The 144,179-nt window shown below is 41.1% G+C and overlaps 5 protein-coding genes and 2 pseudogenes across 7 annotated transcripts; 4 read left to right on the top strand and 3 right to left on the bottom strand.

Annotated features, from left to right (window-relative positions):
• Window positions 1-14,404: 14,404 nt before the first annotated feature.
• Window positions 14,405-15,337, top strand: Olfr160 (olfactory receptor 160). The gene has a single exon (NM_030553.2). It carries the CDS (start codon window positions 14,408-14,410, stop codon window positions 15,335-15,337), a length of 930 nt encoding a protein of 309 aa, NP_085030.2. The 5' UTR covers window positions 14,405-14,407.
• Window positions 29,444-30,279, bottom strand: Tpt1-ps5 (tumor protein, translationally-controlled, pseudogene 5; annotated as a pseudogene).
• Window positions 39,559-40,766, bottom strand: Gm8343 (predicted gene 8343; annotated as a pseudogene).
• Window positions 57,463-66,783, top strand: Panx3 (pannexin 3). Its single transcript, NM_172454.2, has 4 exons — window positions 57,463-57,810; window positions 59,934-60,076; window positions 62,445-62,659; window positions 64,972-66,783. The coding sequence occupies exons 1-4, from the start codon at window positions 57,630-57,632 to the stop codon at window positions 65,609-65,611; spliced, it is 1,179 nt and encodes a 392-aa protein (NP_766042.2). The 5' UTR covers window positions 57,463-57,629; the 3' UTR covers window positions 65,612-66,783.
• Window positions 66,784-69,372: 2,589 nt separating this feature from the next.
• Window positions 69,373-77,503, top strand: Tbrg1 (transforming growth factor beta regulated gene 1). The gene is made up of 9 exons (NM_025289.3): window positions 69,373-69,687; window positions 71,593-71,663; window positions 72,249-72,469; window positions 73,516-73,652; window positions 73,924-74,070; window positions 75,298-75,395; window positions 75,626-75,736; window positions 76,512-76,654; window positions 77,182-77,503. The coding sequence occupies exons 1-9, from the start codon at window positions 69,541-69,543 to the stop codon at window positions 77,325-77,327; spliced, it is 1,221 nt and encodes a 406-aa protein (NP_079565.2). The 5' UTR covers window positions 69,373-69,540; the 3' UTR covers window positions 77,328-77,503.
• A 923-nt stretch (window positions 77,504-78,426) lies between these two features.
• On the bottom strand, window positions 78,427-112,864 carry Siae (sialic acid acetylesterase). Its single transcript, NM_011734.4, has 10 exons — window positions 112,759-112,864; window positions 109,724-109,885; window positions 103,611-103,786; window positions 98,847-98,985; window positions 95,081-95,336; window positions 93,618-93,727; window positions 92,931-93,064; window positions 83,888-84,045; window positions 81,738-81,933; window positions 78,427-80,388 (listed from the first exon to the last, which is right to left on the bottom strand). Exons 1-10 carry the CDS (start codon window positions 112,823-112,825, stop codon window positions 80,161-80,163), a joined length of 1,626 nt encoding a protein of 541 aa, NP_035864.2. The 5' UTR covers window positions 112,826-112,864; the 3' UTR covers window positions 78,427-80,160.
• On the top strand, window positions 112,769-123,391 carry Spa17 (sperm autoantigenic protein 17). Of its 3 annotated transcripts, none has more exons than NM_001324545.1 (5): window positions 112,964-113,425; window positions 114,667-114,849; window positions 118,998-119,068; window positions 120,815-120,892; window positions 123,199-123,391. In NM_001324545.1, the coding sequence occupies exons 2-5, from the start codon at window positions 114,696-114,698 to the stop codon at window positions 123,343-123,345; spliced, it is 450 nt and encodes a 149-aa protein (NP_001311474.1). In that variant the 5' UTR covers window positions 112,964-113,425; window positions 114,667-114,695; the 3' UTR covers window positions 123,346-123,391. The 3 variants fall into 3 exon arrangements, with proteins under 3 accessions (XP_011240741.2, NP_001311474.1, NP_035579.1); NM_011449.2 differs by having other exon boundaries at window positions 112,965-113,129; XM_011242439.3 differs by lacking the exons at window positions 114,667-114,849; window positions 118,998-119,068 and having other exon boundaries at window positions 112,769-113,129.
• Window positions 123,392-144,179: the final 20,788 nt, after the last annotated feature.

Raw genomic sequence — 144,179 nt, 5'->3', positions numbered from 1 at the left:
ACTACATCTCTATCTTAGAGGGGACTGCCTGTGTACTCTTCAAGCGGTTTTAGCATTTAACGTTGCCCATGGAAGTTTTTGATCCATTTGGAATTTTTGTACCAAATAATAGATGTGGGACTATTTTTATTCTTCTACATGTGGACATCCAGTTTTACCAGCACAATTTGTTGAAGAGTTTGTCTTTATACCAGTGTATATGTTTAACATTTTTGTCAAATATCAGATGGCTAAACTCATGTTTCAGTTTTCTGTTCTGTTACTCTGATTTAAATGCCTGTTGGTTTGGCCATTTATTTTGCTTTGTTTTGTTGCCAGTACCATGCAATTTTTATTACTATAGCTCTATAACACTGGTTGAAACTGTGTTCTATCTCTCTAGCATTGTTCTTTCTGCTCAGGATTTCTTTGGTTATCCTTAGTCTCTTATGGTTCCATATGGATTTTAGGACAGTTTTATTATTTCTGTGAAGATGTTGTGGAGATTTTTAGTGGGAATTAATTAACTCTTTGACTGCTTTTGGTCAGATGGCCATTTTCACAATGTGAGTTCTACCAATCCATGAGCATGAGTGGTCTTTCCATGTTCTAGTGTCTTTCTTAAGCTTTCTTCAAAAATGCAAAGTTTTAATTGTAGAGGTCTTTCACCTCCTTGGTTAGGCTTATTCTTAGATATTTTAATATGTGGAAGCTATTGTGAATGGGAGTGCTTCCATAATCTCTCAATGTGTTTGTTATTGATATATAGAAAGACTTCTGATTTTTATGAGTTACAGTTTTGTATCTATAACTTTATTGAAAATGTATGTCATTTCCAAACATTTTCTGATGAAAATTTTGGAATCTCTTATGGATAATATCATCCACAAGTAGGAATCATTTGACCTTTTCTTTTCTCATTTGTTTCCTTTTTATGTGCTTTTGTTTCCTGATTGCCTGTGCTCCTGTAGTTTTCTGATTTGCATTTCATGCTTTCTGCCCCTAGCTATGACCAACCTTTCACTGTCAGTATTTTTTGATCCTGTGAACCTTTGAACCTGTCAACATTCTACCTAGATCTTGTGGTGTGTCTGAAATTCAGTTTGTTAACCTCTTGATTCCTTCAGTTCTTCATTTGGCAAGAAACAAGTGGAACTAACCAAAATAATTATTCCTCTTCTTTACTTACTTTGAATTTAATTTGTTCTTCTTTTTTTTTTTTTTTTTGTTTCCAAAGATAGAAACTTGAATAATTTTTTTCAGAACTTTCTGCTTTCTAGTATGTATATTTGATGCTACTAAACATTTGTTTATTTGTTTATTTATTTATTTTAGACAGGATTTCTCTTCTGTTATCCTGGCTATTCTGGAACTCACTCTGTAGACCAGGCTGGCCTCAAACTCAAAGATCTGCCTGCCTCCGTCTCCTGAATTCTGGGATCAAAGGCTAGGGATCATCACCTAGCCTTCTAAGCATTTCCCATGAATCTTACAATTTCTTAACCTTTTCAAAATATCCACTTAGTTCAAGTTGTTTTTGAATGTTAAGACTTTTGACACACATTTTACAACTGTTTTTTAATTTCCACATGTGCTTGCTTTTCCATTTACATTTCTGGTTTTGATTTCTTGTTTAACTGTGGGCTAAAAATAAATGTATGATTTAAAATTTTCAAAATTTGTGATGTAGTAATAATGCTCAACTTGACAGAATCTATCGTCACCTGGAAACAGACCTCTGGGAATGGCTCTGAGGAGTGATCTTGATGACATGAATTGAGATGGGAAGACTTACCACTGCGGAAAGCATCATTGTTTGCCTGGGATCCTGGCTTTCTGAGAAACAGCAAGCACTTCTTGCTCTCTGCTTTCTAATTAAGAATGCAGTGTAACCATTTGCTTCAAGTTTCCACTGTCTTCCCTGCCATGATGGAGTATATCCATTAATTGTGAAACTGAATAAGCCCTTCCTCCCTTAAGTTGCTTTTGTCAAAATGCTTTATCACAGCAGAAAATCTTAACTAATACCAAAATTGGTACTTACATGTGAAACTGTTTCTAGGATAAACCTGATCATGTATACCTTAGACCACTGAGTCTGATCTGCAGAAATAAAAAGTATTTGCAACTTAGGGTTAGAAACACCCTTGAATATTGGAAGCCAAGGTTAATTGAACATTTTTGTGGGAACCTGGAAGGATTCTGAGAGGAAAAAAAAGGCAATGGGAGCCTGATTCATGAGATTTCAGAATAAAACAAGAATTATGTCAGGAAGTACGGAATTATTTGTGCCTGCATCATGAGAACCTGAGTGGGGTTGAACATTAAAATAATGGACTAGCTGGTTTTCAAAGGACATATAAAAATAGAAGAGCATTCAGACTGCTACTAAGAAAGCAGCTCTAATTGTTATAGACACCACTAAAGAGAAACTCTTGCATTGAAATGGTAAGAAAAGTGTCCTGTGATCAAAACTTCACCTTGCAGAGCTTCCACATTTGGAAATCCAAATCCATCTAAAGAAATAAATGCTACAATGAATGGGTTTGTTGTTCCTCAAAAGAAGCTATGTGGAATCATATTTCTCTAGGGTAAGCATACAAAATAGAGTGTGCTCAAAAGACTCCAAGTAGCACCTCAAGCTTTCAGACAAAATTAGCAGCAGTATCCACATGAGTGTGTTTTTGAAGGCATGAAAGACACCTTCAAAAATTGGAGGCATCATAGAAAGCAACTTTAGTTTGGCATGGTTGGAGTCCCTCCAGAGAGAGCCTGAGAAGCAGCTGCATGGAATACTTAAGGTAAAGCCAGATGTGAAGTAGAAAATCTATGATATTACAGATGCAAGGACCATAAAACATTCATCAAGGAGAGCAGCAAGTGCGATGTACAACTGACCTAAATGAGAGGCTTTGCTTGTTGCAGGTAGCAGGGCTGGAGGATTAGACTAACTAAGCTTTTTGGAGCTCAGTTGATTCCACCACAAGCTCTAAATGCTGAGCACGGCCTGATGTTTTCCCTGTAGGAATTTGACTTCGTTTTGGTCATATAAACTCCTGCTGTACTCTGATTCTTTCATTTTGAAATAGGAATGTTTACTCTGTCCCATTATATGTTGTATATATAAGTTGGTATATAACTTGCTGTTTTGTTTTAGCAGACCCCACATTAAGAAATTTTGATGTTCGAAGTGTTGGAACTTTTAGTAGCTATGGAAAATTTTTATGTTGGACTTTACACTTTACATTATAAAATTTTCATGAGCCTATAAAGATGAGGATTAGAAAGTTATGACTTGAAGGTGGTGTGTTTGGGTATCAGGTTGATTGGGGTAGAGTTTTGGTGGTTAGTATTAATTTTCAATTTGGTGGAATCTTGAATCACCTGGGAGAAAAGAGTCTGAGCATGCCTGTAAGGAAATACCTTGATTACATTAACTGAGATGGGAAGATTTGACCACTATGCATGGTGCCAATGTCTGGCTGGGATCTTGGACTGTATAAATAGAGAAGGCTTATCAGCTGCAGAAGCATTCATCAATGTCTGGTTTTCAGTTATGAACATATGGTTCAAACTCTGGCCACCTTTGCTTCCTGAAGTTATAGACGTCAACTATGAGCTGAAATAAGCTCTTTCTCCCTTGACCACAGCAAGAGAAAACAAAAAGAAAAAGTTATGTCATTGAGAATTTGGTCTCTCATTTGGTTTTTTTGTTGAGCAAAGCCAATAAATTGTTTACACCAAAAATGTATCACTTGTAGTATAAAAACTGAAAAGATACAAAAGGAGGCATAAACATGGGTTTAAAGATAAGTATTATATTTAGTATTGATTAAAAATAAGTGAAACACACTATACAAAATGAAATAATGTATGAAAGAGGAAGAAACTCAGAATTTGAAAACTCATAAATTACATTGAACTCTTAAAACTATTAAGAATTCAGGAAAAATTAAATTAAGATAAAACAATGTGCAACAGGTAAAAATAAAGATAATGGTTAACATTCGGAAAAATGCAAGCTGAAAAGAAGACAATGTTAAAATCAAGTTTATGAATAAACAATTTAAATGTAAGGATAAAAAATTCTAATTGACATAGAGTAGAAATATCAAAAAAGAACTGCAAACCAAGGAATACAGCAGATAATAGTACTTTTCCTAGTGTAAATAAATTGAAATGAAATATACAGAAGAAACATCATACCATTAAGCAATATCCAAGAATGAACAAAAACATATAACCTCATGATACTAGTGGGCATCTTTTTTTTTTAATTTCAAAAGGGAAGAAAGTAAGAAAAGGAACAAGAGGGAAATGAAAAGGAAGGAGAGAAAATTAAGGAAAGAGGGAGGAGGGGAGGAAAGAAAATGGAAAGAAGTGGAAAAGGGGCAAGAAACTTAGGGAGGAATGGATAGAGGGAGGAAGAGATAATTTTAGAACAATGTGGTCTTAAATGCCTCTCTCTGTTGGAAAAGAGTCAAGTCAAAGATGAATCCAGAAACAATTGAGAGGACTGAGCCACCCAGCGGAGAAGCTGACTCCATGACTGGCAGTTTGGGAGACTAGGCCTAAATTTCTGTTTCTGAGAACTGGTAAAGTCCAAGGTAAGTCAACTCCAGGAAAAAAAAAAAACACAAAACAAACAAAAACAAACAAAACAAACAAGAAAACCACCCCTCACAGGCAGCCAATCAGGAAGCTGCCCACCAAGTAGCCTGCTCCAAGAGTAGTTAATCAGCATAAGTCCCCAAAATTTCCTAGAGCCTTAACCAATCACAAAGGCACCCATATCCCTGGAGAAAGAGCCATCCAATCAAAGGGAAGAAAGGTAAAAGTTTCCCACTCCTACCCAAACAGGCTTTAAATTGACCCTGCAAAGGCCACTCTTCTGTCTTCCATCCCAATGTATAGTAGACCCCTGCATGGTGATTCTCTGCAGTATAAATGGTCTTTGCTGTTGCACACTATTTGGTCTGGGGTATCATTCTTCCTGAATCATAAACCCTTGCACAATGATCCTCTAGTACCAAATATGTGTTCCTGAAATATCAGTCCATCATTGAAAGAATAGAAGACAAGTTTCTTTGAGACATGGTTGATTTCAGGTGCAAAAAAATGAAAGAATATAGAAAGAATTACAATGTCATATCAGACAGCAAGGAAAATGCTATCACTGGGTTCCAAATGCAAAGATTAAAAACATATTAATAAAAGCAAAATAGTGGTAATAGATCAAAGCACATAAATGTTTAAACTGATTAATTTGTAATGAGACTAAAAAATAAATGAATGAATAAATAACAGGTCAGGGGTGATAATAGAAAATCAAACCATCATTCTGAAAATTAGAAAATGAAGGTGATATAAATGGGAGGGGTTTTTTGTTTCTTTGTTTTGATTAACTTATAAATAACCAGGTATTTTAGTTAGTGTTTCTAATGATGCAGTGAAACACCATGATCAAAAAGCAAGTTGGGGGGATAAAAAGCAAGTTGGGGAGAAAAAGGTTTATTCTGTTTACACTTCCACATCACTGTTCATCACCAAAAGATGTGAAGCCAGAAAACAGGAGCTGATGCAGGAGTGATGCTTACTGGCTTGCATGGCTTGCAGCCTGCTTTTTTATAGAACCTAGGACCATCAGCCCAAAGATGATACCACCCACACTGGGCTGGGCCCTCTTCCATTCATCACTAATTAAATGCTTTACAGCTGGATCTGAAGGAAGCATTTTCTCAGTTGAGGCTCCTTTCTCTCTGATGACTCTAGCTTGTGTCAAGTTGACTTAAAACTAGCGAGTACACTGGGTTTCCTTTTGACGCTTTCATAATTGCTCAGGTTTTAGTTGAGCTTGTCCCCCAACCCCTCCTCACAAGCATCTCCATAGCTCCAGACCCACTAAAACCTTTCTCCCTAGAGTTATCCCTTCTCTTTCACATTGTAAGTACTTTGTTACCTTCTCACTGGGATCCTCTTTTCCCCTCTCATGGCTGTCTTTCTGGTTGGCTGGCCTCTATATACTCTCACTACCACATAAATACAAGTGGGTAAAACTTAGAAACTAGGATAACTGTGTGAGAGAGAACATGTACTGTTTATCTTTCTAAGCTGGGTCACCTTACTTAATACAATATTCTATTTTTCCTGAAAATAATCATCATTTTATTTTCTTTACAGATCAATAAAGTTCAGCTTCCCTTGTGCCCCTCCCCCAGTCTTGAGTTGGCTAAACAAGTCTAGGACAGCTGGAACCATACTTTTACATTCTTCCTGCCTGAGACTTGAGCAGACTGCCTGCCCACTGAGCTGCTGAGAGCTTGTTTTGCAACAGAATCCAGCTGAGACAAAGCAACAGAATCCAGCCAGAACAAAGAATAGGCCTTTGGGTTTTCCTCCTATATATTCAGAGTTAAAAAAAAAAAAAAATTAAACATGGAGCCTTGATCAGAGGACTTTGTCTTGGCTCATTATTTCTCTCATCCACCCATTCTATTTCATCCCCAGCTCTCCTTTCAGGTATGCCTAGTTCTCCATGGCCACTGGATGGCTACAGGTGGTACCTAACATGGGGCTTGGACACAGAGAGACCAATTGAGGGACGCTGTCTTCAGTGGAGCTCCACAGAAAACTATAGAAGTTATGTATCCTGCATGATGGTAAGCAACATACAGCATTAATGTTAGCACTATAAATGTCATCTTTTGAAGGCTGTTGATTGCAAGGATGCAAAAAGGATACAGGCTACACTGAGTCAGCGTTGGCCCAGCGCTGATATCAGCTAGGAGTTGACAGTGGAAAATGGGATTGGAAAATTCTAAACAGGCATTTGTCCGAAGTCAAGAACTGCATCAGGCAGGAAGAATAGGGCTTAAGATAATAAAATAAGTAAAAAACAAAAAAACAAACAACAACAAAAAAGAGAGAGATGCTAGATATACAAATTACATGAGAGAGAGAGGTCAAAAGAGAAGGAAACTGGATTCTGGAGCTCTCCCAGGGACAGAAGGAAATCAGGAGACATCCTTAGTTCTGTTGCATCAAGTTCTCTACCTTCTCTGTATTGTCTGTCCCTGGATCACCAATCTGTCCACTGTCAGTTTGTGTCTGTTTTTGTTGTCTGAATGACTGTTGTTCTATGTTTCATGTTGAAAAGAAAAACTGGTTAAAGCTTTATCTGCTGGTTGTCCATCTCTTGATTCCGTCTCAGTTTGCACAGCAGAGGCTGATTTAAGTTGTCCTGCACCTTAGCCAGGAGTCAAGCACAGCAGGAGAAGCCCTGCTGAAAAGCTGCTTTAAAAGGGGGCCAGTGGCTTCGCAAGTTTTATGGCAAATAAGCTGATAGGTTTTTTTTTTCCTAGAAAACTCTCTACAATTGTGATTATTGGGTTCAGCAAATGACAAAGTGCTTTTTCTCTTGAAATTATAACTAGAAAAAGTTTTGATTGGTCTAAATTTATAAGATTCATGTAGTCACTTCATTTTGTTTCTGATCGGCCTTAAAGGTATAAATATGATCTACACATCTTAGTCTTAGAGTATTGGCTTATAAGTTATTGGGTATGGTTTTTAAAATGTAATGTCGATAACAGAAGGTTAGCTTAAAACTGGTAACTCAGGGTTGGAGTCATTTAACAATAGCACATGACATGAACCAGCCCAAGAAACCAGGTCTCTAAAGATAAATTGGGATAATATTTTATGTAATTTTTATCCTAGAAATTAGAATTATAAAGGATAAGATTTAATCCAATGTCTCTTTAATAAGGTATTAAAAGGTGCACTGCCATTCGTTCATATTTAAGAATAGGCAGCCAAAACTTTATAACATGAAAGTAATGCTTTGGGTACTGATTTTAAAGAGCATGGATTGTTTAAAAATTGGGTTTTGCTTTCCAAAGTTATGGTTATGCTCTAATATTGCAAAAGAAACTTTAAAAATATGGTTAAATTGCCATTGTTCCATTGGCTCCTGTTTGCAGTTTAATCACAAGCTCAGGATTCTTCACTCACCCATATTTTGTAATTCTAATTCTGAGTTAACTTGGAGCATAGTCTCCTCTCTTACTGGAGAAGTAACACTTTCTGTTAATTCTCAAAGCCACCTCTGATACACCTGGTGGCCAGATTTTGTGTCTGGTCATTGCTAATTAGCAACTGAATTAAATACCTGGGACATTCCTGCAAACCACATTAATCCTGTTGCTTTTAACCTTTGACTTTGTATCTTAAGCAGATTGGCTGCCTTCATACAGGATTGCCTTCAGCAAAGCTCAATTATTCACCATTGCAATTATTCATCACTATGAAGAAATGCATTGAGTGTGTATTCATGTGTCCTTCATGGCTTTGGTCTGAATGGGAAAGAGGTGTGCTAATGAAGGCTGGTAGCTAGAGATGGGCAACTGAGGTTCTTGAGCTCCTATCAACCTAAGACAGAGGCGTCACCAGAAGGTTGTGTTTGTTCATAACAAACACTAAAAGGCCAACTTTGTTCAAATAAACACAAACAAGCTGCACATATTCTTAAAGACAGGTAAGAAAGAGTATAGACCCAGACCTAAGCCAGGCACTGTCTCCAGCCACCATATTTATCAGACAGGATCATGGAGCATAAGTAAATCTTGTACTTCCCATCCACTTTACCTTTAAAAAATAAAAAAGGGGACCTGTGCCTTTCTCCCAGCCTTGTGTTGGCTAAACAAGTCTCGGACAGCTGGAGCCAGGAGCCTGGCCTCACTACATTTACATCTTCCTGCCTGAGACTTGAGCAGACTGCCTGCCCACTGAGCTGCTGACAGCTTGTTTTGCAACAGAATCCAACTGAGACAAAGCAACAGAATCCAGGCAGAACCAAGGATAGGCCTTTGGGTTTTCCCCCTATATATTCAGAGTGTAAAAAATTAAACATGGAGCCTTGATCAGAGAACTTTGTCTTGGCTCATTATTTCTCTCATCCACCCATTTTATTTCATCCCCAGCTCTCCTTCCAGGTATACCCCATTCTCTGTGGCCACTAGATGCCTACATTCCATCTAGTTTTATAATTTTATTTTTTACTTACAAATAGTTTAATAAAATTCCATTTTGTATATATTCTATACTGAAAGATCCAGGAATTTAATTGGTTAAACTACACAAAACAAAACAAAAACACATAAGAAGAAAAAAAGTTAAACCAGGAGACAAGCACAAAAATCAATGGACTGTGTCACTGTCTGTACCCTGGGAGTGAGAATGTACTATTGCTTTGCAAAATGGTAAATTCAGTAAAGCAGTAGAAAAAGTCCAACATGAGATCTCCCTGTATTGTTCAGCATAGCTATAAGCAATATGCAACTATCACCAAATAAACACTTCAGTTTAAAACTCTACAATACGAATATCTTCATAGATCTTATCATGTTGAATATATTCTTTTAATTGAGTGTTATTACAGAAAGAGAAATTGTGTGTGTGTGTGTGTGTGTGTGTGTGTGTGTGTGTGTGTGTGTGTGTGTGTTCAGACATCCATAAAGTCCAGAAGATGGTCCCAGATACTCTGAAACTAAAGTTACAGGTAGTTATGAGCCACCCAGGATGGGTGTTGGAAACTAAATCTCTCCCAACATCTCAGCCATCTCTTCAGCCCCAATATGCTCTTGAGGTGGAAATTTCCTCATGAACAAACCTCCAAGTAAATAAGCACCTTCAGATGAACACTATTACAGCTCTACTTTCTTTTTCTTTTCTTTTCTTTTTTTTTTTTTTCTTTTTTTTGGTTTTTCAAGACAGGGTTTCTCTGTATAGCCCTGGCTGTCCTGGAACTCACTTTGTAGACCAGGCTGACCTCGAACTCAGAAGTCCGCCTGCCTCTGCCTCCCAAGTGCTGGGATTAAAGGCGTGCGCCACCACACCTGGCACAGGTCCACTTTCAAAATGCTTTCCCTTCTCATCAATTCTACAGTCAGTCTACAAGATGATAAACAGGCAAGGGGAGATTGACCTATCTTTACAAGTTTTCCATTCTTTTGCTAAAAATATCCAATTTATTTTAGTAAAATCTTTCAGCTTCTTTTTAAAACACTTTAAAGTAATTGTTTCAAAAGTAGCTGATATTGCAGAATACATGATGAATTGGTAGTGAGGTGCAGCAGATCTCAAGGCAGTAACAACAGGTGTGATTGCTGGTAGTGACTAAGATAGCTATAAACCATGATGATGGTGATGGTGATGATGGTGGTGATAATTGCAGTAGTAAAGTAGTTCTTGGTACTAAATTATTCTAATACTCACATTACATTCTAATTTTCCATCCAGATACCTCAACCTCAGAGACAGAAATTAGCACATATAGGACTGAGGAGTACATACAAGCCAAGACTAATTGTTTCTTTAGAGAGGACCCAGTCCCCATGTGACTCCTCCCAGGAGATGTTCGGTATATATCTATGTAAACAGAATGCTTGCTCCACTATCATGATGATTCCTTTTTCTTAACAGTGCCAGGCCCTTGCAGTAAATTTAGCACTAGATATAAATCCATTTATATTATCTGTTTTCAGCATCTGCTAATTGTTGAGACCAAAGGCATCCCTTAAAGTTTCCAGAGGCTCATCACTTCCCTTCCACAAAGGTATTTACTTTCACACTTGAATAACTTTTTTAAAAAAACCTTTCTTCAAGTGTGTTTCTAATCATATTTGTTTTTCTTCTTCTTTTTCAAGTGTCTTGTTCTTTGTGTGCCCTCTTCTTATCAACAACAATCCTGAGGCTCTGCAGGTTTTGTAAATATAGAGGTCATAGTAGTGATAACTTACAGGAAACATATCACATGTGGTTTTATATAATTGAAAGACTACAGAAGTATGAGTGTTGTCAGGGTCTGTAGACTCTCCTACTTAAGGATTCTCTTCTTTTCACAGCACTCAGTGAATGATGTCCACTCTATTCTTCATAGATCAAAACAGTCTAATCCACGAGTGTTTGTTCATTTGTAGATTTCTTGTATTTCATATTGCTTCTAGAAAATAATTGATCTTTAATGATCTCCAATAATAAGAGAAATATCTAAAAGATAGCAGATGCTTCAAATACTTATTAATATAAAACTAAATTCCCTAGCAATAATAATTTAACATAAAAAGCTTATTTATCTACATATATTTTCCTGTCTTCAGACCACAATCTAAGAACTTGAAAACCTGACAATGCCAGATTAAAGTAATTAAATGATGTAACAGTTTTTAAAGCCTAAACAAAGGTTTACAAATTGCTTTATTTTGGACACAGGTTGCATAGATTTGACACATTAATAATAAACTTGAAGTCACTAATAATGCACTGGGTACTAATTAAGGAAAGAAAGAAATCAAAACACTTCCCCTTGGTGTCACTTAACCAAAAGGCAGCCCAGACTCTTATTCTCTACCTTGTCTCCCTGTGTCTTCTGCTATTTATGTCTACTATATGTGTCTGAATTTATACCTGCCTGAAGGCTGTCTTATGGAATTGTCCTTGTGTGTTTATGTCTAAGTCTGTGTCGATGTTTCTGTCACTAACAAAGGACTTTGCTCTCTCTTTTATTGAACAGCAGAGAAAGTATCACATGGGGAAAGAATGAACTATACTTTACAGAAATCTTTAACAGAGTTTTTAAAGGGATCACATCACTGACTCCACCTGAACATAAAGGACCCAGATAATAAACATCATTTTTTATCAAGTAATATCCAAGTGTTGTGTTCAACATTTGTAGTGGATGTTCATTTTATAAAACTGCTTTCATCCTATTTTGTGTTTCCAGCAAATGATTATCATAAGGAATATCATAATATATAAAAAGTATACATAATACATGCACATAATGAAAACACATATGCATTGTTCTTGCTTCAGGGGCATGGAACAGTAGTAACTTAAGATCATACCTAAGACCAAACAAACTCCATGTTCTTAGAGATTGGGAGCGGAAGGTTGTTTCATTTCATGTTGTATGACCTTTTTTTTTTTTTCCATCTTCTTTGGGTTTGTTTGCTTGCTTTGATGTTGGGGTTTTTGATAGGTTTTTGTTTGTTTTTTGTTAACTGCTTTTTGAGAGAGAGAACATGAAGTTGGTCAGGTAAGGAGGTAAAAAAGAACTAGGAGAAGTTGGGGGAGAATAAAAATATGATCATAACATATCGTATGAAATAAAACTTTTAAATAAAAGACTACAGCTATGCATTAGTTTGGATTGTAAAAGTTCATTACATGGATACAAGTAAGGCTGATTCCTGCATTCTTTTCTTAAAGTCAGGTTAAACAAACAATCTAAGTACACAGTATAATAACAATCTTAAGTGACCTTAAGGTGTATTATTAACTCTGGCTCTGGGTCACTCAAAAGTTCCCATCTCTTAGAATGTAAGGAATATTTTATCATAATGCATTGTACCATGTAATACCAATGCACAAAAAACTCCAACTAATATTATATTTATGTTTATATTTATATATTTTGTTGGCTTTTCCTTTTTTGATATTTTTGTTGTTTCATTGTTGCTCATCTGGATCTATAATAAATACAATGCTTCTTGGCATCCTGGATTTTTAAAAGCACAATAAAGTTTTCAATATACTTCCTATAGCTCCAAAATTTAATAAATTATTTTGAATAAATGATGAAATGATTCACAAAGAAAAGCTACAACAAAACAACAGAGTTTAAAAAATACTAAATAGATCAAAAGTCAGAGTTCTTTAATTGACTCCCAGTTGTGTCTCTTAAGACCTGGGTAACTTTGGAAAACATGTATCTATGGGCGTTTCAATATTCTAAGAAATAACAAGTTGTTACTTAGCATTCCTACTTTTCTACATGTATCCTAATATATGGAGAACATGTCCTGTCCAAGTCACTCATTTCTTAGAGGGCAGGGTAGTACTCCAAGGCTTCACATGAATGTCAAAGGAAGAAACTATGGAAAGCAGAAGTGAGTTTGATTCAAAGTCTCTCTGGCACATAAGTTTTTTTCAGAAATCCTTCTTCATATATATTTAACTCAGACCTTTTGGTATTTATAACACTGATCTCTAGTAGAAAGGTAGAACCTACCCAACATTTTTAATTTTTTTAGGAAGGAAATGTATTGTCCAACACAAGAGGTATTTGTGGAATAAGTATCCAGTAACATTGACAGACGCTCTCAGTATTTGCCATTAGAAGTATGAGGATGCCATGTTTTAATATTAATATCTAAAACTAGTAATGACCATAAGCTATCTGTGACACACTTACTGAAGATATTATGAGCTCCAAACATCTGGATAGAATCTAGTCATCAGTGCTTCCTAAATGCTTCAGGTGGTCACACAAAGCATGTGATACTGGGGACTGAAGTGCCTCTAGCCACACAGCCTTAGGCCCTCAAGGTTTTTAAATCACTGAGTCTACCAGCTTTCAACTCCTTTTCTTATAGAAAGATAGCATTTAAGTAAGATTTGGATTGTTTGTTTGTCTTATGAAGTAGAGTCTCACTCTATAATCCAGGCTGTACAAATTCTTAGTGATCTTCCTGCCTTCACCTCCTGGACGCTGGGATTCTATATGACAGCCTACTTGCTAAACATTTGAATGACGCTTTTCAAATGTGAGTTTTCCTATGATATTTCCACAATCAATGTTTAAATTGATGTTACTGTGTCTCAGATCTAGAACTTGACTCACAACTCAGTGAGAGTTTTAACTACTGTGTCATCCAACAGGGCATGTATTTCAAGTGTTAGTATGTTAGTTAACTGAATATTTAGAAGTGGCATAGAGGGAATTGAGAGATGATGTCTCAGAAGCTAAGACCACTTAACTGTTCTTAAAGAAGACACAGATTCCATTCCCAAGTACCAACATGGCTGCTCACAAATGTTAACTATGGCTCCAGGAGACTTTATGTCTCTTCTGACTTCCAGATTCCTGCACACACATAGTACACATACATACACTTAGGTAAACAAACATATACATTTTTACAAAAGAAATCATATAGATGAAAGTTATGAACTATGAAAATATCATTAACTACATACAGAGTGGGAAAAACATCAGCATCCTTAGAGAGATTCTTCAAACAGTTTCCTGGCCTCAAACATAAACTTTCTAATTAATGCCTATGAAATGAAACATGATAGATTGTGTAAGAAGGTAACTACTAACCCAGAACCACAGCTCTGGGACATTTGTGAAATACATGAGACATTCTGATGTCTCACCTGTAACTCTCAGCTTCAAGATCTCTGAAACTCTGCAGCTAGTTCCTACAGCAAAGTGCAACAGTGTGAAGAAGATGCATCTATCATAACTGGGGTAGCTCAGCAAGTGCCAGATGCAGAAAACCAGCTGCTTCAAGCAGAACAAGAACAACCATTCACAAACTCCTTCTCTCCCACCACACAGGCTTCCCACCCAGATACAATGGCTGCAGAGAATCAATCTACAGTGACAGAGTTTATCCTCAGAGGGCTAACTAACAGGCCAGAGCTCCAGCTACCCCTCTTGCTCCTCTTCCTGGGGATCTACATAATCACCATGGTGGGAAATCTGGGCATGATCACCTTGATTGGACTCAACTCACAGCTTCACACCCCCATGTACTTCTTCCTCAGTAACCTGTCACTCGTGGATCTCTGCTACTCCTCTGTCATTACCCCTAAAATGCTCATCAACTTTGTGTCCCAAAGAAACCTCATCTCCTATGTGGGGTGCATGTCTCAGCTATACTTCTTCCTGGTTTTCGTCATTGCTGAGTGTTACATGCTCACTGTGATGGCCTATGACCGCTATGTGGCCATCTGTCAACCCTTGCTTTATAACATCATCATGTCTCCTGCCCTCTGCTCTCTGCTGGTGGTTTTTGTCTATGCCATGGGACTCATAGGCTCAACAATAGAGACTAGCCTCATGTTGAAATTAAACTATTGTGAGGACCTCATCAGCCACTACTTCTGTGACATCCTCCCCCTCATGAAGCTCTCTTGCTCTAGTACCTATGATATAGAAATGGCTGTCTTCTTTTTAGCTGGGTTCAACATTATAGTTACCAGCTTAACCGTACTCATTTCCTATGCATTCATCCTGTCCAGCATCCTTCGCATCAGCTCCAATGAGGGCAGGTCCAAAGCCTTCAGCACCTGCAGCTCCCACTTTGCAGCTGTGGGCTTGTTCTATGGATCCACAGCATTCATGTACTTAAAGCCTTCTACAGCTAGTTCCCTGGCCCAGGAGAATGTAGCTTCTGTGTTCTACACCACAGTGATCCCCATGCTCAACCCCCTGATCTACAGCCTGAGAAACAAGGAGGTGAAGACCGCACTGGACAAAACACTGAGGAGAAGAGTCTTTTGATGTAAATGCTGATCTTTCGTCATGTAAAAGTAAGTGGTTATGCACACCTGGAAAATGTAATCTGCAAGCTTGCCCAACTGTGTACAGAAGACAATCACTTCCCTCTTTGATTGAGTATGTGGTTGTTTTTCTATTTGTCTATTTTAAGGTCATTTTTCTTTCATTTAGGATTCATTTCCCCCTTCCTGAATCCTTTGTTTTAACAGTTATTGTTTTATTATAACTTAAACTAAACATCAGCATTACTACTTGAGAGGCATTTGTGGTCTTATTACTGTCAATATGAAAGTATTATTTTTTCTTCTTCTTCTTCTTCTTCTTCTTCTTCCTCTTCTTCTTCTTCTTCTTTTTTTTTTTTTTTTTTTTTTTTGGTTTTTCGAGACAGGTTTCTCTGTGTAGCTGATATTTGAAATGTCCGCCATAAGCTACATGCTGAGAGCAGTTGGTGGGCTTTGATCGGTGCTCTGACTTCATAAACAAACTAATCTACTGATAGATGATGGTGACATAAATGGTGGTGATAGATGGCAGGGTGACTGCTAAAACTGAAAAACCCAAACTTTCTAACAAATACCCTATGCCAAATTCAACAGGCTGAGTGTAGGTATGCAGCTACCACTAAAGAAGGTTTTCATGCTCTAATTGTGGTGAGAAGTATAGGAATCATGGTGAGAACTGCAGGGACCACAGCAGTGCTGGCATTTTGAATGGCCATAGCTGCGAGAATTCTCTGATAGGAAAAAAAACAAAAAAACAAAACAAAACAAAAAAAACAAACAAACAAAAAAAAACAAATGGCACAACCGCAACAGTATGAAAAGGGGCAGAAAGGGCACAAAGCCCCAAGAGTCCAGGCACTGAAGCATCATAACACTTCACAGAAACTAGCCAGGGAGTTCTATAGGTATGATTTTAAAGTGGTAGTTTTATATAGAACTTAACAACAAAAATAATCAAAATGAAATTTTACTTAAAATACTTATAAGACAGCAGAATATTCTTCCTACATGATATACAAAGCAAGACACACAAAAATACACATAAATGACTCTCATACCGTTACTTCAAAATGTTCTAAAATAAATTGTAAAACAAATAGAACTCAGGAAGGGGCCAGAAGACCTTGCATTAGGAAAATAACAAAGCAAACAACAGAATTCAGGAAATGATTAAAGACTACAAGAAAAATAATTTTAGCCACAAAGATTGAAAAAGAAGTAACAGAAAATAAACAAAGCATTTGTGTAGGGAGAAATAGAAAGTGGAAAGGGGAAAAACAAAAACCTGAAAATAAAATGAAAAGATTTTATGAGAAAACAGTAAATACAGAAATGGGCAAAGGAGACTGAATTAAAGTAAGAGTTTCTTTTAGCCTTTACTAAAAGATTTGAAAAGAAATCCTAAAAAGTGGAACAGAATACATGATGAAGGATAAATTCAAAAACATATATATGTATACATATATACATATATATGCATACATACTGTCAGAACATGGTTAAAATAATGAAGCATGATAACCAATGCCCCTGGGAACTGTGAGTGAGGCTCCAGGAAAAAAAGCAAGGGGACTTTTACCTCAAGTACATTTTGTCCCCTGAATTGTTCTTAGACATGATTTCATGCCTCATGTGTGAAACATTTACATTCAGTTTATAAGACATGTGTATGCCTGTTAGATTTCAGATTATAGCTATAGAGCCCAATCTGGTCAGTGCACCCTGAATCTGGATAGGACCTGCTTTGCTTTTGTTCTTTCCCAGATATAATCTATAATATGTGCCAGATAATTGTATTAAAAGTGGTTTGTCCTACAATCCTACTCAGAAGGAGGAAGAGATCTCGAGAAACACCAAACCCAGACACTATTGCTGATGCCAAGAAGAGCTTGCTTACAGGAACCTAGTATAGCTGTCCCCTGAGAGACTCTTCCAGAGCCTGACAAATACAGATGTGGATGGATGCAGCCAACATTGGACTGAGCACGGGGACTCCAATGAAGGAGTTAGAGCAAGGACTGAAGGAGCTGAAGGGATTTGCAACCACATAGGAAGAGCAACAATATCAACCAACCACCCCCACCCCAAAGCTCCCAGAGACTAAACCACCAAGCAGAGTACACATGAGGCTCCTGCTGGATATGTAGCAAAGGATTGCCTTACCTGGTATCAATGGGAGGGGAGCTCTTTGGTCCTGTGGAGACTCTATGATCCAGTGTAGAGGAATGCAAGGGCACTGAGGCTAGAGAGGGTGGGCAGGTGGGGGAGCACCCTCATTGAGGCAGGGGCTAGGGGAGGAAATAGGGAGCTTGTTGAGGGGAAACTGTGAAGGGGGAAAACATTTGAACTATAAATAAATAAAATAACCAATAAAAAAATATGGAAAAAAGAAAAAGAAAAAAATTGGTTTGTCCTAAGAACATTTTGGGAAAGGGCTACTCTGTTAATATTTAATATGTGCATACTGATGTTTACATGTTTTTCTTAGCATTTTTTCTGGACTCAAACAATCTTCCTTAGATCACCACTTTCTTTGTTACATTTGTGTATAAAACTACACTGAAACTAAAGTAGGATTGTCTAGAGCATTAGATTATATTCCACCCCCATTCTTTCAGGTCCTCAGATCCCAGATCCAGCAGACAAGATCTTCACAGGAGAGCTGAAAAGTCAACATCATATACATCTACATCACACACATCTACATCCTCATTATACATCATTCATAATACATCATAAATACCTACATCTATACATACATCATACACTTATACATCTATGCATACATTATACACATATGCATCTGGAAATACATCATATACATATACATCATACACAATACACACCATATGTGCCATATACATACACACACCACTCATCATATACAATTAAATACACATCATATGCATCATATACATCTACACACACGTCTACTCATGCATCTATACACACACATACTCCTATACATACTTACATATATACTCATATACATACTCATATATATTATATACATATTTATATACATCTTATGCATTGTATAATCATATACATATGTGTATACATATACACACACTCACACACACACATATAGTGCTCTAATAGTAGTAAGAGGAGAAAGAAAAGGAAGAAAACAAACAAAGACAGAAAGTAGAAAAATCACACATCACATCAAAGAAAGTTACCCATTAGAATGAATACCAAAATATATCTTAGTTAAGTTATTGGACATTTTAGGGAAGAAAAGCAGTGGTAATTTAAGAACTACTCCCAAAAAAGTAACAGCATAGACAGAAAGCCATCAACGAGACCTCTTAAAAAAAAAAAAACTGTGATAAGAGCTTCCGAATTCCATCTGCACTGGAAGCTGACCCTGTGTCACAGCTCTCCATACCTCACTACAGCCGGAAGAGAGCTGGTTTACCAGGAATGCTTACACACATGTGAGAACAGGTAAGATCACCACTTCTGCTCAGAGAGACTTGCCCAGAGCCCTCAGGACACAGGAACCAAGGAGCAGCCTGGGAAGGAATCCTTCCTGTTTGCATCTGCACCCTGGTGCTGATCCTGTCACAGCTTTCCATACCCAAATTCCTCCTAAGAATAATGACACACGGGCTTGCAGGAGGGACAAGCCACAGTCAGAAACAGCAAGGCTAGCTAACACGAGAGATAACCAGATGGTGAGAGGCAAGGGCAAAAACATAAGCAAAAGAGAACAAGGCTACTTGGCATCATCAGAACCCAATTATCCCACCACAGCAAGCCCTGGATACCCCAAGACACCAGAAAAGCAAGACTTTGATTTAAAGTCACATCTCATGATGAAGATAGATAGATGACTTTAAGAAGGACATAAATAACTCTCTTAAAGAAATACAGAAGAAAGCCGGGTGTGGTGGCACACGCCTTTAATCCCAGCACTTGGGAGGCAGAGGCAGGCGGATTTCTGAGTTCAAGGCCATCCTGGTCTACAGAGTGAGTTCTAGGACAGCCAGATACACAGAGAAGCCCTGTCTCAGAAAAAAGAAAAAAGAAAGAGAGAGAGAGAGAGAGAGAGGGAGGGAGGGAGGGAGGGAGGGAGGGAGGGAGGGAGGAAGGAAGGAAGGAAGGAAGGAAGGAAGGAAGGAAGGAAGGAAGGAAGGAAGGAAAGAAGGAAGGAGAGACAACACCCAAAGGCAGCTCTACTTCCAGATGCTCCAACACCCTCGGGATCAGAGGATCAGAGGTGAGGAAGGCACAACATCTGTCCTCAACACCCGAAGTAACTAGGACCAGCAGGAACGAGGCATGAAGGAACTCTGCCAGACCAGTGGCATGGATTCCTTTTGGTCTGTCTGGGCCAGGGCCCTGAGCAGACCTTGGGCGCAAACTCCAAAGCCGGCCCCACAACACCCAGTGGCAGCTCTACTCCCAGGTGCTCCAACTCACCCAGGATCAGAGGATCACAGGATCCCAAAAGCTTGGTCAAACAAGGATCTCAAGGTCCCAAAGGCAGCTTGATTCCCAGGAGCTTGGAAATACCAAGGATCTCAGGATTGCAGGATCCCAGAAGCACAGAATCACAGAGACAGCTTGACTTAGAGGAGTTCTTACACAACCAGGATCACAGGAAGGACAGGCTCCAGTCAGACATATATAAGGCAGGTAGCACTAGAGATAACCAGATGGCAAAAAAAAAAAAAAAAATGTAGACAATTAATTTGGGAGGTGGCTTATAAGAGAACAGTAAAGAGTGAGACTGAATGCTTTACAGTCAAAGATAGACACTAGCTCAGAGTAAAGAGCTAGAAAACAGTTTGGCAAGCAAATGGTCCTAAGAAACAAGATGGAGTAGCCATTCTAATATCAAATAAAATTGACTTTCAACCAAAAGTTATTTTAAAAGATAAGGAAGAGCACTTCATATTCATCAAAGGAAAAATCTATAAGATGAACTCCCAATTCTGAACATCATCTATGTGAGGGTACCGACATTCATAAAAGAAACTTTACTAAAGTTCAAAGTACGCATTGTACCTCATACAATAATAGTGGGAGACTTCAACACCCCACTCTCATCAATAGACAGATCATGGAAACACAAACAAAAAGACAGAGTGAAACTAACAGAAGTGATAGATCAAATGGATTTTTAAAATATCTATAGAACATTTCATCCTAAAACAAATATATATATACCTTCTTCTCAGCACTTCATGGTACCTTCTCCAAAATTTACCAAATAACTGGTCACAAAATAAGACTCAACAGATACAAGAAGATGGAAACAATCCCATGCATCCTATCAGATCACTATGGACTAAGGCTGGTCTTTAATAACAACAACAAGAAAGCCCCCATACACATGGAAGCTGAACAACACCCTACTCAATAATAACTTAGTCAAAGAAGAAATAAAGAAAAAAATTAAAGACTTTTTAGAGTTTAATGAAAATGAAACCACAGCATAGCCAAACTTATGGGACACAATAAAGCAGTGCTAAGAGAAAAACTCTTGAGTGCCTCCAAAACTGAAACTGAAGAGAGCTTACAGTAGCAGCTTGACAGCACATCTGAAAGCTCTAGAACAGAGAAGTAAATATATTCAAGAGAATTAGATGCAGGAAATAATCAAAATCAGGGCTGAAATCAACCAAGTAGAGACAAAAAGAACTATACAAAGAACCAACAAAACCAGGAGCTGGTTCTTTGAGAAAATCAACAAGATAGATAAACCTTTAGCCAGACAAATGAGAGAGCACAGAGACAGTATCCAAATTAACAAAACCAGAAATGAAAAGGGAGATATAACAATAGAAACTGTGAAAGATTTTTAAAAATCATCAGATTCTTCTGCGAAAGCCTATATTCAACAAAACTGGAAAATCTGGATGAAATGGACAACTTTCTAGACAGATAGCAAATACTCAAATTAATTCAGGATCAGAAAAGCCATCTAAACAGTCCCATAACCCCTAAAGAAACAGAAGCAGTCATTAAAATCTCTGAATGTAAAAAAAGCACAGGACCAGATAGGTTTAGCGCGGAAATCTATCAGATGCTCAAAGACCTAACACCAATACTCTTCAAACTATTCCACAAAATAGAAACAGAAGGTACTCTATCCAATTCGTTCTATGAAGCCACAATTACTCTGGTACCAAAACCACACAAAGACCCAACAAAGAAAGAGAACTGCAGACCAATTTCCCTTAGGAATATAGATGCAAAAATACTCAATAAAATTCTCACAAACTGAATCAAAGAACACACCAAAACAATCATTCACCACTACCAAGTAGGTTTCATCCCAGGGATGCAGGGATGGTTCAATATACAGAAATCCATCAACACAATCCACTACATAAATAAACTCAAAGAACAAAAACACATGATCATTTCATTAGATGCTGAAAAAACATTTGATGAAATTCAACATCCCTTCATGGTAAAAGTTTTGGAAAGATCAGTAATTCAAGGCCCATATGTAAACGTAGTAAAAGCAATATACACCAAACCAGTAGCTAACATCAAACTAAATGGAGAAAAACTTGAAGCAATCCCACTAAAATCTGGGACTAGACAAGGCTGCCCACTCTCTCCCTATCCATTCAATATAGTACTTGAAGTCCTAGCTAGAGCAATTAGACAATAAAAGTAGGTCAAAGGGATACAAATTGGAAAGGAAGAAGTCAAAATATCACTATTTGCAGATGATATGATAGTATACTAAAGTGATCCCAAAAATTCTACCAGAGAACTCCTAAACCTGATAAACAACTTCAGGAAAATGGCTGGATAAAAAATTACCTCAAATAAGTCAGTAGCCTTTCTATGCTCAAAGAATAAACAGCATGAAAAAGAAATTAGGGAAATGACACCCTTCACAATAGTCATGAACAATATAAAGTATCTTGGTGTGACTCTAACGAAACAAGTGAAAGATCTGTATGACAAGAACTTCAAGCCTCTGAAGAAAGAAATCGAAGAAGACCTCAGAAAATAGAAAGATCTCCCATGCTGGTGGATTGGAAGGATTAATGTAGTAAAAATAATCATCTTATCAAAAGCAATCTACACATTCAGTGCAATCCCCGGCAAAATTCTAATTCAATTCTTTATAGACTTAGAAAGAACAACTCTTAAATTCATTTGGAATAACAAAAAACCCAGAATAGCAAAAACTATTTTCAACAATAAAAGAACTTATGAGGGACTTAGCATCTGTGACCTCAATCTGTACTATAGAGCAATAGTGATAAAAACTGTATGGTATTGGTATAGTGATAGGCAGGTAGTTCACTGGAATAGAATTGAAGACCCAGAAATGAACCCATACACCTATTGTTACTTGATCTTTGATAAAGAAGCTAAAACCATCCAGTGTGAAAAAAAGACAGTATTTTTTTCTTTTTTTATTAGATATTTTCTTTATTTACATTTCAAATGTTGTCTTCTTTCCTGGTTTCCCCTCTGAAAATCCCCTATCCCCTCCCCCATCCCCCTGCTCGCCATCCCACCCACTCTACTTCCTGGTCCTTGCATTCCCCTACACTGGGGCATAGAGCCTTGAAAGGACCAAGGGCCTCTCCTCCCATTGATGACCAACAAGGCCATCCTCTGCTACATATGCGACTGGAGCCATGAGTTCCTCCATGTGAACTCTTTGGTTGGTAGTTTAGTCCCTGGGAGCTCTTGATGTACTGGTGGTTCATATTGTTGTTCCTCCTATGGGGCTGCAAACCCCTTCAGCTCCTTGGATACTTTCTCTACATCCTCCTTTGGGGACCCTGTGCTCAGTCCAATGGTTGGCTGAGAGTACCCACCTTTGTATTTGTCAGACGCTGGCAGAGCCTCTCAGGAGACAGCTATATTAGGCTCCTGTCAGCAAACACTTGTTGGCATCTACAATAGTGTCTGGGTTTGGTGACTATATGGGACAGATCCCCAAGTGGGGCAGCCTCTAGATGGCCTTTCCTTCAGTTTCTGCTCCACACTTTGGGGTACAGAGCTAAACAAAGAATTCTCAACTGAGGAATACAAAATGGCTGAGAAGCTCCTAAAGAACTGTTCAACATCCTTAGGCATCAGGGAAATGCAAATCAAAACAACCCTGAGATTCCATCTCACACTAAGAATGGCTAAGATCAAAAACTCAGGTGACTGCAGATGCTGTCGAGGATGTAGAGAAAGAGGAATACTCCTCCATTGCTGGTGGGATTGCAAGCTGGTACAACCACTCTGGAAATCAGTTTGGTGGTTCCTCAGAAAACTGACATAGTACTACTTGAGGACCCAACATTACCACTCCTGGGCATATACCCAGAAGATGCTCCAACGTGGAATAAGGACACATGCCCCACTATGTTCATAGCAGCCAGAAGCTGGAAAGAACCCAGACATCCCTTGACGGAGGAATGGATACAGAAAATGTGGTATATTTACACAATGGAGTGCTACTTAGCTCTATTAAAAAGAATGAATTTATGAAATTCTTAGGCAAATGGATGGAGCTAGAAAATATCATCCTGAGTGAGGTAACCCAATCACAAAAGAACACACATGATATGCACTCATTGATAAGTGGATATTAGCTCAGAAGTTCAGAATACCCAAGATACAACTCACAGACTACACGAAGCTCAAGAAGAAGGTAGACCAAAGTGTGGATACTTCAGTCCTTCTTAGAAGGGGGAATAAAATACCCATGGGAGGAGATACAGAGAAAAAACAGTATTTTCAACAAATGGTGCTGGTTCAACTGGTGGTCAACATGTAGAAGAATGCAAATTGGTCCATTCATTTCTCCCTGTACAAAGCTCAAGTCCAAGTGAATCAAGGATCTTGTGATGGTTTGTATATCCTTGGACCAGGGAGTGGCACCATCTGAAGGTGTGGCCTTGTTGGAATAGGTGTGACCTGGTTGGAATGGGTGTGTCACTGTGGGTGTGGGTATAAGATCCTCACCCTAGTTGCCTAGAAGTCAGTCTTCCATTAGCAGCCTTTGGATGAAGACATAGAACTCACAGCTCCTCCTGCTCCATGCCTGCCTTGATACTGCCATGCTCCCACCTTGAAGATAATGGACTGAACCTCTGAACCTGTAAGCCAGCCCCAATTAAATGTTGTTTTTTATAAGACTTGCCTTTATAAGACTTGCCTTGGTCATGGTGTCTGTTCACAGCAGTAAAACGCTAACTAAGACAGACCTCCACAAAAAAAGATACATTAAATCTAAGAGAGCATAAAATGGAAAAGAGCCTCAAACACATGGGCATAGGGTAACATTTCTTGAACAGAACACCAATGGCTTATGCTCTAATATCAAGGATCGACAAATGGGACCTCATGAAACAGAAGCTTCTGTAAGGCAAAGGACACTGTCAATAGGACAAAATGGCAACCCACAGATTGGGAAAACATCTTTACCAATCCTACATCTGATAGAGAGCTAATATCCAAAATATACAAAGAACTCAAGAAGTTAGACATCAATAACCCAAATAACCCAATTAAAAGGGGGTACAGAGCTAAACAGAGAATTCTCAACAGAAGAATCTCAAATAGCCAAGAAGCTCTTAGTACTGTTCAGCATCCTTAGTCATTAGGAAACTACAAATCAAAACGACCCTGAGATTCCACCTCACACCCATCAGAATGGCTGAGATCAAAAACTCAGGTAATAGCAGATGCTGGTGAGGATGTAGAGAAAGGGTAACATTGTTGGTGAGTGCAAACTTGTACAACCTCTCTGAAAATCAATCTAGCAATTTCTCAGAAAATTGGAAATAGTTTAACCTGAAGACCCAGCTATAACACTTCTGGGGATATATCCAAAAGATGTTCCAACATACCACAAGAGCACATTCTCTACTATGTTCATAGAAGCTTTATTTGTAATAGCTGGAAACTGGAGACAACACAATGTCCCTCAACCAAAGAATGGTTACAGAAAATGTGGTTCATTTACACAACAGGATATTATTCAGCTATTAAAAACAAGGACATCATAAATTTTGCAGGCAAATGGATAGAAATGAAAATATATCATCCTGATTGAGGTAACCCAGACCCAAGATTACATGCATGATATGTACTCACTTATAATTAATTATTAGCCATAAAGTACAGGATACCACAATATATCCCACAGAACCAAAGAAGATAGACAAGAAGGAAGGCCCAAGTGAGGATGCCTGCATCTCACTTAGAAAGGGGAATAAAATAGTCTTAGGAAGCAGATGAAGAGAGGGAGCTTGGTGGGAAAGGTAATGGGGAGGGGAATGGGGAGTGGGTCAAGATCAGGTATGCATAGAGACAGGTAAGACAGCTAAAGGGACAAGAGAATGAATAGAAATCTGAAGCTAGCAGGGGTTGGAGTAGGGGGCATTTCTAGGACATGCTAGAGACCTGGGAGCAGGAAGGCTCCCAGGAGCCAGTGTGGAGGATCTTAGCTGAATTGTGTAGCTGAGATTCCTAGCAGTGAGGCTATGGAACCTGAAGAGGCCACCTCCTATAGCCAGGCAGGAACTTATCCCTCTAGTAGAGGGATAAGGACACCAATGCACCCACAAAACTTTAGACACAAAAATTATCCTGTCTACAAGAAATACAGGGACAAAGATGAAGCAGATACTGATGGAATGGCCAACCAATAACTTACTCAACCTGAGACCCATCCCATATGCAAGTATCAATCCTTGACAATATTGATACTCCATTGTGTTTACAGACAGAAGCCAAGCATAACTGTCCTCTGAGAGTCTCTATCCTACAACTGACTGAAACAAATGCAGAGATCCACAGTGAAACATTAGACAGAGTTCAGAGACTCTTGTGAAAGAGTAAGGGGAAGGATTGAAGGGAACAGTAACTCCTCAGAAAGACCAACAGAGTCAATTACACTGCTCCCTTGGGGGACTCTCAAGAGACGGAGCTACCAACCAAAGAGCACACACAGGCTGGACCACAGCCCTGAGCAATGTAGCAGATAAACATTTCAGTCTCTATGTGAGAACCCCCCAATAACTAGAGTTAGGGTTGTCACTAAAGCTATTGCCTGTCTGTGGAATCCATTCTCCAACTGGGCTGCCTTGTCTGGTCCCAGTGGAGAGGATGAGCCTAACTCTGAAGAGACTTGATGCGCCAAGGTTGGGGATAATCAGGGGCACCCCACCCTCTCAGAAAAGAAAGGATGGGGGGAGGACTGTATGAAGGGGGGGCCAGGAAGGGGAAGCAGTGATAGGGGTGTAAAATGAATAAACAAATAAATTAATGGGAAAAATATCAGAAAAATGTGATAAGTATGCTGAAGTATAACTCTCCACAATTGAGGACTTCTGGTGGGGATACAGATAGATGTCTCACTTTTCTTTAAGGGGTTGTCCACTGGGAGTTTGACTATGCTTCAGGGAGTTTATGAGCAAAACAAATTAGACCTCATCCCCCCTCCTGTTCCCCCTCCCCCTTTCCCCTCCTCATCCTCTTCATCCCCCTCCCCTCTTCCTCCTCCTTTATCTCCTCCCCCTCTTCTTCCTCCTCCTCCTCTTCCTCCTCCTCTACCTCCTCTTTCTTCTTCAAGGAGGCCACAAGGGTGGGGAGCAGACTTGGGAGAACTGAGAAATGAATGATCAGGATGCATGATGTGAAGTTCTAACTAAATCACTAGTCAGTAATCACTAAAATGCATTTTGTTGGAAGAAAAAAAGAAAGACTAGCCAGCATAAATACCAAGTGGTCAGTCCTAAAAGCACATATATACTAAATGGATTTATCAGGTTGTATTTGTGTGTGTGTGTGTGTGTGTGTGTGTGTGTGTGTGTGTGTGTGTGTGTGTGTAACAATAATAATTAAAAAGAAAACAAGAAAGATAATACATGAGAGTAGAAGAAAGACTTGGAAACAGAAAGAGAAACAGGGAGATGGCTTCAGTATATGATAACAGATACTGATGATGACCAAAGTACAGTATATACATGTATGTAATGTCATAATGAAACCCACTATTCTCTACAATTAATAAATGCTAATGAAATATTTTTAAGAAAAACATAAGTAAAACTTTCTCCTTCTAGACCAGTTTGTTGGCACATATCTATCTCATGTCTTTGCTCTGTCTGTTTCCATTCCTAAAATCAGCTCTTCTAACTACAAACATCATGCTCTGCCCTCAGAACGTTCTTTATAAATAGTGTGAGTATTTAGACAGAGCAAACCAGTGTCCCTAGTAGTATAAAGAGAGTCTTAGATTCAAACTGAGCACCTCAATTTGGATCCTGAGGGAAATGCATGGGTAGAGGAGGACTGGAGACATGGGTACCTCTCAACAATTTGGGCTCTACCTGATTGTCCCATTTATAACTGCTTCTCTTAGCCCCAGACAGGCAGATCCCATACAACCTCCTTTGCAAATAGTATCCTTCTCCTCTCTCCCCCCTCTCTCTCCCCTTCTCCCTCTCTCCCTCTCTCCCTCCCCCTCTCCTGCTCTCCCTCTCCCCCTCTCACTCTCTCCCTCTCCCTCATTTTCTCCCCCCTCCCTACCTCCCCTCTCTCTCCATCTCCTTCCTCTTGGCAGTTGCCAAGATTTATCCCTTACCTGCCCTGTTTTTCCCCTAGGAAGTCCTCCAGTACAATGCTGCCACTTCTCGAAGAGTCTGCACTATTTTTTACTTCTCTTCTCCTGGGATTTGAATTTATAGTAAGACAGCTCCAATATGAATCAGACACTGACCAAGTTTTCTGCTTTGGGCCAATGATACAACAGCAATGCGTGTAAGCATATAAACTAGTAAATCAATAGAAACAGCTCTACAATTTTCCCATCAAAAAGAGCTAGACATAGAGTGTTATAGATTCAAAAGATGTATAATTATCATGTCATTCAAATATTAAATTTTTATTTTTATTTAATTTAACATGGCTGAAGAAATTGAACACTGTTTTTAAGACCCACAACTACAGAACGATCAAGACAAGTACTCAATTTGTAGGCTTATCAATGGTTTTCTTTATTTATTACATTTTATTTATAGAGGGAGGACACATATACATGTGCTAAGTCAGAGAAAAACTTGTAAAAATTGGTTCTCTCCTTCCATCATGTGGGTTGCAAAAATCAAACTCTCAGTGTCAACCTTGGTAGCAAATACCTTTACCCAAAAGCCATCTCAATAACCCAAATAAAAGATTTCCACACCTTAGCTAGAGTCAGAATGAAGCTTATGAGGACAAAGAACTGGGACATATTCTTCAGCTACCCATTTACTTGGCCAAAGATTGAAGATGTATAGCTTGAATTACTACATACTCCAGGCTGCCACTCAACTGGAGGTGTTCCTGCCTCAGCTTCCCATGTGCTGGAATATCTACTAAGCTTGTGTGCGATGTTAATGCTGCTGAGTTAGGGCCATGCTTGGACAAACATGGCTTTAGATGAAGAGGATACAAGCCAATCTGCCAGATCTAAAACATTTTAGAGTTGTCAGTCCCACCAGAAAGTCCTCCAGCCTCCTAGCTTAAGAAGCATAAGAATCCTTTGCAACTCGGCCTGGAAGAATGGATCCTGTAAAGAACAGTAAAAGGAGGAAGGGCTGGTCTGCCAACAACCAAGTGATGGTTCTAGAATGTACCATCAGCATTCCCAGGAGCATTCATGGAGTAGCCTCAAGCAGTGTCCTCCTTAGATGCCCAATCAGATTTGTAAAGCTGTGAGAGATGGGAATTTAGTAATATGCTCTGATTAGGTCTCAACAAATCCATCTAGGCCAAAGAATAAGAATTACCCCATATCATGTCTATGTTCCATTGTCCAAAATATATAATGGGATGAAAATTCATGAGAAAACCTCCATTTAATCATTTTAATTGTTTTTAGATTTATTTATTGCATATATATATTAAATATATGAATCTATATATATGAATGAGTGCTTTTCCTGCATGTACGTATGTGCGCCATGTACATGTCTGGTATCCTCAAAGATAAGTAAAAGACATAAAATCCCCTGGAACTGGGATTATTGATGGTTGTGAATCTTCATGTAGGTGCTTAGAATCAAACATGGGCCCGCTTCAAGAGTGGCAAGTGCTTTTAATCATTGAGCTTTCTCTCCAATTTTTTTTGGGGGGGGGATTTAAATGCACTTTATTTTTAGACAACCCACATGACATGTTTTTGTTTTTTTTTTTTTTTCCTTAAAAAACAATGCCACCACTCCAAATAAATCACGGTCAAAATAAAAGCTCAAGATGACATCTGTCCCATTCGTCCTAAGTCCTGGTGTTGTATGGATGGTAAGCAGCAGCCAATTATGGTGACAGGTGATAGATCCAATTTGTTAACATTTCTCCATCTCTAAGCCATCCTTAAAGAAAATCATGAATGGACTCACACCATCTTCACGGTAGTCCAGGAGAGCAACCATACCATCTGGATTCATGTTTTCACCAATAAAAAACTGGTAGTTATTGAAATTAGCAAGGATGTGCTTAATCTGCTTTGCAGCTCCAGTTATAAAAGGCTTTACTCTTTCTGGTTTCTGCTCTTCAAGTTTGCCCTTGAGTGATTTCATGTAGTCTTTGATGTACTTTTTGTAGGCCTCTTTTGTGAAGCTGGTTTCTTGTAAGTGATGGTTCATGACAATGTCAACACCGGTGACTACTGTGCTTTCGGTACCTTCACCCTCCAGACCTTCAGCGGAAGCATTTCCACCGATGAGCGAGTCATCGATGGCACCCTCTGTTCTACTGACCATCTTGCCCTCCACCTCCAGGCACAGCCCATTCGCGATCTCCCGAATCTTGTAGATGTCGGAAAACAGCTCATCATGGCTGATGAGGTCCCAGTAGATGATCATGGTGACGGCTGGGGACTGTGCTGAGGACTGTGGCGCTAGCCTAAAAGCACAGAAGCGAGCGCGGTGCAGCCGGAGCGGCGCGGGGGGGGGGGGGGGGGGGGAGGAAAAGCTATCTCTCCAATTTTTAAAGTAGTTTCAGGTTTCAGAAAAACTGAACAGAAAGTAGAGTTCCATATACTCTACTCCTCAAGTTTCTTTTGTTAAAACTGTAGTGCAGTATAACATACACACACACACACACACACACACACACACATATGCACATTATTACTTAACCATATAGTTTATATAAGAAAGAAACAGTTGTAACATGGGGATTGGGAGGTAAGCAAGCCAAAATCTAAAATTGTAAATAAAGGCTACAGCCGGGACTGCCCTGGGAGTGTATGTCAATTAATAAAGATCTAGAGCCTTGGTTTTCACATGTGGAACCCAGATCGGATAGAGTTAGGGACACAGGCCATCTCACTGCCATCACCACCTTGTGAGCCAATAGATAAAGAAGATAAAGCCTGATCTAATTAAAGAAACAACCTGTTCCTCTCGTGTAGAGGGCGAAGATACAGGCAGCCTCCACTTTTACTCTGGATAGAACAGGAAAAGGGGGAAAGTCCTGGGTAATCCCTGAGCAAATGTAGCACCCACATGTGTACAAGCCTGAAATCTATACTCTCTGGCTTGAAAAATTCCAGGCCAAACATTTATTACAAAGAGACCATAGAGTTATGTCTAGCAATGAAGAATTTGTATGATAACTACTCCAAAGAGAAACAAAAGTTTGTGTGAAAATACTCTCTGGAGGTACCTGACCTAGGGTTCGGAGGATCAGAAGTAGCCTCCCGCAGAAGCAGAATTTAGAGATCTGAAGAGCTGGGGAGATGTGGCTGCTTAATCATAGCAGATAATTGGTAGCTAGAAGAGTCTGAGAAAATGTCTACATATACTCTCTGTGAGCAGTGCAAAAGAAAATCAGCCTCCACCAATTACATGTTCCCACTCAAAAATGTACTTCTATGCAAACAGCATGAATAAGCAAGGATGATTTCGAGTCTACAAAGGAAAAGACAAATTGATAACTAGTGGCATTGAAGTATGTTGTACAGTGATATCAGATGGATGGGGCAATGGTCCTTTGTCCTCACACCTTAAGTCAATGCATCCCTTACTTATAGCCTCGGCTGTGGTTCTAACTGCCTAGGCTCCCTGGATCCTAGCCATTTTGCATGTCTGGTTACTTAACTTTCTCTGCAATTTTGTGAAACCCCATGTATCTTTCAAAAAAATACCAACCAGCTGATTTCACCAGAGTTATGTTCCATGTTTTGTGACTAAAAGACTTTTTAATAAGAAAGTATCCAGATGGGAGCTGAGGGAAGCAGGAGGTAATGGGGAAGAGACTCCAAGTGTGCCCAGCCAGCTCTCTCACACTCCACATCTGGTTACAGTTCACCACTCTCCTTTTGTTCCTCTGCAGTACTTGTAAATCCTTCTCACCCTTCCTTGTTGTTTTATTAAGAGCAAAAAAATAAACCTACTCAGATTCTGTAGCCAACTGGTTTACAAGAGCTATATTTAAAGGAATAAAAACAAATATTAATCCTCTAATGTCAACAAGCAAAAAGACCAAATCAAATTCTGTGGGGAAACTTCTTAAAATAACTTATTACATCCCAAAATACTTCCCAAGCCCAATACGTAAAAGATATCCTTATTATAAGTTTTTAATAAATGGGATGGTTATAATTATATTTTAAACTCTCACAGGTATGCCAGAGATCAATCTTTTATGTGGTACACAAATGAATGTATATGGAAACAGACACACATCCCTTGTCAGTAGATTTTATAAAATTCATTTTACAGTTTTATATTTTTAAATGACTATAGTTTTACTGTGTCATTTGCCTTTGCTTTCATGGCAGGTAAGTGGCCATATCCATATTTTATGCTCTGTCTTTGCTTGGAACCTTGTTGTGTATTTTAACATTATTACTGTGGGAACTCATTGTCATGGTATGCTAATAGTCTATTACAGATACCCTGAATTCACCATTTGGTTGAGATATATATATATATTGCCTGTTTGTGTATCAAGTGCTATCCGTGGTATCCGTGGGGATCTGCAGGGCCTGGCCAAGCTGGAGGAGTCAAAGAGTTTCAGCTCTCTGAGGGGAAGGAGAGCTGGAGCAAAACTGGCTGCCTGGTCTCTTCCTCTGGGCCACTGCCCTGAGTTGGTCACAGGCAACACTCTGGAGTCAGTGGCAGGTGACAGGCAAGTGGGGTGCAGTAGGTGGCTAGGAGTCAAGGTCAGGGCCACCGAGCAGGAAGTGATTATGGTAGGCTTGAGCAGCTTCCAGCAACAAAAGCTTTGGGAGAGAATTCTCTTATAGAACTGTCTTGTATTACAACTCTATAAGACAAACACTCTCAGATAGTCTTTGGTGAAATAACTTGTGCACTATTCTTTGTGGGTAGGGTCTTATATACATTTTGGAGTTGGTTGGAGTCTAAAGGCAGATCTGAGATGTTAGGGATGCTTCATCTGCTTTTGGAAGGGCTTCTGGTGTTGCCCTTCGTGACTGAGTATCACAGTCCTCTTCATGGGGTGTCATGGTCATGTGTTCCAGGACAAGAACCTGGTCAAGAGTAGATGTAAACACTTACTGTTCCTATATATGAGAATTGCCAGGGTTTCTGAATCCACTTGAACTTACCAAGTTTTCTATCTGGTGGTACTGTCTCCTGGCAGACAGTACCTGGCAATGCTCTAACAAGACCCAGATGGCCTTGTTGTAGATCTGCTGCTGAATCCACACTCAGGAGAGAAATCCAGAGATAATAGCTTCATCCAAAGCAACCTGTTCATAACTAACAAAAGGCTGATAAAGGCCCGGAACGTAGCCAAACACTGTAAGAGCCATGGAAGACTTTTAGCATTCTAACTGCTACCTGGGTCATCACTTCGTCTTAGGAAGAAGCCCCACAGTATTATGTGGCGTTCACAAGAATCGCTGAGGACATACATGAACGCCTTCAGGGCTTTACTAAGGATTCTGCTGTGACAAGAGATGAGGGTGTGATTCTGTGGTCGTCTGCTTCCCTACCATGTGCAAGGGCCTGAGTTTCACCCCCACCCACACACATATCATAAAAGCACGAAACTAGCTGGTTGTGGTAACCTCCATCTGTAATTCCAGCACTTTGGAGACTGAGGCAGGAACACCCACATAGTTAGCTCCAGACTAGACTGCTACAGAGGAATGCAGCTAGAGAAGGATCCTGGTGAAGAGCATGGTGGGAATCGAAGCTTGTTAGCACTGTGGGCTATCCAATGAGCAGATGACTGAAGTAGGAGGAAAAGAGAGAGAGAGAGAGAGAGAGAGAGAGAGAGAGAGAGAGAGAATTGTAGCAGAACCTATACCCAAAGAACCAAGAAAATTCACTGCCAAAAAATATATTCAACAGTGTCAAGCAGATTCTATAAAACATGGAAATTAATTATGAAAGATACAAGTTGAACGTTCAAGATGCTCTTGTTTACTGTACACACCATATAATGAAAAACAAATTTTGATATCTTCCTGAAGAATGCTATGCCTGCATGCCAATGTCCAGTGCCTTCTATAGGCTACTCTGGAGCCTCATCTAAAGAAATAGAACTAAAGAAATAGAACTTAATGGCTCAGTCAAATGACATCCCACCAATTAATTTTAGTCCAATGAATCAAACATTTCGCAGGCCAAGTATAGGTTGGAATGTATGCATTAATAGTGAATAGTCACACAATCATTGTGGTTTTTACTTTAACACAATATTCAATAAATTACATGAGTAATTAATACTTTATTCCAAAATAATTTTATATTCACTGATGCATTAGTCTATTTTCATTATTACAACAAAAATACTGGAATCTGGGTACTTCTAAAGAAAAGAGGTATAGTTGCTTACAGGTTTGGAAGCTGGAAATCAAAGATCAGGTGACTCCATCTGTGTTGACTCTGGTTAGGACTTAATAGCAGATAACATTTACAATAGGGGGAACATGTAGAAGAATTCACATAGCAAGACATGAAGTCAGAGAGATTCAGGGACAATTCATTCACAAGAACTAACTATTCCACAAGACCATTGCTAATCCCTTCTAAGAGTGATGCCTATAACAAGATTAATTTTCAATTTAAATACTCCACCACCATCTCAAAACTACCAGACCGAGCAGAGGGGCAAACCTCCATCACATGAACCTCCAGGAAACATTCTCAAATATTAGCCAAACAGTAGACAACATTTCCCAGCTGTGGGATAACGTTAAGTATTCTGAACAAGTTTAAGGTGGGCTGAGCTAAGTTTGTGTTTAGTAGGTTAATATACCAAACATTTTTATCTAATGACGTTTTCAATTTACATGTTTATTGTGATATAGCTCCATCGTAAGTTAAAGTGGCGTTTGTACTATGATTCCTAAGCAGTAAGCAGAGTCCTAAACATCCAGAAGAAAATAAGAGCTTTCCAGGCAGAGAAAATAGCATAATTTCTAGGGAGCCACAGAAAATTCCATTACATTCAGAAAAAGGTGGGTGATGTAACAAGTGAATTGGTACACATCTACAAGTGAAATGATAAACATCCTCTAAAGGCCCATGTATGGCATGCTAGGTCAACAGGAAGGTGCCTTCACGAAATTCAAAAGCTTTAAGAGGGACTTGCAAACTTTATATGCCCCAGTACAGGGGAACGCCAGAGCCAAAAAGGGGGAGTGGGTGGGTAGGGGAGTGGGGGGGTGGGTATGAGGGACTTTTGGGATAGCATTGGAAATGTAAACGAGGAAAATACCTAATAAAAATTAAAAAAAAAAAAAAGAGGTTGGGCCTTATAGGCCGTGTAGTCATTGGGGAATTGGAAGATCCTGGACTCTTTCTTTTCTGTTTCCCCCCCAGGCTGTGAGATGAGCACCTTTGCTCCACCCTTCCCTCACCACAGACCCAAAATAGCAATGCTGAAAGCCATGGCCTGAAAATTCTCACTGTGGCCAGGATAAATATTTCTCTTCATAAATATTCCACACAGATATTTGTTCCAGTGACAGAAAGCAAACATTTGCCCTGGTTGTACTCAGCCCCAGTAACTGGAGTCATAGTTCCCTCTGGACTAGCAATTCCAAGTTCCATGGGAGATCAAAAAGAAGGTGTTCTCAAGTTAGTTACCTTCCAAAGGCACAGAAGGAGCAGGCTCTCACTGTGCAGGACTCCACCACTTAGGGCTGATTCACAGTGGGGCAATCATTTGCCTGCAACCTGTTTTCGTCTTGGCTCATATTAGATGCTTGTTCAGTAAATGGAATTCAGAACTATGCTACACCTGAAATACATAGTTCCTATAAATACCCCAGGAATTAATTAGGAAACTTAACACATTTTAAAAAGATGATTTCCCTTTTAACTCAGACATCCCTACTGATCTGTCCCTGGGATGTCGCAGGCAGTTTGGGTGTATATGTAACGTGGGTCTCATTTTGAGAGCAACCAGAGAACTAAGAGCTGAAGTTGCTTTTATAGTGAAATATGCAAGGGCCTATGTCAAAATCCAGAGATTTCTGTCTCTTCCAAAATTCTTGCATAAAGTAAGAGGGTGTGGCCTTCTGGTTCACACAGGAAGCAGCCACTGTAGTCCGTGCTCACTTTAATTTCCACACAGAAGCCAATGGGAGAAAATGCCACCTAGCTCCCCTTCCCAGTGCCAACTGGGGCACTGGATTGATGTTATGCCCTCTATAAAACAGTGTTGGGAAGGCCTTCAACTTTCTCCTCCAGGTAAAACCATTGTTACAAGCACCACATTCAGCTAAACTCCATAGAACTATTCACACCCACTGAGATGTTTGTTTCATTAAACAGCTGCCATCCTGAAGATATTGTCTGGAAGAGAATAAGTATTTACCTCGCCATTGCTTCTAAAGAGCAGTGCTGTGCCTGTTCCAGCTGGGAGGAAGGACTTGTACCATAACCATGGTGATAATCTTTCTCCGCAGAGACTCGCACTGGAACGCATGCTCCATTGCTTTCAAGGAGACACAAGTGAGCCATGCTTTCCCATTCAATGAATCCTCTCATACTCAGCAATTGTAACAGAATGAGAAATAAAGATGGAATAATATTGTCTTTTTAATTTTTCTCTGGTTGCTTTTTGAGCTTTCCCTCTAAAATGTAATTTTCTTTGGTGCTTGCTAGGATTTACTTCATAAAATAAATGTGTGTTTATGTATAAGTTTATGAACACTCTGTGCATTAAAAACAAGGGATTAAGTCAGGACAGGATGGAACACCGCCTGCTGTCCCAGAAGGATGACCCCTTCTCATACTGCCACCTGGTGGTAACATACCTAAAGTTCAAAGACAAGAATGAAATTCACTCAGCTCTCTTCAGTCCAGGAAAAACCTAAAAATAGCAATTTCTAAAATGCATAGGAAAGCCAGAGTTTAAATATAAGATTATATTCAAGAAGTCATGCTGTAATATGAGATATGAATACAAATAAGCAAGATATGGGATGAATTATTTAAAAGTTAGCATCATCCCTTGAAGTAGACAAGAGAAGGTTGACAAAAGCAAAGGACATGTGCAAAAGCCACATAGAAACCTACTTTATAATCTAAATGTGTGTGATTGATATATATATATATATATATATATATATATATATATATATATATATATATATATATATATATACACACACATACAGAGAGAGAGAGAGAGATCTTGGAATAAAGGTAGCCTATTGTGGGTACTGGAAAGTTATAGGTTTTTAATAAAAATCCCAGTGCCATATGAGTTGTTGGCCAGATAGGTCCCAGAGGCTCCCAAGAAGTCAGCATATTTCTTATTGCCACATAATTAAATAAGACTCTATTGCTGAAGGTACCATGCACTTTCGTTTCAGGACACAGAGAAATCAAGCTAGAGTTGATCTCAAAAGGGAGAAGATTCTGGGCATCATTCAGAGCAAAAGATCTCTGCATACAAAAGATCCTGAGTCATACAACACACACAACTGTGAACTCTCAATTTCATTTTTCAGACACCCAGTGGCAGCTTCTCTAAATTCCCTTCCATTATTTTATGTATACAATAAACTATTAATAAGCCATCAAAAAGTACAAAATCATGAGGCTGGAGAGATGGCTCAATGGTCAGAGCATTGGCCACTCATTCCGAGGACCTGGGTTTGATTCCCGGCACCCACATGATAGCTCACAACTATCTATAATTCCAGTTCCAGGTTTTTCAACACATTCTCCTGACTCTCTGGGCACCAGGCATGCATGTGGTTCACATACATACATGCAAGCAAAACACTTATACACATAAAATAAATAATTTTTAAAAGAAGTACAAAAATGGTGTTGCTTGCAGGAAAATGGACAGACCTGAATGAAAATCATCATACTGAGCAAAATAAGTCAGATTCAGAAAATCAAGTATCACATAGTTCCCCCCACAAGCAGAATCTAGTTTAGAGGTAAGGAAGGAGAGTTATTTTAGAAGAGGAAGAAGTCCAACAGGAGGAAGGAGTGAAAAGGGAGGAATAGAGGTTGAACATGACCAAAGGACATAAAGCACATGTGTGAAAATGTCACATGATATAGGCTAATAAAAAAGTAAAATTAAGCAAAATCCATCCATTATTTGATCAGGCTGCAAGAGTGGTAAAATCCATTCCTTCAAGTGTAATGATAGTTAGAATGTGATAACTTGGACACATCACTTCCCTGTTATATTAGGAATTTATTTTAATAATATATTTATGATAAAAATAACAAAAACATCATATAGTGGTGCACAAATTGGAGGTGGGGGGGAACTAAGGCAAGGGGATTTCTCTCAGTTCAAAGTCAGCCCCAGACAACAAAGTAAGGACCAAGCAGGATTCCTGAGCAAGAATAATCAGTGTCAACAAACCAGCTAGAAACTGACATTTTAATCAAATTAAATATTCTCTCCTTAAAGAAATTCAAAACCCAATCAGCAAATGAACTCAAGTTTGGGACAGTTAAAAGCTGGAATTTCTCCTCTTGGAGAAGAAATGAGAGTCACAACTCAAAAGCCAAGGTTTGCTCCAGGGAGGCCTGTTTGTATTCTAGAGTGCACAAACACACTGATCACCATGTTTCTATTCCTGTGTTACATGTTCAGCCCAAACTGCAGTAACTGCCTTATTTGCAGGGTTTTTTCTAAAGATCTCATTGTCTCTGTCTCTCTGTCTCTCTCTTTGTGTGTGTGTGTGTGTGTGTGTGTGTGTGTGTGTGTGTGTGTGTGTGTGTGTTGCCTGCATTTACATCTGTGTACCACGTGAATACAGTGCCTGCAAAGACCAGAAGAGGGCACTTGATCCACTGATCCAAAGATAACCAGTTGTGAGGCACCTCGTGGGTGGGAACCCAACTTTGATCCGCTGCAAGAACAGCAAGGGCTCTTAACTCTGAGCCATCTCTCCAGCCCCATCATTTGCAGGTTGTTTTTTCAGAGTCATTAATAAATCCTAATCCCTGTTCTCCACCTCACTGCACAAAAGTTACACATAGAGAAAAACAGATCATTATGACAAAGTTCAAATAAGCCTCACAAGGCTGACTCTCCTCGACATTAAAGTAAAAATCCTCCGGGATTCATTAAAAGTTGACTTTTCCCTAACAACCTTGGAGGATTCTGGGCTAAATGATGCAACACCAGGGAAAGCTCCTGAGCTGATGTTACCACAGAGACTGTTGCCATGGAGACTTCATTTCAAATGTGTTTCAGAATTCAGGACATAAGTTAGTGTTGTTTTTCAATTATTTTCTTATTCAGATAAAAGTCATATGACATAAAATTCACCATTTTAAGTATTTTAGAATTTTCTTCCCTGGGTTTTTAGTACATCTATAATGCTGTATGATGTTAAACATTATTTAATTCCAAAACATTCTACCATTCCCATCCCACCCACCCCCAAATTACTGTGCCTATAACATGGCCATTCTCCACTGCCTGTTACTTCCAGCCCATGGGAACCAGTGGCCCAAACCTACTATGAATGTTTCATCTAAATGAACTTAAAGCCTCTGTGGCCTTCGTGCTGACTTCAATCAATTAGCATAAAGTCTTCAGGGTTTATCCATATCAAAGCATGCCTCACATCTTCATTGTTTTTTCTTCTATTTCAATAGAGTATCATGTAGACCAGGCTGGCCTAGAACGCACTATGCAACAAGGCTGACCTTGAACTCTTGATCCTCTTGACTCCACTTGCCAAGAGCTATGATTATAGGCATGTATCACCAGCTTTGACTTCATTCCTTTTTAGATCTGAATCATATCTCATTGTGGAGATACTGCATTTTTTTGTGTGGGTGCAGCGAACTTTATTGATGGTATTCAAGAGAGTAAGAAAGGCTCCCTAGGCCCCTCCTGTTATTATGGGGATCTGGGATGGAAACTGAGGGAGATGCTCAGTGTTGGAGGCCAGGGACTCCTCAGAAACCAAGGGCCTCTCTCTTGCTCTCAGTGTCCTTGGTGGTGTGGGTGGTCCAAGGTTTCTTACTTCTTGAAGGCCATGTAGGCTATGAGGTCCACCACCCTGTTGCTGTAGCTGTATTCATTGTCATACCAGGAAATGAGCTTTACAAAGTTGTCATTGAGAACAATGCCAGCCCCAACATCAAAGGTGGAAGAATGGGAGTTATTGTTGAAGTCACAGGAGACAACCTAGTCCGGGATGCCCTTCAGTGGGCCCTCCAATGCCTGCTTCACCACCTTCTTGATGTCATCATACTGGCAGGTTTCTCCAGGCAGCATGTCAGGTCCACAATGGGTACATTGCTGGTAGAAACACAGAAGGCCATGCCAGTGAACTTCCTGTTCAGCTCTGGGATGAACTTGCCCATGCCCTTCACAGTACCAGTGTATGCAGGGGTGATGTTCTGGGCAGCCCCACGGCCATCACGCCACAGCTTTCCAGAAGGGCCATCCACAGTCTTCTGAGTGGCAGTAATGGCATGAACCATGGTCATGAGCCCTTCCATGATGCCAAAGTTGTCATGGATGACCTTGCCCAGGGGGGCTAAGCAGTTGGTGGTGCAGGATACATTGCTGACAATCTTGAGTGAGTTGTCATATTTCCGTGGTTCACACCTATCACAAACATGGGGGCATCGGCAGAAGGGGCGGAGATGATGACCCTTTCTGTCACACCCTTCAAGTGGGCCTCGGCCTTCTCCATGGTGGTGAAGATGCCAGTAGACTCCATGACATACTCAGCACCAGCATCACCCCATTTGATGTTAGCAGGGTCTCGCTCCTGGAAGATGGTGATGGGCTTCCCGTTGATGACAAGCTTCTCATTCTCAGCCTTGACTGTGCCATTGAATTTGCCATGGGTGGAGTCATACTGGAACATGTAGACCATGTAGTTGAGGTCAATGAAGGGGTCATTGATGGCAACAATCTCCACTTTGCCAAGTGGAGAGCAGATGGCAGCCCTGGTAACCAGGTGCCCAGTACGGCCAAATCCATTCACACGGGCCTTCACCACTTTACATGTCTACGGGACAAGGCTGGCACTGCACAAGAAGTTGCGGCTATCTCTGGAACAGAGAGGAGCAGAGAGCTGAGATACTGCATCTTATTTGTCTGTTTATTAGTTTATGGTCACGTGAGTTGTTTCCACTTTTAAACTGTCAATAAATAACACTACCTGAAAATAAACCCAAGATGCAGGCTTAGGACCTACTCTAGGCTCTTGTGAACAGTCTAAGTGTGCCTGAGGCCTTCTAGGCAGGCAACATAACTAAGCTGATAAAGGTATCTGCTAGGCAAGCCTGAAGACCAGAGTTTAATCCCCATGACCCACTTAAAAGGTAGAAAGAGAGAACTGACTCCACAGAATTATCCTCTGGGCTCCATATTCTCATGTACATGAGCATACACACACACTAAAATAAAATAAAATAGATATTCAACAATGATGAAAAATAATAATGGCATGTAACCTTCTACTTTCTCATGATCACATGAAGCTTTGTTAAGTCTTGATTTACCTGAGTATCTTATTCTCCCATTCTTTCTTCCCATGCTTTCTAGTTAATGTATCACTTATCACAGTTGCTATACCTTGCTTCAGGCTACTACTAATATAATTACATTAAACGACTTTCAAGTCTCACCCCCCTACTCCCATTCTACAGGTCATCTCAGCCCTTTGAGCAACTCTTATACATATACAATGGAATACTACTCACCTCCGAACATGAAACCTGAAGACACTACTCTAAGTAAAATAAGCCATGTGCAAAAAGGCAACTATTCTTCTGGCTTCACTTACATGTGGAATTAAGGAGAAATTAACTATGTAGAAACAGAACAGAATGGAGCAGAGTAGTGGTCACTGCAGGTGGGAGAGGGCTGCAGCAGGGATACATGGGTCAAGAGGTACATACTTGCAATGCTATAAATTTACAAATATAAAGAAATAATATATAACATACAGACCACAAATTTTTAACAAGCCAGAAAATGATGTAATGTGCCTTTAATCCCAGCATTTTGAAGACAGAGGCAGGCATATCTCTGAGTTCCAGGCAAGCCTGGTCTAAAGAGTTTCATGAAAGTCAAAGATTACACAAATAACCCTGCCGAAGAGGAGGAGGGGGAGGGGGAGGGGGAGGGGAGGGGAGGGGAAGAGAAGAAGAAGAAGAAGAAGAAGAAGAAGAAGAAGAAGAAGAAGAAGAAGAAGAAGAAGAAGAAGAAGAAGAAGAAACTACAGATAATAATTGCATGTGTTATATCTTGAAAATTCCACTTGATGTAAGAGCTTGAGTGTTCTTTACCAATGGCTCAGGCTCTAACATCAACAATTGGTAATGGGACTTCATGAAACTGCAAAACTTCTGTAAGGCAAAGGGAATTATCAATAGGTCAAAATGGCAGCCTGCAGATTGGAAAAGGATCCTCACTAACCCTACATCTGACAAGGGATAATATCCAAAATTTATTTTTAAAAAAACTCAGGTTAAACATCAACAATCTAAATAACACAATTTTAAAAATAGGGCATAGATCTAAACAGAGAATTCTCAACAGAGGAATCTCAAATGGCCAAGAAGTACTTAAAGAAATGTTCAAAGGCCTAAATCATCAAGTAAATGCAAATCAAAACAACTGTGAGGTTCCATCTTACACCCATAAGACTGGCTAAGATCAAAAACTCAAGAGATAGGGCATGATGGTGAGGATGTAGAACAAGAGGAATACTCTTCCATTGCTGGTGGGAGTGTAAACCTGTACAACCACTTTGGAAATCAACTTAGTTGTTTCTCAGAAAACTGGGAATAGTTCTACCTCACAACCTAGCTATACCACTCCTGAGCATAATATACCCAAAAGATGCTCTACCATACCACAAGGATGCTTACTCAACTATATTCATAGCAGCTTTATTTCTAATAGTCAGAAACTGGAAACAACCTAGAAGGCCCTAAACTGAAGAATGAATAAAGAAAATGTGGTACATCTACATAAAGGAATACTATTTAGCTATGAAAAACAAAGACATCATGAATTTTGCAGAGGAGGGGTGTGAATCTTGAGAATATCATCCTAAGTAAGGTAACCCAATCACCCCCCCAAAAAAATATATGTACAGAATGTACTCACTTATAAGTGGATATGAGCCATAAAATACAGGATGCTCATATTACTGTCCACAGACCCAAGGAGGCTGGACAGGAAGGAGGGCACAAGCAAGGATGCTTGAGTCTCACTTGGAAGGGGGAATGGAATGGTCGTGGAAGGCAGATGGAGGGAGGGAACTGGGTAGGAGAGGAGATAAGAAGGGGAGTGGGGTGCTCAAAGGAGAGGGGAGAGCTGGGAGATGGCTGAATGGCCATGAGAATGAATGGAAATCTGCAACTGACAAAGAGGAGAGATGTAGGGGTCACCTCCAGGAAGAGATGGCATAGGAAATATGCCGAAGACTCAATGGGATTGTTCTTAGCTGTGATTCACAGCATTGGAGATACGGAGCCTGGGAATGCTGCCTCCTGTAGCCAGGCAGGAACCCCAGTGGAACAACAGGGACACCAATGTATCCACAAAACTTTTGACCCAAAACTTATCCTGTCTACAAGAAATGCGGGGATTGGAGATGAAGCAGAGACTAAGGGAACAACTAACCGATAACTGGCCCAACTTGAGACCCATCCCATAAACAAGAACCAATTGCTGACACTATTAATGATGCTCTTATGCTGGCAGACAGGAGACTAGCATGGCTGTCCTCTGAGAGGCTACTCTCAGCAGCTGACTGAAGCAGATGCAGACACCCACAGCCAAACAGTAGATGAAGTTTGGGGACTCTTATAAAAGAATAAGAGGAAGGATTGCAGCCCCTAAGTGGATAGAAACTCCACAGGAAGACCAACAGAATCAACTAACCTGGACCCTTGGGGATCTCAGAGACTGAACCACCAACCAAAAAACATACATGGACTGGACCTAGGCCTCCCTGCTTATATATAGCAGATGTGCAGTTTGGCCTTCTTCACGTGGGTTCTGAACAACTGGAGCAGGGGCTATCCCAAAAGCTGTTGCCTGTATGTGGTATATGTTCTTCTAGCTAGGATGTCTTATCTGGTAGGAGAGGAAGCACCTAGCCTCACAGAGACTTGAAGTAGCAGTGGGGGGGGGGGGGAATACTCAGGAGGGAGCACCCATTTAGAGAAGAAGGGGAGGAGAGGTGCAAGGTTGTGAAGGGGGTGACTGGAAGGGGACAGTGACCAGGATGTAAAGTGAATAAGTAAAAACTAAATTTAAAAAAAGAATGTGAATATTTGTATATGTTCTAATATATAAAAAATTAACTACACTACTTGAGATAACAACTGTCTTAATTGCTTATTGTAACAAGCCATTCACAATGTACAGATATTTATCTTCTTAATGGGCATAAGGATGCAGTTGGATAAAAGTAATGTACAATGTCCTACAACACAGTGGTGTGGATATAGCTGGCAATAACCAATTGCATATTTTATGATCATCGAGGGCATGCTCAATGTTTCCAACACAGAGCCATGCTGTGTCTGAAGTGATAAACACATCAGCCTTCCAGACCCAGCCATCACATAGTAGCATGTACTGAGACAGCCACGGTACTTGTACCGGCTAGTTTTGTGTCAACTTGACACAGGCTGGAGTTATCACAGAGAAAGGAGCTTCAGTTGGGGAAATGCCTCCATGAGATTCAGCTGTAAGGCATTTTCTCAATTAGTGATCAAGGTGGGAGGTCCCCTTGTGGTCGGTGCCATCTCGGGGCTGGTAGTCTTGGTTCTATAAGAGAGCAGGCTGAGCAAGCCACGGGAAGCAAGCCAGTAAAGAACATCTCTCCATGGCCTCTGCATCAGCTCCTGCTTTCTGACCTGCTTGAGTTCCAGTCCTGACTTCTTTGGTGATGAACAGCAGTATGGAAGTGTAAGCTGAATAAACCCTTTCCTCCCCAACTTGTTTCTTGGTCATGATGTTTGTGCAGAAATAGAACACCTGACTAAGACAGTACTCTATCAACTCATGAGATTACTGATTGACAGCTTATATATATACATATACATATAATTTGGAGGTTTGTATATATGTGTGTGTTCACATGTGCAAGTGCCTACATGTTACCACATGCATGTGAAGGTCAAAGGACAATCTTGAGTATCAATCTTCATGTTCCAGTGAGTCAGGATCATTGATGATTCATATGCCAGGCTAGCTGGCCAGGGATCTTCTAGACATTCTGCAGTCTCACCTGCCATCTCATAGTGGGACTACAGGGTTTACAGACAGGCACTACCATGGCCAGCCTTTACATATGTTCTGAGCTGTCAAACTCAGGTCTCTTCACTTGTGCAGTGAGACACTTTACCCATTGAACCACCTCTCCATTCCTAAACATACATTTTAAAAGATTTGGATTGAGTCATAGAGAAGAACAAAAATCAGTGACAGGCAGCTGGATAAGGAATTGTAAATATTCCAAAATAAAGCCATCTCCTTGAATTGAAGAAAACATGCTGTTCACCTTGAATTTCTATAATTAAAATTTCAACCTTCTTTAGGAGGTCTGTTGAGCTCTATGCTAGATACTTGTGCCAGGAATGTGGGCTGCTGTCTCCAAGGCTGCTGCCAATGAGCTGATTTAGGGGAGACATCCAGGATGAGTTAAAAGCTATACTGCTCTCTTGCTGAGAAATTACATGATCGCTCTTTGTTACAGGGTCTGTATTAGTACTCAGTTCTACAAGGTTAGTTCTGAAAGATTTTCAGTTTCCTTGTTGCTTTGTGGATGCAAGGAGGCCTACCATGTCCCCTCTGCTGCCCTGTTTGCCACCACCACTCTAGAAACAACTATTTTCCCTCCTAGTTGTCAAGTATACATCAGCTGGATGGCAAGTAGAGTTGTCTGACCCAATGCTCAGCATAGACATGGGAACCAGAATGATGTCAGTCCAACCCTGGCCCTGACACTCCCAAGGCAACTACCAGCGATTAATCTGTATAACCTCTTCTTTTTTCTTCTAAGAAAAAAAGACACATCCCAAAGGTCAAAAATGATGCCATTTCTGACGTCCTAATTTGAAGTATAAAGCTCCTGTTACAATGTGGACTTCACATTTCACCACTTTAAATAGAAACCTAAAGAGTCTTTTCTAGGGCATGAAGGGTATAAGTGAAATCAAACAAAATAATGTCTTCGTGTGTGTGTGTGTGTGTGTGTGTGTGTGTGTGTGTGTGTGTGTGTACACCTGCGCACTCATATGTGTTGAGACCAGAGGCTGGCATATGGTGTCTTTCTCAATCATTCTCCATCTTCTATTTTGAGACAAGATATATCTCATTGAACCTGTATCTCTCCACTAACCAACCAGTAAAGCTCAGATAAACTCCTGTCTTCACCTCCCCAATTCTGGGATTTCAGGCCTTCTTTTCCACACCAGGCTTTCTACTAGGATTTTAGGGATCTGAATTCAAGCACTTTACTGGCAGAACCATATCTCTGGCCCAAAATTATGTTTTGTAAAATGTGTCATCGAAAATATAAACAGTAGATATACTATCACTTCAGGAAAATATGAAAAATGCATATGAACCCAGAGGGGAAATCTTTGGAAGGGTGGCATAAAGTGGATAAGAATGTTAGTGGTTAGGCTGTTAATAGAAGGAATGTGATGGGTTTGACTTCCAATGTTTTACATGTATTAATCATTTTACATGCATGGCAATTGCTTTTGTTATCTTAAATTCTTAAAAACTATAGTAAAACCTTTATTGTTACATTTTCTTGTATTGCATCTTGGGTCGGGTCATATGGTGTTGCCACGTTCAACTTGTCAAGTAACTACCATGTCTGAGTTTAATTTATTTGGTTTTAAATTTGTTGATTATGCTTTTAATGTCAGTTCTGAAGAAACCACTGCCAAACACAAGGTCATCCCAAATTGTTCTACAGTGGCTGCACCATTTTACATTCCCATCAGCAATATATGACAGTTCACCCTTCACACACTGTGTACAGCAACATAAATTAGCATAGCCATTGCAAACACTAAACAGAGGTTGTTCAAATTTTAATTCAATGAGCAATTTGAAATAACGCTACTATTACTCCACTGCTATGTATACATATCCAAAGAAAATTAAACCACTATATTGAAGAAATATCTGTGCTCCTAGAACTATTCCCAGTAGCTAAAACACGGAATCAACCTAGGAGTCCATCAGTAAATAGATGGATGGATGGATGGATGGATGGATGGATGGATGGATGGATGGATGGATGGAGAAAATATATTATATGCCCAATGGAATGTTATTAAGTCATAAGAACAAAATCTTGGCATTTTTCAAAAATATTGATGAGTTAGAAAACATTTTATAAAGTCAGGAATAAAAAGACAAACACTGCATGATCTCATTCATATGTGGAACCTAGAAACTGAGTTCACTAAAGGGAATAATAGAATTTTAGTTAACACAAGCTTGTGTGATTAGAGGGCAGAAGATACTAGTCAAGGAGTGTGTAATTATGCCTGGGTAGGAGTAGAAGTATGTAAGATAGGGTATAGAAAGAGAAATATATAGAAATCAGAGAGGGAGGGACAGAAAGACAAAGACAGACAGACAGATGGAGTAAATGAGTAGTTTCCTGGGACCACAGAGTGAAAGAAAATGGAGAAGTATACAGTTGGGAAAGGACGGGGAGCAAATGCTAACAGCTATGGATTTGAAGCCTGATCTTGGATGATAAAATACTCTAAAATGAATCATGTTGATGGTCACACAATGCTGGGAACATACTAAAAGCCGTAAGTCTGTACTCTTCAAATAAAGTGAACTGTATGGCAAAGGAATTACATTTCAATACAAGAACTTTAAAATACAAGAATGTGGGCTGATGAGATGCCTCTGTGGATAAAGGTGTAAGCAAGCCTGATGACGCAAGTTTGATCCCAGGGACTCACGTGATGGAAGCAAAAAAGCAACTCATGTGGTAGAAGCAGAGAAGCAACTTCCAGAAGTTGTCTTCTGACCTTTATCCACAGAGTGTGGCACGCGCGCGCGCGCGCGCACACACACACACACACACACACACGAATTAAATGAATAAATAAATGTAACTTTTTTTCTTTAAGTGTAAGAATTCCAATTTCTCTATAATCTCACTGACATTTGTCATCCTGGTTATTTTTCTTTTTTCTTTTTTTTCTTTTTTTTTTTTTAACTTTTTTCAGTTTTGTGCATACGTGTGTGGGATTAATCTCTTGTGCTCTGTGTAAAAGCATCACCTGTCAATAAAAAGCCAGTGGCCTATTAGCAAAAGGCAGGAAGTAGAGGGTGGGAGTTCCAGTAAATAGATTGACAGTCTGGGAAAGAGTCAGGAACAAGAACATTTGCCACACAGTCAAACTGATGAAACTAAGAAGAGGTAACCAGCCATGTGACAGACAGAGAGAAAAGCATGAATGGGTTAATATGAATTAGGAGCTAGTCATCCAACAAGCCTAGCATAAGTCCTAGGCATTAATTCAGGAACTGGGGCATGGGTGGAAAAGCCTGTGGTTACACATGTGTATGTGTATGTGTATGTGTGTGCCATTGTCCATGAAAACCAGAAGAGAGCATCAGATCCAATGGAACTAGAGTTCCAGGCAGTTGTGAGCTGCCCCACATGAGTGCTGGGAATCTAACCAAAGTCCTCTGAAAGAGCAATACATGGAGACTCTTTGCTAAGCCCTTTCTGCAGCCCCACCCATCTCTTTTTAATTATATGCATCTTACTGGATGTAAAGTGGTATTGCAATGTTAGTTTGCTTTATAATTTCTTAATAGCTAATGGTGTTTAGCATCTTTTCATACGCTTGTTTGAAAATATAAATCCTTTCCTTGGGGAAATGTCTAAGTTTATAGATTTTCAGTTCTGTTATTTTTAGTGTTAAATTGTGAATAAACAAATAAAAAGGGGGGGGTTCACTGCCAGATCCAAGGTCATAAAAATATCTTCTGATGTTATCTTCTGAGGTTTCATGCCTTCTAAATGATTTCTTTTAAAATAAAACCTCAACATATTTGTTTTAAGTGGCTTGAGATTTCTTGACAATCCTCTTGGCATCAACATATAATTACCATCAACAGTAAGCCTTGAGATGTTGAAAAAAAAAATTGTCACCCAATACAGTGCATTGAGAACCAAAGCTTAGTACATAGTGAAGCATAGAGAGTAGTTGACATTTTTCAGGAGGAAAAGGGAGATGTGGTAAGGAAGTAAAGAACAAACAGACTTCTAGAGACCACGTTACAAAAGACACAGAGAGGAGGGGACCCAGATCCCTAATTGTCAGTTTTCTTTGGGTTTGAGAATGTCATGTTCTATATCTAGTTACACATTTTAATTCTGCCCTCATCTGAACTTTCCTGAGCTCCTCTGAACACAGGAGGAGTATTGTAGATCTCATCTTCTTTTCTTAGCACCCTTGTCTTATGAGGACATACTGCATTCCAAGAAGAATTCGCTCCATTTTTTAAAGTATGAAATTCATGATTGATAATATCTGGTTCTTCTCCAGAAGAACGCTATGCCCAGCCTCATCACAGATGCTGGCGTTTCAAGAATCCTGGGGTTTGAGCCCAACTCCCAATGTGTTGGATCCAATTTCATATGCAAAGTAAACTCAGCTATTGGCATAGACATGCAAAGTGCTGAATCTCAGTTTCCTTCATATTTTCTTCCATTTTTCAATGTATATGTACCCACAAATATAAATACAGTTTTCATAAATACATAATTAGGAAAACATACATGTGTTGTGGATGTGTACAATTCCTTGTTTAATCTTTTTCTCTTCAGTGACGTGAGCAGATGAGGCACCTATAACAGTTCCTTTATGGCCTTCTAATGTTCACATCTGTGTGACAGAAATTAAAGTAGCCAAGTTCTATCAATAGTTCAATGTGCAGCCTGTCTGTGTGCATACTATTCTCTCTCTCTCTTATCTATCTATCTATCTATCTATCTATCTATCTCTCTCTCTCTCTCTCTCTCTCTCTCTCTCTCTCTCTCATTGGCATGGGTGTATGCCTGTGTATGCGTGCATGTGTGCGTGCATGTGTATATGTATGTGTGTATTTCAAGGATCAAGCCTTATTATCATGTATTGATCACTCAAGATGTCTGCTCTGGTACTGTGTCTAAAATATGATAAACTGTGTTAGAGAAGAACACAATTTTGTACTGAGGATAGCATGTCACATTGCACACTTCTTCCCTGTGTCTGCTGGACCAAAGATTACATGCTGACTGATAACCAATGTCATCACATACTATCTGGTCAGCTTTCCAATTAATTGTAGTATTTGTTTTCTTTTTAATTTATTTTTATGTTTTGTCTGCATGTATATATGTGTACCACCAGTGTGCCTGGTACCCTTGGAGTTCAGAAGAGAACATTGGTTTACCTGAGAGTGGAGTTAACAGGCAATTGTGAACTACCATGTGGGTGCTAGGAATTGAACTTGGATCCTCTGAAAGGGTAGCCACTGTTCTTAACCACTGAGCCATTTCTCCAGCCTGAGTTATGGCATGTGTGAAGGAGATTATTGAGTCAACAGTAGACTTTGCACCTCAGACTCAAACTATCCTATTTTTAGTTAGTCATCATTAATGCATTCTCTTACACATTAGCCTATATGATATCAATATGTTCTTTGGGGATTGGTTTAACACAGTAGTCACTAAATCAGTAGTCCTTATGTCCTGTAACTATCTTTCCAGCACCTTCATCTGCATTCATGAGAGCAAATACAGAGTCCTCAGCAACAGCATTGGGTTTTTTTCTGAGTCTGATACATCTATGCTTCTATGATTGCTCACTACAGAAAATGTCAGGAACCAGTTCATAAAATAATCAGTCCTGTGGAAAGGGCCACATGTAAGGAACTGAGGTATTTTGTCAGCCGCAAAGGCCTTCTGCCAAAAGCACGTGAGTAAGGCATCTGGGATGTGACGCAGGTGCCTTAAGGCATCTCAAGCCCAGTTCAGCCCTCAGGCGAGCAATGAAAATCTCTTGAATGTAACCTGTGCACACTCTTAAGTAAGCCGCTCCCACACTCCTGCCCTACAGAGAGTGAAAATGATGCATTCACTGTTTAAAGCTATTAAGTAATTTATTTCACAGAAATAGTTAATGAACATATAAATAAATAAATGTGATGTAAATTAAAATAATGAAATATTACTATAAGCCAGTAACCTTATGAGACATAGAAATTATAGAAATTTAGTATCCTAACAAATTATTTTGTAAGACCATATGGGGAAGTATATGTATCACCAGGAATTTTTACTCTGGGTGAAGCGTCGGCTTCTGGGCAGCAGTTCACCATTGGCTTTGGTTCAAGTAGAAAGCCTCTGTCTGGGAGAAAATGAGCCATCAAAGCCTTAAATTGTTACAGGGGTGGAACGACAGATGGAAGCTGAAGGAGTCTCAAACACATGGCCACTTTTCCCCACAGGACATTTGCTGGGTGCTGGGAATATATCAACTGTTATCCACACAGAATCCTATGCAAAGTGAAATCCCTCCAGCCTGTGGGGCTTGCAAAGCGAAGGTGGTCTTGAAGGAAGGGTGAGCTCTGAGCTCACTCCTGAAAACTCAACATCCTTAAAAACATGGGCCATATGTTGAAGCCACCTATAACTAGAGGCTCAGGAGCTAAATGAAAACACTCTCAAGTGAGTAAAGGAAGGTCCCAGTCTTTCAAAGTTGAAAGACTTTCAGTCAAAAGCCTGAAGACATATTTCAGAGTGTGGGACACTAATGCAAAATGAATCTTACTGCCTCTTCACCACAAGGCCGACCATGCCAGGTCCTGTTTAGGAAGTGATTAGCATCTCCCCTGTGTGCCTAACAGAAGAAATAAGACCCACCTTTGGTGACAGACTTGCTGGAGTAACTGGAATTTTGAGATGTTTTTATACACAATGTTCAGGATATATTGCAAGTTAAATTACAGAAAATACATAGACAGGCAAAGAGTTAAGGTCATGTGATTATTCTTGTTCACTGCAGAGTTCTGTCTGCCTCTTCTCTTAGATCATCTGCTCCAGGAAAGCCAGCTGCCACATCACCCTCTGAAGAGACTGATTCCAGGTAAATAATAACCACCAAGAACATTTGAGACTGAAGGTAAACTAGCCAGAGGCCAGAGCAACTCAACAAAACTGCTCTCCAGCCTCTTATCGACAGAAGCTTTATAAACAGCTTCTGTTGTTGTTTTAGGCCCTAAGGTTTTGTGAACCGTGTATGCAGCAGTAGGAAACTATAACATATAAGCCACACAAGGAAAACTACACATTCTACACCGTCACATGTTCACTAAAAAAATTATACCCACCAATATAACTTCCACACAAAGAAAACTCCAAGACTTCATATTTTCACCTGTAAATTTTTCCAAATACTTACTGGGGAAAAGATGGTACTGGTACTGTATACTCTTACTGAAAATAGTTTTGTTTTTGTTTTTTTAAATTGCTAATAGTGTGACCAGCATAAGCTGCCAACAACATTACAAGTTGCTTAAGCATAATTTTTTAAAAGTACTTAAAAAATTTTATTAAACTGAAAGTAATAAAAATCAAGATGGTAGAATGCTAGAGGCAAGTGACTTTTATTTCACAATATTTAACATTTTTATATTTTATATTTTAACATTCAAATATCAACCAATGTATTCTATGATAATAACAGATATAAAGAAAAATCCTATGAATATTTCAATGTGTACAAGAAAAGTACTTTTGAGAAATCAACATCTATTCTTTATAAACATACTTAGCAAACTAGCAATAAAGTTCTTTACTGGGAAAAAGGTGAACCACCACACGCAAAAAAAAAAAAAAAAAAAAAAAAGAAAGAAAGAAAGAAAGAAAGAAAACAATCTACAATGTCTACAATAAGCATCCTACACAAATATTGAACATTGAAATCTTTCCCCATAGAACAAAGAAATCAGATATGAATGTACTTATATTCAGTGATGTACTAGAGGCCTGGAGCAATCAAATTAATGCAAATATGCAAATAAAAGGTATAAAGACTACAAAGGGGGAAAGTATGATATTTTACTTCATATATAATGTGTGATGGCTTGAATGAAAAAGACCCCCATAGGGAGTGGCACTATTAGGAGGTGTGGCCTTGTAAGAATAGGTGTGGCCTTGCTAGAGGAAGTATGTCACTGAGAGTAGGCTTTGAGGTTTCAAAAGATCAAGCCAGGCCCGGTGTCACTTTCTCATCCTGCTGCCTGCTAATCCAGATGTAGAACTCTCTGGATGTTCCTTCTCCAGTACCATGTCTGCCTGCAAGCTGCCATGCTTCACACCATGATGACAATAGACTAAGCCTCTGAACCTGTATGCCAGTCCCAAATGCTTTTCTTTATAAGGGTTGCCATGGTCATTCCGTGTTTTTATAGCAATAGAAATAGTAACCAAGAAAATATGGTTGGGTTGATAGAAAATTATTCTATCAATGCATTATATAATCAATAAATGAACATAAAGCTGCTGAATGTAAGCATTATATAGAAAAAATCAATGTATTACATATATTAGCAAAAATTAGGTAACAGATTTTTCTTTAAACTCAGTTAGCAAAGGCATCAAGAATAACAAACACACAGCAGTAAATCCAACAAGAAATATATAAGATATCTCCGCTAAAAATTAAAAAGTGGGGCTGGAAAAAAGACTCAGTGGTTGGGTTGGGGATTTAGCTCAGTGGTAGAGCGCTTGCCTAGCAAGCACAAGGCCCTGGGTTCGATCCTCAGCTCTGGGGGGAAAAAAAAAGACTCAGTGGTTAATAGCACATACTGATTTTACAGAGGACCAGACTTTGATTCCCAGCACCCACATCAAGTAGCTCACAACTGCCTGTAACTCCAGCTCTAGGGGATCCAATACTCTTCTGATCTCCATGGGTGCCACCACACATACATACACATATTCACATACAGACACATATTGTCAATTTTTTTAAAAAAAGGCTTAAAAGTACAAAAGACAGGTTTCAGAAGATGTAAGCAAATGGAGCTTGGTTTTCACATGTTAAGTTATAGATTTAAAAGTCCTGATTGATCAGAAGTTCTGGCTGGATTTCCCTATTAAAATTCATTGTCATTGTAAAATTCAAATAGAAGTACGAAAGACCAATATCATCCACAACAATCTTGAACAACAAGACTAGAAATATTACATTATTGTATCAAAACCTGTTGTTATGCCCTCAAAATTAAGAAAATATAGAATTGGTACAAAAAAATAGGCAAGTGGAGGCCAGTCATCTGGTTGACCAGGCATCTGTTTGAAACAGTACATTGTCATGGAATATGGGTGGGCTTTTCAGTAAACTGCATGAGTCATTTGGATATACGTGTGAAAAATAATATACCTTGACTGCTGTCCCATCCCTATGTTGAATTTTTTTCTAGATGGACTACAGGCACAAAGAAAAACATGAAATAAATATATTAGAGAACACAAAAAATTTTCTATATTTTTTGATACTGAATAATCAGTAGTTTCCTAGGTAGGACACATAAGACACTTTCTGTTATTTAACAACAACAAAAAATGGTGGAGGAGGAAATAAAAAAAAAAAAAAAAAACCAAGCTACTGACTGTAATAAAATGAGAATTTCAGGACATCAGGAAACACCATGAAGAAAATAAAAAAGCAACTAATGAACAGCAAGACGATATTAAATAAAATATATTTCCCAAAATAGTCTTAGAATATTAAGCAGAGGGTGGACAAGCCAACAAAGAAGCCAGCAAAAGTTCTAAGCACATACTTCTTCATAGAAGGCTGACATCCAAGTGACCAAAGCAGCTAATTAGTCATCAGAGAAATTTCAAGTTAAAACCTTGATGTATTACTTCTCTACATATTCCAAAAAATTTTTTTAAACTTTTAATTGGAAAAAAATAATCCTGGCAAAGATGTGCAGCTCTTAGGAGTCTCAAAAGCTGCTGGTGAAAGTGTAAACAACCACTCAGGAGAACATAAAGCTAAACATGACACACCGTGAGGCAATCCTCTTCTGGGTATATATCCAACGTGTACACATATATGCCCACCGCGAGAAGCATACTACAAGGTTCACAGAAACACCATTTCAACGTCCAGAATCTGGAAACCCAAATGTCTATCAGTGTGTGAAAACATAAATATGTATATGTTTCTACAATAAAATGGAATAGATATCTGATTCACATAACAGCACACATGAATCTCAAAGGTGCTTTGAACTGTGAATGCAACCCCCCCCCAAAAGAAAACATATAGTTTCATGTATAAAGAATACAAAAACAAAAGAATCTGGGTAATTTTTATAAACACGGGAGTCAGGTTTGACAGCAAATGTCTTTTCTCATTAAGCCATCTCTGTAGTCCATATAAAAACAATTTTTTTCCTTTTTGTGGGAGAAGGGGGTAGATGTTCCAAAGATTGGTTGAACTAAGGGCCTCACAAATGCTAGGCAACAGTTTTACCACTGAGCTATAGCCATGGCCCTCCATCTATGTAAGGTGTTAAAATTGCAAAACTAATCTATGCTACTAGAAGTTAGAGTGGCAGCTACCTTCAGGGAAGTCATAGCTCTTAGAGAGAACACACTGCAGTGTCTGAAGAGTCAGAAGTTCTGCTTCTGGGTTAGAGGAAGCAGTACTGAGCTGTGCAAATAGGCATATTATATATACTACATATGTATAATTTACTTCAAAAAATAAATATATTTCAGAAGCAAAAGACCATATGTGCATAAAAACTGAATTGTTAACAAAAATGCACGTAATTAAAAGATATGAGACTCCAGAAAGGGGAATGGAGGACACAAAGAAAGCATTCGTTTTGCGGTCCAGATGCCTAAAACATGGCAATCAACATACATTAGGCAGTTATAAATTAGGGTGGGCCTCTAGCCAATGAGATGAGGGAAAGGTGAGCCTAGCCTGAACATTCATGGCCATAGGATAAAAGTGTTTATAGAGATCCATACACTATATATATCTTAAAACTGAAAAGTTATCAACCAAGCTAACAAATTGTTGTACATGTTACATGTTCTGCCTGCCTAGCTTCACACACACACACACACACACACACACACACACACACACACACTTTATAAGGATCAACAATGCTAGGCTCAATTTAGAATCATTGCATCATCCCGGGTCTCTATCCCAATACAGCTAAGTCCCACACTGAAGTGGGGGGAAAGTCACAGTTGCATGTGTGGACATGTCAGGACTTTTAAACTCCAACCATACTTCATAACTGTTCTTTAGACCTTGGGCATACACCCACACAATCATTTCTTCAAAGGATATACCTGGACTTGAGCAAAAGGCCCACACAGGCTCTGGAAGCAGGCCACAGCCCTTGGGTAAGAAGTTGCAGAGGCAAGAGTACTGTAATAGTGATTTGAGTAACAGTACAGGTTCTTCATAGTTCATAATGGGTATGCCCCATCATCCCACAGACTCCTTGCTTCACCGGAATAGCACAGCCAAGGAAGGCCAAGAAGAGACTAGTTAAGGGCCTTCTTTTCCAAGTTTAAGGGCAGTACTAGAGACGACAAGACTGTCTTGTTCTTCAACTCGACCACATAAAATCAACTTGAACTGACACTTGCTATGCTGGTCCACTTTCTGTTACTGTAACAAAATGCCAGACATACTCAGCTTAAAAGGAAGAAAAGTTGTATTAGGACTAGAGATCATCATGCCTGAGGCCTCTGCATTACAAAAGGGAAAATAGGAAAGGAGAAAATCTTTATTTAGTTCATGGTTCCAGAAGCTGTAGTCACTTGGCTCTGTAGTATTGAGCCTGTGGTAGCAAAGTAACTCATGACAGTACAGAGGGAAAAAAAGACGAATTTCATGTGGAAGAACAAGACAAAGAGCATGAGGTTTCCAATATAGACATAGATACACTTACCAAATATAGGGCATGCCTGTCTTTCACAATCTAGCAAGAGTGTTCTCATATACACACCCAATCCAGTGGTTTCCTCACAGACTGAATCTTGAGAGAAGAGAAAACAAATCATGCAGTTGAAATATAAGCACTGTTGGATCTCCAAGGAAACATTTCCTCCCAAAGTTCAAAGATCCTGCCCTTTCCACTACAGCATACTATCGCCCCCACCCAACCCCCCACCCCCGGCCTCCCAGAGAAACGGTAAGCTGAGCACAGCAGAAATATACTGTTGAAAGTCTAGAATCGGGGAAGGGAGATTAATATCAAATACAGGGCAGTTTCAGGGAAGAAGTCTGGACCTTAAGCAAAACACATCACTAAGACAAAGCTTGCTCTATAGAGTAACCATCCTTGATGAATGCTGGGGGCTCCGTTCCCACCCCAAACCACAAAATGAAAGCCTTTGGCACATTTAAGCAGTCTCCACCCAAATTCCACACCAATTATATGGGGGGCTGAGCCCACGGCCCTCCTTCTCTCCACCACTGCTGAAAATACTGTATTAATCAGAGGACAGCATAAAGCCACAGTGCTTCGTCTGTTGGGAAACAATCTGGGCGAGCAGCCTGGCACCAACCACACGGAAAGCCTGACCCTCCTCCAGTGAGGACTCACCGAGGTTATGCCTTCCTCTAATTGCCAGGGTGTCTGGCACAGAGCCTGATCAGATATGTAGAGAACCATTTCTTGGTCCTAGCACAGAGATGTGAGGCTGGTGCTGGGACACTCTCCGCTGAAAACTAGCTGCCTGAAGCTGTCACTCCACTGTACCTGGATCGCTTAGGGTAGCATTTTCCTCTGTATCCCCCCAAGTCCCCATTCTCAGCAGCATCATGTCGCTCGCACACACTGCTGCAGAGTACATGCTCTCTGATGCCCTGCTGCCTGACCGCAGGGGCTCTCGGCTCAAAGGACTGCGCCTGGAACTGCCCCTGGATAAGATGGTCAAGTTCATTACTGTGGGCTTTCCCTTGCTGCTGATGTCTCTAGCTTTCGCCCAGGAGTTCTCATCAGGTAAGCTGCTGACAAATGGTAAGAGACCTGACTTCATTTTACCCTACAACAGCTATAAAGTGAGCTAGCTCCTATCTTAAGATTGCCTGGCTTTGGGCTGGACTGGATTCCCAAGAGGCAGGTGGTGCGTAAGTATGGGACATCAGAAGAGCAGAAGCACCAAACCGTTACAAAAGTCAATTTGGAAATCTTACAATAAAAAGTAACTAATTTCTTCTGAGAGGCTTTATCCAGCGGCCAATGGAAATAGATGCAGAGAGAGACCCACAGCCAAACATTAGGCGGGGCTCAGGGAGTGAAGGGAAAGACTGAGAGACCCAGAGGGGTCAAAAACAGAAGATGACTACAGAGTCAACCTGGGCCTGTGGGGGAATCACAGAGACTAAACCACCAAAAAAAGAGCATGCAGGGGCTGGACCTAGTAGCATCTCTACACATTTGTACCAGATGTGCATCTTGGTCTTCATTTGGGTCCCCTAACAATTGGGGGAGGGACGCTGTCTCAAACTTTGTTGCCTGCCTTTGGATCCCCTCCCCCTAGCTAGGCTTCCTTGTCTGGCCTCAGTGAAAGAGGATGTGCCTAGTCCTGCTGGGAATTGATGTACCAGGATGGGTTGGTACCCATGGGGGTCTTCCTCTTCTCAGAGAAGGGGAGGGGTAGTATTGGGGGGAGGGGAGAGTGAAACTGGGAGGAGAGGAGGGAAGGAGGTTGTAATCAGGATGTAAAGTGAATTAACCTATTTATCAAAATAAAGAGTAACTGCAAAAAAAAAAAAAAGTAATTGCAGAAGAGGAGCAGACAAGCAAGGGGAGGACGGGGAGTATGAAGAAGAGAACATATTCAACATGCAATATATGTTTAAAATAAGAATTAGCTGTCACTTTAGTACATTTTATGTCAAAATAATAATAAAACTGTTGTTTTGCCTTCTACAGATAGAGGTTGGGACTGTGTATTCTCTTCAGAATTTAAAATCCTTTCCTCTTAGCCCACTATAAACAAACTTTTTCCCCTGCACTCCTTCCCACCTCTTGCGCTGTTCATACAACCCTGTTCAGAGGTGCTGAACAAACCCCTGCTTCTTCCCCATGACCCTAGACATAAACAGACATGTGCATGTTTGCAATGCTCTATTCACCAGGCTAACTCAGAAAGCCTGTAACCTCTATGGCAGTCCCTGGGCCCCTGGCTTTCTTTTCTGTCTGTGTCCATTAGCTTAAAGCATTTCCTGATAAAGTGTTCCAACCTCTCTCTCTCTCTTTGCTGCTTCACATCAAAAGAAGCAACAGGCTTGGTTCCCAGCTCTGCCTCTGTCTGATTAGAAACAGGAAAGCTGGAGCCTCTCATCCAAGCCCATTTGCCTTCCCATGCAGAAATCCAGTCATTAGTCCTCTGTGCTTTACAAAATAAAAGAGCCTTCTTTCAATCTGGGTATGGTTCACACATCTGTAATCGCAGCATTCCGGAACCTGAGGCAGAAGGATGACAAGTTTGAAGTCAGCCTGAGCCATATGGTAAGACTGTCTCAAAACAAAACATGGCTGACAAGATGCCTCATTAGGTAAAGGTGCTTGCTGCCAAGCCTGACAAGCTGAATTCAGAGCCAGTGCTCACAAGGTAGAACTACAGAACTAGTGAAAGGAGAGAAACAGTTTCCACAAGGTCATCTTCTGATCTCTGAGTGTGCCAGGACACTTGCACAACATGACAAACACATATCATCATTTCAAAAACAGTTTTAAAGGTTGTCATCTCTCTCGAGTGGATATGTCATTATCAAAGCCTTTTGATGGCAAAATGCTGAGTTCAAGGTGTCTCTGATAGCTTCCTGTACAGGAGTCTGAAGGAGCCTCGAGAGAAAAGGCTCATCAGATCTAAACGACCAAGTCAGTACATTGGTAGCACAAGCCAAACTGTGTGTCCAACTTCATCATGACCTGTCCTCCCGTGACACAGCAGTACCAGGCCTAGAAAGCTGAGGCTCTCAAAGAAGGCAAGGCCTGCCCTCCACAGAAAGCTACCAACTTATAAGGATGTCCCCTCACCCATAAAACTCTTGAGTGACTGACTTCCATTCCTCTGCTGCACCTAAGGCTGCCTCAAAGCTCTGCTCCTTTTGCAGGGTCTCCGATCAGCTGTTTCTCTCCCAGCAACTTCAGTGTCAGGCAGGCTGCATACGTGGATAGCTCATGCTGGGACTCGCTGGCTCACCATACGCAGGACAAGGCTGGCCAGTACAAGGTGAAATCTCTCTGGCCTCACAAGGTAAAGCAGTCAGAGGTCCTTTCAGGACGGCTTCCAGGCTTGGGAGTTGAGGGGTAGACTGAACCACTAAAGTCTCTCACACACCACTCCACCTTGCCCATTGCATTCCCTTCCACCTCACTCTGCCCTTGCCCATTCCTTTTGCCAGCTGACTTTCATATTCCAGGGGTTCTTCAAATGCCTGCTGGTCTCTGGTGTACACATTAGTCGGCAGTTGAAAGCTGTCCTCTTTCATCTGATTGGAAGTTTTGTGCCCGTGGGTGAGGCTTGTTGACAAGCAGATGTAGGTGAAAGGGGTCCCTCTGGTGTGCTTCATTGTAGAGAAATTCAGGTATCAGTATCTAGGCCTAGCTCAGTATTGTCTGTTATCTCTGAGAAGAGTCATCCGGTCGTTAACTGAAGGAGACTGCAGCTGGTATCAAGCCTGACTGCTAGCCCTCGGCAAACTCAGTCATGGGTTCCATCATTAAGTACTCACTCACCTGGCTTCATCCCTCGACCCCTCCGGCTAGTTCTCCTGCCTGCAGTGGGTGTGAGCATAGAATCCACCTCCTCCAAGCCTTCCATCAGGAACAAAAAAGGATGGTTGGTTAAATGCTGTACATTATAGAAAGTCTGCAGGTCAGCTTGACACACAGGCTGTTCAGTGTCTGTTTCAGACCAACTTATACTCTTGTTTTTGGTTTCATCCATATCCCTAGTTCCTGAGTCTTTCTGGTTCTGAGTTGTGAAGAGTTTGTTTATTCTTGCCTGGACCTCCACCAGTCCCCACACCAGTGTCTTGTGTCAGGCAGCTGATGGCAAGCTTTCAACCATCTGCTGCTCTAGTCCCCTCTTCTCCTGTTCACTGTGTCCTTAAATTATGGCTTGGTCCTTTCTTGTTATCCTAGAGAGCAAAAGCAGAGACTAGAAGGAGAACATACACAAAGTCTCTGTCACTGGCAGGTCAGCCAAAATAGTGACAAGTCCACAGACTTTGGAGTTGATTCAAGTTAAGAAAGGTCAAAACACCTGACTATCAGTGTCCGCCAGGAAGTTCTCTGAACCCGGATTCCTTGGCTCCTCCTTATCCCAGTAATATACTTTGTAGAAGTGAGGGGCTTATTTTCAGGGATGTTATTTCTTGAATAAGAGTAAAATGCTCATAATTTTACATGAGGCCCTATTCTGGTCTTTCATTTTTGCAGTTCAGAAAACACAGAGACAGACAGACAGACAAACAGACACATACACACACACACACACACACACACACACACACACAACTCGGGTGTACCCTCCATCTTTTCCTCTAAACTTGCCACTACAAAGACAAAGCAGTTTGGAAGAAGCTGTGGGCTGAGGAGTCATTAGGACACCAAGCATCTAAACCTCCCATCCTGGCTACAGATCTTCACTCTTTCACCTGCTGAGTGTGTGATGCTGTGCAGATACTTGACCTGGCCCTGCTGCAGCTTCCTTCACTGTAAAAATAGACACCATGATGGCATCCCACCAATAGTATCCTTGTGAAAAGCAAACGAAATAACGCACAGTAATTGCCTAGCAACAAATATAGATTTGAAAATTCCTCACAAGTAGAGACTGTACTATGAATACGACCGGCCTCCCTCTGTTGTATGCCTAAGTATAATAAGGAAACTTAGAGAAAAGTCCTATTACACTCTGCCAGGGCCATTGTAACAAAAGGTGGCCTAAGCAGCAAAAATACAAGGTGTCAGCAGGTTGGCTCCTCTGAGGGCTGCATAAGGAAGTGGTGAGGATTCTTTACAAACACCACAGTAGCTGAGAAGCTAAGAGCTACACATTCCTAAAGCTCCATTGCATTATCTGCATACCTGAAATGACTCTCAAGGAATTCCAAGAATATCTGCTACTGTCATTTGACATCGCTGAGGATCCAGAGACCACAAGAGACCAGCATAGGACAGGACACACAGAAGAAATAAAGTTCTTTCTCCCCTAGGATGTCGGGGCCACTATTGATCATAATCTCTGGCTACTCAGTCTGCAGTGTTGTGGCAGCGAAGGCAGAGTTCTCCCCTACCAAACACTATTAACCCTCCATCCTTCTTTTGCTTTCATTATTTCTCTTCTCCTTGGCACCCCAGACTGACCATAGGTCAGAAAACCCATAGACCATGGATCTAGGTAACATAGAGATATAATGTCTCTTCTCTACCAGTTTCACTGTATTATTCCATATGGACAGAGGGCTTTGGGTGGTCAACAATATACATTCTCTTCCTTCTAAAGGAGAACAGCAGACCGGTTAAGCCCCCCCCAACCCCCCACAACACACACACACTTAGCTGTCATTCAAGCCCCAGCACCTTGAGCTCCCTCCTCAGCCTTCTCTTTCTTGCAGGCTCTTCCCTACTCTCTACTGGCTCTGGCTGTGGCCATGTATCTGCCAGTGTTGCTGTGGCAATATGTAGCTGTGCCCTCCCTCAGCTCTGACCTGCTGTTCATCATCAGTGAGCTGGACAAGTCTTACAACCGTTCCATCCGCCTGGTGCAGCACATGTTGCAGATCCGGCAGAGCAGCTCTGACCCCCATGTCTTCTGGGATGAGCTAGAGAAGTGAGTTGCCCCCCTCTAGCTTCTTCTAAAAGATTTTTGTGGAGCATTAAATTGATATCCATGCATAATCATATTTATATTTTCTCTATGCCATCCTTCTCAAGACAGCAAAGTATTCAGTTCACCCCTGCATTCTTGGAGGGGAGGGAATGAACTTTCTCATTGTTGTAGAAAGAAGAGGATTTGTCTCTAGTTGACAGATCCTGAACCACAGGGATTACTCGCTCTAAAATATTATTTTGTATATATTCCCTTGCTCAGAAACCTCAGCTAACTCCACTCATGCTTAGCAAAAAAAGAAAAAAAAAAAAAAAAGAAAAGAAAAGAAAAAAAGTTGGAATTCTCAAATACCTGTCCAAGGCCTCAAGCACATTGTCAACTACTTTTCAAATTTCTAGTTACACTTTGAGCGTTCCTAATCTCCAAATTGCCCAGAACTCCAAAACCAATTGTAAAAAATAAAAAGTATTAAAGTCTTTCAAGTATTCCAAAAGAAAAATAAATAAAACCCACCCAAATCTGAAACACTCCCAGGCCCCTGGGATTTGCCTAAGCAGTCTCCTATCCCTGAGCAAATCTTAGATGAAACTAGTCATTCATCTATCGAAATACCAGGCACACTGTGATAAGCACATCAGGTACTTCCCTCTCTCTCCTCCTCTCCCCCTCTCCCCTGCCCTCTCTCTCTCTCTCTCTCTCTCTCTCTCTCTCTCTCTCTCTCTCCCCTGCTCTCTCTCCCCTGCTCTCTCTCCCTCCCTCCCTCTCTCTCTCTCTCTCTCTCTCTCTCTCTCTCTCTCTCATGCCTGTTCAGGACAGGGGACAAAGGCAACAAGGTTGTACCTAACAGTATTGGGTTAACATCCTATTGAAGGAAAGCAAACAACTAGCAAACAAACAAACAAACAAAACCCCCTAACATGTTTTAATAGATGACAAGAGGTATGTAGGAAACAAAAGTAACAGAGGGGATGGGAGCTGGAAACTAAGAGATAAGGATGGTGCAGTTTTAAATGGATCTGGCATGGGCAGCAGGTACCAGTGAGAAGTGAGTTGAGCTAAGATTTGTGATCATCTTCTGTGCATGCTGTGTCCCCTTTTAAAAGTTCCTCTCAGCCAGGCAATGGTGGCGCATGCCTTTAATCCCAGCACTTGGGAGGCAGAGGCCAAGCCTGGTCTACAGAGTGAGTTCCAGGACAGCTGGAGCTATACAAAGAAACCTTGTCTCATAAAACAAACAAACAAACAAACAAACAATACTCTTCTGTTGGGCTGGAGAGATGGCTCAGTGGTTAAAAGCACCGACTGTTCTACCGAAGGTCCTGAGTTCAAATCTCAGCAACCACATGGTGGCTCACAACCATCCATAATGAGATCTGATGCCCTCTTCTGATGCGTCTGAAGACAGCTACAGTGTACTTAGATATAATAATAAATAAATCTTTTTTTAAAGTCCCTCTCTGCCATTTAAGCCAGTATGATGGAGACATCATGGTTTCTGAACCCTCTACTTATACTGTTACTCCATCTCCTAATAGTCACAACTACTATGGTTTACGTGCATTTAGCAGTAAGTATTAATTTTATTGAATATGGTATATCTTATCAGCCCTTCTCCTTAAAGCAGAGACAGGCTTACCTGTACCTTGCCAGCATGGCTCTCAAGAATGAGTTGTTTGCATACTAATCTGTACGAAGTGAATGAACTGGCCTCAAAATCACACTTAGAACACAGAACCATTCTTTACATTACCAATCATAAGTTTATTGCTTTGCAAGTCGTACTTCAGCTTTGGACTTCATTTAACCTTCCTGGGCAGAAACTCTTTGGGATTGTGACCGTTCAAAATTTATTGATCATCCATGGTCTTAAGACATTGCATTCAATGTTTGAAGAACTGGGGGTTACTCACACCTCCTCTGGTGGAAGAACTGTAGTTGTGATTACAGAAAGAATACAGATTTTCTCCAATACTAAGAACATCATGTTTGGAGCTAGAGAGATGGATCAGCAGTTAAAAGCACTGGCTGTTCTTACAGAGGACTGGAAAAGATTCTTAATACTCACATGGCTGCCCACAACATCTGTAACTCCAATCCCAAGGGCTCCAGTGCCTTCTTATGGTGTCTGTAGGCACTGTATGCATGGAGTGCACAGATATACATAGAGACTAACTATCCATACACACAGAATCAAAATAAAGGTTAAAAAAATTAATATGTTAGATACACAGACTTGCTAGTCTTCCAAGTGACTTTTGGGGGATGGTTCTACATGGTCCTCCCTAACAATGCCTTTTTTTTCCCCTGCCCAGGGCCCGGAAGGAACGGTACTTTGAATTTCCCTTGCTAGAGCGGTACCTGGAATGCAAGCAGCGCTCCCATTGGCTAGTGGCCACCTACCTCCTGAGGAACGCCCTCTTACTCCTCTTTACCTCAGCCACTTACCTGTACCTTGGCCAATTCCATTTAGATGTCTTCTTTCAAGACGAATTTAACTGCTTCATCAAGACAGGGCTGCTACATGATGAGACCCATGTGCCAGAGCTGATCACATGCAGGCTGACCTCCCTGTCTGTATTCCAGATTGTGAGTGTCTCCAGTGCAGCAATATACACCATATTGGTCCCAGTGATAATATACAACCTCACACGGCTATGTCGGTGGGACAAAGGACTCCTATCCATCTATGAGATGCTCCCAGCTTTTGATCTCCTCAGTAGAAAGATGCTAGGATGCCCCATCAATGACCTCAATGTGATTCTTCTTTTCCTCCGAGCTAATATCTCTGAGCTCATCTCTTTTAGCTGGCTGAGTGTCTTAAGTGTGTTGAAGGATACAACCACCCAGAAACACAACATCGACACAGTGGTTGACTTTATGACCTTTGTGGCTGGCTTAGAACCCTCAAAACCTAAACATCTCACCCAACATACATATGATGAACACGCATAGTTTAAAAAAAGAAACACAGATAAGTTTTATAGAAAGTAACTCTCCTTCTTCACAAGCTATGCAGAGTAAAAGACAGAAAAATAATAAGGATGTCCACGTAAAATGGTTAAGAGATTGGATTCAGCTGAAATATCCTGTATTTTTAAGAAGATAAAAATCAACACATGAAAATTCAGTGTGAAGTCTGGGAGTCAAGAGTCAAAGAACTGAAAAGTTCAGTTTAGAACATTCAGAGGACAGTAGTGCTAAAGGAACAAGCTGAAGCAAAGTGCAATTATTGAACTCAGAAAAATTCTAAAGGCCATTTATGGAGGGAAATTCTCACAAGGCCCACCCGCTCTAGAAGTCATGCTTCCCTTCCCACAATGGGCAGGGTAGAACAATTTAATAAGAGATTAATAAGGATATGAACCCCTGAAACTCTTTGATTTGGCCTGCCCATCTTGCTTTGTGGACATTTTCAGCCTTGCCAAGCACTCTATAGCCTGCTAATGAGACAAGAAATAATGATGGCTTTAACTTGTAATCTGCTTTTGGGACATAAGGACAGAGACAAAGCCATAAGTTGAATCTTTAGGAGTCCAATACGCTTTTTATGATATAAACTGAGGATTCTTTTCCACGAGGGCTCAGATTATGGACTATGAACACCTTCTAAAATCTTAATGAAGCCTAGGTGTATTCCTAATAGTCCAAAGCATACTACAGCCAACCAGTGAAGGTCAGGAGGTGAAAAGGCTGCTGCCAAGCCTGAATACCTGATTTCAATGCCTGGGACCCAAATGGTGAAAGGATAGAACCGATTCTCCAAGTTACCTTCTGATCTCCATACACAAGAAAAGTAAACAAAGGAGTATTAACATGCAAGTCCCATCGATCCACTTCTATACATTCTCCATTCACTGTTTCCTCCTGGCATCTAATTGTCACAGCTTAGCTCTGATTCAAAAGACGGTGCTCTATCCCCAGTACCCTCGTGACTCTTAATAAATATTTTTAAACTGTATATTATGTATTTCTTGAGAGAATTTTTTTATACAAGTCATTTAGATCCCTCTTCATATAGGTAATAGAAAAGTCAGGTTGCTTCTGACAAATTCATGTCAATTGCCATAAAGCAAGCCAAGAGCTTATAGATGTTCACAGATGACATTAATAAAAGTTTCATGTCACTAATAAAAGTTCCATTGTTCAGTGAGTACAGAAGCGCTTTCATGATCTAGACACTACACAATACTTCAGTCTCTCCTCTTGTTTCCTCGTTACGTAAAAGATAGACGTGAGCAATCAAGTGAGGAGAAAGGAGTCCTAGAAGATACCCCAAGCCCTGTTCCTATTTGTACAACTTAACAAACTACTTTAAAGCTCTGTCCCCAGCTTTGGGTTTTAAAATCATTAGAATGGCTGGAAAAAAAAAAAAAACGAAGAAGAATGGCTGCACCACCGCTCTATCTTTGTAGCTGTACTTCCTGACTACCATAATGTGTCTTTGCAGTTAGAAGCTACAGATAAGTAGTTCCTGCTATTTCAAAAACAAAGACACCAGAGCACTTTGCCCCACATGTACACTAGCAAAGGATCGCTGTCATCAAAAGATCTGTTTTGTTATAATAACATTTACATTGTGGTTCTGATAACACACCACCTCTCCCATCACGTCCTTCTCCTTTCCGTCCTCCTTCACCTTCACTTCTGCCCAGCTCTCTAATCCAGACCTGTCATGGATCTTCCTAGAGGATCATGGGAAGAAATACCATGAAAAGGAAATCTGATCCACCATGATTTGGGAGAAAAAAGTAAAATAAAAATAATGCTTATGAAAAAGTCATAACTTTTAAAGATGATAGCAAAAAGAAACATTGTATTCAGTATTGTCTAACTTCTGTGAAAAATCAAAACATATACTAAAATATTAATAGTAGTTCATCCAAAGAGGCAGTATTATGGGTGTCTTGGTGGTTTGGGATAGGGGGAGTTATTATTGTGTTGTTGTTGTTGTTGTTGTTGTTATTTTTTTCAAACCTTTGTTATGTGTCTACATGGATGACAGGTGTGTACACATGTGAGTGCAAGTGCCCATGTCAGATCCCCTAAAGCTGGAATTACAAATAGCTGTGCGCTACAGGATGTGGTTTCTTGAAACTGAACTTGGGGCCTCTGTTACTCATTCATTCATTCATTCATCCATCCATCCATTCATCCACCACTCATTTTGGAATGCTAGAAATCAAACCCAGAGCTCTTCACCTATAATATAAGTGCTTTGCCACTGAGTTAGATCACAGCCCATGGATTTTAAAAAAAATTCCCCAAGCTGGACATGGTTGTCTATGGCTATAGTCCCAGAATTTGGGAGATAGAAACAGGAGGGTCAGGAGTTCAGGGTCATCTTTCCCTACACAGAGAGTTTGGCACTGTTAAGAACCCAGTCTATCAAAGCCAACAAATAAACAATACCTTCTTTTTTGTCAAATTTGCAAGAAAATTGCCTTAATTGTAAAAGAAAAAGTCTCAAGTGAAAAAAAAAAATAATAATAAACATGTTTGGGACTATTCCACTGAAGTCTACTGGCCAAAAGAGCTTTCAACTAAAGCAGAGGCTGGGACTTTCCTCCTCATAGACACAACACACGAAGAAGATGAATAATACAAAAAGTCAGATAGATGTCAAAGTCTATGAGAACAAAATGCAGCTAAACAGCAAATCAGGCAGTTAAAACTAACGCTTTATTAAGAATAAAGTCAATTTCGATTACTATGAGTGCTTTCAGATTCCAAGCTAGAATTCCAGTATATATTTTCAAAGCAGTGTATTTTATAAGTTGTCACAATTCTGATGGCTTTTAAAACCAACTAAATCCACAGGAGCACCTTAGGTATTTGTGAAGGCAAATGGTACCCTGGAGTTGCATTATTAAGACCCAACCAAGTTCAAAAAAAGCAGCTTGTTACATGGGCAGTCATAGAAGAGTATCTACACGCTTTTTCTCTTGGGTTGCAGTTTGTCAAAACTGCAATGGTTTTTACAGTTTTCAGAGATTAAATACTTGGATCACTTACTGAATTCTAAGTTGTCTTTATCAGTATTAGGTTTTTCTCTAGTAATTCAGTGAGCGCGTTAATTATGTAACATACTTCTTGGCTTCCATGTACAACCGTAAACGTCTAGATTTGGAGAATTTAACAATAATTATCTTTTATATGAGTACACTAGTTTGGAAATCCACCCCATCTCATTTCTTACTTTGAGAGGGAGAAAACAAACAACAAAAACAAAATGTGAAAAAGAGGCTCAGTCAATTGGTTTGACACTACTGAAAGAAAAAAACGATAGGAAGTATGTGTACTTGAAACGCTCCTGGTTTCATTTTAAAACCACTGAAAGCCGACCTTGTGCTACTTAACATTTTATTAAAACAGTTTGCTAACTAGATACCAAGCTTTGGGGCAATCAAGGTCTTGTTTTACTATCCCCGAAGTTCACAGCCTAAGAAACACTTGTGCGATCAGCACATATGGGAAACTGAGTTCCCCGCATTAGTATTTAAGTCTGCTAAAACCCCAGGAAGGCCTGCTGCTCAGAGCAACCTGGGAAAGCAGATGTGGACGTGCATTCCCTGAGGGCACCTGCCTGAGCGTCTGCATCAGGACTTTAAACTCTTCCCTACTTCGCTGGCTATCAGCCGGGTAGGACCGGTTCTTTCCAGCTCCAGCTCCTTGCAACCCTGAGCCACACCCGTCCTCCCAGCCCACCGCTAGGTCCGAACCACCGCAACTTCCAAACCCGGAAGTTACACGTGGCGGTGCTTTTGCGCAACTTCCGGCGGGTCTTCCTTGGGAAATCGACTGGGAAGTGCCGAGGATCGCCATCTGTTTCTGCCTGCGCTCCATCCCCTCCGCGCCCCGGAGCTCCAGAACCCGGTCTGATCATGAGCGTGTTGAGCGGCCTGGCCTCCGAGCCGCGCACCCCGCTGTCCAGCAAGGCCAGGATGAAAAGGCTCCCGAGGAAGAGCCAGAACGAGAAGTACCGGCTGAAGTACCTGCGGCTGCGCAGAGCAGCTAAGGCCACGGTGTTTGTGAGTCTGGGTTTGGGTGGGGACTGTCTTCCCCACCTCAACTCTCTCAGAGAAAGAATATCCGTCCAGTGTTAGTTGCCTCGCTTGGGAATATTAGTTCCATATCCTTGCATAAGTTATTCCTCTAGTCCTGTCAACTCCTCTATAAATGAGGACTGAAGAGTGCTCCGCCAGCAAACTTTAGTCATTACCTTCTTGCTACTTTTCGTTTCGAGCCTAAGGAGTGTCTTTTAAGGCGAGCACACTGAAATGAAGCCCAGAGGGATGACGTGCCCTAACTCCAACTTGGATACCCTGATTCCAGTTTATTATTTACTCTACACAGCCTGTTTCCTAAGTACACCCAACCCTAACGCCATGGCTGCCGCTTTCGTAAACAGGCACCTAAATCTTTCAAAATTGTCCTGGTTGTAGCTCCCTTTGACGAGGCTTCTAGGTGTTTCTGCCTTCCCTCCATCCGAAACTGAAAGTGGAACTCAACATCAGGAAACAGGCTACCTCCTCCTGCTGAGGTGTATAGACACTTCCTGCTTTAATTGTAGGGATTTAGGATTTGATGAGTAAACTTCTTTACCAGCCAAGAAGTATTAGGGTCTAATAAATCTGATAACAGTCTAATAAATAGACTATTCTAGCTTAGCCAGTCACCTCAGTGCTTGCTTGGTAATAGGTATACGGTCCATATACCCTCACATCTGAACCTGCAGTTTAACACTTCTTTCTACAAGGTCTTTGTAGACGTATCGGGAAAAGTTTTGACTTTCAATTTGTTGTTGCTAAAACATTTAACGCTTGTATATGTGTCGAGGGAAATATGAGTAAATCAGGAAGTCAACACCTTATACTCACTGTTCTCTCTTGTCACATGATGTCAGAGCCTGCCTAATGCTTACAAGTCGACATTTAAAGATAGTGTTGGTTTCGTTAAGTATACAAAGATCTTATGAAACCAAAGGGTCTCCGTGTACTTAAACCAACTGATGCCTTGAACACCAATTTGAGGCTCCACCTGTGAAACACCCAAATAGGCATTTCCTTCAAAACTGGTTTCAAGACAGACTGAGCCATCAGTAAAGAATGATGGTACTTGGGTATATGCAAATAGATGATTAATTAAGAATTTTACATGCAAAACTTTTCATCCTTTTCTCTTCTCTCCCCTCCCCTCCTCCCCTCCCCTCCCCTCCCCCTCCCTCCCTCCCTCCCTCTCTCTCTCTCTCTCTCTCTCTCTCTCTCTCTCTCTCTCTCTCTCTCCCTGTAATTGTTCTGTAAGATACAGTGGGTCAGATTGTCTTTGCAAGGTCAAAGCTGTAAGCATAGAGAGTCTTTAGAATTCTGTAGTGGAGAACAAAAAAGAATTTTGTAGGGGGTCTAAATTAAGTCCAAGTCCTATATCCTTTCTCTGCCAAAGGCCACACTAATTGGAGTGGCCACACCCATTGATTTGCCCAAAGAGTGCAAGCCCTGGTGTACCATCTTGTTCTGGCATGAGCATTAAGAATGTCCCTCTTCATCCAAAGGTGTCCATGCAATTACCCTCCCTGTAATAGAACCCAAACACTTGGCCCTGCAGATTTTTTTTTAAAAGAAGTTTCTTTCTTTTTATTCTTATTACTGTGTGTGTGCCGCCGAGCACGCATAGAAGTTATCAGGTAACTGTCATTCATTCCTCTCCTTCCACTGTGGGTTCTGGGGCTCCGATTCGGTGCCTTTCCCCGCTGAGCCAGCTGTACAGACTCTGTATTTATTAACAGCATGCGCAGAGTAGAACCACACTTCTCTTACACACTGCAGCACAGAGGGCTCTTTCAATCTGAGATATAGATCTTGTCACCAGAAAGGAGCCTCAAGTTTTAAGTTCATTTTATGTGATTATAGTCCTTTTTTTTTTTTTCTTCCTTAAAGGAAAATGCTTCCATCTGTGATGAAATTGCTCGTCTTGAGGAAAAATTTCTTAAAGCAAAGGAAGAAAGAAGGTGAGCCAGCTTCATTTTGCTGTTGCTGTGATTATCATTGTCATCATTATTACTGGTGCTGTGGATTGATATTATTATGGTGGCTGATTTTTTTTTTCCCTCTCCTCTGGATTCCTGCACATCGCAAAGCCCCTTGACCACTTGAGGCAATACAGAGGAATTCTAAACCTGTGTGCTATATCCCACCCAAATAACTTCCCAATTATGAAAACCAAGGGATGATTTAAAAAAAAAAAAAAAACCACTGTTTCTCATTCTACTAATATTGGCTTTGTTTTTCCCTATGCAAATTACAGTGGGTATATGGATACCTCTGATTCTATTCGTATGAATATTCTCCAGACACCTCAGGCCTTCCACCCTAAAGGTAGAAGATCCCTGCAGGGACAAGAGAAGTTCCAGCCAATATCTTGATTTCTTCAAGTATTGATTATCCTGCAGGGCTTCATGGCCTCTGTCTCCAATAAGAGCCTTATTGTGTGATAATCTTTGTATTTAGTCTGTAATTCCCACTGCTTAAGCGAAACGTTGAATTGAGAGAAAAGCCAGAGTTCATGCCTGTCCTCCCATCCCTCTCCACCTCAGATACTTGCTGAAGAAGCTCCTCCAGATACATGCTCTAACTGAAGGGGAGCCACAGGCCGCTGCTCCTTCCCACAGCTCCAGTTTGCCCCTGCCTTATGGTGTCACCAGCTCTGTGGGAACTATGCAGGGAGCCGGGCCCAGCACTGGGGCCGAGGAACCATTTGCGAAGAAATCCAAGAAGGAGAAGAAAGAAAAGGGCAAGGAGAACAGCAAACTGGAAGGTATTTTAAGAAGATAGTGTAGCAGTGGCCTCGGAGGCTCTACTGATAGCAAAGGCCTGGTAGAACTAACTGGTTCTGACTGAGTAACAAGTAGCCGCTTGTGTTTCATAGCACCCCCTGAAGTCCCTTGAGAAGCAAGTGTCTCATTGGAGCTGCTTTGGAGAGATTCTGATTAGACGTGACAGATGAGGATAAGCAGGCTTGAGGCCTCTGCCCCTCGTTTTGTGCCCCTGCTCTCTGGACTGTATTCACTGCAGGCTTTCCTAGGGGCAGGGAAATGAGCAAGCCAGCCTTCTCAACACGCTGCTAGCTCAGCTGCTTCTACAGTTGAAGAGAACTTAAAAGTTCTTAAGATATGTAAGCAGCATATTAAACTGGTTTGTAGGCAAGTTAGATACTTGGGCTTTGGGGGAAAGGCCCAGATGGCTATTTCGTGAATACAGATGATACCTCACCTACAGCCAGATGTTCAACTTAGAGATTTTCTCACCTTTACAATGTTATAAAAAGCAGGGTGCAGCCAGGCGTGGTGGTGCACGCCTTTAATCCAAGCACTCGGGAGGCAGAGGCAGGCAGATTTCTGAGTTTGAGGCCAGCCTGGTCTACAAAGTGAGTTCCAGAACAGCCAGGGCTACACAGAGAAACCCTGTCTTGAAAAACCAAAAAAGAAAAAAAGAAAAGCAGGGTGCATTCAATAAAAATCGGACTTTTGGTTTTGTTCTTATCTTAGAACAGTGATACGCAGTGTAATATCAGTAATATTAGCTAATGGTGTGAAGCCATAGCTCCCACACAGACCCACATTTGTAGTGATACTTGACACTCCACAGTGTACTCAGTTGCCTGATGTTTGTTAAGTTAGGTATATCACACGCATTAACATACTGTATTTTCGACTTACCTTGGGCTTATGGAATAAAATCCCATCACAAAGAGCATCCATATCAATCAAGATTGGCTTTCTACCTTTATCATTCATGTGTAAATTTCCCTACCCCTTGGCACTGGAAGAGACCTAAGTGGGTGACCCCAGATTTTCGTTTCAGTTCTGAAGAAAACATCCAAGAAAAAGAAAATGGAGGGAGGTGCTCGAAAACTGGTTCGACCCATTGCCCTGGATCCTTCAGGACAGCCTGTGTTCCCCATCGGACTAGGGGGTCTGACAGTATACAGTCTGGGGGAGGTGAGTGAGACCAGCATATGGCCAGGCTAATGAGAACCATGAGAGTGGGGTTGAGCCTTTCCCTGTTCCCACTGGCAGCACCCCTTTGTTGATCCATACTGACCCCAGAAAATCTCTAGTCCCTTCCAAACCAGGTCAGTTTTCTCTTCTCACAGCCATCACCTTCTATGTTTGTTGTATCACTCTTTGTCAGCCCCAAAGTTCCTCTAAAGGCTACCATAGTAAACTGGGCTCTAAAGCCTTAAGTTCCAGATTAAGGAATCTTTTATAGATCATCACCAACCGACCTGGCTTCCATGATGAGAATGCCATCTATCCTGTGGGCTACTGCAGTACCCGAGTGTATGCTAGCATGAAGTGCCCAGACCAGAAGTGTCTGTATACCTGTCAGATCAAGGACGGCGGTGTACAGCCTCAGGTACTCACTGCATTATGATTCTTATTTTCCTTTCTTGGTTCTGTTTTTTCTTGCTGTTTGGAGAACCTCCTTGACCCCTGGCTTTTTAGCTATGTGGCTAATTCTGACATACTTTAAGATACTCTGCTCACCATTTATACAACACAGAGATGCAGGAAAACTGGCTAGCCTGTCACACCTGTACTTTTCTGTGTGTTTGACCTGGGGTACGAATCTGTGTTTAATTCTCTAGGTGTTGTCTTCTCCTTAAACCATAGTATTTCTATGACACACAATGTAACGGTGAAGCTTAGGGTATGTGCGAGTTCATACAGGAAAGATTATTTGGTATATTGTTGCTTCACATTAAGATACAAGGACCCTCAGGCAAAAACAGCAATCTCAGGCTTGCTTGGCTCACTTTCTGAAAAAGCGCCCAATCAAGAAATCTGAGCTGAAAGCAGAGTAAGGACCCTTGAGTAGGAGGAGGAGCTACACTGCCTATGTGGGATAGTGCATCTCTGTTGGAGCTCTGGCAGGCAGAGCTGGTCGACATCATCTCAGTCACACAGCAGTGCCCCACAGAAAGTACACGGATAGGAAAACTTAGCATTGTGCAGTGTACCATGTCTTAACATCTGTAAGTTCAGTTTATTAGCAGTCAGGGTCTCAGTAGAATTTTAATGAAAATTCACAACATGATTCTTAATTTCTTCTTAGGGACAAAAGAAAAAAAAAACCCTAAAATACTACTACTACTAATAATAATGTTCTTAGGTCACCAAACGAGATTCTATTCTTACGTATTAATATGATTTGTGATAAAAATGCAGCTTGAATTTTTCCCTACATGGAGTAACTTTAGTTTATTAATATCTAGTATTGACAAAGATAAAGAAAAACAAATACATAAGTACTCTTTTGTTTCCCAGAGAAATAGAGGATAGCATAGAGCAGTGTATCTCATTTCTTTAAAGTACCATTTGTATTTACTTAGGGATATAAGCGGAAAGAAAGGTATGGAGCAAAATTCAGGGCTGACCATGGCCAAAGTCAGAGATGTGGAGAACCAGACGTCCTGGGATTGTGTCCTTGCATTTGGCTTTTGCAGCATTATAAGGAGCGCCTGCGCCCGTCTCCTAGCAGGCTGTGCTGCAGTTCAGCTCTGGACACTGGGGATGTTTATAGGCATCATGTGGCTCTTCTCCTCCCTTGCAAATTGACCTAATTGTTCCTCTGTCACTTCAGTTTGAAATTGTTCCTGAAGATGACCCCCAGAATACCATCGTCGGCTCCTCTGCAGATGCCTGTTATGAAGAACTGCTCAGGGCCATCAGTGCCACAACGTAAGTTGGCCACCAGCTTGAGAACACACTAAAAGGATTGGTACAGTTGAGACCTTTTCCCTCAGTGCCTGGAGATCTGCTTTATAGAAACCTAAGTAAGCTATATCCTTCAGACTCCTTAGTAACTAGCCTCCCAGTATAGTAGGAATGCTTAAAGGTAACATCCGCTCATGTCTTAAGCCTGTCTTCATCTCCTAAGCTGTCAAGTTAAAGCTCTCTCTCTTTTGCAGAGGGAAACTGATGCCCAACCCACTTTCATGCGGTGCCGACTTCTTTGGGTTTTCTCATCCAACCATCCACAACCTGATTCAGAGTTGTCCAGAAGCTCAAAACTGTGTCAAGTAAGTGTGAGCAAGCCTGTTTCATTGGTAGGTACCCACTTGCCAACTAACGAGTGCCCAAAACTGGCAGCTACTGCTTGTTGGCATATGCATTTCTGTGTCAACGGTATGCTTGCTTCTTAACCAGTGTGTTGCAACATTGACCCACTTACTCATCTAGACAGGTGAGTAGGAGCCAGTTACCTGGTGTGCTTTAAGTAGGGTGATTGCTCCTTACCCATAATGCTTGAGATGAGAAGTGTTTCAGATGCGGTTTACTAGTTATGGGTTTCTAAATACTTTATATGGTGAACCAGGCATGGTGGTGCCTACCTTAAATTCCCACTCAGGGAGCAGAGGCAGGTGGATCTCTGAATTCAGAGCCAGCCTGGTCTTCAGATAAGAGTTACAAGAAATCCAGATGTACACATTACATATATACCCTGGACATAGTAGTTTAGTGCACTTCATTTTAACTGTGACCATCCTGTGAGGTATACAATTACACATCTATAGCTTTTCATAATTGCTAAGGATGTTTTGGAGTATTTTGAATTCTCAGGTTAAGGCTGCTCAACTTACACCATTTTCTGTGTGTACTCAGGAACACTGTTGTCTGTCACCAGAGGCTTGCCTGTTCAAGTTTGCTTGGGTTGTTTTTCTTAGCTGGTGTTTCTTGTGTATATAGCAGAGAAGACCTAATTAAAAAGAATAATAACCTGATCCCTTTGATAGAAAGGGTTATTTATTATGGACTAACAAACAGCTGTCAAGAATGATGCCCCTTGGTTCACAGTTACCAGTGGGTGAAATTTGATGCGTGCAAACCCAGGAAGGGGCAGCTCTCTCAGGAACTGCCAGAGAATGATGCAACTATGAGCCTTGAAGCCTTCCAGACACAGACGTTTGATGATGACCATGATGATTCCATTCTGCCAGGTATCTTTGCCTTTCTGGTTTGAAAACTGACCATCTTTAGCCTTCTGTATCCTCATCACACGTTGCTAGGTAGTAACTGAGCCAGCCATAGACTGGAGTAAGGGAGATCTGAAGCCAGCCTGGGGCTCCCATGTTACAGAACATGCTGCGAAACTTCAGTGCCTCCTTCTATAGCTTAAGTGACACTGCATGGAAACGGGGAGGGTTTGACTTGAGGTGAAGTCAAAGATCAGTGGTGGCTTTGGCCCTACCTGTGATGTCTGGATTATTTCTCATAAATGGAAAGTGATCAGGGGCTCAAGGAATATTAGGGTCTTGCAGGATGTGTGTGTGTGACAAATCACCAGAGTTATTCTTTTTTTTTTTTTTTTTTTTAAAGTAAATAGCTGTTTGCTTATTTTACCAACTAAGGGCAAAATAGGGTTGGCTTTTACAAGTGTAAGGAATTAGAGGCTGTGTATGCATCCCAGCAAAATAGGCCTGAGATTCCCAGACAATGGTTCCATTAAAGAATTCTCTTTTTCCAGGCTCCCTGGACCTCCCTGAGCTTCAGCATGAAGCCTTTGTGTCATCTTACCAGCCAGAGTTCCTGACACACGAACCCTTGGTTGACACTGACCTGCAGCACCTGAAATCTCCATCCCAGTGTAGCCCAATTCAGTCTTCAGATTGAACAGGAAAGGGGTGGAGCCCCCTGCCTTCTCCTCATTATGAGTTTTAAACGAAAACTCACTCTGTGGAAGGAGGCAGCATCTGAGAAACAGGGAAGATACACGTTTCATTGTGGGTGTTCCCAGGGTAAACCTCAGTTGCTTGTACTTTCAGTAATAAATATATCCTGGCAGTTTCGGTTATTTGTTTCTTCTTGTAGTCGGGATATGATCATTTTTGTTTAGCTCTCCCTGAGATGAACTTAAGTCTTTATAAAGGCACTTAGTCTGTTCGGCTGCTATAACAAAATACAATAAGCCAGGTAGCTTATAGACAGTGAATTTATCTTTCAAGAGTTTGGGGGCCCAGGAAGTCAAAGTCCAAGATGTCTGGTGATGGCTTGCCCCCTGGTTCTTAGATTGCTGTCTTGCTATGACGGCATAATGGGAGGGAGTTCTTGGATCCCTTTTATAAGGAAACTAATTCTATGCAGAGTCATTCTGACCTACTCTCCTCCCGAGGCTATAACTATAACATCACAGAGGGTTTAGGATTAACAAGTTGAGTCCGTGGCAGCTGCTGATTCATGACATACACAGATGCTGAAAATTCAGTATACTTGATTCTGACCCTAGTTAGGAATATCAGATCACCAGCCCCTGCTTTTTATATAATAAAAGGAGCATGCTCTAGTAAACTGATACAAAACCACAACCGGTTTGGAGCACCATTCTCCTGTGTTCTCTCCTCTTCCAGTCCGGTAGATGTGCTGCTGTAAACAGCCGAGTAATGTGGTGCACTGATGTACAATCCAGTGGATTATCTCAGGTTCACAACTTTTGAACTGCAAACCTTAATGCACTGACTGCCTACATTTATGAAGTTGCTGAGTGCAGTAACCCATGCCTTTAATCTGAGTACTTTGGAGGTAGAGGGAGCTGAATTCAAGGCCATCCTGGTCCACATAGTGAGTTCCAAGACAATCAGAGCTATATAGTCTCAGAAAAAAATTGAAAACAAACAAAAAAACTAAGGAGTCAATCAACACCTACATCTTTTTAAAGTAAAATAATTAGAGAAAGTTCACATCCTACTAAAATACATCAAACTGGAAACGCTGCTTTCAAGTATAGGATGTATATTATTTACATATGCTATAGGAAACAAAACAAGCCGGGCCAATGTTCAGCAGGGCACTGTTTCTCCTTCAGTTAAAACTCTCTCCATTTAGAGAAGTGCACAATCCCCACACAATGTTTTAAACTATTCAACTACTAAAAGTTTGGCTCATCCACGACTTCATTAACACATGTACTAATGTGGCAGAGTATATGCTGTATGTACCAGTTATTGGATGTGGTGCGCTGATGTACAATCCAGAAGATTTATCACTTGTGAGTTGTTAAGGACCTTGGGCTTGGGGTTCTTCACTACTTGGTCATCGTGACTAACACGGGTTGGCAGGACAGGCAGGTAGATTTTACTTTTTCTCAGGAGCTGGTGGTTCCTAGGTTTGTGTTCTCAGGGGGCCAGATGCAGAGAGAGCATTAGAAGATAAATGCAGGCTAGAACACCTCAGAGGTCAAAGGCCTCTGCAGAATGTATAGGTTTTGGTGTTTTCTTTGTGTTTAACCAGGTAAACTCCTGACACATCTCTCTTGCTGTTTCTAATGGCTCCAGAGCCCCCAGAGAATGGTGGGAAGTCCTCATTGCTTCAGTTCCCACTTTCTCACATCAAAGAACAAAAGAGCTGTGCACAGGTGACAGTTACACTCCTCTCCCATGCTTCAAGGGCACAGTGTAAGGCAAATGGATGCATCGCTAATTTTTTTTTTTTCTTCTTTGTGGGGCAGGAAGGATCAAGACTGTGTTTCTCTAGGTAACTTGCTATCCTAGAGCTCATTCTGTAGAACAGCTCACCTCTGCCCTCCTGAGTGCTGGGATTAGTGTATGCTACCGTGCTGGACTTATTTCCAGTTTCTAAGAGGTGCACTTTTCACAGCTAGCAGCTGTCTTTAACCAAATGGTAAACTACAAAATCACCTGTAGGTCTATAAGCATGTTCTGTAACTTTCAGCCTAACTTCTTCCTTCCGTGGGAATTAGGCTTAGGCTTAGTTGAACTTTTACCTCAGGGACCTAAGACTTACATTTAAAGAGCTATTTGCCCCAAGCACATCTACTTCCGCGTGTCCCTGTGCCTGTGATTTCCCCACCCTCTGCCTGAGAACCTGCAGTGGGCCCTCTTTCTTCCTTAAGGCCACTCCTTAGCACATGGCAATATGCACAGATTCCCTTTAGAGTATGAGTTAGGCTGACAACAGCTTTGGAGAGCCTAGTGATAAAAACACATGATCTGTCAGAGGCGACCTGAAAGGCCTGTCATGGGGTAGTAAGGTTTGACAAGAGCATTGTTTTACAGAAGGAAACACATGGAAACTTGCATAGCCGTTTTCAGGGGGTTGTAAAGAACACACAAAGCACCAGCCTCCACAGCCTTTAAAGTCCCTTGCTGGTCCGAGAGTCCACAGTCCGAGAGTAGTGAAGAAGGGCACGAATAGGGCATATTACTCCCACTAATACCAAGGAAGTGAATGCTAGTAAGGCCCAGTGATATAGTTGAGAATTAGACCAGCACAGAGGCTTAGGTTAACTAGAGGACAGAGATGAGCATTTCAAGTATCTGCTAGCCTGTGCTTATGTCAGAATACTGGAGGGGCCATATGCTAGCTGGGAGCTATTCAATGAGGGGTTTATCCCATTGCCCTAAAAACAGCAGTCATCTTTTAAAGTCCTGCATACCCAAACTAAAGGATTTGCCCTTGTATAGAAGAGCGAGCACTACTCCAAATGTCCTTAGATACCCCTGTGTGAAATTTGAGCAATGAAGGGAGGAGCTGGCAACATACTGCTGGTGTGGTAAACAGCACATTGCTTATATTCACAAGGCCATGTGGTCCAGGCATAGCGAACAGCAACCACTGTGCCAAGACAAGCATTGAGATCCAAAATCAGAGTCTGGGTGGAGAAAGTGTTAACAGGAGCTGGAAGCCATTTGCAATGACGGTCACTACAACAGGAGATCTAATAAGAGAAAAACAGAAAGGCCAGGCAAGTTAGATGGTACCAAAAAACTGGGAACTCCTCTTCCAGATATACTATCAAGGGGAGAAAATAAGGCCATTCTGAGCCAAAGACCAGTTTCCTACAGTAATAAGAACCTGTACCAGACTGTGTCTGTTTGCAGAGCAAAAAGTTAATAATAGATGTTCATGTAAGCTACAGATAATAGCTTGGAAGAACACATGCCTAGTGTGTATAAGGTTCTAGGTTTGATCCCAGCACAAAAAAAGGAATTGTAATATTCAAGTAGTTAAATAATTAAAATCAATTAAATAAAATACTAACTTATTGAGGGAGACAAGGAAGAATAGTCAGGTATTCAGAGACTCCTGAGCATTTCTCTAGTGGTCCCTCCCTCCAGACAGCAAAGCCAGCACGAACACATGAGGTAGGAACCCAGCTGTGGCCCTCTAGCATTCCCAGAGGAGCTAGGTACTCAGAGGACACAAAGCAGCCACAGCCACTGAACCCTTAGGGTTAGAAAGCAAGCAATCCAGGACCCAAAGACTAAAGGGCCAGGTAAAAGACAGACCACCAGCTAACAAAGGGGAGAGCACAGTACATAGACCCTTCTTGACAGTCTCTAAGTTCACCTTAAACCTCTGTGGAAGGAACCAGAGGACAGACACTGACCAGGCATCTGGGGTGTATGGACACCTCAACCCTAAACTGCATGAAGACTGCCTGTCACTATTGTCACATCTGCTCCAGTGTCCTCTTTCTATACATTGTCTCCTAGTCTGGTGACCTCCGAGTTCCCAAAGACACTCCCATCTAGGAATGTCTCTACCTTCAACTATAAAAGATTCTAATTCATCTCTCTAATAAGTGGCCCCAGCTCCACACTAGTGAACCCTACTGGATAATGGCAGAAAGCAGACTTGCTACATTAACTCACACTAAGCTGGGAATCACCAAACTTAAGCTTTTCAAAGGAGATGCTAAACTCTTAAAACTTCCCAGTTTTAGCACAGTGCAAAAAAAGAGACAACCAAGGTTTAGGGGATTACTTTAGAGCAATGATATTTTTACAGATAAAAGTACGAATGAGGCCATTCTCTAAGCCAAGGTGGCTGCCCTGAGAAAGGATATAGAAAAGTAGTATGGTTTATTAGGGGCTAATAATAAATAAAATAATATTTTCCCTTCCTTGGTTGCACTATCAAACTGGTGTGCAAACAAATGATCAGTAGTTGTGCATTTGGCCCTCTGAGATGAGCTTACCACCACCCCAGCCAACCAGTATCATCACACCGCAGTGATGGAAAGAGCCTCTCAGTACCAAAAGGCTTTCCTCCTGCTATTCTCACCTCAAATGTTTTGTTATCTTGCATTTGCACCTGGATTTCCTGGTCATATGTGAGGTTGAGCAGGCCATTGGAAGCCAAGAGTTCTATCTTCTTAGGTAGTGGTCCTTGAAAGGTCAAATTTTTCTCACCATATGCCACAGCTCGAGCACCCAAGTGCAGACGATAGGCCACAGTCTGTTTGTCTCGAGGGTGGATACTACAGGATAAAAAAACAAGTGGATAGTGTCTTTGAGCTAGCAACCACATAAAGGAGAGCATTCAGAGCACTCAAGGATAAAATAAATAATTCTTCAAAGATGTACTTATTTTTATGTGTATGAAAGTTTTGCCCACATGTATGTCTGCAGCATATGCATATGTGGAGGCCAAGAGAGGGTATCAGATCTTCTGCAAGTAGAGTTACAGACAGGAGCCACCATGCATTCTAAGGACCAAAATGAGGGCCTCTGGAAGAATGGCAAATGTTCCTAACCACTGAGGCATCTCTCCGGCCCCTAAAATCTTCTAGTTAGTTAGTTAGTTAGTTAGTTAGTTAGTTAGTTAGTTAGTTAGTTAAAGGAGAAGGAGAAAGGGGAGGAAAGAATTTCTGGGTATGGTGGCACATGCCTGTAATCACAGCAATTATGAGGCAGAGGCAGAAAGATCACAAGTTCAAGGCCAGTCTGGTCAACACAGTGGGATTCTGTCTCAAAATGCTAAAGGAAAAAGAGGGGAGTGGGAGGCAAAGAAGGAAAGAGGAAGACCGAGAAACAGAAGAGGAAACAAAGGATAAAAGTTGGCTGAAATCAATGATCAGTGGCTAGTGACCTTAAGAACAAGTGCTAACCAGACATGAAGCGCTGGCCTTCAGTGGGTTTAGAACTTTACAGCAACACAGCACAGGGCTAGATGGAAAAGGAGCAAGAAGGATGGAGTAGAAGGGAGTGGACTGGACTGTTAGGCATACTGTGTGCCAGTCTTCTCTACTGGGATGTTCTTCATTTGGGTCTGTCTGCCTTTTACTTGTTCAATAAATATTACCAAGTTTCTTCTATATAATCTAAAGGAATTGTATGAGGCTCCATTTCACATGTGAAGTCTTGTATCCTACAGCAGTATTCATTGGTAACAAAAATGCTACCCTTCCTGAGTCTGTGTGAGAATCCCATGGCCTACTCTCACTGAAGGTGCTTATATTCATGATTTAGTTTAATGATGCAGTGTAAGTGAGTGACTTGTGCGGTGTGCTGACTAGTTTTATGTTGTCTTGACACAGCTTAAGTCATTTTAGAAAAGAGAACCTCAGTTGAGAAAATGCTCCTACCAGATTGGCCTGTAGAAAAGCCAGTAATGAATTTTCTTGTTTGGTGATTCATGTGGGCAGAGCCACCCATGGGCTGGTAGTCCTGGGTTCTATAAGAAAGCAGGCTAAGCAAGCCATGGGGAGCAAGCCAGTAAGCAGCAAGTTTCTACATAGCCTCTGCATTAGCTTCTGCCACTAGGTTCCTGTCCTGCCCAAGTTTCTGCCCTAACTCCATTTGATGATGGAATTGTGATGTAGAACTGTATGTAGGGGCTAGAGAGATAGCTCAGCCATAAAGGCTAGGCTCACAACCAAAAATATAAGAACTGTACACGGAAATAAAACCTTTCTTATCCAAGTAGCCTTTGGTCACGGTCTTTTGCATAGAAACCTTCACTAATATATGTAACTTCTGGGTGACAGCACTTACTTGCCCATATAAGACTTAGAAGTTATGATGGAAAAAAGATAAACTTGGAGACTCATTTTTTAGTGATGGTACTAGGGCTTGAACTCAGAGCTAAGGAGCTACATCCCAACTGTTTGGAGACGTTTGCTGTGAATCTGTGAGCAACGTGTCTATTGACCTACTTTAACGGAGCGTAAGCATGACTGGCTTTGTTGCATCAAACACTAAGGTAGGTGCAGAGGGGGATTTGTTTGGTTAACTAGTCAGGGTTTCTGAGAGGAGGGATGGGGGGGTGGAGGATTTATGCTTTGCTTTGTGTTTACTGCAGCCCATTCCAGCATAGATGACATCTAAGCTCCAACCCATAGTCTAATGCATCCCATTACAAGCGAACATCGTAGGGAAAGACTCCAGGCAAGAACATTCGCAGGCAACCTAAAGCTGAAGAGGCGACCATACCTTCCAAAGGGTGAGTCTCTATCACAGAGGTCAATAGCGACAGCCATAAAAGTATTAGGCATCTTCGGGTTGGGGACATGGCCAAAGTCTGCAGTTTGATGCCAACGGATCTCTGGAAATCCATAATCCGATGAGTTCTTTAACATGTATGAAGACAGCTAAAAATAAATAAAAACAGAGGAGGAAGAGGAGGAGGAAGGAAGGGAGGAACATGCTATCATTTTTTATTGCTTTGGACCCCTGGATGCCTCTCATTGACACTTTGCTTCTGCTCCACTGTTTTGTCCAAACATTTATTCAAGTATTTCCTGAGCATTTCACATTGTTCAGGGTCGTGTCCAACAACCACATGGTCTTTTACAATGTACTCAGTCCAGGCCGGCCCTGTGCTTTGCTGATCAACTGAATGTGGCCGGATTTTTATGCAGCTTCTGGGTCTTTTCCCAGAGACCACTGCTTGTGGCTTCATGCTCTTGAAACCATGTATTGGCCATGAGAGGACAAAAATGTCCAGCTACTCTGTTGGAGAAATTGTAAAGAGAGGAAACCTTGGATAGCTTATGGAGACAGCTAGAAATACCAGCTAAGGGGCCAGTCATGTTAATTCTGGATCCTATAATTAAATTATGGCCACACAGCCAGGCAATGGTGGCACACGCCTTTAATCATAGGTCTTAGGAGGCAGAGGCAGTCAGACCTCTGAGAATGAGGCCAGCTTGGTCTACAGAGTGAGTTCTAAGATGGCCAAGGCTATACACAGAAACCCAGTCTCAAAAAGAACAAAACAAAAACTATGGTCACACAAGCAAGTCTTACAACACACAGGACACAGATGAGCTAGTCCGTGGACTATAAATAGATAATATTTTAAACTACTGATCCAGGGTAATTTGTTACAAAGCAATAAGGAACTGATAGATGGGTGTGCATCAGGGGGCTAGGCACTACAGGGAAGCAAAAAAGTCCACTTTGTATGTGGCAAGTCGCAAAAAGACTCATTTCTTCCCTCCTTATAGCCACACCTGTCGAATGTGACTGCAGTTCTTTGCTATTATCGACCCACTGATTCCAAGTTCAACCATGGGGCTTGCTTTGGCCTTTTTGGAAGCTGAGCTTAATATGTCTGTGCCTAGCCTGTGCTGGTTCTACTTGTGTCTTATATTTCTGTCAGCATCAACAGAGGAAGGTGACTGGGCTAGCCTACTGCTCTCTAGACAAGGATGAGAACTGTTATACCAGCTGGTTTTGAGTGTCAACTTGAGACAAGCTATCATCATCAGAGAGGAAGGAGCATCAGTTGAAGAAATGCCTCCATGAGATCCAGCTGTAAGGCATTTTCTCAACTAGTGACCAATGGAGGGCCCACCTCAGAGTCACTGATGCCTTTCCTTTGCTGGTGCTCCTGGCTTCTATAAGAAAAGCTGAGGAAGTCAGTAAGCAGCATCCCTCCATGGACTCCATATCAGTGCCTGTCCTGACTTCCTCCAATGATGGACAATGATCTGCAAGTGTACGCCAGATAAACCTTTACTTCTCCAACTTGCTTTTATTTATTTATTTATTTATTTATTTATTTATTGTCATGGTGTTTCATCACAGCAATAGCAACCCTAATTAGGACAGCTGTAGAACAGAACTGTCCATCTAACAAGCCCAGTTCTGCTTCATCTGGAGCTGAGCTCCAACTAAGCCCAAGAGGTATTTTAAGGAGCCCTGGCAGGCACAAACAAGATCACCCAAACTCCAGTTCCTCTGGTATGTGAACTATAACATAAAGATTATTCTGAACCATGGAATTTGGAAGTGTCAATGTAGCTGATACCAGTGCTTACAAAGCTGAAAAGCTCTGCTGGAGGGACAGATCTGAGCATAACAAAATAAATTTGTAACTACATAAAATGGTATGGATTGAAAGCTAAATTGGTGGTACAGCAATTTGAGTTTATATTTCAAATAGACAGTGATTACCGTTGTACAAAGGCATGCCTCATAATATATTTAGAAGTTTAAAAAAAAACACAGGCAAAAAAAAAAACATATGAGAAACTAACTATCCAAGGAGCCCTGCTTGGATGAAGAACTGTTTCTTTTGAGAAGCAGTTCTTGAAGAAGAACTGCTGTTTTGAGAGAGGGTGCAGTCTACCTGGGACAGGGGAGGTTATGAGGGAAATGCAAAGTTGGAAGGACAGCTGGCCAAGTGTATGAACCCTGTTGCTGTTTGATTCTGTGAATGATGGGAGCCACTGAGTATATGGTGGCTACCGAGCCCTGTGGCTCAGCGGAGAACTTTAAAATGGTCAGCCTTAAAGGAATCTCAGTTCAATGAGTGTCACTGAAACTGCTTGACATAGTAAAGGTAAATTGTAAAGACAGCATGGTGACTGGACAGAGAAACTGGCTGCCCATGAAGCATTGTGATGTTTGTTAGAATTAGAATTTGAGTACCCACAAAAGTGCATATTGAAGAATTGGTCCCCAGTCCATGGTGCTGGAAAGGAGGTAAAAGTATCTTTGAGAGATGGGGCCTACTAGGAGGAAGTTAAATCACTGGGAAGTTGATTTCAAAGTGAATATTAAACTGCCAGTCTCTTCCCCCAACCTCCAGGTACCATAAAGTGAACAGGCTTCTCTGACACATACCCCATAATGATGACAACAGGACCACCTAGATACAGACTGCAATCTGACCAAAACAAGCCGTTCTCCTGTTAAGTTGACTTGTCTCAGGAACTCATTACGGTGGCAAAAGGCTTAATATTTATAGAAATAGACAACATAGACATAGACATAGACATAGACATAGACATAGACATAGACATAGACATAGACATAGACATAGACATAGACATAGACATATGCAAGCACCCTAGTGGAGTAATAATGGGAACAGGATGCTCAGAAATTAAACAAACCAACAGGGCCAGACAAACACAGGACTCAAGAGAAAGCATTACGTGCATAGCTTAGAATCAATAACATTTGGATTAACTTTTGGGGATCTAGGGCAACTCACCAAAGACAACCAGAATGTACAGAAAATATTGTTCCAGAAAGAGCCTGTGAAGGATCAACAGCTAGGGTAGTATCAGTCAGTCCATTCAGTCATCCTCTCAACAAATGTTTACTTGACTCAGGCACCAACCTCACCAAGAAGATAGAATAGGGAAAAAAAATTGCAAATTTTTTACAAGATCACATTCCAGAGGAGAGACATGACTAATGAACAAAATAAGACAAAAGTGATAACTCACTTTACCATCAAGAAAATAATAGATATACTGAAAAATATATATTATATGTAATATGCATATTACATATATATTATAGAAAAGAGAGAGTTCTGGGGCTGAACAAAGACAACAACAAAGAGAGAGAGTAAGCTACGTGGCTATTGAAGCATGTTAGGAAGAATTTTAAGATGATACACTCTGACCTTTATATGACCCTTATATCCTTATATGATATTACATCCTTTGTGATGGGGACCTGAAGCTTGCTTCTCACTAACAGACTATGGTAATGGGATGTTACTCCTATGATTACATCCTGTAACACGGCAAAGAATGCCTTTGCAGATGTAATGTTGCTAACCAGTTGGCTTCAAGATCACCAAAAAGGAGGGAAGCTTGGTGAGCCTGACCAAGTCAGGGATGCCTTTCAGACAAGGTCTGGTGCCATGGAGTGGCCCTGCTGCCCTTCAGAAATCTGACTGCCATAAGTCCTATTGCAGCTTCAAGAAAATTAACTTTGCCAACAATGATGGGAGTTAAACAAGAACCCCAAGTCTCAGAGGAGACTCAAGCTCTGCCAGACACCATTTCTGTAACCACAAGCAGAGGCTGTAGCTAAGCCATCTGTGTCCCAGCTCACATCACACTCATGGGAATTGCGAGATAATAAATAAATATATGTTGGATGGTTTTAAGCTGCTAAATATAGTACTATGTAGCAATAGAAAATAAACACTTTGCAGGCAGGAAAAAAAGAATTAAAGAACTTAAAGTCAGAGTACGCCTAGTGTATGTAAGGAAAAAAAATTAGGCGGCCAGTATGAGTCAAATGGAATAGGTAGAGAGCATTGAGAAGTAAGGTCAGGAGGTGATGGGAGCAAAGCATACTTGGCCTTGTTAGCATCAGCTGCCACTCAAATGGGAGAGGGGGGACCCTGGAACCTTGACTGATACTCTGAGAATGTCCTAAAGAGTCAAGGTAGAAGCAAGGAGGGTTTGGAAGGCTCTGATAAGAGACACTAAGTCAATGGGAGTCTTGGCTAGTGAAGGAGCAGTGAGGGTAAGTGCTAGACTCTAGACAGTGAGCAGTAAGACTAACTACTTCATGCTGAAAGTTGATATGCCCCTTAGCCTGCAAAGAACAGAGGCTCCTGGAAGATTCTTGACCTAGTCAAAGTACTGAGAACAAATGGCTATTGAATGCCAAGCATAAATTCAATGACTGTATGAATCCCTCCAAAGGTCAGGGAGCATTGAGGAAGAAGCAGAGAAGAATGTAAAAGTCAAAGGAAGGGTATACCTTTAGAGGAATGGACCACTAACTTCTGATTCTAACACAGACAAAAAAAAAAAAAAGGCAAAAATTTTACAAGATCACATTCCAGAGGAGAGATATAGCCAATGAACAAAATAAACAAGAGAGAGCAAGCCATGTGGATACTGAAGCAGGTTAGGAAGAATTCTAAGATGATACACTCTATGTGTGTATCTAAGGATACATATACCCTTACATTATATGTGAGTTATACTGGAACTCACAACTCATTATGTCTGTGATTACCTGCATAAAAGCTGTAAAAGACTGGGCTTGTCAACAATATCATGAAAGTGGGAGGGGCTCATGGACTCCTACCCCCACCCCTGCTCCTCCACTGAGGATTTATATGTAGTTAACAGTTGATAAGGAGAGACATTTCCTCCAGTGATGTAGCTACTGGTAAGGTACCCAAGCTCCGATAAGCAAACCTGCACCCATGATACCGCATTGGGACATGGACAGACACACAAGTATACACTCACACACATACACACTCATACACACACATGACATGAAGAGGAGCTACCTGGAAAGAGAAGCAGGATTAGCAAGAGGGAGAGGGGACAAGAGAGAGTAATGGGGTGAATGTGACCAAATTGCTTATGTACATGAAGAAAATATCCTGATGAAACCTATCATTATATATAACTAGTATACCATAATAAAAGATCAAATGAAAAAAGAAGAAAAAAAAAACCTTACAACTACTGTGACACAGTATTTCCTGCTATTTCTTACTTTCTTAGTTTTTTGGTTCCTACGAGCACACTGTTCTTTGATTTAGACAGCACCTTCTTCCCAGTCCTAGTTCCAGCCAATGGAAGACATCCACCTACTTTCTGTCTCTCTTACAAACACGATCTAACAGTAAATCAGACCACAGTCTGGCCAGCATCCAAATTGTCGTTTGACACTCTTTCAAAACGTCTGACCCCATCAGGGAAGCTACACAGACTGTTCTATCCAGTCTTACTCATCCTGCTGCCCAGAAGAAAAAAAAAGCCTCATATCATCACATGGCCAGAAGAAACTTTAAAGATGTTTTCTGCTTCGTGAGTGACGAGTGTGACATTAGGAAAACAGAAAGCTGAAACAGTGACAAGCCACAGCCTTGACTATGGCACAGAATTAAAGGAACATTCCAGTTCTCTTGTTAAGATTCAGCATGCAAATCTGTCTTAACATAGGAAATGACAAACTGTGCTTCACACCAGAATCTCATAAAAACTAAAAGAATAAGGCTGAGGAGACAGCTCAGCCAATACAGGGCTTGCATGGAAAGTCTGATCACCAGAAATCACATCCCAGCACTGTGGAAACAGAGACCACATTCCAGGCTAATGAGTGACTTGATCTCAAAAAATGATGGATAGCACATGACCAACCATACCCAAAGTTGTCCTATGGTCTTCTACATATAAGTGCATGCACCTGCACCAACACACACACACACACACACAGAGAGAGAGAGAGAGAGAGAGAGAGAGAGAGAGAGAGATCTAATGAGTAATCCATCTTCTTTCAATGCAAGGACTGCAAGTGGAACCCGAGTCACCAGCAAGTGACATAATAGGAACGAACCAACAAAGTCACTAGAAACAGCCTAAAGTTCAACACAAAGACCCACTACAATCGACCCTCAAAGTCAAAAAGTCCTTTCCTCAAAATGGCAGTTGACTGAGAATTCCCTTAATTGTCCAGACGGCACTGCTGCACCCTGGCCACGTGGGGGCACCAGCATACTCCACACCCAAATGAAATGCTTGTGTTTTTTTCCTAATCTGAAGTACTGCGAAGAAGCTTGGTTCAACCTCCCATGGTGCTTCTTACAAATACGAAGACTAATGAAGATATGTAACTGCCAAACAAAAAAAACCCACAAAACTGGTCACATTCAAAAGATGTTACAAATACTAGTGAAGTTTTCAATCTGTTCCTCCAAGATCCCTTTTAAACCCGGCCTCCAGATCTTCCTTCCCTCATGCTTCCAGCCACCTGTCTATCAGTAACTCTTGAGTGCCCCACCAGCCATGGTCTCTTCCATGGGCTCCAGTCCTGAATTTCTAACTGTGATCTCACCGCTGCATTACTTCAAACACCATCTGTCATCTTTCCTAACAAGACAGCTCTCCCTGCAAATGTCCTGACTTCTTACAACAATAATAAATGCTAGCACCCAGCATGTTTTCACATAGATTAAGTCATGCAATACTTAAAATAAGAAAGATGTTTGTTCACAATTACACAGCTCAAAGAGTAGGAATCCCAGATGTGTAACTCCAGTCCCAGACCTTGTACCACACTATCTTGAGTTGTCATATTGGGTGTTTCCCTTTGAATCCACATACTTATATAAATACATATGGTAATATAAAAAGTAACTAGCATATTTTTGTTGGTGATAAAGTTAAGGCTAAAGGGTAAGAGGCTTCTGCAAACTGTCAAATTTAAAAGACCAGATGCCATGGTTATATGCATCCAAGTGCATATTTTTCATACGAACTACATAGTCACCTTCAAACAACAAGTACATGTAAAAAAAGAAAGTAAGTCATTAAGCCATGCTAGGTGGAAGAAAGTCAACAAAAACCCTTTCTGGGAAACAGGGCACAGTGGCCGGGGAGATGGGTCAGTACACATTTCCCACAAAAGCATTAAGACAAGTTCAGATCCACCCAACCTACATAAAGCCAGGATAGGTGGCACACATCAGTAATCCCAGCATTTCTGTAACAAAATGGGAAGCCCACACAAGAAAGTCCCCCAGAAACATGTAGACCCGCTTGCCTGGTGTTTGCAGTGGTAAGCAATGAAACCCTGTCTTAAACAAGGAGGAAGATGAGGACTGGGTGCCTGTCCTCTGACTTCTACATGCACACTGTGGTATATACACAAATGCACACCACGCAAACACACAGCATACAGACACAGACCACATAAATACACATATACACACACACACACCATACAAGCACATACCACACACACAAAATTACACATAAGCATACATCACACAAACACATATACACAGAAGCCTTCTTAAGGAGGAGTATGGTTAAAAAATTATATATATATATATATATATGAGGTACAAGAGACAGAGGGTAGTGAATAGAAAGTATCTGCAATGGTCACAGGGTAATACCTAAGCCATGACAGTGGCCATTCTACTGAAGGTTGGGCGTTTTTTTCCTAACACCTTAATTGTGTAATTTCCTATTCCATAAAAGACAAGAACTACCACTCAGCTAGAAAGTCTAAGCATTAGATATTTCATGAATTTAATTTTGAACTTGGCCCATGTATTTATTCCTTTTGTCTAAGGATGAACATACAATCCTTCTGACTAGCCTGTAACCAGATGCAGGGCTTCCTCTCCTGACAGTGTTCTTTCATATTGTGTTGTAAGCCATCATTGATGCTAACCAACTACATACTAGGAATACAAACCTGACCCCAAAAAAACATAGCCACCTATATGACTCACATGTAAACAAAACGAAAGCATAAGATATTACAAGATTATCTGAGGAAAGGGCACCTAACCCATACTGAATAATCACAAGTAGTTCCCTTAGATCCAAGCAAAGACCTAGGAAAGTGTAAGAAAGAAAAATTGTTTCAAACAAAGGACATATAAATATGGTCAATTCTGGAGGGTATGGAGATAACATGGTAGTTTGGTCAATCAGTTAGTTAGTAGGTCTAACAATGCAGCAGAGCCAGCCTGAGTCAGCCAAGGAAATGCACAACCCTGTTCAACATGGGACCGTCCCCATTCTTACACACAGTTGCTAAAGGCACAGTTATGCAAATTCATAATTTTAACAAAAAAAAATGGGGATTTGACAAAGCCTTTGAGAAGGTTTTATCTTTTGACCCAGCAATTCCATTTCTGGGAATTTATCTTACGGCAATAATTAGACTACAAGAAATCTGCTGTCAGGAAAATAACATGCCACGGTTTGTAAAAGCAAAATAACGAAAACCACTTAGTACCCATCCATTAAGAACTCATTTAAGTATGTTACAATGCATCCACATTTCAGAATACTTTGCAATCATGACAAATCATGTTGAAGAATAATATTTATTGGCATGAAAAAGGCTTACAATAATATACGAAGAGAAAAAAACAACTACGCACAAACAAAAGTCTTTTTTTTCTTGAGTTCTCAATGGTCTTAGCTTTGTGGTGGTAGTAGTTGGGACTGTTTTTTGATTTGGTTTTTGTTTGGGTATTTGTTTTGCCTTTTAAAATCTTTCAAGTGAAACTGGGGTGCTTTTATAAGAAAGATTCGTTATTTATTAACATTTTGAAGATATAATCATCTCATCAGTAAGTTCATAGAAATTAATATACAGCTCAGCGCCAGGACATGCTGTTTGGACAAATGTTGGGCTGCAAATCCCAGTACAGACATGTACATAGTCCACACTCTCCACACAAGCCCATAAACTCCAAACACTGAATATGTATCCTCTGAATACATACCTGGACAAACCCAAATGGAAAGAAACGATCTGTCTGACCCTGGGAGCCGTAGTGGAAGGTCTGGCGCCAGTCTTCAATGAGTTCAGGAAACATGCAGGTGTACAGGTCCCTGTTATAATCCGCATTGGACTCTCCTTTAAAAAAAAAAAACAAAAATCAAAAAAACACCAAAATTGGTAGAGGAGTTTGGTGTGGTTTCTTAAAATACCCTCCATCTTCTTCTACCACATCCATCCCCTGAGGTAGTGGCCTTCCATGCCCTCAGGTGTCAGAGGCTTCAGCAAGCATGGTACAAAAGTGGAAGCTTCTAAAGCTGGTCTTTGGGCTTGGCTCTCTCTAGATGTTCCTGGAACTCTTCTACCACAATAGAAATGAACTCCAAGTGTGAGCCAACCTGCTAAAGATCAGGCCACCTGAGAATCACAATGTCCAGCACACTGTCCCCAGTTGATGAATATGAGAGTCAGCCATCCTATGTCCTCCAGACACCAGATAACTTAGCAGGTAGCCAAGGACAAATCGGAGACCCCAGCTGAAGCAGCAGATGGGAGTACCACCCTGCTAACCCAGAGAAAAGGGAGCTAAATAAAATGATAAACTCACTGGGTTTTGAAACCATTAACTCCTTGGGGCACTTTGCTATACAGCAAAAGCTAACTGACACCAATGGATAAAGAGCAAGCTCACCCTGGTACCACACCACCCCTTTCAAAGTCATGTTTTGCAGTGGATGGATCATGGCGTTCCAAAGGACGGAGTGTCTTGTCGGTCCAGTCACACGAACAGATGGGACAACCCTGAAATCAGCAAGATGAACAAAGTCAGCAATCATAAGACAGTCAGCCTACCCACGTTCACTTGGACAAACCTCACATTGAAGTAACCCAGAGGCAATCCAGTCTGTTGCATGACACTTGAAACTGTAGGAAGAGTCTTGTAATTCCACCAGGTTCTTCTCAGGGAAAGTGTAGCAATCAGTTCTGTGTGAGTCCACAGTGGGCCACGCCAGTTTCCAGATAAGGCCATTAAAGTCAGAGGGAGGGCTGATTTACAAGCAATAAATTCAGCTAACTACTACTCAGCAGACAGACTAGCTTAAATGTGCTGCTTTGGGGAGTAATGGCATGATGAGTTTCCATGTAGCTAAACCATTATATACATGCTTAACTTCTTTTTTGCAAGATAAATTCCCAGCAATGGCATTACTGAGTCAAAACCAATTCTGTTTTAGCTTTGGATATGGTCCCAGACTTCTCTGTGGAATACATATATGCATTTATCTTTGCAGTAGCTATAGATGAGAATTCCCACTTTCCCACTCCATTGGTTTCACTCCCCTCCGTGGAGATCCGAAGGACCTGGCTTGAAAATCCCCATCACATACTGGATATGACTTTCCCTCCTACTCTGCTAAAAGTCAATCCTTTTCTCCAAACTTAATATCTCCATCCCACCCACACCCAGGCAAACCTTTATCCAAATACCCAAACTGTACTAAGAACCCCCCATTTCTCCTCCTCCTCCTCCTCCTCCTCTTCCTCCTCCTCCTCCTTCCAGAAACCTTCCCAAAGTGAAACAGACAGTGCTCACGAGCACAGAGCATACCTATTCATCTCCATTTGCATATAGCATTGGTATTTGTTTGTCTGTTTGTTTTTCTAACTAGTTCTTTCTCTTCTGAAATATTCTTCCCACCCAGCTTTTCCCAAGCAGGCACACTAACATAGTTTTAAATATGTACTTATACAGTCATTCTTCCTGTCTGGCAGTTTACTTTTGAGGAAAGAGAGCACAGTGGCTAGGAAGAACCCAGGCGTTGGAGCCAGTCTGGCCTACTTGACTAGTCCTGTTCACAAGCCAGGTCCTGAATCTTCTCTGGGACTTGGTGTCTCTAACTATGGAATAGCAGCAACATCTACACTTTAGGGATGTGTTTCAAAAACTAGATGAATTAGTGCAAATAAAGACCCTAGAACGGTACCCTCCATAGAAAGCTGTCAGCACGCACTTAGCTACTGCTGTTACTGAGTTAAACGAATATAAAACCCTCTTGACTTGTTCCCAGATGACTGTAGATGCTCACGACAACACTTGCCCTGCGCATGAATCCATTTACTCAGAACAAATGTGGGCATTCAGCACACACTTACCTAAAAGGACATGAGGACTCCTCACTGTTACATTCATTCCTCATGGGCTTTATCTCGGGCTGACCAACTCTTTCATCCCTTGTATTAGGGACTCCACAGGCTTTCAGTGTCCTTCTAGATGACCAGACTTCAATGTACGTCCCACCCCAACTGGAGGAGACCAACCCAATGGGATATTGCAGAGTGTCATACAGGTAACGCCCAAAGAGCCAGCACACCGCAGACATGTAAGTGAAATTTCCATGGCCCAAGTTTCCTGTGCAGAGAAACAGTTATAGGGAAAGTCAAGAGAAAAGAAGAGGGGTGCCAACTGGGGCTGTGGCATGAGTGGAGCCAGCAGTGGGCTCCTTTCTAAGACCTTCAGATGCAGGGTAAGATGAGGGCTAAGATACAAGATACAGCCCAGAATAAAGCGTGACTTCCAAAGCTCCCCAAAGGAGAAACAGCTTTTCCACAGGGGAAAATTACAGTGTTCGTGACAGTTTCCCATGATTGCTCTTCAGTTTGCTTGTTTGTTTGTTTGTTTTTTTTTTCATTTGCTCAAACTGCTTTTTGCCATAATGAGGAAGCAAGAGCTCTCAGTCTGGCATGGAGGCAAATGGAAACAACTGTGTCGTAGTCTGAACATAAATAATTTGCTTATATAATCAGGGATCCAAAACTCTCAGCAGGTTTTGCAGAACCCCAGGCCCTCAGGTGCATCGGAATTCAGGAACTCTAAGTCCTCCTCAGTAGATAAGTGGTACAAAGCCTGTAAGGTCCCTGCCGCCCTTAACTCACTTAAGGGAGGCAGCCAGTAGGTAGAAGATGTGGGGGTTTTTTTTCTGGGTGGTGTTATGATAAATTCCATAGCTGAAGTAATGAAAATATGGACACATAAGTGCTGAGGAATGCAGCAAAAAGGGAAACACAGCAACCATAACCAGTTTTGCTTTCACCAGTCTAATTTATTTCAACTGTTCATATTACCCAGGAACCAACACAAGCTGGTGTATGTGAGCTCCATACTAGAGGAAGTTGACAAGGGGAGGGGAAGGTAGAAATACACACAGAGATGGGATCAATTCAAATTAGTACTTAGTAAAAGTCTACTATACAGGAGGCACTCTGTTTAGTCCTGAAAAGGATCCAAACCCAAGAAGCGCAATAGGAGAAAATCAAATCAATTTCCGACAAATTAGAATTAACTGAGCACCTACTATGTATCCAGAACTACACAGTGGTTGAGATATAGCAATGAAAGAGACACAAAGAGTCTCTCCTCATAAATTCTAAAGCTTACTGAATAGGTCAACTGATGAGCTAAATAAAATAAATGGCAAAGTACAGTATCTTAAGGGATACGAACAAGTTTTAGCTGGAGTTAACAACAAAGAAAAACTAGTCAATGAAGTTCAGCCAAAGCCTGGTTTAGACTGACATCCTCCCTCTCTGTGCAGCCCTATTACATCACTTCCTGTAATATGAAGTTCAGTGTTTCCCTCTGTGGTGGTCTGAATAAGACGGGGCCCCATAGGCTCATATATTTGAATGCTTAGTTATCAGTTAGTTGAACTGTTTGGCAAAGATTAGGAGATGTGGCCTTGTTGTAGAAGGTATGCCACTAAGAGTGGGCTTTGAGGTTTCAAAGTCCCTGCCAAGCCCATTCTCATTCATTCCCATCCTCCGTTCCTTGCTCCCTCCCTCCCTCCCTCCTTCTCACCCTCTCTCCTTCCCCCTCCTTCTCCCTCCCGGCCCCCACCTATAAATCAGGATGTGGCTATCAGCTACATCTCCAGTACCATGCCTACCTGTGGCCACATCTCCTGCCATGATGATAATGGACTAACTCTCTGAAGCTGTAAACAAGCCCCCAATTAAATGTCATCTTCTATAGGTTGCCTTGGTCATGGTATCTCACAGCAATAGAACAGTATTTCTATTAGTTCTGGAGGGACTTCATCGCATTCATAACTGTGTCTCTAATATCATAGGAAACATGTGTATGTTATTGTTAGGTGGCTGTGAGTAGCTAAAGGTAGACCTACTAACTAGTAGGTAGAGGAGAAAGGTAACTTAAAAGGATAAAAAGTGGTTAGGAAACCAGAGGATAGACAAGGACTTGTTTATTTGTACATAAAGTATGTGTCTGCATGCACGCGTGCATGTATTTGTCAAGATGTGCAAGTATGTATGTGCACATATGTGGAAACCAGAGGACAAAGTCAGGTGTCTTCCTCTATCATCCTCTACCTCATTCATTCATTCATTCATTCATTCACTTTAAAATTGCCTCTCACTATTTATTCAGCTAGGCTGGCTGGCCAGTAACCCCCAGAGATCACTTTGTCTCTGCCTCCCCTGTGATGGAATTACAGATATATGCTGTCACATCTGCCTTTTAAATGAGTGCTGGGGTTCTGAATTCAGGTTCTGGTGCTTACATGGCAAGCCTTTACCTACAGAGTGAACTATGTTTTCCCAGGTAGTAGTGATGGTGATATCTGCCTCTAATCCCCTTTAATCCCCTTTATTCCTAGCACTTTGTAGGTAAAGACGGGCGAATAATCTCTTAAATTTGAGGCCAGCCTAATCTGTAGGAAGGAAGGAAGGAAGGAAGGAAGGAAGGAAGGAAGGGAGGGAGGGAGGGAGGGAGGGAGGGAGGGAGGGAGGGGAGGGGAGGGGAGGGGAGGGGAGGGGAGGGGAGGGGAGGGGAGGGGAGGAGAGGGGAGGTAGGAAAAACAGACCAAAACAAAAAGAGTGAACCCTGTGGGGGGCAGGAGAAGAATGAAACAAAAGATATTCCACATACTGTGAGGCCAGTGATGACGCTTGCTGAGAAGGGGGCTGGTTGTATTTGCCTTTGTCTTGTTTTGTGGAAATAAAGAACAAGGCTGAACCTTCACAGCAGGCACTGTGTGTCTGTCTACTTGCTGCGGTGTCCTTGGACTAGTGCACAGCCTGCTGTAGAGGAGGCAGAGCCATGAAATACGGATTCTGTGTTTCTCTCAGAGAGAGAAATGGAGAGTAAAGCCCGAGGGAAGACAGGAGGCCCTGAGAGGAGCTGGAGCAGATCTTGGTTCACTCGGAGAGGACAGTGAGACGTCCTCAGACACAGGCAGGGGAGTGGGGGAACACAGAGGGTTACCATGATGGAAGAAGACCCAGACCCACCTCATGTTGAACAGCATCCATACTGTTCTCAAAAAAAAAAAAAAAAGAAAGAAAGAAAAGAAAAGAAAAGAAAAGAAAAGAAAAGAAAAGAAAGGAAAGGAAAGGAAAGGAAAGGAAAGGAAAGGGAAAGGAAAAAGGGAAAGGAAAGGAAAGGAAAGGAAAGGAAAGGAAAGGAAAGGAAAGGAAAGGAAAGGAAAGGAAAGGAAAGGAAAGGGGAAAGGGGAAAGGGGAAAGGGGAAAGGGGAAAGGGGAAAGGGGAAAGGGGAAAGGGGAAAGGGGAAAGGGGAAAGGGGAAAGGGGAAAGGGGAAAGGGGAAAGGGGAAAGGGGAAAGGGGAAAGGGGAAAGGGGAAAGGGGAAAGGGGAAAGGGAAAAGGAAAAGGAAAAGGAAAAGGAAAAGGAAAAGGAAGTACCATTTCCTGAACTCAGTGGAGAAGATTCAGGCTGGGTTCTTGCGAAGAAAAATCTAACAGTGATCATCAGGAATGGAGTGGAAATTCAAAGGGAAAAAAAATACTTCTGTAATAATAAGTAGAACCAAATTCAGGGGCTACAGGTTCTACTTAAGTCACTAAGCCATTGCCTAAAGGAAGGCATGCTGAGGCACTCACGTACCTGCGGTGGGCTTGGACCATGACAGGTCAACCTCAGTAAGGTCATCCAACTCCTCCTCTGATTGGATGAGGGAGACAGAGAAGATGCGCACAGACTGGTAGGCAGCAGTGTCGGACAACTCCTTTGAGGCGTTAAAGATCTAGAGGAGAAATCCGAGGATCCATTAATCTGAAAGAGGTTAAACTGCCTTGCAGCTTCTCAGTACACACATCTGATCCACAGAATTCCTTCTGACATTTGGGTATGCTGAGAATAAGTGAATAACCAAAATCAGTAATGGGCTATACTGAACACCTGGATCTAGGTACTTTTGTCCAACAGAGACAATGAGATGAATCACATTCCAGAAGACAGTTCACAAACAATGAAACCTGTGATCTTCCACAGCAGGTCTATCCTGGACAAGAACAGCGGTATAAGGATGAGGCTAAAGAACACTATGAATTACATCACTATCCCATGGTTCCCCCATGGTTCTGGGGATTGAACCTAAAGCCTAGTGAATAGCAGGTAAACCCTTAACCACTATGCTATATCTCACAACCCACAGATTACTTTAACTTAAAACTAAAGGACGTGTTCCTCTCCTAACTGATAACATAAAAATAAAGCATTTGAATTAACAACGGTATTTAGGGAATCTCTGTGGAGACAACATAAAAGAGGCCGTGACTTATGTAATCTATATACCATACAAAAAACAAAAACAAAACAAAACAAACAAACAAACAAAAAAAACAGATCCCAAGAAACGCACCAAAGAAATGTGGCAACTAGGTTATTCCCACCTCAGTCCTAGACAGCAGTCCCCATGGAAGCTGAGGTAAACTGAAAAGTGATGTCCAGGGAAAGGCTTCTGACAGAGAGAAATGTGTCTGTCCAAAGAAACCACATTTCCTCAAGCCACTTCAAGAGCCCAGATGACACAGTGGTCTGGGGTTATTCTGGGCAAGAATGTGTGTACCATACTGAGTGACTTACTGATTAGAGAGATCAGTTAAGCCCCATTCCACTGTTAGGATACCACTGTTTCCTTTCAGCTTGGTTTCTTACATTGTCGTTGGGGTTATTGGAGTTGGGTTGTTGAATTGGTTTGGGTTTTTGCTGGGTTATTGTTGTTGGGTTGTTGTGTTATTGTTATTGTTGTTGATTTTTTAAAAAACAATAGGTGAGCAATATCTTGATTTGCTTTTGTATTTGTGTACATGTTTTCTCTTGAGTCCTCTCTATCCCCCTACCCCAACCAACCCCACCCCCACACAGCAGTCCAAACAAAGGGCCAAAAGGATCGTCAGGAAGCCCAGTTAGGATTGGCCTTGGGGAACAGGCTCTCCAGCTGAGTCCAGCAGCCACTGCAAAGCACAGGAGGCAAGAATACATTGGCCTCCAGCCACAGAACCTGCATCTGCTTTGCCTTCCCTCCCACCCACTGCAGAGAATACAGCTGGCCTTCCAACCCACGGTACAAGAAAAGAGAAAGAATAAAGCAGCCAGGGTGCCCCACAGCATTTCACTGAAATATGCTGCCCCCAGAATTGCCTCTGACTTGACCACTGTGCTGACTGCAGCCAACTGCATAACCACATGCAAATGAAATTGCTCTTGGGTCACTGTGGGAGCCACAGCCTGATGGGTCTCCTGGGTGGCAGCAACTCCAGCTGGTCAAAGTCTACATAGTCAGGACAGAGATTACACACGGTCTCAGGAAAATTCCATTGGAAATCCTGATCTGCCTTCAGGATCTTATCTGTAAGATTTCATGGAAAATAGATGGTGAAGAGAAACAAGCTGATGTGCTCACAGTGTACTGTGGCAGGGAAATTATTTTTCAGCAGTTAAGTACCTGTAAAAAGTCACCTCCTTTGAAATTCAGCTCTGCACTGAGCAGGATGCATCGTATGTTGCTTCCATGGGAACGGTGGATGAAGCTGCTTTCATTCTCTCCACCCACACCAGCTTCCGCACTGCCTGGGAACGCAAGCAGCTCATAGCAATGAGCCGCCAGCTTGGGGAGGGAGGATGGGAAACATGCCCTATCCCTAAGTGTGCCTGAGTACTGCCAGGGCAGTGGAGTCAGGGTGGCTGGCATTCTCCTGTATTGTTACCAGCACGTAACACTGGATCCAAAACATTAGCTGGAAGGCTTCCATCGTTTTTTTCACATTTGCCAGAACCAGAAAGCTGGGTGTTAACAAAAAGAGGGTGGGGGAAATTCCTGCTGTACCTGATGAGGATTGTGTCTGAAATTGGTCCCCTTTCCCCCAACAGCACTGTCTTTTTGATGGAAGCATTTCCTCTGGGATATTGGCAGCAAATTTAGGAATAAAGAGATTTCAGGAAGATTTTCATTTAAATGACACTTGGTTTCCCTGCTGATGAAAGGGAAGCCTTACTCCATCTGCTGAGATCAGACTTCATCTCATCAAACAGCTCAGTGTAATTATTTCCCTACCAAGTATTTAAATGAGGATGTAAATGAATACCAAGGTATTTGAAGTCATTAGCACTGCCTGGGCTGAGGGAGAGCACCACAGTCTCTCAAGGGACCCGACCATTCCCCATCAAAGCAGCTGCGCACCAGTGTTCATTTTGTAACCTTTATACCACATTCTTGAATTAATGAAGACACGTCAAGAATCTATTTCCCTCTGAGAAAGTTAGCATGGAGCCTGTAAGGGGCAAGCAAGGTGTGTGTGTGTGTGTGTGTGTGTGTGTGTGTGTGTGTAAACTGTAAATGTGTGTGCATGCCCACACTTATGGATGGACAGACATCTAGTTAGTAATTTAATAATTAACATGAAAGAGTTTGGAGATCTTGTACCTTGTTTCAACACCGACTAAATCAGTTCTAAGGTTGAGGTAATAACTGTAAAGAAGCCACCACGGCACTTCCAAAAGCCTGCCCTTGGGTTATCGTTCCTTTCCCTCTCTTCCGTATATCAATCTCTCCATATGTAAAATAAGAAAGAGGGGAGGGCCAAGTGGTTGAAAATTTGGGCTTCTTGTCTGATATTGGCCATCTTTTCCTGAGCCTCACTAGAAATGTCTGAGACCTACCCTGAGGTGGCAGATGAACATTTAGACTTTTCTCCATTTATAAACATCTCACTTGGTGTTATAAATAACACTCAGCTTTAAAATTCCATTTTACCCTAACAACAAGATGGGCATACAATCTGCCATTTCCTTCTTTGAATGTGAAGAGGGGTAGGTTATAGTGAGAATCTTACCTCCTCAAAATGGCACACGGAGGGAGGAAAGGAAAAAGAGACAAACACTGTGCTCATGTGCTTATGTGTGCTGGGAATTTGTACAGGGAAAGGAGCAAAATCAGGGGGGGGGGGGCTGGTAATGCATTTTTTCTATTGAGAAATAAGGTTCTGTAAACTGTTAAAAGACTGGAAATGTGGCTTTTGGTACTATCAGCACCTAAAATACTGCCTTGCAAACTAAGTGCCTCATTTGAGAGAGACAGACAGAGAGAGAAAGAGAGAGAGAGAGAGGTAACACATATATTTCAGATGGAATCTCGCTTCTGTTCCCCTCCATCTCAGAGCTCTCAGCCCTGACTTAATTCAGAAGATGCTGAAGAAAAAAATTCCAGGCAGAAAGAATGTGTTTACGCTTAGCAATCAAGCTCTGATTTAGCTTGACAGAAAATGGGATGGGATCCTTGGCATAGCCTGCGATTGAGAAAGTTACTATATAGATATAAACAGATCTGGTCCATGCCTTTCTGTGGAAACACAGAAGTACAATTAAAGCATGAAGGAAAGCACTGCTTTCTCTAATGAGTTAAGAGCAGTTCCTCTTCTGTACCAAGCCATGCTTTCTAGCATGGTAAAAACTCACATCCATGTCTAGTCAAACATGCTAACAAGGTCCAGGCCAAGTCTAGCTTAATAGGCATGTCAATTCAAAATACTTCCATATAGTTAACACAGGAAGTAAGAGTTCACAAAATTAGAAAGAGTTATATTACAGAAATTTGGATTTTCAAATTAGAAAAATGGATAAAGATGTGTGTGTGTGTGTGTGTGTGTGTGTGTGTGTGTGTGTGTGTGTGTGTGAATCTTTTAAATGGCATTGTTTAATAATAGGTTTTCTTAAAGGGAATAATGAGACTACAAAGAATAAAAGCTATAGAAACCAAACAAGAAGGCTTAAGACATATAAAAGTACTCTAGTTTATACTTTCACAAAATTATTTCTTTTTATTATATGTGCATTGATGTTTTGCCTGCATGTATGTCTTTGGATCCCCTGGAACTGAAGTTATAGACGGGTGTGAGCTGCCATGTGGCTGTTGGGAATTGGACCTGGGTCCTCTGGAAGAGCAGCCAGTGAATGATCTTAACCACGGAGCCATCTCTCCACGCCATCTAATTTATACCTTTATCAAAGACAGAAATGAAAGGAAACCACGGCTTGGTTGTTCAGATTCCTCAACCTCAAACTCAAATAGTTCTCAAAAACAGAGAACTAGATAGTCAAAAAAGGCAAGCAAAGATAAATCGGCTTGGATGACAGAGCTAGGGATAGCAGTAACCTTTAACCTTTTTAGGGAGAAAACCTAGTATATAAGCACAATTAGTGCCAAACAATAGCTTCTTTAGATTGTGAAATCAAATTATTTAAAGTGCTCAGATTGGATCCTACACATGATAAGTTCTTAGTGAACAGAAGCAGCCTTCCTTCCTTGTTACTCCTTTTTCCTTCTCCTTCATTATCACCAACACTGACTTAGCTGAGATGCTCCATTACCTGTGAAACAGTCATCTGCATGTTACTCTGCCCACTGCAAAGCCAGACATCTCCAAATAAGACATCATGGACTCTCAGGGTGAAATTCATTGTCCCCAAAGTCTGTTGCGCCATCACTTCAAAAGGTCCCCCAGGCTTCATAGGGTCCAGTACCACCATCCAGGTGTTGGAGGGTTCTGAAACAAAAACAGACTTCAAGGGGTTAATCAACCAACCACCTAAAGTAGAGTTAAACACCAACTGCACCTCATTTGTGGCTAAGCTCAGGCTCTGTGACAAAGTGTATGCAACTCTATAAGGATTGGCCAAATTCCAGGCAAGGGGGTAGAGCTGTTGAGAACAGCAGCCTTTTTATCCCTAATCTGTACCAATCCCTTCTTATTTTTAACTAAGGCATTTACAAGAAAAATTAGTTACCCAGTTATAATCCTAAATTAGGAGAGACAAAAATACACATAGATTAAATTTCAAGGATAGTTAGTTGACAAGGAAAAAAAAAAAACAGAAAACAGAAATTCTCATTACACCATCCAACTGTCAATATTACCGTAATCTAATCTTTCTGATTTACACAGCACCCTGAACTAACTTGCAATTATCCAATCGCATGTAAGCACAGGTTCAGAAAATCATTTCTAATCTGAATCTTTCTTTTACTAAGGGTCACCCTTGCCATCTATCGCTAACAAGTATCAACACAGTCAGTGGCACTGGGTTCTGCCATCAGTGCACAGGTGCACGGAGACACATCAACAAGTAGCAGTTAGCATATAAATTGATCTCAGTGAAAAGGACATTTTAGCTGGCTCAATCGAATATTTCAGAGTGACATACAAGACTTGAGGTTCTGCGACACCACTAAGAAATGAGAAGCCATGAAAGACCCTATTTTAGACATTCATAGCTTGCTTCCTAGAAACCACACCTCCCATTGCCCTTCTTCTCAGCCACTGGATCACTGCTGTCAACCTCATACACAGAGACTTAAGACAAAAAAAAGAACCAGAAAACGTGAAAATACTGGAGCAGTGAAACAGGAGCCTAGAAAAGGCAGAGAAAAACAGTTTAACACAAAAATGTCAAACATAATCTGGCTTATCTATTGCCATCAGATCAATGTAAATCCAAAGGGAAAGAATGAGGAGACCAGGAGATGGAGCATTGTAATGTTATTGCCCTAACCTATGAGAAGAAATAATTATAGAAATACCATCTGAGTGCATACTCCATGCTGGACACTGTCCAAGGTTCCTCCCAGCCAGCAACAACTAAGCAGAAGCAGGAAATGTCCAGATGAGCCCTTGCAAATTAGTGAAAACTGAAGCCTTAAAGGTTGCCTGGAGTGGTGGAGGAAATATCTAAACGTTTGGTCCTCTGAAGAGCGGTACTAGCTGAGCCTGGAGCTCTGCCTCCAGAAGGTCGGCTAAACCCAGGACCATGCGCTCACGATTGCATTTCTCTGACCAATAAGCCAGGCATCAGCATATAAAATGCAAAATTCAACCTAAACCAGAAAAATCACTGTTTTGGAAACAGTGGGCAGCTAGGACAGATTGTGTGGCACAGGTGTGATGTGCTCCGTATGGCTCACACTTATGAACAGGCAGACGTTCCAATCTGTCCTAATACAGGCTTGCCAAGGTCTTTCCAGGCTTCCTGCACTGACACACCTTACTGAGGCTCCGTCCTTCTGCCAGAAGCACTGCTGATGTGTGCTGATGGGGTCAACTGCCAGAGAACCTAACACAGGACTAGTTCTCAGCCTCCTGTGTTCATCTAGTGCATTCAGAGCTATTAATTGGGTATTTTCCCTTAGCTTTTTCAATACACATGGCTAGTGACAAAAACTCTCCCTAGCACTTCCAACAAGTGTGCACATCTATGGTGGTTTGAATAAGATTGGCCCCCAAAGGCGCATATATTTGAATGCTTACGGAGAGGAATTAGGAGGTGTGGCCTTGTTGGAGTAGGTGGAGCTTTGGAGGAATTGTGTCATTGGGGTTGGACTTTTGGGGTCTCAGTGTTCAACAAGGCTCAAGTCTCTCTCTTCCTTCTGCCTACCAACCTAGATGTAGACCTCTGGGCTCCTTCTCCAGCATCATGTCTGCCCATGTGCTACCATGCAGCCGGCCATGACGACAATGGATTAAACCTCTGAACTTGTATGCCAGCCCCAAGTAAATGTTTTCCTTTATAGAGTTGCCATGGTCATGTGATCTCTTCAAATAAAACCCTAACTAAGACAATGTCCAGCAACAAAAAGACAGGAAAGAAAATTGGCAAAGCAGTGGCACCATTTCACTACAGCCAGAAAAATGAATGAGCTCCTGGTAGGACCTAGAACCTCAGGAAAGCTGAACCTGGAAAATGAGTCTTGATTCCAACATCTTTTGTACCAGAAAAATTTGCCTTCAACTTCTCAAAAAGCTTCCTTCTTGGCTAGCTAGCCTAAGGTCTTTTGGTTCCTAGCATTTTTCCACTCCCATTTAAGAAAAAGAAAAATATGCCCTGACACAATGCTGTAAAGCAGGAGAAACTTGCACTGTAGAGAATTCACTGATGGGCACAGGAGCTCAAGAGATAACTCATACAAGCCCTATGATGTCTTAGACCAAGGGCAAGGGTGGGATTGGAAAGTCAGAAGCCACCATGTTCCATGAGGAGCGTTAGTCTTTGTTTGGATAGTCAGTTCAGAACAGGGTGCATGGTGATGAGCATGCCATGGGGCACTTAAGAGCTTTTAGAATGTTAGCCCATCAAGACTACTAGGATGAGCTCAAATAGTAATTCTAAGTCCCCAACCATAAAGCTCACCGTCACTGATTTCAGCAGCATCCAATGGGCTTGCTGCTGGTTCTTGGCCTTCTGAGCCACAGCTGCTCTGGTCCTGCCTTATGAACAGTAGTCGTTTGTTCCCTGTTACCTCTTTGGCCAGTCCAGGCCCAGGTTTCTCTAAGTTTTCATTTCACTGTATTCAAACCTCTGTGTTCTTACATTTTTTCTTCTACCATCTAGGAAGATCAATCTCCTGCCGTCGTTTTACCACTACTTAGCCTACAAACATTTTGCCAAGCATTTCATCGAGTAAATGACAACAATGAACTCCAACCCTGGCCTACCCTGATAAGAAGGCCATGCTTCATGTTTTCACATGTTAAGAGCATGTCTGGTTGTTTGCCTCTGACAACTGATTTATATAGTACAGCAAAAGGCATACACAAAGAAAGAGCTGTCTGTCTCTCTTTTCTCTCTGGCTTCCCCAGTTAACTCAAGATGTAAACCACAACCACAAGAACGAAATAAAAATAATTTGTTCAGAGACATGATTAGTCATAAAGCACTTTCTTGCTTTTCTTCTTATTAATCAAATCAAATGTTATCTTTTTCAGGTTATTGTGATGAATATCAAGAAGGGGAGGGGGTACCCATGGCCTTTATCTTCCTAAAAAGAAAACCTAGGGCTCACAAGAAACAGCTTTCTTCACCTCTCCACACAGAACCCTGACTTTTCATCAGCTAAAACATGATCCTGTGGCTTTCAAATGTGGCTTGAAGGTGAAGGATGCCTTAGTGCTCATCCCTTACCACCTACATTTATTTTATAGCTTACAGTTCAAATATACCACCACCAAACAAGAATGAAGTAAAAAGTAAATGCTTTATATGAGTAAAACTGCTTATGAAAATGATAAAAGTCATAGCATGTTGTGGCAGATACACCTTAGGGTGGGTTCTAAAGTTATAGTCTTATATTATTCTTGCTCCTCTGGAACAAACAGAATCTGTAACTTGCATTCAATAGTTCTACATCAGAGGAGAGGGGAAATGTCCCTCTTGAGACTTGGTTATATTATATGGGGAGGAAGGAGTAAAGTCTACGGCATCTCCGTCACAATGACTATCATTAAGAAAACAGGTGACACCCGATCCTGGTGAGGATGTAGGGAAGGGGAACCTTTATTTACTACCAATAGAAATATAAACCGACTACACATCTATGAAAATTAATGTGCAGCTAGCCTGGTTTACAGAGCAAGTTCCAGGACAGCCAGAGACACACAGACAAATGTTGTCTCAAAAACAACAACAGAGGATAAGTCAGGCAAGGGGTGGGGGAAGGGCAGGGGAGTGAATATGAACAAAATACAATGATACATACGTGTGAAATGCCAATAATTAAACCCATTAATTTCATATGCTTTCAAAAGTAGACTGGGGATATAGCTTAGCAGACAGAGTACCTGCCTAGCATGTTTAATTCAGTCCCCAGTACTATGTAACCTGGGTGGGGTGGTTCATTCCTATGATCCCACCCTTTAGGGAATAGAAGTAGAAGAATCAGAACTTCAATGAAATTCTCAGCTACAAGAAAGAAAAGAAAAGAAAAAAAAACCTAGGCACTAAGCATAGGAAGTTTTGGAATTCTTCACATTCAGTATATCTCACAGATCACAAAGAGAGGCTGGAGAGATGGCTCAGCTGTTAAGAGAACATGCTGCTCTTGGAGTAGACCTGAGTTTAGTTCCCAGCATCTACTCTTCTACGTTTTTATCCCTTCCTCAAAGAGACCACTTTATTCTCACCTTGAACCTTCATCCTCACAGCTACACTCCCAGGTCAAGGCCTCATCATGTGTATCTGGATATCATAAGAGCCTCCTAACAGCTCTATCAACCCTATCTGATGACTGCCAAACTCTATCAGTCTGCTCCTGTGCTTTTATGCTTAAAGTCTACAGATCCAGGATTTAAATGCTTTAGCAGAGATAAACAAGCCGCCATACTGGCCCTTCTCCTGTCACCTACCATCAGTCACTTAGCCCAGTGTCCCAGACCAACCTACCTACACGGGATTTCTCCAGTGTTACTGATGTACCTGTGTCTATGTCTAGGACGTTTTCTCTTTCAAAACCAGCCTTAAATTAAGTCCATTACTCTACTACCTTGCTAAGCTCTCTCTCTCTCTCTCTCTCTCTCTCTCTCTCTCTCTCTCTCTTTCTCTCATACACACACACAGAGTCCTTCTTTACTATTGCATATCTCAAAGAACTATGAGTGTTCTTTATTTTCCTGCCTCCTCCCCTAACCTTCAGGCTTCACTAAGGGAGAGGCTCCATCTGTTTTATTCATCACTTTATCATCAGTACCTAGCACAGTATCTAGCACACAGTAGGTACTCAATAAATATTTGAATTACTGAATAAGTAATAGTAGCAGTAGTGGTAACAATAATGGCCAAACAAGTTAATGTGACAAGCACTGTTCCAACTACTTTATATGCATTTACTCCTCATAATAATCCATTAAGAATTCGTACAACCCCCCCAAAAAAACAAACTGTCACAGATATATTTAATATATTCTTAAATTACATACCTAAAAATAACAGACAGAATCAGAACTCTGACAGTAAACTAAAAATTCAAGTTCTTCACAAGATCACCAAATTGACTCTCTTTTCAAATTGCTTGTAGGACTTATTTCAACTTGTGTGTGTGTGTGTGTGTGTGTGTGTGTGTGTGTGTGTGTGTGCCCAGAGTACCCCTGGAGCTGGAGGTTACACAGAATTATAAGTCACCCTATGTGCATGCTAGAACTAAACCCAGGTCCTCTGCAAGAACAGCAAGAGCTCTTAACCTCTGAGCCACCCTCTCACCTCTAGACTGCCTGCCTCAACTATCATCTTCTGTGACAACTTTCCATAGCAACCAGACTGAGGTGGATGTCTTCTCTAGCTCTTGGAAGTCCACAGATATTTTATGTGTTCATCCAACGACTACATAATTTGTTCTGTTCAATGAGCCCCTTGGTGAAGGGAACTTTGAGCCTTGTTACCATTTGTGGTATCTTTAGTGTTTACCCACATAGTATCTCAAATAACTCTTATGGATGGATGGGTGGATGGATGGATGGATGGATGGATGGATGATGGATGGATGGATGGATGGATGGATGATGGATGGATGGATGGATGGATGATGGATGGATGAACAGATGGATGGATGATGGATGGATGGATTGACAACTTGAGGGGGAGCCATAAGCATTCATTTTCAGATAATCCAGCAGGTGGCAGAAGAGGACAATAACTGAACAGAGAATGGGCTGCCTTACCTTTCACACTGGTCACTTTCTTCATGATGGTTTCCTGACCTTGGCACAAGGTCACTGTCACTGTGGCTCCAGGTGTACCAAAGCCCCAGATCACAGCCCCTGAAGGCTCCTTCTGCAGCACCATGTAATTATCGATGTATGAAGCAAAGCGAAAACCAATACCTATAAATATCAACAAGCACTTAGGAGAACATAATCAGGAGATTCAGCATCATGTGGATCCGGTAAAAGGAAGTAACATATAGTCCCTATACTAAAGAATATGAGCCCACTTAAGCCTTTTAATCTTCCAAAACCGGGTCCAGTTGCTCCAGATTAAATAAACAACATAATAAGAACAGTTTCCAACAATATGTATCACAGCAGAACATGACCATTAAGAGAAACTTAGAACCCAAGATAACAACTAATGTACATGCTCTCCTTCCTTCCCCTTCACAGTTCTTGGCCAACCCTTGCTCTAAAACTTGGCTCTAGAATTTAACATTCCTCTCTCAAGTCACTAAAATGAACCTTCCATGCACCTCACAGATGGTGATGATAAGAAAAACAAGGCACTTCCTTCCCTAACTCTCCATCACTGTGCCCACTCCTAGTAGCTCATAGGTCCTCTAATGTTGCTGTACCCATCTTTGGCTCCTCCTCTCCATCCTATCAATGCCAAACCCCTTCAAGTGTTTTCTCTTGAGGGTTTATTTTGTTGTTGATGATGATGTAATTTTGTTGATTGGTTTTGTTTGTTGCTTTTTGTCTTTGATGACCTGGTTTACCACACTTACGACTGTGAAAATGTTTCCTTTCCAGTAAGCTCAGATAAGTCAGGAGACAAAAATACGATCGTGGAGAGACAGAAGGTTAAAAATCTCTGAGAAAAAGTCTTGTCACCATTTCACAAGCAAAGAAAAGAGGAGGCACACTTGCATATTGGATTCTGTGCTAAGAATCACTAACAAGACTGAATAAGAATTCACTTTAACGAGATCTTTTCTATTTTTAACTCATAGCCTATATCGGAGAACTTTTTAAATAACAAGCATTGATCCAAATGATCCCAGTGAGCTCATAGAAATTTAAGTAGGAAAATCATAAAATCATCCCAATTTGTCTCAGCAGGGGAGAGTTTTTAAAAATCCTACAAAGAAAATATTTTACAAAATTAAGGGCTTTTTGGTTTGTTTTGGTTTGGTTGGTTTTTGGTTTTTTGTTTTTAATAAAAGTGATAGACAGGGAAGAGAATTAGAATTAACAAAGCTGACATTTTCCTTGCTGAAAGCTACAAAAGATGGCAGGCCCCTTAGGCTATACTTAACAGGGCAGTCGAGCTAATGGGGGTCCCCTCACAAGCTTGGTGGCCTATTAATACTGCTTTTTAAGTTACAGGCTAACCCTAAAAATCCTCAGTTTTCTTTCTCACTCCGGAGCTAGTTCGATCAGGAAGCCTACATGGCAATCAAGGATTATCCGGAAAGCTTAACAACCTCAAGAAGCATGTACCATGAGCAAAATACTCTGGAACCACAACATCCCAGAATTGCATAAGCAGGATGGCAGCCTGCTGGGGAAACCGGGAGGCATATGTGTGGGAGGGCCCTGTCTTGGGTAGATACAGAACAAAAGCTGAAAAGTAAACGCATAAATAAGAGCTAAGCAAAGAGAAGACTTGAGTTGGAAGAACAGAGTGAAGAAAATATTCCTTACATGGGCAACAATGTTGCAGTCCATAGGATGGGGAATGCCTTCCCAAGCCCTTCTGTGTTTGCCAACATTCAGTTATAGAAGCTCTTTGTGAATGGATTTATGGTGAGAAAAAAAAAATTTAGAGGTGGAAATTATCTTTATAATAAACGTGTTAATTGTGTTACTACCGATGAAGAGATATAACCTAACCACATTACCCATCAAGGGACTAGAGCACAAATAGATTAAGCAATTTTAAAGAATAATTAGAACAGCTATGAATTCAATGAATATCTCTTTAATGATACCTAGTACTTTACACATTGAGACTGCAACCCTGGAAGGAAAAATAATTCCAATAGTAGATAAAAATTCTTGCTGCCAAGGATCTTACAATCTACTAGGAGCTTACTCGTGTAGCAGAGTTCTTAAGAAAGAAGACAGTAATGTCCTTGACAGGCCTCAGAAGGTAGTTTATGACAGAATGAGAATCAACGTCATCTAATTCCAAAGGAATTGCAATTTCATTTTTGCTGTGAGGATAATGGTAATGGGACCACAAATTCCTAGCACTCCAGCCAAGAGCTTTATCACTGAGCTATATTCTCATCCCCCCCCCCAAATTTCATTTATTGACAGTCTATGGATGAGGTCCACTCTTTCAGTGATACAAAGAAAAGAAGGGTGGGTGGCTCCAGCAGTAACCTTTTACTTTAAGTGAATAGATTCCTATCTTTTGATATCTCCATGCAGAGGGCAATGTCCAGCTCAGGTTAGTCAGATGACAAGCTCTGACCTGCACAATGGCCAGTGTGAAATAGCTCCCTCTCCAGTGTGATGAGTCTTACCCCTCCACTAGTATCTCTTAGGCTGTATCAAAATTCAGAGCTGAACCTTAAATTATTCTGAGCTAGTGAGGGGGTTGTATTTCTTAGCCCTAATAACCACTTAGAAACTAGTAAAATTTAATTCCCTCAAGGCACCCATCCCGACAGAAGCCCTCCCCAAGGGCACTACTGAGGGGGCAGGTGTTGAAGTATTTTGGATGACTCAGACACCTGTTTCCAAATATTATCTAACTAAGCTTCGCCCCCTTCTCTTTGAGCTCTCCTCAAGGCTTCGGTCTGGGGACTCTGGAGCCTATTCCAATGGGTAAACCGAAGTCTCTCCCTGCCTCCTATGCTGCAAATGAGGTACCCTGCATGAAAAAGGCAGTAGATGGGCCCAACAGTACCTTGAGCCAGAACTAGGTGCGAAAAGTCCAGTTCTGACTCAAACCAGACCTTTAAAGGGGACGCATGCCATGATCCTGCAGAAGATCTGAAAGGCAAGGGTCCGGCACAGCTGTGACACCTCACCTGCACTTCTGCTGACTCGCGCGATTATGAGCAGCACTATCCCAAACACAGGCCCCGGGGAAACCATGTTTGTGAAGATCCTGATTAACCCGCCGAATTCAGGAAGAGCCCCTATGCGGGGGCGGGGACAGGGCAGAGGCGTGGTCTTGCGTAGTGGGCGGGGCCTGGGAGGGTCTACCTATCGGGCCCCACCCTCAAGCCTTCAGTACGCGAAACCATCAGCGGCGCGGCGCGGCGCGGCGCAGGGCGCTCCCCTCCCGGCCTCCGTAGTTAAAAAAAAAAGAAAAAAGAAAAAAGAAAAAAAAAAACGGTTACCCAGCAACGAGATAAAACACTGGAACCATCCGCACCAGCTTGAAGAGAAAGAAGAGGTGAGGCAGTTTCCCCCACTCCCTCTCCAATGTGGAGGCTTCGCCATTTTCCTTCGTGCCGTAGTCTCTCCGCATCTCCAATACTCCCGCAACTCCTGGACCAGACAGAGAGCCTGGCAAGCCCTTTCTCGGAGAATCTGGAACGCTAGGTCTTTGGCGTCCCGCCCACGGTTTGACCTGCTTCCCCTCGACAGCCTGTCCTCCCCCGCCCGGTTCAGGGCTTTACACAGCTCTCAAGATTCGATATCTAATCTGCTGTTTGTGGCCAAAAGAGAGAAAGGGAAGAGACTCCACAGGTTAGGCCTTGTTAAACCTCTAGTCCTCCAGCCTCGACCCCAACCAGCGCCGCCTTTGTGCTTCTTGGGGGAGGCAGAGGGAGCACACGCCCAGACCCGAAGCTCTCTTTTCTCAATAATCAAATCCTATGTCAGCCACCTTTAAGCCAGTCCTCGAATAATAAGATAAAAGAAGGCCTGAGAAAACCAGAAAATAAGATTCCCCAAACATCAAAAGCTGACTCCCAAATACACGACCTCCCCTTTCACAATCCCTCATCAGAAAGCAGAGGCACTTGAGAACATGCTTCAAAAGTTGGGGCTGAAAAACAAGTGAAACTATTCAACAAATTATAATAATTTCTAGAACGACTAGATTTTTGTTTGCTTGCTTGCTATTTGTTTGATTTTTGGGTTTTTGAGGCAGGGTTTCTCTGTTTAGCCCCTGGCTGTCCGGAAACTCACCCTGTAGACAAGGCTGACCTTGAACTCACAAAGACCCACCTACCCTTGCCTCCCAAGTACTGCACTTGAAATAGTTTCTTCTCAGCAATGTAAAGGGGATTGTTTATACCAGCTTCTCAGCAATCATTGTCTCTTCAATACTGTGGGCTTGCAACATCTACCCTCACCTCTTAAGGACAGAAAAACAAAGTACTTAATCTAGTGAAAACTGTGGTTCTCTAACTTTGAAAATATGTATTTGTCTAATTTAATGGATCTGGATTTATGATACTATAATTCACAAAGCATAGTGTTTATCCACCAGGCTGGCTCTAATCGCCGCACTTGGGAGACAGAGGCAGGTAGATCTCTGAGTTAGAGGGCAGCCTGGTCTACATAGTTACAGAACAGCCAGAGCTATGTTGAGAGACTCTGTCTCAGAAAACAAACAAAATAGTTCAGTGGTAGAATTCAAAACTCTAGGAGAAAAGGATAGACGTGGTGGGGTGAATTTGGTGTTCATTTATTTAGTATGTGCATGTGTATGGGCACGGCCTCCATGATGTCGTCAGCCTATGGAAGTCAGAGAACATTTTGTGAGAGTCAGTTCACTTCGGCCACAATAGGATGTGCGTGGATTTGATTCAGATCTACTGAGATAGAGAGAGCACCAGGACCTAGATTGTGTGACTTTTTTCTTTTTAAAGTCCAAAATATGGTATGTGTGTTTGAGAAATGATTTGAGTCGTGATAGTGAGTTGGTTTGTGAAACTTGTGATTATATAATTTAAATTAGGCACTTTTTACTGAATCTTTAGGTACCATATAGGCAATTCTTTCCGAGGAGATGTCGATTCCTTTCTCCAACACCCACTACCGAATTCCACAAGGATTTGGAAATCTTCTTGAAGGGCTGACACGGGAGATTCTGAGGGAGCAACCGGACAATATACCAGCTTTTGCCGCAGCGTATTTTGAGAACCTTCTAGAGAAAAGAGAGAGTAAGCTCTTTTAAAAAAAAAAATAGGAATTTTAAAATAAACTAAGCATTTCATTATGGTAAAACTTAAGATTGAGGAATATACATGTCTTCAGCCTGTGACCACCATGTACGTGCAAACACATATCTAGCACTACACACACACACACACACACACACATACACACACACACACACACACACACACGGGAGCATGAAAACATACACACATACAAAAAAGAAAAAAAGAACATTAAAAATCATGGTCATTGTGCAGAAAGCCTTTATAAGGCCAGTGGTTGCAAGTACGGCTCTTACTGTTTGCAACAGGCTGTGACAGTTCAGTACCCTGCCATTCTCTCTGTATTTCTCACAGATGCAGTATGGAAGGACCCTATTCTCAGGCAACCCTGCTAGCTCACTGCCTGTTCTTCCTGAGAGGATAATTTGCAGTTTTCTTTAAATTTTGATTCTTCTCATTTGAAAGTATCATAAGTGTTATAAAAATAATTTAACACTCCCTAGATTAAATAAACCGGGTTTCGCTGGGGTATATGAAACTGTTCTTCAACGAAGGCACAGAAACAAACTGCTTTGGCAAGTGAATTGCCAGCTGGGAAGGTAATTTACATTCTATGTACTTTCCAGGTCCCATCCTGCACAGAGACTAAGGTTCATGCTAGCAGTGACTTTGATTTTAAGCCAAAGTGAAGTTCCTATACTTCCTTTGTACGATGTACAAATCCCAGCCTTGACGATTCATGAATATGAGGATCTGGCTCACAGGTCAAAGGGGGAAAGAACAATTATCATCATGTTTGTGCTGAAAACCTACTCTTGCCTGGAACAATCATAGTATAGAAGGTTTGTTACCATTACTTTAGGCAAAGTAGACTGGAAATACCCCTAAGCAAACAGATGTTCCTTCATAAATCATTTTACAGAGAGAGGAAACCCAGGACACAGATAGAATCCAAATAACTCACACACACTGAACAGCTCCACCTCCTGTCCCTTGTGATCCTGCCTTTGAAGAACTCAAAATTTCCACCAGTTTCCTGACTCCTGCTGGTCTGTTTCATATCCAGTCAGGGTGAATGTTTGCTGCACAATCTACAATATTAGTAGGGGAAAGCTATTAAGATATATTGTCTGATTAAAAGTAATGTTTGTATGAACATGAATTTGGTTATTGTAACATTGACTTTTACAAATTCATGCAGTAAAAATCTTTAGTCATTTGTTTAATTTTAGAACTCAGGAGCATACCATTAAAAAAATATTTGAGTCATTGTTACCAGGTCACAGTAATAAAAACAATTGATGACTAATGGCCTTAGAATACTAGTTCTCTGATAAACAAGTGGCTAAAACCATTTGAAAAAAAAACTTAACCACCACACCCACTTCCACTTACGTCAACTAAAGGTGAATTACCAACTGATACAGTGTAAAAACTTAACCTTCACAAGTATAATCAAAATAAATGAGTGTGGACTTCTAAACCAACAATGTCCGGTCTCCCACATGGCAAGAATTCCCTTGCCACCGTTTTTCATGGGTGGCTAGTAGTCTTCATTTTTGTGACAGGAAACCTGTGACTATACAGTGTAAGTGGTAGCTCAAGTCATTAGGAGAAAATGGACTTCTTAAATAGTATTGAGATCAAAATAAGAAAACAAAATTGTATCAATACTTTATATCATAGCCCCAGATAAATAATAAGTTGATTCCAGATTTAAATACTAAGAAAGAAACCATATAAATGCTGGGAGGTACTTCATCCCTTAAGAAAAACATCTTGCTTGCCAAGTTGCTTCAAACTCAAAGGCAACACGGTTGAAGGAACAGATTGATGGAACTGACAGCATAAGAAGTCAGCTTGTGTGTAACAAAGCAGCATGAAGAAAACAAAATAACAAACTGAGAAAAATGCTTGCAGTTCACGTCCCAGCAGCCCAGTGAGTTAATAAGCCTAATAAATAGCTTGTAAAAATCATGTGTTAAACGCCTTTATGTCAAGAGATAACGGTTCACACAAAAATTAACACAGATAGCTCTTAACATGAAAAGCTACCCCAACTATCCCATAATAACAATTCCAATCAAAATTGGGCATATAGAGATAGCTTCGGGGATAAGAGCACTTCTGCTCTTCCAGAAGACCCAAGCTCAGATAGCAGCAGCCACCTGGGCAGCTTTACAACTGCCTGTAACTACAGTTCCAGGGGATCTGATTTCTTGTTTCCATTGGCACACACACAAATACAGTAATGAAAAACAGAAGAAACTACACTCAACTACCAACAACTACTATGTATTCTCAGCAAGCCAAAAGTTTATCAGTATGATTTGTAGATTAGGCTAAGACAAATAAGCCCTCACACTCATTCCTACTGGAGGTAGAACATGCATCCACAGGAAAGGAATTCTGTAGTATCTGTCAAACTTACTTAACTGTAAGCCAAGAAGTTCCCCCTCTACACATTCCATTATACTGTCATTTATTAAAACAACCCAAATATACATATTAGGTGATTTTTTTTTTTAATGTTTGCACTGGCCCAAACAACAAAGCAAATCAGTCTTTAGCCCATACCTCTAAAATTGTAAGCCAAATTCTACCTTTCCTCTTTTAACTGGATCTGTCTGAGGTATTTGTAACAGTGGTGAAAGCTGACTAATATGCAGAGGTACTCTGGAAACTTTGTAACTGTATATAAAAGAGTAGATCAAGTAAGTATGCTAGTGTTGGGAATACATTTGGGGTGTAAAAATAATTTTAATAAGTTGCTAAGTATTTGTGAGCTCATAATGCTAAAACCAGACACACAGAGCTCTTCATTGTCAGGTCATCCTAAGAAAGTGCTGGGAGCCACCTGGTTATTTTGAAAGCTGGTATCAAATCATTGACCTTGGTTTCATTTAAGAGCCATATTTCAGGGTAATCCAACAGTTGACTGTTTTCTTTATCATGTCTACCCCAAAATTCATACTGATTAATTTAATTTAGAACATTACCATTTTATACCCCTAAATAAGTTAAAGAACAATTATCAGTCCATAAAATAGAACAGGATATGATTTGTCTTCTGAGAAGATTAAGTAGCACAACCAATTAAGTATTCTTGCCAAAACAATCAAACCTAAATCATATGAAACCTGCAGCTCCAGCTACCAGTGTACAGGGAATTCAAGGGCAAATGACCCTGGAACGATCTCCTGTGAACACGGTCAGGAATATCTGCCCTGGAAAATTCCAAAGGAAAACTGGCCCAATTTCATCAACAAATAAACTGCACAGAAAAATACAGTGGTGGTGGATTTTCCACTAAATATTATTTAAAAAACATAACAAAAGGCATTGTGTGTCCATTTTGAGGCTCCTATGTGACCAAGATAAGTAGACAAAAGCTAAATTTTAGATAGTTGGCTAGATACAAGATGATGGTAAGGAATTGTTAATGTCTTAGATGTGATAATGGTACATGCTAATTTTGTAAAGTTAGATATTTAAGTGTAAATTTTGTGTATGTAGATAATATGTAGATTAATATAATGTTTGGGGTGGCTTGAAAATCATCAGAAAATATATAGATAAAATGATAAACAGCAAGTTGATAATTGTAGTCTCTGTACATGTGCACATGGGACTTGTTTAAGCATCTTACTTTTGGAGTTAGTAATTTTTCATGGTGGAAAGTTAAAGAAAACTATCTTTGGATAGAAATATTGCTTGTCTATATGAACTGTTTATATAATGTGTCTCTTTTGAAAACTCTCCCTTCTTTTTCACTTTTCCAAACTTCCGGATCCCTTAGTATATATTTTATATACTTTTTTACATTTGCCAGTGCACATTTAAGTCCATTTATTTAAAATACTGACATTTGTTCTGTGTCTTCCACTTTCTTATGAGTTTTATGAACACAGAAGTTATGAAGGTGTTTGGTGCTTTTGTAAATAAAACTAAGGGCTCATTCAGTGTTAGACTGATCATCATATTTTAATAATTACTTATGTCTACAGCACTAGGCTATTTAGTGTCAGCAAGATTTTCAACTGTCAGTAAAGAAACTCTGATTTGAAACAAGAAACTTGTGTTTCTGCATTGTTCTTGGTTCACTTTAATGAACACAAAATAAGTATAAAATTATTTTTGTTATTTAGAAACCAGCTTTGATCCAGCAGAATGGGGGGCTAAGGTAGAGGACCGCTTCTATAACAACCACGCATTCAAGGTATAGTCTTATGAACCTACCAGATTTAGCTATATTTTTCTATCTATAAAAGAAATTGTTATGGTCTCCCCAAGTTTTGAGAAGTGTGTCAAGCATTAAATAACTTATTAAAAATTTTTATGATGAGAAATACTCTTCTAGAATATATGAATTGAGTACCAATACTTAGCATTAATTTAAAAATGACAACAGGAGAAAGGACTTGATCATCACGCAATTAGTCCCATCTCTTATTCTTTAAACTTGGGTATCATAAGTCATAAATTATATCTCACAAAATAGAACGCTATTAGTCCAATTTTTTTCATTTGCATGTTACAAAAAGACTAATTCAAATAGAAGATAATGATAGGGATTTTTTTTCTTCAAAGTTAATCTCTTTAGTAACTGAATCCATTTTTATTATTAATAGTATTCTCAAAGATAGCCTTTCTTAACCAAAATTGCCCTGAGTTGAGTTGAAGGCATGTATTACATGTTAAAAGTTGGTGTCTTGCTTTCACATCTCAGAGGACTCTGGGTTTGTGTCATCCTTGGCAGTCAGTACATTATCTGTTCTGTGTTTGAGACGAGGAAGATTAGGTGAGACAGCTTATGTGGGGTCAACATCATTGGCATCAATTGGAAACCTGATAGAATTCAGTCTCACACTAGACCCCCATATATCCAAATTAAAGCTTATATTTTAGCAGAATTCCCCAAAGTAACTGGATACTTTTAAATTTTTCTTAAAATTAAAAAAAGCAACAACAACAAAAAGCTGGGCTCAATGGCCTGGTTCTGTAATCCCAGCTACTGCAGAGGCTGAGGCAAGAGGATCACCTGGGCCCAAAGGCTCAGTGCCAACACGAGTAGCAGTAAAACATATCTAAAAATAACAAAGATAATAATCACTGTATAGACAAGGAGCGCACGACTTTAATCCCAGCACTCGGGAGACAGCAGCAGGCAGATCTCTGAGTTCTAAGCCAGCCTGATCTACAGAGTGAGTTCCAGGACAGCCAGGGCTACACAGAGAAACCCTGTCTTGGAAAACTAAAAGGAAAAAAAAAGAAAAGAAAGAAAGCAAGCATTCTGTCCTTGTGTTACATAGAAAATTCAGAGTGTTTGTTTTACATTTGGTTTCCAGGGTTTTATCTTGTTCATTTCCATATGCTCAGATTTCTATTTTCTATGTTAAAGACTCTTCCTGAAGGCAGTGAACTAGCAGTGTCTCTGTTTGGTGGAAGACTGTACCAGCCATGTCAGAACTGACTGAGCTGGCTCCTTCTTTATACATACCCTTCTCCAAAAGGGAAACTTGCTTTCCTGATTTAATGCAGTATTGTACCTTAACTGCATAAAGCAGTAATTGACATTTTCATGCGTTTATATAAGGTACTTTGATCTTCATCCCCATTACTCTCTCCTCCCCAAATTCCTTTCTCTTCTGTAAGAGTGACTTAGTTTTGAATCTATAATTATCATTAAGAAGTCACCTTGGCTTCATACTATGGAATACAACAACTTTTACTGCCACTGTAGAAACTATCGACACTTTTTTTAACTGTCATCAAGATTTATTACCAAACTTTATCCGCTATTAGTGTGGGGCAGTGGTTTATCCCTTGTTTTTATTCACTTCCTTTTCCCCCAAGACAAATTCCTGATAGAAGACAAGAAACTTCCAGTTTCTCTTAAGCAGCACGGTTCAAGAGTTAGCTGCCTTCAAAACAATGCCCATGTGACCCTTGTCTCTCATTCTAGGAACAAGAACAAGTTGAGAAATGTGAACAAGAATTAGCTAAGTCATCTGGAAGAGAAGAAACACCAGTCACTCCCTTCGTACGTAGTACTTTTCATTTACTTTTGTATTCCTACACACCGTAGCATCACTAACCTTAAAGGTGTGCATAAAATATATACCAACATAATAGTTCTATTATTGAAATTAGAGTTTTTCTTATAGATAGTTAATCAGATGTTAATCAGTGATAAACTGGAAGATTATTTTCAAAAACTCATTCTTCCCTTTAGAGATCTAGATCAGAAATCTTTCCATGGGAAGAGGCAGACAGATGAACGTGGATGCTCCTCTCATCTCTTAGATTAGTATTCCATTTGGGGAACTTCTCCACTGCTTATGTTACCACCACACAAAGGCACAGGCTGGAGATAACTACAGGAGAAATAATTACATACCACCAAATAAAATGGCTTTACCCAGTATGGCTTGCTCAGGAAAGGTCTTCTATAGAAATGCTTGCCTGTCTTGATATTCTACATCAAAGCCACCCAGAAAGAGAGAAGTCCACCCTCAAAGATACTACCTATCTCTATTCAGTGGTGTGCGAAGGCTATCACTTGGAGATAACTGTGCACAATGCAACATCATTTTGATAACCTAACGTCGGCCACATGAGAGTATTGAGACTAAGGTAACACTATAAGCCAGAGCTTTTGTGGTATGTTGTTTTATTCTGTTACTTCTCTGTAGAGACAGTTAAACATTTACTAATATGGCACATTATGTTAAAACAAACAAATACAACACATGATTGCCTGTATTATTTGTAGTCGAAACTAAGAAAGACTGGTCTTTGTGTAAAAGAATTCATTCTGTACAATATCACAATTCAAACCTTTGAGTTCCTTTTCAGGTCCTAGTATCTCAGTTAGCAACATTTGATACTGAAAATGAACATGCCCCTCAAGGAGAACTGTACTTCCCACCCACTGAGACATACTTTTTCTTACATTATTTAGTTATTCTAGAATAGTATCGATACAATCCAGTTACTGCTGGCATCATATTTAATAGGAATTCAAGAATATGAGTTTGTGTTAAGGTCTCATTGATTTTTAACTTAAGAGTAATTCACTTGATTGGAGAATCATCTCAAAGAATTTTATGCCAGTCTATTTGTATTTACAAATTTAAGAGCTAAATGTATCTCGCTGTTTGTAATGAAGGGGATCGAACAGCTCAAAGGTCCGTCAATAGGTGACTGAGTGACTGAATCACTGGAGAGTGACATCAGTACAATGAAGCACAGTGGTCCTGTCCCTCCCATTCAACCTGAGCAAAATCACCCACAAAGTACGAGCACAGGAGAGAGTGCGTAGACTTGTTGTTCCAGGGAAAGTAGTTGAAGAGCATTGTGATTAGCATGGTCTTGTTTTAAAATGAAAACCACGTCTTCATGTAAATGTACTCATATGGAGAGAAAATTTGGAAGGATTCATAAACATACATAAATATACACACACACAACTACAATTAATGACTACTTAGGAAGATTTGGGAAAGCGAAAATATTTCAACTTTTCAAAACACATGATAACTTGGAAATTCTTAAATGTGTGTTTGTTTAACATCTTTTTAGCTTAAAAAAAGATACATTAAGGGCCATATATTTTTTTCAGCTCTACACTTAGGATTCATGGATTTTTCCATCTGTCAATTATACCTAAATTTAAAAGAAATTGTTTGTCACTGTTCTGCCAACCCTGATGATAAACCAAGTAGCAGTAGAGTAACTTTATTTTTTGGTTTTTCGAGACAGGGTTTCTCTGTGCAGCCCTGGCTGTCCTGGAACTCACTTTGTAGACCAGGCTGGCCTCGAACTCAGAAATCCACCTGCCTCTGCCTGCCAAGTGCTGGGATTAAAGTGGTATTAAAGGCATATGCCACTACCACCCGGCTTAGAGTAACTTTCTGTTTGATGCTCAACCTCTAAATGTATGGCTAAACATCTAGAGATTAGAATTTATCATTTTACTCTATCTTGTCTAATCATGATTATTTCAAAATAGTGCATCTACTGATGTTAACACAGACACTGTACTTCAAGGATTCTTTCTTGCTTCCCCATCCTAACGTAATTTCTCAGGAAACTTAAAATAGGTGCTATCTGGAATAACAAGCGAAAAGACATAGACGATGATCTTATATTAAGACGTAGTGAGGAATGGTAAGCTGAACTCCTCACTGTTCCTTTGGCATTCAGCCCTTGGTACACATACAGTGTGTCCCAAAATCCCCTCAGGAAGTAACAGACCTCAAACAGTTGCATCTGTAAGCTGGCATTTCTGTGGCATCAAAATACAGCGTTCTGGAAAGTCTCTCTCTTTCATTCCTTTCAATGAAGGAGGAGTCTACTGAGGAAGAAAGAGAACAGGAGGAGGCGGCTGCTCTCAAAATCCAGTCCCTCTTCCGGGGACACGTGGCTAGAGAAGAGGTAAAGAAGATGAAGTCAGATAAGAATGAGAATCTGAAAGAAGAGGCAGACAATTGAGACCACAGGTTTTACCCCCCGAAACATGAAAAGTAATCCAAATCCATCAGTGTTGTGGTTGTCTTTTTTTCTTCAGTAAGGGAGACGTGATGTTGTGGACTAACATTAGTTGCTGTTGTGAAAATCTGTCCTGAGCGTCTGTTTAGTAAGCATGCCATTGAGGCCCACCCTGTGAAGACCTCCCTGGGAACAGGAGGATTGGTATACTTGTCCCAAGCCCGTGTATAAATGCCTCTGAACTCAGCATCTGAGCAGAAGTGGCTAAGGCTTCGGAGACCTTGGGTCATGTGGTCTAAAAGCTAACAAGTAAAGCCTCTCTAGCCCACCCCTGGAAACTGAGCTTTAAGCCATGTTTCTCTTCTGTGGTAACAGTGTAGTCTTTTTCTTTTTCTTTTTCTTTCTTTTTTTTTTTCCCCTCCTGGTAATGGTGGTAGTGGTGAACCCCAGGGCTCTGACTGAGCTATATACCATGCCCTAAGCTTTTTAATAGTTTGAATTATTATAAAGATAAGCACAGATCTGGCCTTCCTGTAAATTGTACCCACTGGTATTCACTTGTCATAAGCAATCATTTATTGAAAAATGTACTGAATACCATTTATAAGCTGAATTAATAGCAAACATTTGCTGCTTTGATCACACAGCTTACTGTCATTTTGTCTTCTTGAGACAATGTATCCCGTATGTATCCCTTCTTAAAAGTCTCTTTTGCTGATTACTATTTCTCTCCAACCATTAGACATATTAGAGGGCCATCAGGCCCTCTAAACCCAATCACTGGACTCCTTTTTAATCTTTACCTGCCCGTGTCATCCAGTCTTATGACTTTATAAACCATCTCCACATCATTGCCAGAACTTGCTGCTCTCCAGCTCTAACCTTGTATAGCCAGCTGCCTATTAACATTCCCATTGGGATGGTTATAGGTTTCTCAAAATGAAATTTCCCAAACAAATTCTGATATTGCCCTTGCCATCTGCAGTTCTCTTGGTGTTTCCCATCTCAGAAAATAAAATAGTGTTCTATGCGGTCCAGGGAATGATCTATGATAGCCATACTTTCAGTTTTGAATGAGTGAGTTCATTGAGTATATAGTGTGTCTAAAGTAAAAAAATAAATAAATAGTAAGGCATGTGTGATGATGGATGGATAGATGGATAGATAGATAGATAGATAGATAGATAGATAGATAGATAGATAGAATTTAAATGCTTAAAACACTCAGCAGAAATCAACTGGTAAAGCTCATTAAGGCAGCCAGTTGGAGTTCCTGGTAGAGTCCTGGCAAGAGCAGTGTCCTTTCTGGTGAGTCTTCTAAATAAAAGAACAAATAGCAACATATATATATATATATATATGACATAATCAAATCAAACTATCCAGCAAAAACTGACTAGAGAAATTGAGGCTGTCAGTTGGAGTTTCCAGTTGAGGTCCCTGTCCATAGATGACATTCTCATGGCTGAACCTCTGGCTTCTCCTTATAGAGTGGGAAAAACAATAAACAGTAGTAACATTTGTTGGAGATAGTTGGCCTTCTAGCTAGCTAGCTCCAAGGGAAAGGGAAAGGTTTTACTTCTGGGTGGTTTTGGGATTCTCTTCTCTCTGTGTCACTGGGCAGCCTATCTTCAGAGAAGTGGCCTAGGAAGGAAACTTATTTCTGTTTTGGTTTTTTTTTTTTTTGGGGGGGGGGTCTTACCATGTAGCTCTAGCTGGCCTTGTAACTCACAGAATCTGCCAGCTTCTACCTCTGGAATGCTAGGAACAAAAGTGTGTGCCACTACATCCAGTTTGGAGGACACTTTAAAAGAACTCTTTATTGATTCTGAATCTCACATCATGAACCCCAGTCTCACTCATCTCCCTGTCCTTTTGTATTTGCCCTCTGCCTTTGGAACCTCCATCCCCCCCCCAAAAAAAAATTTAATTAAAAATTTTTAAAAAACATTAAAAACACATCTCTCCATGGAAACTGCAATATGTCACAATGTGTCACACAGCATATCCTTTTGCCAACACATCTTTAATTGCAAATATTCATTGTAATGTGTCGTTGGTCTGATCAGAGGTCTCTTGCTTTTGCTACAGTATCAATACAGGTTCCTCACCAGGACTCCTCTCCATATCACCTTGTTGCCCTGTGTCATGGAGACCCTCAGCTTTAGATCTGCAGGACTGGCCCCTTTACAAGCTCCAGCAGTTCTTAGATGAGGTAGATGTTGGGGTGGACCAACTCAAAGACCTGGATCTGGACCTGAATGATAACTGAGTGGGCCAACCTGCCAGCTCTCCTGCACCCACACTCCAGGGTGAGCTCTCCAGCACTGCTCTAGCTAATTTACCCAAGTGCCACAGTCAGCAAGGGACAGAGTCACTCTCAGGGCAGTTCACCATTTTCCCACCACCAGGGGCAGTTCTACATGCTGCCTAGATGAGGTGTGGAGATGGTGGGAGTGATGAGTGGGGGGAAGGTGGGCTCTCTGAATGTTGCAGCTGGTGAGGGACAAGGCCATATCTCCTGCACTCATGACCCCAGGACCAGCTCTCCAGCCTGCCACTGGTAGTGAGGTAGGGGGCGGGGTATCTTTCCCACACCCATACCACCTCATGGCAGATAATGGGTGGGGCCAGCTCTCCCAGTACCATAATCAGTGAGAGGCAGGGACAGCTTTACACATCCCTAAGACCTCAACATGATCTCAGGCGGTGGCTCTGACAGGGGATGTCTACCTGGTCTTTGGTGGTGACATGAGCCATGGACATCAATACAGACCCCTGTGTCTGCATGGCCATGGACCCAGACATAGCTCCCAGCTGGCAGTGCAGGCCAAGACTTTACCATGGCCTCAGGTAGTAGGGAGGCTACTCACATCGGGCTATTCGTCTTTATCTCTCATCTTGGAGACGAAACTTTAAGGCAAAAATGTCTGTAAATGAAGGGTGGGGCAGATCAGTGTTCAGTGTTAGCTACTCGGTGATTTGAAACAACACATGATAACTTATTAATATAACTACATAGCAAATAGCCACTCCATTCTTCCATTTTTCCAGGCCCAGATGTCCTGATCCTTAATTCATCACTTTCTCTCCCATCAAATGTATCCTCTACCTATAAAATCTACCCAGGAGCTCCCAATCTCACCACTTTCACGGTAGCACATCAATCCCAGTTCCCATCATCTTTCTTGTGAAGTGCTGCAGGAGCCTTAATGTCGAGGCATATTGCATGCTCTAATCTCAGAGTCACCTGCAGTGCTTCTGCTGAAAAACACAACCCCACATACACCCTTCCCATGATGACCACAGAAGCACAAGCAGGAAGAGCAGCAGGCAACTATCTCAGGGGTTTGCACTTGTCACTTGTGCTCATTCATTGACCAAAGGACTTGCCTATTTGCAGGCAGAGCAAAGCATTCTGTATGCAAAATAAGACATTCAGATCGGGAGGAATGGGGACCAACTTATCCTTCTATGGTTACTCTCGGCTATGATTACACCCTTCCCGCATGTGAAATACATCCACTCTTGATCCTAACCCCCAGAAAGGTCCATCAAATCTGAAGTCTAGGAACTCATAATCTCTATGGGGTCCAGATCTATCTTTTCCTGGTGTAGAAACCTTTGAATTCAAAAGGCAAATAACAGTCGCAGTGATGAAATCCCACTGAGTAATAGGTTTCTATGTAAGATAAAAGGTGGACTGTTTCATGAATAAACGCCTGGTCTGTCCTCGGGCCTGGATCTCATATTTTCCTTGGGTATTTGCAAAGGGCAGTGGGCTTTCTCAACCTGCTTCCTGTTTGTAGGAAGTTGAGATCCCAGGAGGCTATTAACAACTCACATGGGATTTTCTGTCTTTTAGTTGATGGTAATACTTATTTTTAAATGCCTTCTGAGATTTATTATTTTTATTTTGTATGCATGAGTGTTTTGCCTGTGGTGTGTAATGTACCATGTGTGTACCTAATGTCTCCAAAGGTCAGAAGGGGATCAGATGCCCTGGAACTGGGAGTACAGATGGTTGTGAGCTGCCTTGTAAGTGCTGGGCCTGGAGCTGTGTCCTTTGCAGGAGCAGCAAGTTTCTTAACTGTTGTGACATCGCTCCAGCATACTTGTTGCTAATAAAGTTACTTTTAAAATTAGTGAAGTTTCTATGTAGTTATATTTACATGTATATCTGTAGTCAACTCTGTGCTAAAAACTAGAACATCTTTTTTTTTTCTTCTAAGATTTTCAAGAATGAAACCAAATTTGGATAGAGCCTTTAGAGCCCTTAACTATAATATCTAACTAATCTCTCTGCTTCTTTTCTGTCTTAGAATGCTTCAAAAGAAAAGAAAAAACTTCACACACACACACACACACATTTAATTATGGAGTCCTAGGACAGTTTGCCATCAGTAAGCAAGAGAATCAGGAAATGCAGTCATGTAGTTGTCTGAATCTGAAGGTTCATGCGAACCAGAAGCCAAATGTGTAATTCTCAGTCCAAGGCCAAAGGCCTGAAAAGGGGAAGCTATCTGTGGCTTAAGTCTTAGAGTTCAAGAGGTCTGAGCCCAAGAGCTACAGTATCTTAAGGCCAAAGGAAGGTGAATTACCCCAGCTCTGAAAAATAAAAATAAAAACTAAAAAATACATTCTTTCTCAGCATTCTCATCCTGTTGACCTCCTGGTGAGGGGACGCCTGCCTTCCTTAGTATAATGACTTAAACACATAGTTATAGGAGACCCGAGTTTAGTTCCTAGCACCTACATCAAGCAGCTCACAACCAACTGGAAGTGTAATTTTAAAATAAACTTTAAATTTCTCAAGAGTGCAGAAAAAGCTGAGTAGTGAGTGTGTGCGCGTGCACGCATCCCCTGTGGCTGAGATGAAACGAGCTGTTTCCACCACCTTGACTTTTCTGCTATGACGGATTGGAACCTGGAACTGGGAATCAAAATAAGCCCTCCCTTCCCTCGGTAGCTTTTTGTCGGTATTTACCCTGGCAGCAGAAAAGAAAGCAGGCCACCTGCTACATAAATTCTGCTGCTAATGATACTTGCCATAAACAGGAAAGAGGACCAACAATACTTGGAGTTAGAAGAAAATGAAAACCATGTAAAAGGGAGAAACTTACACTACTTAGAAACACACTCTAGGGACTGGAGAGCTGGCTCAGTGGTTAAGAGCACTGACTGCTCTTCCAGAGGTCCAGAGTTCAATCCCCTGCAACCACATGGGTAGATCACAACCATCTCTAATGTGATCTGATGCCCTCTTCCGGTGTGTCTGAAGACAGCTATAGTGTACTCATATACATCTAAATAAGTCTTTTAAAACACACACACACACACATACACACACTGTGTAGTTTGAAAGAAAATGGCCTCCACAGTCTCAGAGAGTGGCATTATGTGAAAGGACTAGAACACATGACCTTGTAGGATTGGTTTGACCTTGTTGAGGAAATGTGCCACTGGGAGTGGGCTTTGGGATTTCAGAAGCCCAAACCAGGCCCAGCATCACTCTCTGTCCCTGCTGTCACCTGATCTGGATATAGAATTCTCAGCTACTTCTTCAGCACCATGTCTGGCTGCATGCCACTGCACTTCCCACCATGATGACAATGGACTAAGTCTCTGAATCTCTAAGCCAAACCTAATTAAATGCTTTATAAGAGTTGCCACGGTTGTGGTGTCCCTTCACCCTAGCTAAGACACACACACAAAAGTGTGCTCTGTAGAAAAAAAAGTTTGATGTTTGTCAAAATGAATTTTTCAATAAATATTACTTTCAGTGTATAAAGAAAAGGAGTTATCGTTATGGTCATGGAGCAATCCTTTTTTATAAATAAAACCAAGAATACCCTGGAGGGTCTTGTTCTTCTGTAGTGTTTTATAGAGCTTCATCAGTTAGTGTGTCTCTGACTCAGAAATGAATCAGGGTAAGTTCTAAACTGTTGCTACCGTTCTGCTTCTGTTCATATTGTAGCATGCACTGTTTGTCTTAAAGGAAACTGAATAAGGATCGCCTACTTCTCCAGGTCAATTTCTATCAAGTCAATTTAAATAGTAACTTTTTTTAAAGTTTTGATTTTTTTCTCCATGAAATTATTCTCTTTTTTTGCGGCGGTGGAGGGGGTTGGGTAGAATATGGGCTGTGGTTGGTTGGTTAGGTGAATGGTTTGTTTCTTTATTAGAATTCCAAAATCCCAAATAGTGATACTATAGAATGAATTACACCCAACCCCTATTGATCCATTAAAACCCTAATGACCTGGATCATAGCATTTGGACACGAAATCTTTGGAAAATAATTAGAATGAACAAGTCCATGAGGGTGGGGCCTTCTTTTCTCCTTTGTTCCACTTGATGCCAGCTTCCAGATTATGAGCTACATACACTCCTTTATTAACCCTTATTAGGTGTTCTAAAAATAGAAAATGAACTAAGATATGTCTGTCAGTGTCTGGAGACATTTTTTGTTAAAACAGCTCAGGACAGGGAGGAAGAAGGTTTTAAATATCAGTAGCTACCTACTACAACAAAAAGTACCACAACAAAAAATTATCCAGGCCAAATGTCTTTAGTATAAAGGTGAAAACCCCCTGAATTATTAAAAATGCCATGTAGTTCCAAGGGAGAGCAAGATTTAGGATAAAACTGATTGAGTAGAGAGTAGGGATAAAAGAAACATACCATCTCTGTTTAATGATTCTGTCAAAAACATACTGAAATAAAGCTGGAAATCTTTGGACTTTGACTTATAGGTGCCAATCTCTTTATTTTAATAATTTTCAGTAATTTATAACAGACTGAAAACCCCTGTGCTGTCAAGTCCTAGGCAAAGAAACAGGAAAGCAGAAGATAAGGAGGAAAAGGGAAAGGGGGAAGATAGAAACTATCTGCTAGACAGAGCAGCTAGATCTGCATGTGCAGAGAAATGCAGCCAGCCACAGCCCACATAGGTCAACTGATTGGGAGATACTAGATTGACAGAGATACTTTAAGTCAGGACTCGTCCTAAAGGGAACATAGACATTCCCTAAAAGGACATACATTCATAAAATGAGCACAAAGGAAAGAGGCAGGGGCAAGGAAGACAGAAAAACAAAACAAAACAAAACAAAAACAAACAAAAACAACAACAACAACAAAACAAGAGCCATACAAACATTTGATAGGATCACATTAAAATTTGGCTTTCATGAGTTAAAAAGAGAAAACACCATAAGCAAGGTAGAAACAACAGAATAAGAAATATTTTCAATTCAAGCTACATTAAATTAACAAAGAGCTAGTGTACAAAATACAGACTCATACTCAGTATAAAGACTCCATGGGAAGAGTGGATACTAAACTCAGGGTACTGATTATGGTAGGAGAGCAACAAGAGAGAGCAGGATGGGGTCAGACCACAGAAACACACACACACACACACACACACACACACACACACACACACACACACACACACATACACACATACACACATACACACACACAGTTTTGTTTCTCTTTTTTAAAGACTGATTATTTTTAACTTGGGGCACGTATGGGTGAGGTATGGGCATGTGACCTTGAGTGTAGTCATGTGCCTACATGGGCTAGAGGCATCAGATCCTGAATCATAGGAGGTTGTGAGCAACCCAGAGTGGGAGCTGGAAACCCAACTCTTACCTCAACAAGAGCAGGACTACCTCTTACAGACTGAGCTACCTCTCCAGCCCCTGTTTTATTTCTTGTAAATCAATCACTCAATCAATGGAGAGAAGCCTGGTACAATGGCAAACCCCTGCAGTCCCAGCACTCCCAAAGGCCGAGGCTGGCAGAGTGTGTATTAGAGGACAGCCTGATTCACTAAAGTCTGCTGTGAATCAATGAGGCTGGGTGGGGAGAACATGAATTGTTCTAATTTCCTTTCTTATCTGCATACTTCACATATGTTTTAGGAAGAAAAAAGCTAAGAATTCTTACAAGTCAATAAGAAGAAAAAAATAGAAAACTGAGCAAAATACAAGCACAGAAAACAAGGACCTAAATCTAGTGAGCTTATGGGAAAATGATGGTAAGGCTCCCTAACAAAGAAAATTACCAATTCAGGCCAGGTATAGAGGGGGCACTGCTACTCCAGAACTCCGGAGGCTAAAACCTGATGATTACAAGTTCAAAGTCATCCTTGGCAGTGTAGTGAGTTCAAGGCCAGCCTTAGGTAAGTGAAACTTGACCTTGAGGTTCTCAGGGGTCAAGGGAACTTCCTGTACTTGGAAAGGACCCAGATTGGGTTCCAAGCACCCATATGGCAGCTCACAACCATCTATAACTCCAGTTTGAGGGCCTCTGATGGTCTGTTCTGGCTTCTGTAGACACCAGGTATGAACATGGTGGATATACATGCAAGAAAGCAAAAGAGTCATAAACATAAAAACATACCATTTTGTTTTGGTTTGCTTTGGTTTTTCTTTTTTCTTTTTTTTTCCTTTATTCTTCTTTTTTTTTGGATATTTTCTTTATTTACATTTCAAATGTTATCCCCTTTCCAGGTCTCCCTTCTGAAAACCCCCTATCCCTTGGCCCCTCCCCCTGCCTCTATGAGGATGCACTCCCACCCACCCACCTACCCACTCCCACCTACCCACTCCCGCCTTCCCACCCTGCCATTCCCCCAATCTGAGGCATAGAATCCCCTCAGACCCAAGGGCCTCTCCTCCCACTGATGCCCAACAAGGCCATCCTCTGTCACATATGCTGCCGGAGCCATGGGTCCTTCCTTGTACTCTTTGGTTGGTGGTCCAGTTCCCAGGAGCTCAGGGGAGTCTTGCTGGTTGATACTGTTGCTCATCCCCATGGGGCTGCAACCCCCTCAGCTTCTTTAGTCTCCTCTCCAACTCCTCCATTGGGAACCCCGAGCTCAGTCCAATGGTTGGCTTCAAGTATCTGCCTCTGTATTTGTCAGGCTCTACCAGAGCTTCTCACACAGTCGCCAAACCCGGACGCTATTGAGGATGCCGGGAAGTGCCTGCTGATGGGAGCCTGATATGGCTTTGGTTTCTCAAGGCAGGGTTTCCCTGTGTATCCCTTGGCTGCCCTGAAACTAATTCTGGAGAGCAGGCTGGCAGCAAACTTGGAGATCTGACTACCTCCACCTCCTGAGTGCTGGGATTAAAGACAAACAACAAATGTTTTAAAAAGAAACTCACTCTCAAAAAGAGGGAGATGTGGCCACAGCTCCCTTGTAGTGTACTTGATAAACTGTGTTTCCAAGGAAGATGGAAAGGTGGAAAAGGGAAGGTGTTATACAATGTTTCATGTACTGTCTGGAAATTTTTTTTAATTTTTCCATAAATGGATGTCATGAACCAGAATGCACTTATTCTGCTCTTGGGAATGAGAGTTGACGCACTTCTAATAACACTTATGACGAGCATCCTATGGGTGAGTTAAGAACGCCAACTGCAACCAGATGCAGCTGGAGGAGGAATTTCACTGGGAACAGGCTTTGAGGTTTCAAAAGCCTGTGGTGTTCCCAGTTAGCTCTCTCTACCTCACACTTGTGGATCAAGATGTAAGCTCTCAGCTACTGCTCCAAAACCATGCCTGCCTACCTGCTGGCATGCTTTCCACCATAATGGTTACAGATTCTAGCCCTCTGGAACTGTGAGCCCCAAAGTGAGTTCCGTTGGCCATGGCATTTTGTCATAGCAACAGAAAAGTGACCAAAACAAACTCACTTTTTTTTCTTTCACTTTTGAAAAACTGTGTGTGTGGGGTGTGTGTGTGTGTGTGTGTGTGTGTGTGTGTGTGTGTACCTGTGTGCCTCATACTGCTGAGTGGAGATCAAAGGACAACCTGCAGGAATTTGTTTTCTCCTCCCACAATAAAGGGTTCCAGAGATTGAACTCAAATCTTAGACTTGGTACTTACTGGTACCTGGTACATCTCTCCTCTCTCCTGCCCACAAGATAATATTTAGAAGCAAAATGATTAGTTGGGACTCCACCTAGATTTGACTTGTCATCAATATTACCCAGATCATGAGATCCCATTTTCCTATGTGAATACAATTGTTACTGCGATTTCTCCCTCTCCCTCTCCCTCTCCCTCTCTCCCCCCTCCCCCTCTCCTTCCCTCCTCTCTCTCTCTCTCTCTCTCTCTCTCTCTCTTCCCCCCTACCCCCCTTCTCTCTCTCCCTCCCTCCCCTTCCTCCCTTCCCCCCCCCTTTCTTGGATGTGGGGCAGAGAGAGGGAGGGGGTGGGATGAGAATTGACTTTGCTTATTGGAAGGTAAAAATGCATGAAATCCCGAGTATTCAAAAGCTTGGGGTCCATCAGTTAGCAAGCCATCCTCTGTGCTCCAAGGCCACTGTAACAGGCTCTGTGAGGCAGGGACTGACTGCTCTTTGCACACCACGAGTCTCCTTTGCCAGCTGCACCTCTTTTAGACTGTGGCAAAAGAGATCCTCAGAAGAGACTTCAAGTCCAGAGGAGGAAAGTACACCTCCTGTCTGCTTCCTGTCTGCTCCCTATGCCTGGCAGAGCCACCGACAGTTCTTCCTGTCCCCAGAGCAGCAGCTCAGTCCAGAAGCATGTACAGCCCAATTTCAGCGCGTAGTCACCCACCAGTATCCTAAGATGTCCGAGTTTCAGCTGCAGGAGGCAAGTTTTGATAGTTCTAACTTTTCTTTGTCCTTTTAGACGAAGAACTGGTGGATAGCTGCCTCCAGCAGTGTCTGTCTCTGTAACAGCTATTGTCTCTACAGCATTCTCAGTCATATGGTAACAACTCTGTTTTCCCAACTAATAATTAACATTAAATTCCATAATGTAAAGTGGTTTCTGAATCCCAATAAGACTGTGATTAGTTTAAGTGAAAATCAAATCAGACTTTGTTTTACTTAGAAACTTGTTGATTAACATAAAAATTTAACAGAAAATTAAGCATGTGCATCTAATTCTTTGTCCTTCAGAAATGCCGTTATTTTAAAAGCTAAGCCTAGTTAGAGCAGCAGAGAGTGAACAATGCTAAGACTGTGAAAGTGGGAAACCACATTTATCTAGCAGAACAGAGACATCTGAATCCTAAACCATTAGTGAGAGAGTCAGAGAAACATTTTGTACCAAAATTCACAAAAGATAAAGGACCAGTAGGTGTCAGGTATCAGACCTAGAAGTGAAAGGTGGGGGGTGAGATAGGGACACGCATTTTTTTTTTAAAAGTCAGTCAACACTGTTAGAAAGTCAGTTATGTCCCTCAGTTCTTTCCTGTGTTCATGCCTTGCCCTAACAGATAGCTAAGCTTTATAGTCCCAAGAGTAGTATGATCTCTGAACTGGGAGATACAGAATTTACAAGGATGGAAATGCCAAACCCAGGGTCTCATTGTTGTGAAGAGACACCATGACCAGCGCAGCTCTTTTTTTTTTTTTTTAAAGATTTATTTATTTATTATATGTAAGTACACTGCAGCTATCTTCAGACACTCCAGAAGAGGGCATCAGATCTTGTTACAGATGGTTGTGAGCCACCATGTGGTTGCTGGGATTTGAACTCTGGACCTTCGGAAGAGCAGTCGGGTGCTCTTACCCACTGAGCCATCTCACCAGCCCCAGCGCAGCTCTTATAAAGGAAAGTATTTAGTTGGGGGCTGGCTGGCAGTTCAGAGGCTTAGTCCACTGCCATCATAGTCAGAAGCATTGTAGCATGCAGGCAGATATGGTACTAGAGAGGTAGCTGCGAGTCCTACATCTGGATTGGCAGGCATCAGGAAGAGAGAGTGACACTGGATCTGGCTTGGCCTACACCCCGTGACATAGTTCCTCCAACAAGGCCACACCTACTTCCAACAAGGGCTCATGTCCTAATCTTCTCAAATAATGCCACTCCCTATGAGCTTATGGGGGCCATCTTCATTCTATCCTCCAAACCCAGAATGTTACATTTTGAGTACAAAGGCTTCCCAACATCTTTCTTCCCCAGAGGAAAAAGCAGTGTCACTGGGGCTGGAGAGATGGCACAGGGGTAGACGGGCATTCATTTACTCTTCTTGTAGAGGGCCAGTGTTTGGTTCCCAGCACCTATATTAGGTGACTAACAACCACCCGTAATTACAGCTCCAGGAGATGCAATTCCCTTTACTAAACCCTACAGGTACTGATAGGCACATACACATACACACACACACAGGCACACACTCTCATACATATACATAAGTAAAAACTTAATATTACAAAGTGCTTTCCTGAAAAGCTGTCCTAAGGCTAAGTGATATCAGGAGATCTTGGCAAATACACCAACAAATCAGTTAGAAATTCGCATGATCAAGACCATCATCCAGATGGCTTTCTGGTTCTGCACTGTTGACTAAAATAACTACTAAGCAACCAAGGACTATAAGATATGTTAGGGTAGATGGGGGGGGGTTGTTATATTTACAATCCAAGGGTGGGGGAGGGTGTTGTTGTTTTGATGATGCTGTTGTTCCTCCTGTTCCTTCTCCTCTTCTTCTTTCCTCTTTTTTTCTTCTTCTTTTTCTTTTTTCTTCTTTCTTTTTCTTGCTTGTCACCTCTTATGCCATGAACTCAGAGGATCCAACAGCTCTGGCTCCTTCTCTGTGGTTTTCACACAGCTTCTGTGGGCCAAGCAGGCTGGCACCTCTCTTGAACCAAGGTACCATCCTTCTTTACTTCCCTCCTTTGCTGGCTCTATTCTTGAACACTTTTCCCAGTGTACGCTCAGGACACAGGCTCAGAAAAAGTGTCCTCAGAGGATCACGTGACCACAGAAGTTTCACATTAGACTGGCTAACCCAAGACCCTATTTCCAACAGAGAGAAAGGAGAAAGAGGAAGACGTAAGGGGGAATGGGAAGAAAAAAAGGAGAAGAGAAAAATCTGTAAAAAATTTAAAAAGAACGAGAGCTGAGAGTTGGTTTCATGGCCAGGAGTGACCTGCTGCTCTTCCAGGGGATCCTAGTTCAGTTCTCAACACCCATATCAGGTGCCTCATCACCACCTGTCACTCCAGCTGCAGGGGATCCAACAGTTCTGGCTTCCATGGGTACCTGCACTCAAGAACACACCATACACACACACACACACACACACACACACATACACACGCGTGCGCATGCACATACACATTTAATAAAAGCAAATCATTAAGTTTTTAACAATAACAATTTTTTAAAAGAACAGAGAAACAGAAGGGGATAATTTATGAAGGTCTGGAGAGATGGCTCAGTGGGTAAAGGCACTTGCCACCAAACCTGACAACTTGAGTTCTATCCCTGTAACCCATATAGTAGAAGAACTGACTCTCAAGTGTTGTTCTTTGACCTCCACACATATATCATGGAATGCACATGCTATATTTAACACAAATACAAAAAGGAGTATAGTTTTTAAATTACTATCTTAAAATTATGAATAATTCAAGAAATAGTTGCAGAACTAAAATATTCTATAACTTATCTAGAATGATAGATAAAAGCAGATCCACTTCAAGAAGCATGCTATAAATTAGTGAGATGTGATCAAGGCAAAAAGAAAAATCCTACTCGTACTCAGGGATGGAAAGAAATTAATGGTTCACACGCACACAAAGGTTAAGAATGCCGAAGCACTGCCAACCTCTCACTAGTGCACTGGAAACACCGTCACAGTTCTATGGGGAATTATCTCAAGCCAAGAATCCCGTTCCCCACCAAACCATCACAACCACGAAAGCAAAGCAGAGACTTTTTAAAAATGTGACATGTGTCGAATATTTTCTATTTTCTCTTCCAAGCCTTCATCCTGCTTCAGTGGCCATGAGAAAGTGAGCTGTTCTAATGGCATCCTTGGAAAGCAGGGGATAGCAAGGTGATGCTGGCTATTCCTCTTGGCTACCACTTTGGTTTCCATGGATTCCTGCATCCACTACCAAAGACCACAGCTCTACCAAGCATCCTTTCCTGCAGCTACTTTCCCTATGTCTTAGTCACTTCTTCCTCTCCATCCTTTAAGCTCAGTCTGTACCATGTGTCCCAATCCCTTTGTTTACTCTGGAGCATCAGGTTACTGTGACACTAACTCTGCAAAGCTACTGTATATTTCTATAATCTCCAGGTCCAGGTCCACGAGAGCTTGCTTGAGTCAGGATGAGCTCAGCTAGACATCATTACTTCAAGCTTTAGCTTCTAGAACAACAGTGCTTCGCATTGTACACAATGTGTGATTACAGCTACTCTTCCAATGTTTTTCATCTTTCTTATCAGCCATTTTTCTCTAATGGCTGCATCAGAGGCTCATAAGTACAAACAAGAGTACAGATGTTCCTTCACTTAAAATGGCTTACATCCAATAGGACCATCAAAGTTGAAAGTACCATAAGTGGAAAGACCTGGATAACTCTAGTCTAGTAAACATCATAGGTCAATCTTAAACGTGCTTAGAACATTCTTATTAGCCCAAGGTTGGTCAAAATAATCAACATAAAGCCTGCAATGCAATCAAAGGTTAAATATCTCACACAACTTAGTGAATTGCTATTATTATAAAAATATTAAAATGCAATCGAGTGGTGATAGTGCACGCTTTTAATCCCAGTACTCTGGAAGCAGAGGCAGGAGGATCTCTGTAAGATGTAGGCCAGTCTGATCTAAAGAGCTAGTTCCAGGACAGCCAGGGCTACATGTCAATCAATCAATCAATAAATAAATAAATAAATAAATAAATACAACACAGTACACTACAGTGACCAGTCTGATCTAAAGAGCTAGTTCCAGGACAGCCAGGGCTACATGTCAATAAATAAATAAATAAATAAATAAATAAATAAATAAATACAACACAGTACACTACAGTGACCAGTCTGATCTAAAGAGCTAGTTCCAGGACAGCCAGGGCTACATGTCAATAAATAAATAAATACATACATACATACATACATACATACATACAACACAGTACACTACAGTGACTCAGTTGCTGATCACCCTACCAGGAGCTGCAGCCAACTGCTGTATTTTTATGATGATATGATTATCACACACAGCTAGCCTGGGAAAACAGGAATTTCTTCTGAATCTGTGTCCCTTTCATACCATCATACACAGCTGAAAATCTGTAAGCCAAACCATCATAAAGCAGGGACTACGTTAGTTTACTTCCTCACTGCTGTGACCACCTTACTCAGTGGAAGGGTCATTTTGGCTCACAGTTTCAGACTCCAGTGTTCCAGAGCAGAGAAAGCATGGTAGAGTTCACGGCAGTGGGATTGTGCGTCCCAGGCCGCTCATTTCGTGGCAGACCAGGCAGCAGAGCAGTCAGGCTCAGGTATCTGTCTGTAATCTTCAGAGGCCTGCCCCTACTAACCTACCTCACCAACTTGGATCTCTGGGATTCCAGGATTCCACAGCCTCCTAGAGTAGTACCACAAGCTGAGAAACAAGGATTCGAATAGAAGTCAGTCAAAGTTGCCTTCAAATTTGAACAGGAATTATTTGCCTATGGCATCTCTTAGGCTTAAAATTAGAAACAGCGTGGTCTCACATTCCCCCTTGCCATTGGCCTCAACAAGTCCTAGGGCCCATCCACTGTAGATATGAAAGGGCCTGCACACAGATAAAGCTGAAGATTTAAAGTCCATTTCCCTGAGGCCGGAGAGAGATGGCTCAACAGTAGAGCTTGCTCTTCTAGAGAACCAGTTCGGTTCCCAGCATCTACATCAGGTAGCTTACAATCATCTTTTCTGGCCTCCACAGGCACTCTCTCACGCTTGTACATAGACATACATACATACATACATAACATACATACATACACACACACACACACACACACATATTTGCACAGAAATAAAAATGAAACATAAAAATGTTTTTCAATTAAGCTGGGATTAGAGAGATGGCTTAGTAATTAAGGCCACTTACTGTTCTTGAAGTAGACCTAGATTTATTTCCCACGTAGAGGCTTATAGCTGTCTATAATTCCTGTTCCATGGAATATGGTATCTTCTTCTGGCCTCCAAGGGCAGCAGGCACATACACATACACATACACATACACATACACATACACTTACATACATACATACATACATACATACCAGCAAAGCACCTATATACATAAAATAAATCTTTAAAAAAATAAAGCCCATTACTCAACCTGACACCCCTGCTTATGTCTTTATAAATATTTCCTTTATTAAATCATCTCAATTACCTCCATTTGAGTGTGCCATATGTTGCCTTCTTGGCTGCAGATAGATGCAAGAATAGGTACCAGGAGGGGCTCAAGAAAACACACTCCCAAAATAGTAGTCTGATATTTTGTTGCTCTCATGTAGTTGAGAAGCACACAACCACCCTCCCCTTTAGGAGAAAGTAGAACGCTGGCAACTCAAGGTATTCAGCGAAATAACAGAGGCAACCTATCACTGGTGGCAGCATGGAGTGGATTCAGGTGGAGGGCAACAGATAGAAACTGACTGTGGCACTTAGTTGCCATGGTAACAATAATGATTCTAAAGACTGTAATCAGAGGATGGCTGCGGAATACTCTTAGGACAGTAAACAAGAGGAAAAATATATCAAGTGCCTTAAATATTCAACTCGAAATCTGATGAGAATCAGAAGTCTCTATGGCATCTCTAACAGAGCCTGTCTCCTTTGGTCACTGGACTGACATGAATAAGGACCAAGACTAAAAATTCTTTTAATGGTTGCAGGGTTAAAATCCTAATTAAGCACTGAAATCTGGAAAGCTGGTAGTATAATCAGTCTAACAGAAAGAATGTTCTAAAGAGACACTTGTGTCCGCTGTTTTGACTCTCAGACTACAAAAGCAATGGTCCCTGAAAAATTGCAGTTTTCCCAGGCATCTCATGCCAGAGGAAGAAATTGTCACCAAGAATGGAAATAGCTAGCCGGGCACTTGGGAGGCAGAGGCAGGCAGATTTCTGAGTTCAAGGCCAGCCTGGTCTACAAGTGAGTTCCAGGACAGCCAGGGCTATACAGAGAAACCCTGTCTCAAAAACACCAAAAAAGAGAGAGGGGGGCGGGGGAGGGAGGGAGGGAGAGAGGGAGAGAGAAAGAAGGAAAGAAAGAAAAGAAAAGAGAAAGAAAAGGAAAAAAAGAAAAAAGAATGGAAATAGCTTTCAGTTCAGACCTACTGTGGCTGAAACTACTTAGCTATCCACACCTTGGCTCAACTACTTATACCTAAACCTCATGCCAGGACTCTAAAGACAGACTTGGAGGGCTGCCAGCCTTCTATATCTCTCTTCTCCATGTATAAATTATATATGTCTCCTTTTTCTGTGTTTCTCTAGTTCTTGTTTGCTTAATTGACCTATTGAGGACAGAGGACAAAGCCTGATTTATTTATAAGATCTGACAGGCTCAGACTTGAGCCTAATAACTCTGCTAACAGTATGACAGCGAAGTGATCAGGCACTTGACTAGCATACAGAAGGTTCTGGATTAGATCCCCACCACTGAGGGGAAATACCTTAAAATCTCCAGCTTCAGTCTCCCACAATAAGCTAATTGTGCTAATGGAAAAGTAATGAGACCTTGAAATGTTGGAAAGAGATAAACAGATACAAGTGAGACCAGAATCTGAGCTGAAACTGTCCTTACCCTCCAAAAGGAGGGTTGTAGCTGCTCACTTGCAGTAAATTAAAACATTTCAAGGACCATGACCTTGGAAGGTGCCACTTAACAAAATGTGATTTTTCTAAATATCTGCTTCCATGGTCTTCAGTTGTTTCCAGACCCACAAGGAGAATCAAATGCCAACACAATTCAGATGATAAAGTGTAAAATCTAGGCCTAAAAGGAGATAGAATTTTTACCAAAAGAGTAGCAGAAGTTCAAAGTCTTAAATCAGGAGTCTGGGACCATGTATTCAATGGGATTTTATGGTTGTTAGGCCAAGAAGAATATAACAAGATTTGATTAAGAGGAAGGTGCTGAGGTAGATGCAATATGGGAAATTGGGGTTTGCTGATATGATCCGAGAAAATAGCACGGAGTCAGCTAAGCTCTCCAAAAGTAAGCTACAGGTAGCAAAGCTGAGACAACAGAAGTTCCTTGGAACATAGCAGACATGAATAAGTAGTTAAAATGCTAGAGGACAGCTTGATATGCTATATGTGTTTTGATCCATAGCTGCTTGGCCATACTCTTCTCAGAGGACCAAAGGCATTAAGAAATTATGGAAGCTCCTACAGCTGATAAACACTTTCGGAAAGTAACTGGATACAAAATTAACTCACAAAAATCAGTGGCTCTCCTATATACAAATGACAAATGGACTAAGAAAGAAACCAGGGCAGCAAAGCCTTCCAGAATAGCCTCAAATAATGTAAGGTGTTTTCAGTGTAACTCTAGCCAAGCAAGTGAAAGTCTTGAATGATTAAAAACTTCAAGTCACTAAGGAAAGATATTAAAGAAGATATCACAAGATGGAAAGACCTCCCATGATCATGGAGTGGTAGGATTAGCATAGTAAAAATGGCCATCTTCCCAAAAGTAATCTACAGATTCAGTAAATCCCCATCAAAGTTCCAATACAATTCTTCACAGATCTTGAAAGGACAAATTTCACCTTCATATGGGAACACACACACACACAACCAAAATAGTTAAAACAATTCTAAATAATAATAGAACTGCTGAAATTATCACCACCCCCAATTTCAAGCTGTAGTGCGGAACTATAATAATAAAAACAGTATGGCAGTGGAACAAAAATAGACAAGGTGATCAATGGACTCAAACTGAAGACCCAGACATAAGTCCACACACCTGTTAAGTCAGAAATAGATACTAGAAAGAAAGACAACATCGTCTATGAATGGTTCTGGGCAAGCTAGGTGGCTGCATATAGAAGAATGCAAATAGTTCCACACTTACCACTCGGCACAAAACTAGCACTAAATAGACCAAAGACCTCAACATAAAACCAGATGCGCTGAACCTGATAAAAGAGACAGTGAGGATCCAGGCAACGGTGGTCCATGCCTTTAGTCCCAGTATTTGAAAGGCAGAGGCAATGGGATCTCTGTGAGTTTGAGACCAGCCTGGTCTACAGAGCTAGTTCCAGGACAGCCAAGGCTACACAAAGAAACACTGTCTTGAAAAACCAGAAGGAGAGAAAGAGAGAGAGAGAGAGAGAGAGAGAGAGAGAGAGAGAGAGAGAGAGAGAGAGAGAGAGAGAGAGAGAGAACCTTGAACTCATTATTGGTTCTGGAAAAGACTTTTTGAATAAAACACTGTCAACACAGGCACCAAGATCAGCAGTTAATAAATGGGACTTCATGAAACTGAAAATCTTCTGTAAGGCAAAGGACACTGTCACTCAGACAAAGTAGCAACCTACAGAAAGGAGAAAGGTTTTTACCAACTACAAATTCAATAGAGGGCTAATATCCAAAATATATAAAGATCTCAAAAAACAGATATCCAGAAATCAAGTAACCCAACTTTCAAGTGGGGTACAAAACAGATCTAAACATAATTCTCAAAACGGGAATTGCAAGTGACTGAGAAACACTGAAAGAAGTGTTCCGCATGCTTAGGCACCCAGAAAATGCAAATTAAAACTACTGTGAGATGACAGTTCACGCTTCTGAGGATGTGGAGTAAGGGGAGTACGCATTCATTGCTGGTGAGAGTGAAAAGTTGTGCAGCCAGTATGGAAGTCGGTGTTGTGGTTCTTCAGGAAGATGAGAATCTATCTACCTCAAGATCCAGCTATACCACTCTTGGGCATACACCTAAAGGATGCTTCATCCTACCACAGAGACACTTGCTTAATCATGTTCACTACTGTCCTATTCATAATAGCCAGAAACTGGAAGCAACCTGGCTGTCCCTCAACAGAAGAACTGATAAAGAAAATGTGGCACATTTATGCATGGAGCATTGTTCAGACACTAAGAAATGAAATCATAAAATTCACTGGTAAATGATAGAACCAGAAAAAATCATCCTGAGTGAGATATCCCAGACTCAGAAAAACGAATATAGTATGTACTCACTTATATAAGGATATTAGCTGTTAAGTCAATGATCCACTACAACCAATAGAACCGCAAAGGTTAGGCAAAGAGTAAAGGACTAGAATGACAGATAATCTCATTCAGAAAAGAAAATAGTTACGAATGGATGGACGGGCTGGAGCAAGAAGACCAAATGAAGAATGAAAAGGAAGGATGAGGAAAGAAATATAGAGAGAGACAGCTAGAAATAACAGCCATTTGAAGGATAGTATCAAAACCTAATACAGGCCGGGCGTGGTGGTGCAAGCCTTTAATCCCAGCACTCGGGAGGCAGAGGCAGGTGCATTTCTGAGTTTGAGGCCAGCCTGGTCTACAAAGTGAACTTCAGGACAGCCTGGGCTATACAGAGAAACCCTGTCTCAAAAAACAAAAAAACCTAATACAGTAGCTTCTTAAAATATATACAAATATAAAAGTGATCTAAATGAAATCACCAATGGAGAGACAGAACCCCAACTGGCCATCTCTTGTCACCAAATGAAGCTTCCAGTCCCAGGACTGCATTACCTCTAATTGAGTTTCTGGCCAGAGGGGTGCCATGATAATCTCTAAACAACCCAAGCTGTTGTTACCAAGACTATAGGTTGCTCTCCATAAACTGATAGCTAGCCCCCATTGATAAAGAAACATCTACACAACTCATTGAAAATGGTGAAGTCAAACTAGTGCCTACATAGAGCCTGTATTCATTCTAGCATCTTTGGTGCAGGATGTTACTCTACATGCTACCAAAAGAGAAACATGAACACCAACCCAACCACAAACACTTCAATCTACAGTGATGCCTGGCCTGTCAGATATACGAGAAC

Source organism: Mus musculus, chromosome 9 (genome assembly GCF_000001635.26).
Source record: "Mus musculus strain C57BL/6J chromosome 9, GRCm38.p6 C57BL/6J".
In the NCBI taxonomy this organism is placed as follows: Eukaryota; Metazoa; Chordata; class Mammalia; order Rodentia; family Muridae; genus Mus; species Mus musculus.
The sequence above is the reverse complement of the archived record's forward strand: the minus strand, read 5'-3'. Positions and strand labels throughout refer to the sequence as shown.

Bases quoted from the DNA above. Each gene is read 5' to 3' on its own strand.
- Olfr160 (NM_030553.2), top strand. From the start codon at position 14,408: ATGGCTGCAGAGAATCAATCTACAGTGACAGAGTTTATCCTCAGAGGG.
- Panx3 (NM_172454.2), top strand. From the start codon at position 57,630: ATGTCGCTCGCACACACTGCTGCAGAGTACATGCTCTCTGATGCCCTG. The intron at 57,811-59,933 runs GTAAGCTGCTGA...CTCCTTTTGCAG, and splicing joins CGCCCAGGAGTTCTCATCAG to GGTCTCCGATCAGCTGTTTC. The intron at 60,077-62,444 runs GTAAAGCAGTCA...TCTTTCTTGCAG, and splicing joins AATCTCTCTGGCCTCACAAG to GCTCTTCCCTACTCTCTACT.
- Tbrg1 (NM_025289.3), top strand. From the start codon at position 69,541: ATGAGCGTGTTGAGCGGCCTGGCCTCCGAGCCGCGCACCCCGCTGTCC. The intron at 71,664-72,248 runs GTGAGCCAGCTT...TCTCCACCTCAG, and splicing joins AAAGCAAAGGAAGAAAGAAG to ATACTTGCTGAAGAAGCTCC. The intron at 72,470-73,515 runs GTATTTTAAGAA...TTTTCGTTTCAG, and splicing joins GGAGAACAGCAAACTGGAAG to TTCTGAAGAAAACATCCAAG.
- Spa17 (XM_011242439.3), top strand. From the start codon at position 112,785: ATGAGCAGCACTATCCCAAACACAGGCCCCGGGGAAACCATGTTTGTG. The intron at 113,130-120,814 runs GTGAGGCAGTTT...CTCTCATTCTAG, and splicing joins AGCTTGAAGAGAAAGAAGAG to GAACAAGAACAAGTTGAGAA. The intron at 120,893-123,198 runs GTACGTAGTACT...CTTTCAATGAAG, and splicing joins AAACACCAGTCACTCCCTTC to GAGGAGTCTACTGAGGAAGA.
- Siae (NM_011734.4), bottom strand. From the start codon at position 112,825: ATGGTTTCCCCGGGGCCTGTGTTTGGGATAGTGCTGCTCATAATCGCG. The intron at 109,886-112,758 runs GTGAGGTGTCAC...TGATATTTATAG, and splicing joins GCGAGTCAGCAGAAGTGCAG to GTATTGGTTTTCGCTTTGCT. The intron at 93,728-95,080 runs GTAAGTGTGTGC...TGCTGATTTCAG, and splicing joins GAGTCCTCATGTCCTTTTAG to GGTTGTCCCATCTGTTCGTG.